We start from the raw sequence: 120884 nt of genomic DNA, 5'->3' as shown, positions 1-120884 counted from the left end.
TGTAAGTAATATCTGTTCTAGTAAATAAAATATTTATACCTCAAGCAAAAATAATATTCTAAGTAATCTAAGGCACCATTATTTAAATTTATTTTATGAATTAATAATTATAAATGCAGATGAATCCATACAAATGCATGAATCATTTATAAAAAAGTAATAAAAACCTGTTAATCTCAAATTGTAACTTGTATACAATTTCTAATAATATTGACAGAAAAAAGTAAAAATTAAAAAATATATAATTCCCTTACAATAGCTATATATAAAATTTAACTATATAAATAATAATCTTCCACCGGGACAGTTTATTACAACAGTTTTGAGACCTACATGAGATATATTAAAGAACAATAACGTTATACAAGTTTTGAATATTATAACTAGTTTTGAACATTATATTTAATCACAGGAACATTAAATGCAACTCTGATTAAATCAGACCGGACCAATAATGCTCCTATCTTTTTCACTTCAAGTAAGTTCTTTCATAAATAGAAATTTTTATTAAAAAAATAAATTGAAATTTATTTTCAAACCACAGTTAACTCTGGCTAAATTTTTTTTAATTATAAAGAAAAATGAATAAATTTGAACACTTATACACAAACCTTTTGAATATACCTTTATTTTCAATGTTTTCCTAAGAATTAACCTGAAATAACTTGTGCTTTAATCAATCAAAGGCCAATAAAAAGTTAAGATGACCTCAAATTAGGCTTCTCTTTATCTGTAAATCTTTCTTTCACGAGTCTTTCGTTTATCCTCTGAGCAAATATACAGGTAGTTGTTATGTAGCAAGATATCAAGAAAATGAGAATGGTTTACCGATACCTTAAAATTAAATATTCTTTTTGTGTAGGTACAATAATTTCAACAAAAAAACCAAGTCAAGGGAACAGATATAGAAAAGAATTGATATTAAAAAAAATATATCACCACTGAAAAACCAAAACTATAACCTCAGAAATGGCTTAATTGAATAATATACAAATGGAATGTGTTAAGAAATAGAGATTTGATAATGGAATGTTAAGGATTGTAATGAAAAAATGAGAGAAGTTTTTTATAAAATTATGAAACTAAAAACAGATATTATCATTATATTCAGTAAATTAAGAAAGAAGTTTGAATTGAAAAAAAAGTGGATCGAATATAACACTGGAGACTTGATAGCAGTGGGTGTTAAAAAGTGAACGGTGAGTAGTGAGATAGAAGCTTCTTCTACAAGGGTTGTTGGGAACACTATAAACTACCAAGAGGTTTGTAGAACCAAAGATAAATATTATTAAAATTAACATGTAACGTTGTCAGTATTAAAAATCCTATCATCTTGACAAATTATAATTTGGATTTAATTTTTTTTTATAGATAAAATATAATACAATCAAGATAAAAAATTTTCAAACAACCAAGTATATTATCAGTAAAAAAAATTATACTACTTTATTCGTCTGAACAATATGCACGAGAAATTAAACGATGATTTTAGAAAACATTATAGAAACATCAGATACACAGAAAGATCCAAAAGTTGTGCACAGTTAAAGTGTCTATAAATAATAGTACAGTTGAGAAAATTTTATCAGCTACCGCAAGGTAGCACCATTTTATAAACAACAAAAATAGACGCCTATGATGTGTATTGATCACATTACACTTGCTGTACAAGTAAACAAGTATAAACACGTGGCCTTTAGTTTATTGCTTGGTAAACAATTCCCAAGAGCAATGAGCTTTCATTGTTGAATATTATACTTTCAGTTGTTCTTATGCACATGTTGTAGATGAATTTTGTTGGAAATATTCAGATGTGGCAGTGCCTAAAAATTTGACCATAGTGAGATTAAATGCCCATTTCAGAGAATGTGGATCAGTTGCAGACAAGAAAAAACTGGGAGACTGGCCATTTTTACTGATGTTAAACCGGCTGAAGTTAAGAATGTGATATAACGCTTGCCTTCAAAAAGCTTGAGATATTATCAGCGCACTCTCACATTTCATATGGAAGTGCTCAGACAGCGATGAAGCGGGTAGACTTTTGTGTATATCATGATCGGAATGCTCAAGAATTGAAGGAGCTGAATAAAGAAAAACTCGTAGTGTACTGCACATGGTTTCGTGATTTGTTGACAATCATGGAATTATTGCCAAGCTTGACCATGTTTTCTTGACTGATGAGGCATGGTTTCACTTTAGTGGCTATGTGAACAGTAAACACTAGTATTTGGTCAACTGAAAATCCAAAGTGTTACAAGAAACCCCTTAATTCTCAGATAATGGGATTGTGGTGTGCTGCATCATGTCGAATAGTGGGCCCCATTTTCGCTTGAAACTACAGTGAACGTTGTTGTGTACCAAGATATCATTATACAGTTTATTAACATCGGAGATTAACATTGGCATACATGTGCTCCACAAAGTGGCCTCAAACACGGTAAGAAGAATTTGTACATGCATTATTCAACGGGGCAGCATTTTGAGCATATATTGTGAAAATAAATAAATCATTCAATATTATTACTTAATTCCTTATTTTTTTTTATTACTTTGATGCGTACAACTTTTGGATCTCTTAGTATAACATTACCAAAGTGTTATAAAAAGGTCAAGCAAAAGAATTCTGAATCTATTGATATTAAAATTTATAATTTGCTACTAGAAAAATTTAAATATTTTAATATGAAAAAAAAAGAAATATTCAAATGGTTTAATACAGAAAATAAACTAAATATGATGACATAATTCAGCTGAATCACAAATGTTTGTATAGGATGATATTTTGTTTTTAGGCCTACATACAACTCACCGGGTTGGTCTAGTGGTTAACGCGTCTTCCCAAATCAGCTGATTTGGAAGTCGAGAGTTACAGCGTTCAAGTCCTAGTAAAGCCAGATATTTTTACACGGATTTGAATACTAGATCGTGGATACCGGTGTTCTTTGGTGGTTGGGTTTCAATTAACCACACATCTCAGGAACGGTCGAACTGAGAATGTATAAGACTACACTTCATTTACACCACTCATACATATCATCCTCATTCATCCTCTGAAGAATTATCTAAACGGTAGTTACCGGAGGCTAAACAGGAAAAAGAAAGAAAAGGCCTACATACAGGCTTTTTAGATTATTGTGGTAATCTGGGATTCACACTGATAATGTATCATTTTGTATACAGCCTAAATAAATAAATCAAATAAACTTAAGAAATATATTCTTCGTTATTAATTAAAACTACCTAATATTTTCAATTATTTTTTTTACCAATGAATGAATATTTATTCTTAACCATATGACTGGTTACAATTGAGAATCTTTAAAACTATTTTTAATTAGTTTTACAGTTTGTTAATTATAGATTTACATTTAAAATAAATAAAATTAATTTAATTGGAAATTTTGATATTAAAAACCATATTGATGACCAAGTTCTCAAACTAAAAATCACATATGACTAGACAACTTACAAAATCTACATAAAAACTAGGAATCCTCATGCCTGTAGTGTAATACTGCCATATAAATTGTATATAAGATGGCTTGAGAAAAGAAACACAGTTTAATTATTATCTCTCAAAAATTGTCAGGCTTATATGCCGGACCCTGTATATTGTTTAGAGTAAAATCAAGGAGTATTATTAATTACTAAATTAATTATATTTTATTTTAAAATCATACACTTTTATCTTTATTAAATATTTTAGAGTGACATTAATTAACGCAGTAATGGTCACTATTAAATGCCGACTGGAACTGATTTATTAAATTGACATTGACATTTTATCTTATTTCACATTATTCATTTACAGGATGATATTAATTACTTTCTGAGATGTTCCTGTTGTACTGGAACCATCAGTTGTAAGTAAATGCAGTTTATTGTCTTACTTGAGACAATATATACTCTTATTTCCTTTCTTCTCAAACAGTCTTTTAATTTTATGTTAAGGGCAATGATGGATTTGTTTAATATTCATCATTAAAAATCTTACACACGATGAAGAGAAAGAATTTTAAAATCTTATGTTTCATATATACGAATTATAGGTTAAAAATATACAATTATATCCATATAAATTAATCGATGTCTCCTAATTATACACACACGCATATAAAAAAATAAATAATTGAAAATAATTGTCAAACAGTGCTTTCTAATAATCTGTTCATAGTTCATTTAATTATTACCAGCCAATCTAAACATTCAAAATTTCATAGCGTCATTATTTTTTCTCAAGGAGAAACTATCAACAAAAAAAAAATATTACAGAACGTTACAAAAGTTATGGCACACTATACAGAATTATCACATGTATTCACTAAGGGTGACTATTCCGCAACAAAAGGATGTCCTCACACCGTTCAAATATGGCAGAGCAGTTGCAAAAGTTTTGGGTCATCCTTCATATAAGCTAGACTCCATACCATCTGACTCTTATCTTTTCTTAAAATTTACGGATTTTTGAGTGAAAAATACACGTAAACTGATGACAATGTCCATCAAACTGCTTCAAACTAATTTCCTGAACTAAAAAATGTTAAAAGGGATTATACTGGAAAATAATTTGAATATTTTAATTGTAAAAACAAGGATTTTAACTTACATTAAATTATCAGTTTATAAGAACATGATTTTTACTTGAAAAGTTATCCTCGTAAAACCAACACAATAATATAATTATTTATAACAATTTGTACATTAATTTATTATATAGTCATAAAAAAATATATTTAATAGAAAGCACTGATTTTTAAAAATCTTATCTTAAAATAAAAACTAATAATATTAAAATAATAAAACCGGGAATGTAATCTTGTAAAACATTAAAATAATACTAATATTATAAACAATAAATTGTTTAACTAAAATATAGTGCAAAATGATTAACAAATACATACATATATACAGGATGTTTTAAATTAGTTATACATTGAAAAATTCAGTAAATTTTAAAGTTTTTAATCTAACTTTATCTATTAGTTTACAACACAACCGCTAGAAGGTACATAGAATTACAGTTCTAACGTGAAAATTTACATTAAATAAAAGTAAAACTTCTGATTAATAATGTAGATCCCTCATTATTTCCATTCATACCATTTTTCTAAAAAAAGATTAATGCAAAGTAGTTTCTAATTCAGAAGGCTCTACTGGAAATTATTTTGACCACAATTATATACAATAACAATATTGTGGTCCATAAATGTCAATGAAAGTTTCACACTGAACAACACAGAAGATTCATTGTTTTTTAAAATGTTTAATTAGTATTATATAAAAATTCATCGTTAAGTAATATTGTTTCTGTAAAAGAAAATGTAAATAACTATTTTTTTGAAACTGCTTAAGTTGCTCATGTGATGTTGAGTCAGAATACACTTAATTACTTTTTCTTTTTCATTTTTTTTTATGAGATCAAAAGGAAATCTGTAGCATATAAAAAATGTCATGCCTAATCGGTATTCAAACCTGGGACCACTGGATGAAAGGCTAAGACGCTACCGCTCTGCCAGTTTATAGGATTATGGATCGCTATAATCTATATTTTTATTTTAAAATGTGATTTATTTTGGTTCATTTACTGTTAAAAGTGTTTGCAGACAAAAATTTATTTTAATATACCTGTCCAAGAACAAATAAAACAATACAATAATTAATAACAGAAAACAGTCCAAATTTAGTAAGATTTCATAAATCAAGTGTTTAGAAATTATGCTTATTACTTGCAACTACATAATTGAAAATAATTTCTTGATATATGATTCATTAGGTTTAGTCGCAATAAATTTTTAATTGTAAAGAAGTGCTAGATATAACATTATGATTATCAGAAAGTATTATTATTCAAGATCAACTGAAAATCTTTTATATCGCAAATGGATACATTCATGTTTTTCCTGATATTATTATAGATATATCTGGTTACAAGTTGTAAGGAGGGAAGAGTCTACCAGTAATCTATACCAACCAATCTTGCTTAAATTTGCAACGAAAAATATATTCCAAGGAATGAACGATATTAGTTCAGGGTACAATGAAAGCTATTCTCTACATTGGATATTTTCCTCTCCAGAGTCATATAGAAGACAATCCAAAAATATGAACTGACTTACCAGTACAGAACAGAACTAAGACTTCAGCATGGAGAATTATAAAGAAACATCTGGAGCGTAAGCTATTGAGAGAAAACTGATGAAAGTTAAAAGCGATTAAGATAAATAACATAAATTTTTTATAATGAAAATTCCTATTTGATGTGTTTTATGACAAATTTATTTATTCTTTCAAGGTAAATCATAAGACCTTTCAAATATATCGAGACAGATAATCAGCATAAAATAGTGAAATATACTAAATTATTTACTACGACTTAAAAAATATTTCTCTAATTTTGTGCCAAATTAAACGATAAAAATTTTTGTTCTTTCACATCTTTTTAAGTCTGAACAAGATATTAATTTGTATAACAGAGATGGTTGCACTCGTACAAACAGAAATGACAAATAGGTTTTGTGATGAAATCATCTATCAATGATGTTTTCTGTCGCATTAAAAAAGGAACAAACTTAAACAAGTTTTAAATCTGTTAAAAATTAAAAAACACGACTGTAAAAAAAAACTAAAGAAAACAGAGTTGGACAACTAGCAGTTGAAATCTGAAACTTCTGAGTTTGGTTTCTGAAATTCACATTTGATTTTCAAATGGGCGCATTGTGAGCATGTTAGGCACGCGGGAGACAAACATTGTTCTTTAATATAAAATAATTAAAGAACATGCAGGTTAAATTGTTTTTTCAAATTTCTTAAATTTATTTAAACACACACACACATATATATATTTATTAATTTATAGGGTATATAAATATATATATTTTAGGGATATATATATATTTTTAGGATTCCAACATGGGGTCATACACATATATCAGTTCAGCTGTTGAGCTGCTGTGGTAGAACAAACATACATACATCCTAAATATATTACACTCCTTTTTGGGCAGTCATGTAAAAATTACCATTCTGTTAAACTTTAAAATGTACTGTATTCAGTTGCGTATTATAAAGTTAATTAATTTAATAATTAAAATATTACTTTTATAACTAATTTAAGTATAAATGTCCTGTATATATATATATATATTTATGTACGTATACATGCATAAAATAAAAGAAGGAAGTCAGAAAATAATGTTCTCTATGTAATTATTGCTGAAGTGACATGGCTCTCTCTCTCTCTCTCAACTGATGTTGCTATTTAAATATTACACCTTTTAATAAAGTTCAAATTTTATTATTTTCTTAAACAGGGTAGTTTTTGACAATACTTTTTATACTCTATGAATTAAGATGAAAAAAATGATATATCATAAATTGTGGACAAAAATACCACTCCACTAATCTTTGTGGTGGTTTTTCATACAAAAGTTTCTGGTTTTAAATCACAATCAAAACCAGGTTTGAGATTTTTAATGAGTTAAACAATTCAATTTTTATCCAGCGGTAAAAAAATATAAATAGCTATAATTGGATGATGGTTTGTTCTTACAGTAAAAATCAATTACAATTGGTTAATTAGCTTCCTTTTGTTACAATCTCTCTGTATTACCTAATGGGAGATAGACCTAAATTTTCTTGGAAACAAATCTAATAATAATGTTAGAAACCATTTAATTATTAAAATTTAATTTTAAATGTATACTAAATTAAAATATCAAAGTCAAAACGACCTATTACACCCTACTAAAATGTGTGTCACCACTCTCAGAAAAAAACCTTGTCATAAAAACTAAAATTGTCTTGTAATCAGAAAAATAAAATATATTAAAATTTAAATAATTCAGAAATAGAGTCTAGTCATTAAGCTTGGTTGGATTGCAATTACCGTATATGATGATTTATTATATCATATAGTTAGTACTTGAACATCATTATGATAGTTTGAATAAAATCTAGCCTGTGACTGAATCTACCTTCATAAAAGAACCAAACTTCATAATTTTATCACTGATGGCTTAACAAAGGCATTATCCTTCATTAAGGAACTACAAATAAATAAATGTGAGTAAAAAATGAAAGCAACTTCAAATTCATCATGAACTTGAAACATTTTTTATGTTGAACTTAATAATTGTGAAGGAGCATAAAAAAAAGTGTCATGAATTTAACAAAGTAATTGTATGGAAAAACGAGAATTTTTTCATATCAAATTACACCATAACAATACAAAAAAAAAACTACTGTGTTGAATACTGATTACTATACACGTCAGGGCAGTTTTCAGTCGATTGGATATCTCAGAATATGACAGAAAACTTAAAGAAAAAAATACGAATATCTGACACACCTTTTCCTAAAAAAAAACCATTCTTAATTATAATCCCATATTTTGAATTTAATTCCCCCATCTAACCTTCCTAGTCATGTCCTTTACTCCAAACACAGAAAATTCCTATTGCACTATTAAATCATTTATTTAAATACATATTTTTAAGCAAAGATCAATTTGTACTTAAAATGATCTTTTATAATAATGGGTGGTGGTAAATTTCCTGCCATTATTATCTAGAGGGGTTGTCTACCTTAAACATCTTACATATCAAGTCAGTTATTAGTAGCTTATAAAAAAGAGAATTGCAATTATTATTAAAACTCATTACAAATATTATGAGTCGTTTTCCTGCAACAGTTCATAAAGTTCAGGAAATATTTAGTAAAGTGTACTGAATAAGTCAACTTACAGATCTTTTGATAACATCAAATTAGTGCATGGCAGAGTTGTAGCAAATCCAAGAACATCGACTTACCATCATTCAAAACAATTTGGGATAACCAAATGACATGAAAGGAGAATTCTAACAAAAGATCTGCACATGCACCCACACAGAGTTAATTCAATTTAAGCCCAGGGATCATCTTAAAACTGAGAGTTTGTTAATTTTGTGTAGCAGTCTCATGCAGTAACCAGTGATTTTGCCAATATAATAATCATTAAAGGGTATATCAAATGCAAAATTGTTGAATTTGGGGAACAGGGAATCTGTTCCCCAAATCAAGGTCTTCATGAGGTACAGTTACATCCACTGAAAGTTACTTTTTCATGTGGATCTTGATCTGATGCGAGTTATTTTTGAGAATAAAGTTGGAAATGCAGCTGTGGTTAATGGTGAATGATACAGTAATATGTCGACTGAATTTTTTGGCCATCATTATACTTAATTGGTAACAATAACTTGTGGTTTCAACAAGACAGTCCAACATCTCACACTGCAGGAGAAATACTTGATTTGTTACGTTAATTTCAAACCATGCTGACTAAACATGGCAACTGAGATCATGCGATCTGTCGTGTTATGTGATTACTTTTTCTGGGGATTTTTGAAGTTGAAGGTTTATGAAAACTCTCCATAAACAACTTCTGAGCTAAAAAGGTAGATTTAACGAGTGACCGCATAAATCGTGATGTTTGAAAGTGATAGAAAATTTCAGGAAAAGAATGACAATATACCAATAGAGCCTTGTAAGGCATGTCTAACATTATATTGACCTCATAATCAGATAAAATGTGGTACGGGGGTATATATAAATATATTGTTGATTTTCGAACAAGTTCTGTGTTTGGTTAAAGTTTTACAAACAGGGTTATTTTTTGGGCCACCAATATAATTTTCATAAAAAAAAAAAAAAAATGAAATCCACTGATATCAATTATATAAAATGACTAACCATATAATCAAGAAATATGCCCAAAATGTAATTCTGGAAAGGAACTTTGGGAAATATCAAAATTTTTTTATTATTTTTATAAAATTATAACTAAATTGAAATCAAATAGCTTTCTCAAACCTGTCAATGTTAACAAACATAATTATCAGTCAGATATACATTTTTTATTTTTTTATTTCCATTATTATGATGGTATAAGCTTTTAAATAATATATCCATTACAAAAATTAGTCTAGCGATTTTTTGTAATTTTTATTACAATAAATCACAGTATGCATAAATTTTATGTAAATAAATAATCATATTAAAATAGAAGATTGCAAATTCAAGAAGTAAAAATTTTAATAGTTCGGGGAACTTTATTCTCTGACTTCCATTAATATATGAATTAATTAAAAAAAAAAAGGAATTGTGACTAATTTTATTAGTCGTAAATTTTAAATGATATATAAGTTGCACTATAACATTTTATCTGTATTTGTGTACTAATTTTTAAGTACTTTTCTACGATAAAAATAGTTACTAAAATAATAATAATTATAATAACTAATGGGTCTTCTTATTAACTCATAATTTTTTCTTCTTAGCATTTTTTTCATCATCTTTACTTTTACTTGGATATATTGCAAATAAGGCCAACTGTGTAGCACATAATGTAAACGCTACAACATTTTGCACCTGCAAAAACAAGAAAATTAATTAAAATTGACAACTATGAAATTTGTTTTGTATTGCATTATTATATACTCTAGAAATTCAATTTCATATACAAATAAATTATACTACAATAAAAAAAAAACAAATATAACAACTGACTTCAAAAATACATTAAAAAGTGAAAAATATCTTTTAATTTTTAAAATGGTTATTTTTTTAAATTGACAACAAATATAAAAAAACTCCTACCAAGAAATTTTAATTTTTTGGCATCATAGCTCTTGAGCTGTGTTGCAAGAAAGAAAGTAGGATAATCAATCAAAAAATGGAAATGGGTTTTTGCAATTTCTCAACAATTCAAGATTTAGGGATCCCAAAAAACAAAAAAAAAGGAGTAACGTTTGTACATATGTATATAGGTGTGTTGACATGTTTGAAGCTTAATAAAATTTGACTGAATAAACCGATTTTGTTGAAATTTGGCACAGAGACTTTTATATATAGAGAAATTTTTTGTTAAAATTTTGGGGTCAGTATCTCCAAGGGGTAGGATAGATTGTTTCTTTGGGATCAATTTTCTCAAAGTTTTACAAATATAACACCACTTTATATTAAGTTCATTACATGTGTGCATGCTTATCTTAACATTTAAAAAAAAATTTTCTGTAAAATTACCCCTTTCCCAAAAATTGACAAAACTATCTTATTATTTAAGCTATATTTTTTAACTAATTTTTTAAAATTTTTCCTAGGCATAGTAGTACTGTAAGTGATCCAAAAAAATAACAAATAAAAACTCTGGGGGTAATATTAACAGTGGGGGAGCCTTATCAATGTTTAAAAATATCATTTTTTCAGAACTTTTTTTAGTTTATTTAAACTTTTAACAACAATAAACTTTAGGGATAATATTATAATAAAATTTCATCATAATTCACCCTCACCCAGAAAAAAAATCTTAGATAACTTTTAATTGGATGTACATTTTTTAGTGGAACTTTTTTTTAGTTTCTTCCGTTTAACAAAATAAACGCAAAAAAATAAAAATTATTTATTGGAAGGTGATTTTGGAGGTGGAGGAGCAAAAGAAAAACTGATTTTTTGAATCTTTAAAACTTTTTTTGGTTTTAAACATACAATAATAATGATAATTTTGTAACAAAACTTCATCATAAATTACCCCACAAAAAAGAAATCTTAGGTAACCTTTTTCATGTATAATTATTTTTCCACTACATAAGAATAAACAATCTATGGCAGGAAAGTATTACAACTTTGTTATCAACTTTTTTTTGAATGGTTTGATGTTATTTTTTATTATTTTCTATTCTAAATTAATATTTTAACATATTTACTGCGTTGTATATTGTACATTATCACTTTTATATAATGCCTTAATAGTCACACAACCCGAAACAGTTGTCGATCCTGCACTTGTAAGCTTTCTACTACAGGGTTCTTGATGAGGCACTATAATTTCCTGACACTATACTAGATAAGATCAAAACAAATAGTACAGATCGCATGATTCATTGTCGCTCCATCTGTGTTAATAGTCTCACACCAGTTCAACAAGCCCATTAACATTACACAATTAACACAAGCCCAGGATATATTTATTATGGTTCATTATTTAATCACTTGATCAAATTCTAAAGCTGGAATATTTTTATGGCTAGAAAATTAACTATTTTTCATTTAGGGTCTAGATTTCATGTAAGTAGATGTAACCGATTATAAATATAGTGGTCATCCATCAGTGTTATACGATGACAGTTTGCACGACATTCATTGGTCACTTTTAGGTTCTCCAGTTAAATGGATCAGGACACTTTCTCAACAGACTGGACTTTTGATCAAGATTGTTCACAAGATTATAAAAAACTTCAGTTCTGTCTGTATGGAATTCAAGTAGTCCAAGAACCTTACTTAACAGATGAATTCAATATTAAAGGTAGTTCAAATGTTTCATTCGAGGTGGTTTGGAAGATGTTTTTTATTTAAATGAAGCGTAGTCTCATCTTACTGGATACATTAATGGTTAAAATGATAAGTGGTATATAATTTCATGACAAAGAGTTGATGGACCCATTCTTTAAAACAAATGTTAATAAATGCAGGATGTTATTCAGAAATTATTATAAACTTTATAGCTTCAATTGAAACTGCAAGAGCAAAACTGCTGGTTACATCATAATGGAGCTTGATGTTGCATCTACAAATCGTCTATGGACTTGTTACATGAAATTTTCAATGACCATGAATTTCCTATGGCTATGGCCTACATGTTCTCCAGAAAAAAATTTTTATTTACGAGGAAAAAAATTTTAATTATTGTAAGTGTTGTTTTCAAAAACAACCCGCATACTTTGGATGAATCGAAAGAAAATATCGAAGACAGAACCTGTAACATCAGAGCAGCAACTCTAAGCAAAGTTGCACTGAACAAGTTGATAACTCCATCAACATTCAAGGTGGCTATTGTGACGTGGTAGTGAAAAAAAGTAAAAATTATAGTCTGCTAGTTACCCATGTCATATAATTAAATTATTCTTGTCATTACATATTTTGTTTTATACATGGTTTTTACGACTTTATGAACACTCATTCTATGGCCAACCAACTCAGATGATAATTTCTTGGCAAAACAAAATTTTGCCACAAATTTTTATTCTTTCCTTGTCTTAAGATTTCTTTATTTCAAGTTTAATTGAACCATTTAATTTTCAACGTCCTCCAATAACATCACATTACAAAGTTCTCTATTTTTTTCCTTTCTGCTTTTTCTATTTTTGATGTTTTACTACCACAAAAAATTCGTAAGAATTATTTTTTAATTCTTAGATCTTTATTTTATATAGGTGACTCTCAGGAGCCTGATGATTTTTAAAGAAAAATAAGATATCAACCTTGACATATAAGTGGATAAAAATTTCAAAATTACTGCTTCTGGAATAAAAACAAACCATCAGGTCCTGAGCACTCCTTGAGAATTCTTCCAAACATTGACCGAATCAGGCAGGCAATATGAAAAGCCCTCAGTGCTCAACTAGAAAACAGACTTTTATCTCACAGTGATTTCAAAAGAATTCTATATGAAGATTTGAATTTTTATTTTTATAAAATGATGGTGAACCAAAATCTAAGTGAGTTTGACAAAGCAAATCGGGTAACTTTTATGCAATTTCAAATTTTAGTTAACTTATTTACCGATGAAGTAGTCCTACTAATTATTGTCAAAGCATATTTTCATTTATTGAGCACAGTAAACAAACTTCTGTTACTGGTTTAATACGAATCCTAAATGGCTTCATACTTCCTCTTCACAGTCCACGTGTAACTGAGATCTCTAGATCTGTCTGTATGTAACTACTTTCTCTAGGAGTACCTAAGGTCTAGAATGTACATGAATAGGTTTAATAACATTAATGAACTCAAGACCTCCATACAAGATGAAATCAGAGCGATCCCAGACAGTACACTGCAAGCAGCAATGCAATATCGATGGGACATATAACAGTGTATAGAAAATGTTGAAACATTTGTTTGATGTGTTACTAAAAGAAGAAGTTATGTCAATAAATTACATTATATTTGCTGTAATTACATATTAAAACATACAAAGCTAAATTATATTTTGTATTTTTATTTCAATTTTACAATCGTGAAGTTCTTGTGAATCACTCTGAATAAGTAGATTTCTTCTTTGTATGAAAGATGTATTGTGCTATTCTGCTTTTGATATCTACATTATTTCATTTTATAATTTTACATCCTTAATAACAACATATTTAAAATTTTGACAAATTATACACCCTTATCTAAAATTTAATTTCTTATTATCCTACTTTGTGTCATATTTCATTACACTTACATCAGCTTACTAACATTTTAATTTTAAAATACTTATTTTGTTTAAAATAGAGATACACCTACAAACAAAATACTCTTCATAAACAGTGATTTATAAGTAATGCAAAAGGCAAAAAACCTGTGTCTTGATAAAAAAAAATCAATAGAAATATTTATTACTTTTCATCATAAGGCATGTAAACAATCCTTAAAAATTTTTACAAGAAAATACTACTTTATCAATTATGAATACTCATTTTAAAGTAATTCATAATAAATGAATTAATATTTTCTATTTTTTTTTTTAATTGAATATTTTGTTTTATTTATATTTATTTTTAATATGAGGTGTATCTGGAAAGTAAGTACAATTTCCTTCTACCACTGCTGCAGCACTACAATTGCAGCTCAGAGCATGTGTACCACATTTCCTCATTCGTTGTTTTTTGATAGATGCCACTACAAGTACAGCGATGTTTGCTCACAGATAATTAATCATCGTTTAAAATAAAAAAATCAACTGAGGATCCCACTGATTACTTGAAATTGGAGCAGTTATCAGTCTTTTAAACACAATAAATATCCAAAGAGCTAATATTTGTGAGTAAATTAGTAAAAATCCTGGTGAAAAAAAAGTAAGAATAATTGAATGGTTAAAAAGTGGATGTGGGAGTTTAACGAGGAATTCACTAATGTTTATAAGGATTGGGCGGCCTTCTGTTGTGAATAATGATTTCATTACGCGAGTGGATGAAATTAAAGAAAATTACGTTTTAATATTTCTTCACTATGTATTGAGTTCCCTGAGATTTCACAAACAGTTTTATATGAAATCGTAACACAAAATCTGGTCTTATTAGGAGCTGTAAACAAAACTTCAAAACTGCCTTTTCAATTTGAAGAATCATGTGAACTGTCTTCTGGCATAGGGGGTTTTGTTGGTCGACTTCTTGCTAAGAAGTGAAACTACAAATGATTCATTTTATTGCAATACTCACAAAAAACTGCGCTGTGCAATAAAAAACAAGAGAAGAGTGCGATTTTGTTGCTTCATGAAAGTGTTTGTCCACACGTTGCTAGTGAAATACAAAGTCTGATTGAAAAATTTGGTTAGGAGCAATTGAAGCACTCTCCTTATAATCCTGACTTGGTGCCAAGCGACTATTGCTTGTTTCTTCATCATAAGCGATCCCTCGCTGACAGTGCTATGACAATGACGCCAATATGAAAAATGCTGTACAGTAGTGGTTATCTTCACTGGTGGCACCATTCTTTGAGGAAGAGATGAAAAACCTATTAATAAGATATGAAAAGTACCTTATTAATTATGGAAATAATGTAGAAAAGTATTTTAAGGTATATGCTCTTCCATGCAATAAAATTATTCTGTTGAAAGTTATGCACTTTTTAACAACTCTCTTTTCTATTTTTCTATTTAGCCTCCAGAACCACCGTAAGGTATTACTTCAGAGGATGATATATATAAATGTAAATGAAGTGTAAATCTTGTACAGTTTCATGTCGACCATTCCTGAGATGTGTAGTTAGTTGAAACCCAACCGCCAAAGAACACCAGTGTTCATGATCTAGTATTCAATTTCGTATAAAAGTAACTGCCTTTAGTAGGATTTGAATCTTGAAACTTTTGACTTCAAAATCAGCTGATTTATGAGTACAAGTTCACTGCTAGATCAACCCGACGGGTTACTTTTTAACAACAGAATAATACTTACTTTCCAGATATGCTTCATACATTATTATTATTTTCTCAGTTGATGATTTTAATTTAAAAATTAAAATGGCCATTTTATTTTAGGTTAATAACGTAGTTCTTTATTTATATTTAGATTTTTTTTTAAATAATAGAATTATTTTATAATACGTACCTGAATAAATATATTTTTAATAATAATTCCATATAATAACCATAAAAATGTGACGACAGTACCAGATAATATTAATGGAAATGGAAGACCAGCAGTACTTTTTGTTTTAATAATTTCACCGAGGTGTAATAAAGGTGCACCGACTAATGCCAACATTAACATTGTTACGATTATACCAAATCTAAATTCTACATTTTCTTCATATTCCCATCGTACGTAACCTAATAATACAGCCACAAGTGCAACACCTTTACTGACTTTTCCGTGAAGAGAATCCTGTAAAATAAAGAAATAATATAAGGGTTTAATATATTAAAAATGCTTAATATACAAGATAGGATCCAAAAAAAAAATTGGAATTTTTAAAAAATAGTTTATTATGTTTACATAAAATACTAATTTAACAACTTTTTATAATTCTCCTTTTAATTTGATACACATATCCCAAAAATTTCCCCCACTACTGTAAACATTTTTAGAAGTTTGACAACATATAGTGAAGTGTTGACATAATTTATGATTTTTTTTTCCCATTTGATCGACAAAACATTTTCCTTTAATTTCTTGTTCAAGGGAATAGAATAAAATCACAAGGTTCAGGTAAAGAGATTGAGGAAAAACTGTAATGTAATTTTTTACCAAATACTGCTGTTCGATCAAGGTCATGCGAGTAGGAAAGAATTGTGAAGGATCCAATAAATGCAACTCTACATATTTGATAATTTTCTTTACATACTGTCACATAAATCTTTTTAACACTTCTAAATAAAATTGCTGATGATCTATTAAGAGATAAATCTTTAAAAAAACTTCGGTATTTAGTATTAACGCCACCGCAGCTACAGCTTTAGGTTTCGTTGACTTTGTGTACTGACAAATCGTACGTATATCAAAATAACCTAACTAAATATAATCTATGCTCGCTAACTTCGGTACTTACGTATTAACGCCACCACAGCTACAGCTTTATTTAAAAACAACGTAGTCAATTGGTTTCGGTGCTGTAACATTAAGGTTATATTATTAATAAGTTGTATATATTATGCATATTTAATGTTAATTATAAAAGGTTAGCAAGCATAGGTTATATTTAGTTAGGTTATTTTGATATACGTACGATTTGTCAATACATGAAGTCAACATAACCTAAAGCTGTAACTGCGGTGGCGTTAATACATAAGTACCAAAACTTCTAATAATATAATAAAACAAAAAATAATCATAATATTCTTTTAGGACTGGATCAGATCTGACAAGTCTTGAAAGATTACATATCATTTACATTCATACATATCATCCTTTTTAGTAATACTTTACAGTGGTTCCAAAAGCTAAACAGAAAAAGAAAAATAAATTTTGCAGCATATAAAATTTCAAAGCCTGACCGGGATTCAAACCTAGAATCTTACACGTTAAAGGAAGAGATGCTACCACTCCACCAGAGGTCAGTCAATTTTCTAACTGATAATAATTTAAAATATGAAAAAAGAAACTATTTGTTTCTAATTGGATGACTGAAGAATCCAAGTTTATTTAAATAATAGGTAATTAAACATATAAATAACCATACGTAAAATGATTATATTAATACGTACTCTTTCATTAGAATATGAATAGTATACAAGAAAATAAATGAAGTTTAAAACAAATCCAAATATATTAACAGGAATCATTGCTGGATCATTTAAAATCAAACCATGTTGTAACATAAGAACTGACCTGTAATAAAAAAAAAAACAAAAATACTTTTAAAAATATTGACTGTAAAAATATTAATTAATATTTGACACTAATGATATCATATGTAAAAAAAGCTGACAGAGTTGTATAACTCTGGTTATATACATTTTTTTATAAGCTAAAGTAATGTTTTTGATTGGGATAGTTATTTGTACTTTTTACACATATACTAAAAACACTCTTACAAATATTTATTTTATATTGTTGGTAGAGACCGGATTATATGCAATATAAAAAGCTTGAAATATGCATGAAAATGTGTAAAATATGCATGAAAAATGCTTAAAATATGCAACTTTAAATAACAAAAAAATTGTAATTTTTAGTTTTTTATTTCAAAATCAGCATACAATTAGTAAGTAGTTGAATAACATAACGATAAATTCAATAATTAACAATTATTTAACATTTTGTTACTTTTGTAAACGTAAACAATCAGGTACTGTTCCAAATGTTCAGTAAGATTGTGTCTTGGATCACTCAAAATATTTTTATAAGTGGAAAAGGATCGCCTCACATCCACTGAGGTAACCGGGGGGTATTTGAATTTGGGTCCAATATTAGCACATATTGTTTCTGGCAAAAGTTCACCCATCCCATTAATAAAACTATCAATTTGACATGAAGGTTCAAAGCCTGGGTTATTGTTCAAAATGTTTTCAAATTTTTCTTTAAGATTACACAGGAATACCTCTGGCAATGTGAAGTTCATTTGGTGGATTTTATTCATTAACTGAACAGATTCAGTCAACGCCAAACCTTGAGTTTCAAGCTTTTTAATACTTGCAGGTATGTGAGAAAAATGAGTGCAAATCACAGATACTGTTTTTTTATACTAGAATCGTTAAATGCTTCCTTGGACTGACAAACTGCCTTTAAAATTGTTTCAAAATGTTCATTGTAAAACAGTACAGCTTCAATAAACGTTCCCCATCGAGTTACCACTGGTTCGGGATGTAAAGGAACCTTTCGCAGTTTTTCTTTATAGGTCTTATTATGAGCAGGTGCCTTAAGAAACACTTTCTTTGTTGATGAAACCAGTTTATTTACATTCCCAAATGTGGATTGTATTCTTCAGCAAGTCGATATACTCCATAAGCAAAGTACGTTACGTGAATCAGGTTCGGATAAAATGCCTTGATCATATAGGGAGCAGCATCTGAGAGAAATATAAACACTTTTTCATCAGCAGAAGATTCAGAAAATATTTTTTTAATACCCAAATTCACAAATCTGGTGATCGTAGAATGATTTGTCTTTTCAAGGTGTTTGCAGGCCACCAAATACGAAGAAGAGGGCTCTAGTTTTAATGCACTAACAATTAAATTTGCAATGTAATGGCCACAAGTGTCGGTAGTTTCATCAGCTGAATTCCAAATAATGCTATCCTTGAGTTGATTGTGTATTCTTCTAGAACATGCAGGTAAATTGTTGGTATGCAATTTTTACGCAATGTTGATTCATCTGGTGTATTTTGATTCAAGCAATATTTTCGCAGAAAATCTTTGAAGGTAGGATTTGTAAGTTTGTGAACAGGAATATTACTTGTAAGCAATGCTTCACATAAATCCATGGTAAAGTGGTCTTTTTGTTTATCTTTGGAAGTAAAATCACTGCTACTTGCCGCTGTTACGAGTTGTTGTAGGCCTTTCTTTTGCAATATTGCGATATGAAGACTTGTCTTGACATGCTGGTCTATTTGAAACTTTTTGTGCACAAAATATTTTTCTCGCAAACTCAACAATATAAAAAATTTCTGTTATATGCAAATGTTCCAGGATAGTCAGCTATTCACAAGAGACACTTTTTTTTCGGGAGACATGGTACACATTAAACTTTACAAAAAAAATAAAAAACTAAACTGATGCAATGAATGCATCAACAATAAAATGCGTAATTTAATTGCCCAGTCGGAGGAGTGCTGCAGTAACTCTGCGCGACGCAGAATGGTATCGTCCGTCCTTGTCTCGTATTGAGTCTGTGTTTTACTTGGCCTCATAATAATATTATCCTACCAAAAAAATAGACATGCGGCTGCTAGGTTTGGCTGGCTACAACTTAAGATTTCATTTATTAAGTAGGTACCCTACTGAAAAATATTGTAAATATAGTGAAAATATGCATTATCAGTAAATTTTAAGGAAAATATACAATAACCGGTGAGAATGGGCTTAATATGCCATTGCATATAATCCATATAATTTTTGTTATACATAATTTTTTGTCAGGATATACTGATGACAATTATCTAATAATCAAAAAGACAACCGAACGCAAGATTATTGGGGATATTTTATTCCTCCTAATAATTGTAGAGCCTGGACATTGGCCCCTTGATGCTGGATTTTTCTTATTATCAGTTGGATATTTAAGTTTTATTGACCGTTATATATAATTTTTTATTATGGTACTTCATAATCTTAGAATGTGTTCTGATCTTTTGTAAATCAGATTTTGAAATGTTATTTCTAATTACGTTATTTCTTAAAAGATTAGCAAGGTAAATGTGTCTGTCTCCTGATGCAATTCTGCACATTGAAAGCTGACTGGTTTAGTAGGAATGCGGCTGACGGGTTTTAATTTTTGGAAGGTGCAATGAACTCCCTACTCAGAGAGAGTAAAATGACAATCTAGTGTTCAATTTTAAGCAGAAATCTTTGTAACTATTTTCTCTTTATTTTTGTTACCCAATTTATTTCAATAACCATTTAGTCAGCTTTTTTTAATTAAAAAAAGCTTTAATTTGTCAATTAAATAAATTGACAAATATATTATTAGTAAAACTTCCCAATACTGAACACAGCTTGGGAACAACAATCTGTCCATTATTTAGAGGCATTTGCTATTCAGAAAAATGCAAATACAAAATGTTCGGTTACTGAACAGATAAAACACTATGAATAAAAGAACAACAGTATTATGTATTTATTTTGTGTAAATTAAAAAAAATTTGCTAATTTAAGTAACTATAGAATTCAAGTTTTTTTTATTGCTTTTATGAAAATAGAACACTGTCCTCTATTTTCAAATTTCAATAAAAAAAAAATAATAGTTTACTACAGTAATCATCCAATAAAATAAGAGAATAAAATTACTGTACTATACTACAATGGAATAAAAACAATGTAAGCTATAAAAATATTAGGCATAATCAAAAAAGCTACAGTAAAAAAGAAAATTAATCAAAACACATGTACAAAAAATAATGTAAAAATCAAAATAAAAAACCAGTTTATTTATGCATAAATCGTTTAAAATAGCTGTCTATTTTTGTTTGAACTGCGTCCTGGTAGATATTATTTTTCAATAAGCTACTGGAGTTTTGATATTAAAATAACACCTTCAGATAATCCTTTTTGAAAGAAATATTGCTTTAATTTTCTAACCTCTTCTGTTGCTTCCTTACTTGTGAAAGTAAATCCAGATTCATCATTGTCCGTCATTGTCATTTGCTTTGAAAGTATTCAAATCAGAGGCAGCAACATCACGGATGTAAGTCGATAATGTCCTGTCGAGTGCGTCATCAATGTTTGGTACTTTTTGTGGTTTCCAAATGGTTAAATAAGTTCTTGTAATTCATTCTGTTCCACAGAATTTTCATTTTGTTCAGTAAATTTTCAATGTTGGAATTGAAGTTAATTTGTGGAAATTTAATATTGGTTTTTACAAAACAATTTCTCACTGTCATAGTAATAACCTGGTTCATTGCCATAATGAATCCATAAAATTACATCCAACAATAATGCTTTTAGGAACCTCATTCACATCTGTAACTTCATTTCTTGTTGACAAAAAGTACCACTACATCTTTATTTTGTATTGAACTTTTAAGTTGTAAATGATCCCCCGATCAAGCGGTTGACATACTGCAGTAGTATTTGGGAGAAGAAATAACAATTTTACATTTTCTAAGCTAATGTTAGGTTGGAATTTTGCAAGAATAGTATGACTTTCCTATTTTGCCTTCCCATTCTACGATCAAAATTAAACAACCAGTCTACCATTATGTCTCCAGACGTCCAAGATTTTTTATTTGAATACCGTTCAATTTCTAATGAATTTATGTTTATGCCCTTAAAACATTGCGGCTTTACTCCTTTTCCTATTATTATTAATGGTTTTTTAAATTCACTTGACAAATTCACAGCCGACATAACAGTCAGTCTTTCTTTTGATTTCTTCCCCACTGTATTTTCCCTCTTTCAACATACAGTTTTACCGAGCAAAGCCCGGAAAAAAGACCAGTTTCACCACAATTAAAAATGTTTCCTTCATTATACACAAATATTTCGTTTAACTTCTAATTCAGATACCAAATTCTCATCTACAGCTCCAGACATTTCATCACAAACATGTTTTTAAATGAAACATTATGTCTAATTTGGAATTTATCTAATCGACCTCTTGATTTTTAGAATCATTGTAACCGAATTCTTAAGCAATCTTTAGGGCTTTCTTACATATCTAAGTTCCAGAGAATGAAATGTTATTAGCATGAGCCCTGCAAAACCACTCATAAGTCTAACTGTCAACCGCTAAGTCTGATGTTTTAGGAAATGCATGTTTTCTTAATCGATTGTCATTTTTAGTCCAAGAATTTAGTATATAAAATTGCTTTTTAAGATATTACTTATCTGAATTTTCCCGATACCAAAACGTTTTGTCATATCACGCACACTTGAGTTTTTCTTTTTCTTATATAATTGCTACTTTTTCTTTTAATGTCAAGCTTTTACGTTTTTCAGATATTTTGAATTGCAATAACGATGGTTGTAACGATTTTTATAAAATACACAAAATTGAACATAAACAGTTGTATAGAAAATATACTACAATAAAAAATATAGTGCTATCTATCTTAAGAAAAATATTACACATGTTCAATGTACTCAAACACAGTTAACTGATGCGTTCATGATGGGTAATGAATTGATTGAAATCATAACTTCAGCATCAACGTGGGAAGTGATGTAATTCACATCAGATAAACAAATTATTCACACTGAGTATAAAATGAAACAAGAAAAATTACAATTTTTATTCCTGTTGTATGTTTTTAATAAATAACTGAACAGTGTTTATAAGTAAATTCATTGTACTCGTCCGCTGCTATTTAGGTCTTGTTATTGAGAAATATTTTAACCATTAATACCATCATAAAACAACTGGGGAATCTAAAGTTGTCTGGTATTATCGGGAAGCGACCGGTAAGGGAAGTTTCACTGAACATAATTATTACAAATCATTATAATGAAAACACTCAAGTGTTTATTTATAAAAGTATGGTGATGCTAAATATACTTTCTATATTGAATAATTAATTTTATTACACTCGGTACTTACATGACCATTCCACCGATAAAAGGCATCGGATCAATATCTTTTGTGCTGCCTTTCTGTACAATATCTTTACATATAAACCTGTAAAACAACACAAAAATAAACAGTCTATTAAAAAACAATAAAAAGTTTAATTTATTAAATACAAATATTTTCCCTATAAATCATCAATAAAATTTGCCAAATAAAATAATAAATCATTATTCTGATTGGTACAAAATATATTATAAAGATTACATACAGAAGTAAGTAGATATGTCTACTCCATGAATAATAAAAGAACTGTCCCAGTTTTTGTATGAATGTATTAAGCGAAACCATTGTAAAACTTTTATTAGAACCAGCATTACAAAATATTCAATTAATTAAAAATAAAAAATTAATTTGAGTGAAGTCCATATTAATTATTTTAAATATAACACATGAAAGTGAATAAATTAAATATAAAAATAACTATAAAAAAAGCAATAAATATTTAAAAAAACACGACTGAAAAAAAAAACCATTTTCCTGGTTTAGTTCCATTGCGATTTTGCATTATACTACAAAAAAAACCCAGTTTGAATTTTGAAAATTGGAAGATTGGTTACAAAAATATAACATTTCTGAATAACTGTGGTCTGTTAGATCAATGATAATATATCTAATTCATGCCAAAGTTAGCTTTTAACCTACTAACAAATACCCCATTTGAATTTTAAAAATTGGACAGTTGTTTGCAGAGATATATGAGCACCCCACTGCACCTCAGTGACACTCCGTTTGTTAACAATTGATAGTGATGATTGGTTTAGACTAGAACGAGGTGCTTGTATCCTCTCACCACTCTAGCCTCATATTCAGTCCCCATGGGAAGCCCATTATTATTAAAATCTATTTAATATTATTTTATTTAACGTAAATTTAATTCTATTATTTTTGTAATATTACTCATTCTATTGATTCGAATCGATCAGTTCAAACCCAGCTCACACAGTGATAGGGGGTCACAGTTCATTAATTCGAGAGAAGTCGAGAGTTCTAAGTTCAAATCCTAGTAAAGGATACTACGTTATTTTTATATGACTGAATACTAGACGATGGATACCGGTGTTCTTTGGTGGTTGGGTTTCTATTAACCAAACATTTTTGTATCCAGTAAGTATCTTCTTTTATTCGGAGGTCCCGGGCTCGAATCCCGGTCAGGCATGGCATTTTCACACGCTACACCGATATCCATCTCATCCTCTGAAGCAATACTTACGGTGGTCCCGGAGGTAAAAAAAAAATTACCTTCTTTTGGCCTTGAAAGTTCTTCACTAAATAATCCTGTAAAGAGAATGCTGAGATGAATTTACACTATGGTTTTTGTTTTTTAAAATGTTGCTACCATATTTTACTATACTTCAGATGGGCCAGTTTTTTATATCTAGTTATTTGACTACAATTTTGTTTAAAAATTACACATCTACTAATAACACTGCATATAAAGCAAAATTTCTGGATGTTTTATTTGATAAAATCTCTTGGTATGATCAAATTGAATATTTGAAAAAAAAATCAACGCATGTTTTGCTTAAGCACAATAAAAATGAAATGCGAAGGTTATCATGAATATTAAATACTTATAACGCTTATATATTCTCCAGTTTAAACCATATTATTGCTTGAGGTTTTTTCAAAAAGTCAGAACAAGTTTTCAAGATAATAGTTTTTTGTGCAAGTCTAAATTGTGTAGACCAATACTTAGTAAATTAAGAAGATTTTTTTTTCCATATATTTATATTTATGAATTTGTAATCTTTGTTAAAAGGAATAATTTCAATATTCTAAAAAATTACAATATCCACCTTTATTAAACAAGACAACACAACTGTTCAAATTATGAGAAAGGGCCTTATTATGCTTCCACAACAATTTTATAAAATGCCTGTCTATTTAATTATTAAATGACATTAATACAGTGATTGAGCAATTTAGCACTCATCAATCAATCATATATATAAAACACACAAACACACGCACAACTTAAGCATTTTTATTTAAGATGTGCTTAATAAGAAAAAAAATAAAACTAAAAAAAATTACACTTTACTAAAATGATTATAAATTCAAATCATTTAATACAATGATAATCAACTTTTTTAAGTACTAAAGACACATTACTAAGAATTTTTAAATTTATAATTACTATCATTATTTGTGTTTTCTACGAAAAATTATCAGTGTTACATATATATTACTATGTAAAAAAATACAATAATAGATAAGAGATGATGTAAAATAGTGCAATAATTTTCAACAATCTCCTCAACAACTTTTTATTTTTAACATAAATTATAACGATTTTAATTTAGCAAATTTAAAACAAAAAAATGACTGATAAATTATTGGAGATGTCACTTTATAAAAATATTAATACAGTAGATATCTAACATTTGAGTTTTTATCAAAAATACACATATTACATCTGATACGTTAAACTACCGATTTCAGTCTTTCACATGGATTTAATGCATCTAAATAATGTTAGATATAAATCAAAATTGTTTTTCTCAGAGTAATGATGTTTATTATAAAGCAATTTCTTAGTAATAGAAAAATTTTACTTGTAGTCTAAACATAAGCTGAATTATAATGTATTTGGCATGATGTAAAACAATATGTTTCACTTGGTTATGAAAATTTTTGGGAAACCACATCACTTGCTTAGTTACTGAGTCATCAGACGCTTTTCATTCATGGGAATGGTATCAATCATAAATACTGTACGCATTATAAATAAATTACTTGTTGGATCAAATGCTGATGGAGTAATCAACTATTTATAAGCATATAAGTTAATTTATATTTTTTGCAGAATTATTTAAATCAGTAGATAGGGAAAGCATCTAATCAGAAAGCAGATATAAATTTAAAATATGATCGTTGGAGCATATAATATAATTTTGTTTCTACATAAAAACTGAATATGGAGTTGGCACTATTATTAGATTCATTTTTGTTCTTCCTGCCTTATCACAATGATTTCATGTATCGGTTATGGGGCAACGGTTTGTAGATAACCAGGCCTCATGAATAAAATGGCGAGTAAATTGGTATCTTTGAATAAGAAAGACAACTACTAGTTTGGCCATTAGGTTAGATATGGAAGAGGTAATTGGGGTACAGCTATGACTATCTTCTACTTGACATTAAATTTATTATGCTTAAATATATTCCAGTCTTAAATAAAATATCTCTTGAGATTCCCTCAAAAAATCAAAATGAGTTCACAAAATAAAAAAATGAATTGTCGTATTAATGTTTGACACTCACAAGAATCAATCTGAGATTTATAAAATGAAAAATGTAAACTTATTCTTGAGTTATGATAGATTATAATGTGGAAACATTACTGAAAAAAATTAGTCATTATTATTTAAAAATAACATTATTAATGTTTATTAAACCAAACAACATAACTGTTTTTGTGTAACTCAACACAATTATACTTTATTTAAAAAATCTGATATGGACACCAGATGACTTCCTTTATGTTTATTAAATTACATATACACATTTAAAAAAAATAAAAAGTACATAAAATTTTATTTCGTAAATAACTTTTTTTGTTATTGATTTATTGTAAAATTTTTTTACAATCACAGGTTAATAATTATTAATAATTCAATATATTTAAATTAAAAAAGAAGTTAAAAAACAAAGAGATGAAGTTGGATTCAAACCGATGTGCCTTCCCTTCCCCTTGTAAGATCCAAATATTTCATTAATTAAAATTTTATTTGGCTATAACTCTGGAATCAGTGAAAATAAGTACTAGTTATGATATACTGTATCGTTGAAAAGCTCTCAGTGAGGCCTTATTACGCAGTTATTAAAGCTAGTTGGCCTTTTTGGACACTTTTGGTCCAGTCGATTGCAATCAAAAGGGGAGGTGCACAACTAGATGTTACAACAGTCCAAAATTCAAAATTTCAACATTCTATGGCTAATTGTTTTTGAGTTATTTTGAGTTATCAAACTCGACTGAGATTTTGGGACTTATTTTTAAGAAACAATTTGTAAGTGATTGGCGCAAAATTATGGCAGTTATCGTGTTTACAAGAAAGTGAAAAATATATATGTATTTCATATACAAATGTATATTATATACATGCATTAATTAATTATAGTATATTATAATACAGTCAAACCAGTCAAATGACCGAAGACAAAAAAAATAAAACTCTTTTTAGATTAGGGAAAACAACTTTGAGCACATCTGATAGATAATATTTTCTTCATAGAGATTAACTTTATTTTTATATAAACATCATTACCTTCAAAGAGATCAACTTCAACTAATAAATTTTACATCTCAAGTGCTTTATACGCATTGCAGTCATAAAAAAAGTCTGATATAGGTATTGTAAAGAAACAAATTATTCTTCTGCTTTCTCAAGTCATAATATATTATATATAATAATCCAACCAGTAGGAAAATAGACTACATAGATTGGCAAATACATAACTCCTTAACCTGTTACACCATTCTTTATTAAACATTTATTTAAGGTTTATAATGTAAATATAAATAGTAATAATGTATATAACTATATATAAAATATAATTATTTGAAAAAAAAATTAATCATAAAAAATCTGTATACACCGCTTATATTTTGTATACACAAGAAATAGAAATACTTTAAAAAAAAAACTCAAAAGAATCCTTAAAAATAAACAAAAGCAATAGTTTATCAACTAATTTTATCAGATTGTTTTTAAAATAAACCAGAAAAGGAGGGGGAAACAGTCAAGAGTGTTAGGGAAGTGGTACCTATTTAACTCTTATTAAGTTTTGCAATAGAATGTAAGTAGATAAGAAATTTAAAATTTATATTCTAAACCAACATAACAGTACAATATAATGAGGTCAAAGACAAATGGTACAATTTTATTTTATTAGATTATTCTTGGCACAAGATCAAATTTGTTTAAATTAAAACATAATAGGCATTTAAGTAAATCAAATTTAAATTAATAGATTACTTTAAAATGTCTGCATAGAAAACCAAATATACACACACACACATACATTAAATGTGTACCCCATGTGTGTTATATAATTTATAATACGTTATACCAACTACAATGATAAAATAAATTATGTAAGTGGGCGACTAAAAAAACTCATAAATAAAACAATACGAGTTCTTACAAGGTTATCAACCATATTTAAATTTGTTTTAAATAATATATTAATGAACAATAATAATATGAATACAAATTTAAATGTCTACCTGTTTGTTGAAATCTCTGTATTTTACATTTCAAAAAAAAAGGAAAACATTCCCATTAAGTTTAATAAAACTTTTTTCAAGAGAAAACCAGTGGGATATAAAAATTTCTTTACAAGACAACTATTTAAGGAGTGTAATGTAGAGCATTTACAAAAAATATTAACTGGCTGAGTTGTCATAGTCCAAATTTTTTTTTAACACAAAATTTTTGTTTTTCGGTGCCCTTTAAAATGATATCACAACCCTACTCTTTCAATGTAAATTTTTTCATTAACCCTGCCCACAGGGGGATGGGTTATAGTGACTCTCATACCAAAAACTAAATCATTTTGAGGTTGAAGCATTTGCTAATTTTTGTTTTTAGTCTTTTAAAAGTACTATTCAAAAGTTATTTAACATGTAACGTAGACCACTTTTGAAATTAGCTTCGAAAAATTATAAAATGTACATCATTTTGGTTAGGGTTTCGACAGCTATGTAGAGCTAACTATCAGCTTTCTAAGATTGGAAATTGCATCATCATCAATTATGAAACCCTTGAGAATGAAACAATTTACAATTCTTTGCAGGTTATTCTTTTGGGAAGTGTAGATGGTTCTAGTCAAATAAGGTAGATTTTGATATTTGTTAGAAAGATATAGAGTTAAATAGAATATTAAGTTTTCAGGAGTGCAAAACAAGCCTTACATGTGAAGTGATTAAGAAGTGTTAAATATTTTTTTTTAGAAAAACTATTCTAAAAATTTCCCATGTAAGTAAAATCTAGTATATATATATATATATTTTATTTTAATTTTATAAAAATATTAAAAAGAATGCAAAAACGAAAGATGAGTTATAAAATAATAATAGAATAAATGTAAATAATGTATAATAATTACTAAGGGAATTTTACAAAAATTCCTTAAAATTGAGGATTTCTGATGAGGTTACTTAAGAATCTCTTTTATAGTTTTATATTTAATATACCTTGCAATAAGTGTTGTAAAATTATTCATTTGATAATTTGAAGAACATAAGAAAGAAGCCGTAATAAGAAAGGGAGTCCAATAAGGATGTTCCCTATAACCGTTAATGTTCCCTATAACCGTTAATTTTTAATCTTTATATGGATCTAGCAGTTAATGATGTTAAAGAACAATTTAGATTCGGAGTAACAGTACAAGGTGAAAAGATAAAGATGCTACGATTTGCTGATGATATAGCAATTCTAGCCGAGAGTAAAAAGGATTTAGAAGAAACAATGAACGGCATAGATGAAGTCCTACGAAAGAACTATTGCATGAAAATAAACAAGAATAAAACAAAAGTAATGAAATGTAGTAGAAATAACAAAGATGGACCACTGAATTTGAAAATAGGAGGAGAAAAGATTATGGAGGTAGAGGAATTTTGTTATTTGGGAAGTAGAATTACTAAAGATGGATGAAGCAGGAGCGATATAAAATGGCGAATAGCACAAGCTAAACGAGCCTTCAGTAAGAAATATAATTTGTTTACATCAAAAATTAATTTAAATGTCAGGAAAAGATTTTTGAAAGTGTATGTTTGGAGTGTCGCTTTATATGGAAGTGAAACTTGGACGATCGGAGTATCTGAGAAGAAAAGATTAGAAGCTTTTAAAATGCGGTGCTATAGGAGAATGTTAAAAATCAGATGGGTGGATAAAGTGACAAATGACGAGGTGTTGTGGAAAATTGATGAAGAAAGAAGCATTTGGAAAAATTTAGCTAAAAGAAGAGACAGACTTATAGGCCGCATATTAAGGCATCCTGGAATAGTCGCTTTAATATTGGAGGGACAGTTAGAAGGAAAAAATTGTGCAGGCAGGCAACATTTGGAATATGTGAAACAAATTGTTAGAGATGTAGGATGTTGGGGGTATACTGAAATGAAACGACTAGCACTAGATAGAGAATCTTGGAGAGCTGCATCAAACCAGTCAAATGACTGAAGACAAAAAAACTTTCGGCAACGATATTGGCTACCAATATAGTTTTTGTGTTTGAAGATGATTTTATATAAATGAAATCAACCAAACTGATCGTGCTGATCAAAATCATCTTAGCTTATTTCAGATTTTTTTTATAACAATTTTACAAAAGTTGGCCACTGGTTGGTCAAGTGCTGTTATTTTGTATTGTTTACAGTACTGAAGGATTCCCTTTAAAAACTGGAGTTACCAGTCAGGTTTAGCATTTCACATGTTAAAAAATGTATCTCTCCATAAAACAAGTATAAATGGACATTTTTATCTAGTTACTGAAGAGATAAGGAGCTAAAACCATAGTTATATGTAAATGAATTTGAATGTCTGACCAACTGTGTATGTGTGTTTTGGCTTTTAGCTGGAATCTTTCTATACAAAAATTTTTGTCTTTCAATGGCCTATAAAATGATGTTACAATTTCATTTTTTTATTATCGATTGTTGAAAATTTATTTAATGGTCGTTCATAAAATGGCAACAATATAAAGTAAAAGCAATTGTAATATTTGATGTAGTAGATTTAATAAAAAAGGCACTTATTAATTTGATAAAATTTGTAATAAGTTATATACACATCTGTAATATGTATAATATAATAATAAAATTAAAACAAAAGTTGATAAGATATCAAAGACAAACAAATGTAGTAATCAAATAGACTGATATATAAAAATGGATGAATAGGTAATTTATTTTTATAAATATTAAAAGAAATTTATCTCTAAGACAGAGTGGTAGCATCTCAGCCTTTCATCCAGAGGTTCTGGGTTAGAATCCTGGTCGGGCATGGCGTTTTTCGTATACTAAAAAATTCCATTTCTATAACCCTCCCACACACAAGCCTATATAACACATCATCAAGCAAAAAAAAAACAACAATTTAACAAAAATCTAGCAACAATTTTTACTGACCTAACTGATTTCGGCATTACTTACTGAAAATTTTATTTTGTATTTTATGAGGGATTTGTGGTATGTACCTGATGATCATTTTTGTCATTAGGCTTATTGTCTAACTACTGTTCAGATCACTTTACAGGCATATAACATCAGATAATGAACTTATTGTGTGGCAGATCCTAGCATTCTTAGTACAGGACAACTAGGATCTAGAAAGCCTAAAATGGAAAAAAGGACCAATGAAAAGAAGAAGGGATGGCACAATGAGAAACATGATCTATCCAAACAGGAATTGTAGAAAGCAAAAAATCCTACTCAGAAGAGAGCCCAAAGATCTCTCCAGTTAATGGACAGCATTTAACAATCATAGACCAGCTCAAAAAAAAATTATGCAACAACAAATGCTTTATTTCTAGGAACTAAAAGCAAACAATGAATAGGAAAACAGTTCCTTAATGGAAAAAACAAAAATTTACGAATATGTTAGAACGTAAAACTCCATTTTGAACTGATTCATCTATAAGTACATTAAAATTCTCTTACGATTGTATGAACCATTTTTAAGAAATTATCATTTTGAATTTAGCATTAGATAAAAAAAAAAAAAACAGTAAAGAGTTGCATAACATTACCGGCATTATCTAAGACAGATTTTTAATTTAAATTTATCATGACATTTTAAAAAATTAATGACCTAATAATCTAATATTTAGTGAAATTGCAAAAAAGATTAAACTGTTCAATAAAAATACTTAGATCCTGTTTAAATACTTTCCTACCTCACATTTTTAATAACAGACACAAGTTGAAAAAAACAAAGAAAACATAAATTATCAGAAAATATAAATAATTCAACAAATTTAAAAAATTCTTAAATCAGGTTACATAGAACCTATGTTAATTAAACATTTTCCATATTGTCTACATTCATGCATAAGACACAGTGAGATCTTATAACTTGAAAATTGAAGTTTAAAAAAAAATTGATATTTTAAGTTGGATTTCATTCAAACCCCTTGGTTTTTGGGGTATAAAAACTTAATTATTAGAATAATTATTAAACTAAAAAGTTGGCCCTATTTGATGCAATTTTATTCAATAAATTTAATAACAATTATAATTTACAAAAAAAAAAAGTATGAGTACCAAGATGGCATGAGTATGAGATGAGATGAGATGGTATGAGTACCTGATGGGATTGAAAATCAGGTTAAAGGTGATATATATATATATCAGTCGACCTGTCTAACCGAAACCTGGACCCTCAGGGCCCAGATAAACCCAGAGTAACTCAGGGTCTTTTATTGATTAACTGTAGGATGTTGAAATTTTGGATTTAGGACTGTTATAACATCTAGTTGTGCACCTCACCCTTTGATTGCAATTGACTGGACCAAAAATGTCAAACAAAAAGCCCACTTTTTCTTGCAGTAATAAGCCCATTGAGAGCTTTTAAATAATATATCATAAGTGGTACTTATTTTCATTGGTTTTACAGTTATAGACAAATACAATTTTAATTAATGAAATATTTGGATCTTACAAGGGGAAGGCACATCGGTTCGAATCGGACTTCATTACCTTTTTTTGTTTTAACTTTTTTTTAAATTTAAATATATTGATTTATTTTTTTTTTTTTTTGTCTTCAGTCATTTGACTGGTTTGATGCAGCTCTCCAAGATTCCCTATCTAGTGCTAGTCGTTTCATTTCAGTATACCCTCTACATCCTACATCCCTAACAATTTGTTTTACATATTCCAAACGTGGCCTGCCCACACAATTTTTCCCTTCTACCTGTCCTTCCAATATTAAAGCGACTATTCCAGGATCCCTTAGTATGTACCCTATAAGTCTGTATCTTCTTTTAACTATATTTTTCCAAATGCTTCTTTCTTCATCTATTTGCCGCAATACCTCTTCATTTGTCACTTTATCCACCTGTCTGATTTTTAACATTCTCCTATAGCACCGCATTTCAAAAGCTTCTAATCTTTTCTTCTCAGATACTCCGATCGTCCAAGTTTCACTTCCATATAAAGCGACACTCCAAACATACACTTTCAAAAATCTTTTCCTGACATTTAAATTCATTTTTGATGTAAACAAATTATATTTCTTACTGAAGGCTCGTTTAGTTTGTGCTATTCGGCATTTTATATCGCTCCTGCTTCGTCCATCTTTAGTAATTTTACTTCCCAAATAACAAAATTCTTCTACCTCCATAATCTTTTCTCCTCCTATTTTCACATTCAGTGGTCCATCTTTGTTATTTCTACTACATTTCATTACTTTTGTTTTGTTCTTGATTTATTAATAATTATTAATTTCTGATTGTAAAAAAATGTTTACAATAAATAATAATTCAATAATAATAATAAAAAAAATATATATGAAAAAAATCATAAGTTATTAATGAAATAAAATTTTATTTACTTCTTATTTAAAGTAGTAAAAAGTTGTTAATGTTATAATTATTATCAGAGGATTCTGCGCTGATATTACATTTGAAGAAAACATGTATAAAAAAAAATTCTGTAAATCGAAATAGAATTTGATACACCACATCAATATCTCCCTAACCCATTTTTTCCCTTTAAAACTTAATAATATAAATATCCTGAATCACAAACTACCAATTATATTTCATAATTATTAAATTAAACCAATTCTTTATTTTCTTTTTTTAAATTGAAGCAAAATAGATGCTGATACCATACGCACATTTATAAAATTTTGTAATTGAAATTTAACTTCTATCCAAGACAACTGAATTAGTAGAATGTTGACTGTTAAAATGAAGTTACTGGGTTATTGAATTAAACAGTTTAGTAAGTTTTACTACTTTTGTAAATAATAATATCAAAAAAAAATTTGTTAAAAAATACAGGTATTTTTAATGCTTTTATCATAATTTGAAGTAATTTTTTTAAGTACTAATAAAGGGATTTTCCATTCAAACTACAATCAACATTAGCCTAACCCATGCCAAGATTAACCATCTTGTCCACTTTTTTGATAACTAAATGCATTTGTAAGAAAATAGTAATAGATACATAATTTTAGTTAAAAAGAACTTTTGATTTTTAATCACAAATTATCATATTTTTTAAAAAAGTAATATGTAAATTTAAAAAAAATCTGTATTCTAAAAATCTCAAGTAATTAATGATGAGAAATGAAAAATAGAACCTACAGTAAAAATAAAAATAGACTCCTCTCCCCCTTCATACAACATCCCTACATATACTACATCCCCCCCTCTGAAAAAATGACTAAATGCTGAAATTTAAAGAATTAAAAATATATTACTTTTATTAATATTTAGAACAGTTTATCTTTAACTGTATTTATTTTATAATTTTATTTTTAGTTCAAATTATTTAAAATATGAATAAGCTAGCTTATACAAAATGTCTGTATGAAAAAAAAAATTAATAAACCAAGTGAGAAATCTATTTCTTGAAAAAATAAAAAAAATTCAAAGAAACAATATTAAGAAATTTCTATCATGTTTAGACTCTCAAAAATATAGGATTTCTTTTTTTCACCTCTTAGTTATTCATAATTATTAAGTTAAACCAATTCTTTATTTTCTTTTTTTACATTGAAGCAAAATAGATGCTGATACCACAAGCACATTTATAAAATTTTGTAATTGAAATTTAACTTCTATCCAAGACAACTGAATTAGTAGAATGCTGAGTGTTAAAATGAAGGGTTATTGAATTAAACAGTTTAGTATGATTTTTACTACTTTTGTAAATAATAATATCCAAAAAAAATTATTGGATATTATTACACAATTTTTTTTTACATTACTACAATGAATGTTCACATGACATCAGGATGCAAATCATGGCAATATAAAAATGTAATATTAAAGCAATGATGAATAAAAAAAAATTAAGATGATGAACTTGTTCGACTTAAGTAACTAGGAAACGTATAACAGTCAACACAGGAACTTTATGTAGTCCATTTAGAAAGGTCACGTTTAACTATAAGCTTAAAAAATATTAACCTAATTACAAATTTACCTTCTTTTTAAAACAGTTAAAAATTTAGGGAAGTTAAACTTATGTTTATAGATTCTTTGTGTATTATATAGAACTAGAAAAGTAATGAGAAAAATATACTTATATATTATTTTTATAAAATTTATGTTCAGCAAAATGTCTGTACATAAATTAGATATTTTATTGTTTGGACGTGTAATTTAATTCACATATAATTTTATCTATTCAGAAACAAAAGATGTTAAATATTTTCTGTATTATAAAAAAAAATATTTTTTATGTGTTAACTTACACTGGTGAGAAAAACTGTGCTATTGTTGTTATACCGGCTACAGAAGCCACAATTTCTTTGTATTCTTCCAACACCATGGTTATATAGTTCTGTAAAAAAAAAAATACAGACAGGATATTAAATTACATGTTCAAGGTTTAAACTATTGTTAAGTAATATAAACAAGCAAATATAACATAACAAATAATAGAATAAAATAAACGTGTATCACTATTACGTATATAATATACATAAATATTCTTTTATCTCTCGAAACATGGTTTAAAAATCGGTTCATTACATAACACAAAAAATGAACTCTTTTACCTGAAAGTCAAGGTTACAGTGTTAAATTTCGGTAATAAAATACATACAACGTGCCAACTTACACTTAAAATAGCAAAATATAACATAAAATATAATAAAAAAGGTGAAATAATTATACATTAAGTTGAATTGCAAACATATCATGTAAATTATACTTACTTAGTTTTAAAATTCCAAGTAAATTAATATAACAAGCAGTACGAACACCTGCGCATATAACCTAACACAAACTGCTGCTATCAAGCGTACTCTCCGTACAGACCTTGACAGAACAGAGGTTAAAAGAACCTCCTAACTTAACAGGTTAGCCAAATATTGATTAGAAAAATATAGTTAACTTGTTTATAAATTTAAAACGGTATTAAAGTAATGTAATATTTACAAATTAACATTATTACTAAAAAAGTACTTTTTAATACTTTTAAAAACCGATCGAAACATATTTAATGGATAAGATTTGTTTATTCTTTATTTGGTTTTTTACGCCGAATAATTTTTTATAAAATTGTCAATAAACGTTAATTTTCAATATTTACATGCAGCATAAAATTTATATTTTTTGGAAGTAAATCTTTTAGTTGTTTTATAAAGCGATGAGTAATATTTTATGATAATTTAGATAATAATGTTTGTTTAAAAAAACTATGTTGTTGGCATGAGCTAACCAACAAATGAAATCCTAAAGATGGCGTTACCTTGTTTTTGTTGCTAACCTAGTTTGAATAATATATATTTTTTAGCAAATGATTATTTATATAATTTTCAAATTTAAATAAGATGGATTTAAGATCTCAGAATTTACGTCCATATGATACAGGTCATGATGAGTTACTATGTGAGTCCCTATAAAAACTAATTTTAGATGTTACACGGTATTAAAATTTTGGTGGTACTTTCTGGCAGGTACATTCGTGTGAAGTTATCCGTTGTTTTATTTATTTTTCAAGCATGATTTAAATTTCTTTTTGGAATTGAAGTCTTTCGTTAAATTTTAAATTGTATATTTACTAATGTTATTTCTATTTTCATTTAGATTTCGAAACTTTTTTTAGATATTCTAATGTATTGTTTTGAAAACTTTTTCTGTGTCAGTTTTTTTAAAGTAGCACAGAAAGATGATTTAAAATTGCTCGTGTCAGCAGTAGATCTTTCCACCGTATTCAGCATTTATTTATAACATGGTTGTTTGTTAATTATAACATCAAAATAAAATATAACGAAATTTACTTCTGGTTTTTGGGTGTTTTATGTAGAATACATTGTTTTGACATATTTTATAATTGAATGAAATTCCCATTATGTCAGGTATGAAATCATTCATAAATAATTTAATTTTACTTATATTGTATTTTATTTAAGAAATTAGTGATTGAGCCTCCAGTTATTACCAATGTTGCTGTGCCACATTCAGTGGGAATCCGGAGACACTACGGTTGTGAAAGTATTATCAAATTTGTATGACTAGTGTGTTGGATTAATTTTTTTAATTTAATCTATAATGTGAATAACATTAATGGGTTTGAAAGTTATATTATGAACTATCATAATTATACTATAATAATACAAATTAAAAAATTTAATAGGTTTCACAGTTAATGCGATGATCATTGGTGTCATATAGATTTCATTAAAATGCCGTTTCCACTGGTGTTAAAAATTTCAATATTTTTAAACTTAAATCATGAGTGATGTAATTTGTTTGAATCAAGTTGACTTAAATCTATCATAAATATGATGATATATATACATCTTTTTACTTGTATCTAATAAAAATTTATCATTTCTCTTTTGAGCAAATTTAGATTAACCACTTAGTTTTTTGTTTTACTATGAAGTAATAACATAATACATTTTTTTTGTTTGTTTGTAAGTAGTGTCACTATTTTGTGTGACTGCTTAATTGCTTGTTTCAGCAATATTATGAATGTTATACCCATTCCTATTATTACCCAGCTGTGAAAACTGTTGTGCTTTAAATGGTATCTATCAAAACTAGTTTGTTAAAAAAATGTGTTTATTATAGTATATTATAGAAATGTTTGTCTTTATCCAAAAATTTATTTAAAAAAAAATATTTTAACTTACTTTTATCATGTGAGGTTTTTGCAGGTTGTTTACTAATCACAGATGGGTATGTTTGGTTTTGAGATGGACTTTTTTTAAAAAGCAAACTATCTGTTATTTGTGTTATTATTATACTGGAAGGTTTTTTTATGGAAAAAGTAACAGCTAGTTTAATAATAATAATAGTATTATAATTTGTCATTATAAAAATGATATAAGCAAACCATTATAGTCAAGTTTAGTTAACACATATTCTGTGGCTGATAGATCTACAGGTATCTCAAATGAAATTGTCCACCAATGTTTACAAATATTTAATTTACTGTTTTCAAATAATGATAAAAAAATAATAATGTTTATTACAGTGATTTTTTTATTTACAAAGTTGTTCAGTATGGTCACAATTGCCTTCAGGCATGCCTGAACATGTTTCAAAATTTTGAAAATACTCACTGAAGCATCAAAGGGAAGAATGCATTTACAATTTTGGTTATGTTATTTTACAGTTCATCCAGATTATGAGGGTTGTTCTTTTAACAGATCCTTTAGATGCTACATATAAATAAAATTGCTCTGTATAATCTGCCTGTGTAAGATTTGGGAATCTTAGTAAATAGATATGCTTTGAAATTAATCTATTCCTGTAAACTTTGTGCAGCAAATTTAGTAAAACATTGACAGTATGCATCGTTGCTCCATATGTTGGCAGTATTCTCCATAATTTTCTTCCTCATGTAATTGGCCGATGAAAGAATAATTTCATAACAATATATGTAGATGTATTGTAAAAAAATTGAATGACTATCTGCTTATGTGCGGCATGTGAAATTCCAGCTTTTTTGTTGTATAATGGTCATTCTAAGATTTCATTATTATTTTCATAGTCTAGACCAGACTATTTTGACATAAATAAAATATTTCATCCAAAAAAAATATTACATCCAGAATGTCTTCTCAATTTTCATTTGTGAAGTCCAAAAACCATTGGTGTTGGTCAACATATTTTGGAAAATCAGTATTGTGTAATCAATGCTTGTAGTTATTTTGTATGGATGAAGTTTTAAATATTTAGTGACTGCTTTGTATTTACTACTACTTGAGATTTCTGCTTCTTGTGCCAGTTTCGTTAAAAATGTTTTTGGACTTCGAGATATACAATAAGAAATGACATCAGATTTTTCTATCAGAATAGATGGTCTTCAGGACTCAGGTGTTTCTCTGATAGATCCAGTTTCTAAAAACTTATTGATCGATCAAGCTTTGCGATGTGGAACACTAAGGAACCTTTGTTGAAATATTTTCATCATATTCTGTGTACTTAACGTGGTTTTACCTAAAATATGAGCTTCAAGTGTTAAAACCTTTGTTGGATACTAGAAATAATAGGAAACCAAAGCTTTAATGGTTATGGAAATAAAAATGTATTATCAACACTGAAAACATGGAAATCAGCTGTGAGTAAAGTCAGCTGTTAGTTACACTGGTGACAATATCAGAAAACAATTCAAATTGTATTTTATTGATTGATAGTCAGTTATTTTGTTTAAGTACACAGTTATATTTGCGATACCCATATAAATATATTTTATCTACCTTATTTATTTGACTAATAATAATCGGTTGATCATAATAATTTAATTAAACAGTGATCTGAAATTTGATAATGTGGGTGTTTCACAGATCTATTTTGATACGACAGCATCTAGTACAGATTTTAGAAAAATTAATACTTTGATATTTTGTTATTAATACTTTGACTGATTTTAATAAAATCATTATTTGAAGAAAGATTCATTATTTTTATTTTTTAAGCACGCTTCTTACACTTAAAAAAATTTTTTTAAACTTTTGTTAAATTATAAAGATTTTGTTAAATTTTCTAGGGCAACTTTTATAAGACTGAAATAATATCTCCACAGTTCCCATTACCACTTGTATGGGAAACACTGTGATGATGGCTTTTTATGGATTCTTTTTAAAGTAAATTGAAATGAAGTTAATTGTTTAAATTTATTAAGTACTGGATGAGGTGGGCTATGGAGTATAGTGTTGCCAGATTCTTTTTGAGAAACCTATACCTGTGAGAAATTTAATTATCAAAAAGGGATATATATATCTTTACTTATATATCCATCACAAAACTCGCCTCCATTTCTTTTCTATACTCGTGTTTAAGACAATTTATGTTAATGAACTTCTGTTTAATAATTGGTTATATTGACTTGAATAGTAAAGCTCTTCTAAGAACATTCGTTCTTAGGATTATGTGAGAGTATTCATGTCTTGGGGTAGCATATTTGTATTTATTAAATTTTTAAATTAAAAATTCTTTAAGTAGTTATTTGCTGTATTTTTTTTATAGTATTTGAAGAGGTTGTTCCACAATTTGAAGAGAATACAAGTTTTGGTTTGGAGGAAAGTTTTGAAGAATATACAGCAGTCAGTGAAGGTGAATTTCAAGAAAGACGAACAATACTCGCAGATGGTGGTGATCATTTTGGTGTTACTGCACTTGCTTTTGATTTACAAGAGGAATTATTATGGATGGGAAATCAAGGGGTTAGTATCTATTAATTTCAAATCTTTTTCAAAGATGAGATTTTAGAACTATTTTTGGTACTTAATAGGTTATACAGGTCTCCTACTGAAATCCAATTGTTTTTTGCGTTTTACTTGTTGTAAATTTGCATAATTTATCTTTTAGTTAAATGATTATAAGTATATAATTTTTATTTTTAATGTTAATCAGTTGATGTAAGTGAGTGAAGCGAACGAATGTTATGTTTGATTAGATTATGTTGATTCCTTGTAATGACAAATTGCGCACATATGTCAACATAACCCACGCCTGCTTCGCATGCTAACCTCATCTAATTAACGTTAAATATACAAATTATATATATTTTATCTATTTAGGTGGCCAGCAGACACGAATTTCATGTAAGAATGCCTCAAAAGTATCAGCACCAGTTACATCATTATGTTGCCTCCATAAAAATTCCACTAGATACATCTCCGAATGATGTCTTGCCGTAACCTTATGTTTCTTATTTCACCACTTCGCTGAGCCCCATAACCGCTTGATATTTTGTGTATGGATTCTGTCCGTAGGATTTATGAAGTTGTATGTGTGATTTGACAGTTTGGTAACCGAAACCTACTGCAGCAAGCTGTTCAGTGTCGTAAGCTTGCCAGCAATCCGAATAAATTGTAGACCAAGGCTTAATATAGTCTTTGGTTACCTTAATCAGTGTTTCGGTGTCTTGATTCTGCACTGGAACTATTAATGCCTCCTTCGTTTCTCTATATATTCCCCCAAATACCCGTTGGTGGGGAAGCATATGGCCAATATTGTAGTGAATACTGCCTTGTCTACCTCTACTATTTTACCATAACCGCCAATTTTTTTAATATGAAATTCGTTCAATGGCTGATAACATATTTCTCGACAATACATGACTAGTCATCTATAGTTTCATAACTCATACTGAGATGTCATTGGCAGCATTTCAAACTGGGCATCTGTTCACTGTTAAAGCCCATCAGGGCTAGGAACGAGGGGGGTGGTGTGGCGACTGGAATTGTCACGAGGTGGTTGGGATGGTGATTTGTTCTTCCTCCGATTAAGTCAATCATGGCTAGGAACGGAGGGGGTGGTGTAGCAACCGGGAATGTCACACGGGTTTTCTTTTCCCTCAGGGGGGAATTGAGATGGTCATCTGTTCTGTCTAACAATACAAGAAACGTAATGCGGTTAGGAATGGAGGCGACCACCCTCGAACCATGTTCCGAATCATACGGATATTTTTTTATGACAATTTTTAGTTGTGCACCTCCAATTTGCGTATGGTTCAAAATACAAGTTATACTTGTGTTGGTTTTACATAATTTCACTCTCAGTAATAGGCCTTGTGCTTGGAAAAATTGCACTGCTTGCTGCTCAGAATTCAGTAATTTCCAAATTTTCATATTATATTTTTGTACAGCACAACATGTAAAGATAAATTCAGTGCACAGTACACTATAAAATGATAAACTAAATCAATTAGTATAGAAACAAATGTGTATTGATATCATTATTAGTAAAGTTTTATCGTGTCGAGTTGGATGTAAAGAATATGTGTAATTATTTTCTTATACGTATAGATTCATATCATAAGTAATAAATGCTTTAATAAGCCGCCACTACAAAAAAGCAACAATATTGGCGTGGGAAAAACGGGTGTTTGATTTAGGCAGTGTTAAAGATAAGCTGTAGTGGAGTGGATGAAAGTTAACGCAGTTAGAAACATGTGCTGTGTTGGAGTTTCTATTGAACAATCCCCAATGAAATCAACTCGTAAATGACTAGCTGAACTTTGTGTACTGAAGACGATAATGCAAGACCATATGAAAAAGGACTTGAAAGTTAGGCTATTTCATCCGATGTTCATCAGTAAACTGTCAGACGCAGACATGGAATGTGGTGCTGCATGCTGCTGAGCTTTATTAGAAAAATTTCCTGTTGCAGTGTGCTGTTGAAAGACGCTTTTTACTGACAAATGTGCAATCTGTCGCAGTTCGCGTGCCAGAAATTTTATTTTGGGTAAAAGAAAATCCTTATTACAAGACAGAGTCTGAAAGAAATTTACTGCACGTTATGATACGGGCTGGAATGACAGCTTGTCTTTTGTTAGGCCAGTGAATGCACAAACTTATTTAGAGATGTTGGAGCCATGGTTAATACCGCAGCTTCAAGAGAAGGATCTCATGGAATGAGTATAGTTGCAGTGGAATGGACCACCTGCACATTTTGCTCTATCAGTCCGTGTGTTTCTGAATGAAAAATTTCCAGGATGTTGGATTGGCCGCAGTATCCCAGTGTCACCAGCTCCGTTATCATGGCAATCACAAAATTCTGATCTCACCAATCCAGACAATTCATTATGGAAAATTATCAAGGCACACATAACTGCATATTGCTACATCACAAATGAAGAATTGTGTGACGTGAAGGACGCCTTTCATAACATAATACCAGAAATGCTGGTCGCATGTCACAGAGGATGTGGTGATGTGTAGAATTGTACGTGCAACATGAGTACAAACACACAGGCTCACTTGACCATTAAAATTAATACTTTGTATCAAGTGAGTAAATAAAATAATTCATTATTATATCGCATTTTTAATTTATAACTCATTAAAAATTTTTAGTTTTAACTTTAGGGAATATGATGATTTCCCGGCCATTCTGTATAGATATTTTTATTTATTTATTTTTTTTTTTTTTGTAAAAACTCTAAATTGTTGGTCTTTTCACCAACAAACAGATTTATATCTCTTATTTTAAAGGTCAAGTAGATTCAGTTTCAGAAATAATAGTCTTTTGTCTGAATTTGTCATCAAGTAAATGTTAATTAAATATTGCATGAGATATGATAAAATTATATTGGTCTATTGACCTTTATAACAATTTAAACAATTTTTTTTCTGCAAAGTGAGAATTAAATGTGTATGCTTATTTTATGTAATAATTGCAGTTAAAAAAAAGCTATTTATGATAATTGGAGATAAATATATATATATAAAAAAAGTTATGAAATAAATGTTAGTAATTGCAGTAATAAATGCAAATGAAAAATAAAATAAAAAAGTATATAAAATAAATCAAGTAAATGTCATATATATATTTATTTGATAAGATTGTCTTTAAATTATGTAGGTAGACATTAGTCTTAACATTTAGCTATTGAAAACTGTGGACAGGAAAATACATGCTATGTATTTTAAATTATACTTATTTTTGTAAAAAAAATTTATGAAGGTTTGACCTTTCTTACTTTTTCCTTCTATTATATTTTCCAATTAAAATTCTCTGTACATTTTGTTATAAAGAAAAGCATATCAAAAATGTATGGTTTAAAATAACGTGTAGATATAACCAAAAAACATAGATTGTGCTTCATTTAATAACATTTAAAAATGTATAATTATTATTATTTTTAATTGATTATATATGGGCATAATGAAATTTGTAAGATAGAAGGTGTAGTTACGAGAATTTTAAGTTTTATTAAAAATTGCTAAAAAAAATTAATTAAACAATAAGTGTTATATATCAATTTAAACAGAAAATTTTATATGGATATGAAAGTATTAATAAACATACCTACATATAAATGAAAATCCAAATGATGAATTGGAAAAAAATATTTAATTAATTTAATAAAAAAAATAATAATATAAATTATATTATAAAGATAATTTAATTTATCTAATTTCATCAGCACATAATTAAATTTAAAAATAATGTTATAAAAAATATATACAAATTTCACATATTTTACTGTTAAATTCATTTAAAAAAATACATTAATCATTAAAACAAAAATAAAAAAACGCAATAGTATACAAAACAAAACACAAATTGAAAATTCAGTCAGTGTCACTCTTGGAGGCTTTCCTCTTCATATCAATATTTGTTTGCCTCCAGAAATGCTCAAGCTTATGGAAACAAGTTTGATGAACTTCATAATTGCATGATGGACCCAGTAATTGAAAATGAAGTTACAGCATTTTATGGATTGATCTGGAGTCAAAACATTGATTAGCAAAATTCTTTTTTGATTCTAGAAAAATAGCCCCATGATTTTTTTTTTGCAAACTTATGTTTTAAATTTTTTTCTGATGAAGAACCGGTATGCTGCCATTACATAGATTGCATTTTGGATTCCACTGTGTAGTGAGCTACCCGGGTTTCATCTTGGTCACAATAGACTTGAGGAATTCTTCACCTTCTAGCTCATAACGGTCAATAAACTCCTAAGCCCAATGTAAACTATTTGTTCTGTGTTCTGATAACATTTGTGGTACCCACTTATAACTGAAGCGCACACAGTTTTAAAAAATTCAAAGAGTTGGTTACATTTCATATAGCACTGTTCGACCTACTTCTGGACACATTTCATGAAATTTATCATTCAGTCAAATAACAGTCTTTGTGAATCAGCCATTAGAGTTTGTTAACAAACTCAATTGTCACAGCCAGCAGATAGTAGAGTGTCACAGACAATTTCTCTGTCTGTCACAATCGACAGTCTTTTGCTTCTCTATTTGTCACCTAGGCTTGTTCTCTTCACTTGGACTTTCCTTTCATGCAGGAGTGCCAATTTTGAAATGAAAAATTTTCCTCTGAGCTACAGGTATATTGAAACTTTACTTTCCAAACATACCTTATGATTCATTCCGTACTCTTTCATTCCTTCCTCAAGCCTGTTAACAAATTTTGAAGTGTGTGTGTTACTATCAGCTAGAATTACCATATTACTAGCAAACCTTCTGCATTTTATTTTCCGTTCTTCTATTCTTATTCCTTCTTCTCTTCTAATATATTCTTTATCATACCTTAAATTAAATTTTGAACAATGTTGGTGAGAGGCAGAATTCTTACCTAACATCTCGACCTAGACCCACCCAGTCAGTCATAGTTTTAGTTACATTTATTGCTGCTGTTTGGCTCGTGTACAATTCTCTATTTAATCTTCTGTCTTTGTATTGCACTTTTTTCTCTTTAAAAATCTTATAATTTTATTTTTTAATCGTATCATTTTCTCCCATTTGATTTTATAATAAATGCCTTCTTTAAATCTATGAAATATATACTCATTCCTGCACCTCTTCAACTAGAATTAGTACATGAATTAATTGTTAAAACTAGGAGTGGCTTCATGAAAAGGAAAGGAAGGGCAGTGATGACATCAGGTTATTAAGAATAGTTAATTTAATTAATTGCATTGCTTCTTCACTGACATTATCTACAAAATATGAAACTTCCCAAGCTCTGGTTTCATTTAATAATAAAATCTTTTTAAATCAATAAAGTGAAAAAGGTCGATATAAGATACAGATTTTATTTCAGTATTAATATTAAAAATAAATGATAATGATCAGTAATCTGATAATTGAGTCGTGTAGAGTTTATATTAAAAGAGCTTTTAACAAAAGCAATACCTATGCATGATTCATCAAAATTATGTCCGATTCAATTTCTTTTATTAAAATAACCTTCAAATCTTAATTCGTAAATGAAATTTAACACTCCCAAAATAATTTTTGTTTATATCAATATTGAGATCATCTAATATTTACGATTTTTTATTTGTTTATTACGTATCAAATAGTTATACACATCCTTAATAAAGATTTCGTTTTTATAATCAGGACTTCTGTAAAAAACACTTACAGTTAATGTATTTTTATTCTTTAAAGGTATATGTGTTAATATGCATATTACCTTATATACTGATTTATTTAATAATAAATCAGTCAGTCGTAAATTATCATTAGTTACTTTATGTTCAGTGTTGTAATAAAAATCACAACCCCACCTGCTTTGTTTAATGTGTTTTTGTTCGTATGTAAAGTGTAACCATTAATATAAATAGCATTCTTTTTTCGTTTAATCTTCAGTATAAATAATCATTTTTTTGGTTTTGATATAAGTTGATGTAAAAGCACTTTTAATTTAACAATATTTTATTTCAAAATTCTTGTTACCATTATCACTTGATATTAAATTAAAATCAGATATTTTTTCAAAAATTTCTTCATTGACAGCATACTCATTGGCTGAAATCATACCATTTCCTTCTTCATTGCTTATATATATATATATGTATACTAACTTCTAGATCAGTGATTCTTAACCTTTTTAGTTCCTTGTCCACTAAAAAGTAAAAAAAAAAAATGTAATGAATATTTTGCAATCCTCCCAACCAATGAAATCTAGTTAAAACTATTTAGCTGTGTTGTTAGTGACAGGTTTGAACATTCCTGTGTGAAGTTTAGAAATATGAGCAATTTGCAGGTTCTATCTTTATGTGTACGTGCTCCTTGTAATTTGGTCTGCTTGCATAAGATTTACTGCGAGAGTGTCGTGTTCAAGCATGCATGTGATATGTTTGAACACATCATGCTCTCAGCAGTGTAAAATAGAAATAAGGGATTTCAGAACATCAGTTTAGTTTTAATTGTGTCTGGTGCCTTTATTTAGTTTTTAAAATCGTAGTTTCATTGAAAATAATAATAATTTAGGTTTCGATTTTTTGGTGTGATCGAAAGATGTAACTGTTTTTTTCCCCAATTAGATTCTTATGCAAAATTGGTAAAATTGTGAACAAACAGAGTGAATCATTTAAAAATGGCTCACACATCCACATCCAGTGAATTGATTGGTAAAAAGACAAGATTGTATTATGACAATTATTTAAATTATGGTTTCACCTCTGGATAGAAAGCCCACAGTGCTTTTCCTCAGATGAAAACATGAAGCCATCAAAATTAATTCGACATTTAAAAATTAAACATTTGGTTCATTAAAGTAAACCTTTCAAATTTTTTGAAAAAAAAATTTATTTTCAGAAATTAACTTGCTTCTTTTTGTAAAGACATACTGATAAAAGTTCTTTTGAAGCATCTTATCTCATAGCATTAAGAGTAGCTAAGATTTCCAAATCCCATATAATCTGCAAAAACCTCATATTGCCTGCTGTGATTGAAAAAGTAAGTGTTTTAATAGGCGTGGAAAAAGCAAAAAAATTGAAACAATTTTGCTTTCTAATGATACAGCAGCATCATGGCAAATCGATAACACGGCTGCCAATGTTCATGTCAGATAATTCAGCAAATGAATTTTTTAGTATTCAATTTTATGAATCAACAGATGTAGCAAACATTCTCAGTTTTTATGTTTTGTGAGATATGAATGCGGTAGGGGCAGATCAATCAAAGAAAATATGTTCTTTTGCAATTCAGTATCTTTTCATGCAACAGGAAAATGTCTTTTTGATGTTTTTATAAAACTACTACAAACTATAACACGTGTTGGACAAAACGTATTGCATTATGCAGTGATTTACAGAAGTGATAACAAGAAAGAACAACGGATTTCCGAAAAAATTAAAAGATTGTTTTGTACCAAGGACAGAATGAACACACTGCTTCTTTCACAGACAGGCTCCTGCCCCAAAAAATATACTTAAAAATCTCAAACAATTGTAAAGATGTAAAAATGGTTAATTTTACTAAAAATTGACCATTACAGAATAGGCTGTCTGCTAAACTGTGCAAATAAATGGGCAGATAGAAAAAATTTCTTTTCCATGCAGCAATCAGCTGGTTATTTCAGGGGAAAGTGTTAACACGGTTATTGGAATTGCGAGATGAAAAATTAATAATATTTTTCCAGGACTTCACTCTTAATGTTTACAGAATAATGAGTATATGTTGCTGTTGGTTTACTTAACTGATGTATTTTCGCATTTAAACAATTTGAATGTGAATTGACAAGGACATCATATAAACATTTTATTAATGACAGACAAAGTTCATGGTTTCATTAAGAAGCTTTTTATTATGTTTTACCACTCGCTTCCAATTATTTTGATAAAAATTTGAATGAAGAAGACACTATTATTCACCACAGTTTGGATAGCATGAAGAGGCATTTGCGTGAGCTAAAAATTCAGTTTGTGGACTATTTCCCGGAAGATAAAAATAATTTCTTAAAGAGATGTGTACTGAATCCACTTCATGAAAACTTTGCAGCTGCTAAGTTACCAGTTGGGATTCACGACTAGTACATCGAAATGTTGGTAGAAAATATTTTATCATTTTCGCCATGTCTTACCTCTGTGGAAAGGGTTTATCGTCTATGGTTGTGCTAAAAACTAAATATATAGCAATCGTCTTTTATCACTTAAAACAATTTTCTTTTGTGTGTTTCTAAAACAGATCTACGTAAAGAGAAACTTTGAAAGGAAAAACAAACACAACCGTCTCGTTAACTTATTTTCTTTACATGTGTACCTATAAATGTATATAAAATGTTTATAATAAATTATTTTTTTTATAAAATGATTTCATTATTATTTACGTGTAGTTGTAGGCTATTTATGACCCTTCTTTCATATCATCGTGACTCACAGGTTGAGAAGCGCTGCTCTAGGTTGTTGAACATACACCAAGAATATTAGATTGGGTTAAATAGATTATTAGTTTTTTGTTACCGTGTTAGCAGAAGCCAATTTTAAGTCTCACAAATTACTTATCATTATCTGGATGATCAATTGGTCTGTTCTGATGATATTTATTATTAAAACTGATGCAATTAGTATATTTTTTAATATTCTTATTTTATTGCATTCTATGTTACAATGATTACCAGCACAAGTTCTGCAATCAGTTCTATCTGTATATTTTTTAATATTATGTTCATAATTATGGCAGTTAAAATACAGATTTAAATTATAAACATTTTAGATTATGCATCTGTTTGTACCAATAAACACTTTTTTTATATCATGAGTAGATCATAAGCATTAGCATCTATTTGCACTCCAAAACAGTTTTTCTAAACTGTCCCCACAGCTCTTATGGCCTGCAATCCATCCACTCATATCAATGATAGCACACATCCTCAAACAAATCTGAGCCTACTGGCAGAACACCATCGCCTGCACTGCAGGATAGAGGAGTGCAAAGGGTTTATACTGATATTCAAGTCTTTATTTTCTATTGATTTTATTTTGGTACTTAGTAAAATCTTAACGCTATATTGTCAGTTATATTGTTTCTTTTGATGGATATTGCTTTCCAATTGAATAAAATCCAAAGTTGCAAATTCTTCATCAACTTCAATTATTTTAATTTTAGGATCATTCAATTTGTCGATTTTAATGTAATTATCTGTAGATTATAATCCGGTTAAAATATCTTTAGTTTTATTGACATCTTCACTTTTATTGTACTTTATTATAATATTATTTTTTTAAATAGTTTTTAATTAATAGTATTTTGATTTCTTGACTAATCTTTAGTTACTGATTTTATGACCATTTTTTAAACGTAACTAATGAGGTTTCTGATAAAAGCTTATATCTGGATGAAAAAAAATTCCATAGAATATAATTTATTATTTGGTTAAAATAAAGTTTATCTTTCTTCAGTGTTCTTTTTTCTCACAACTTCATCTGAAATTGAAAATATTGTCAACTCTTTAAAATTGAAAATGACACCGGGTATTAATGTTATTAATATTAGATCAATTAAGTTAATAGTTGAAATCATCTCTGAAGTCCTAGCATTGATCTGTAATATGAACACAGCTAAAGGGGTTTACGCACAATATCTGAAAAAAATTGTTACTGTTCCAATAGATATGGCAGAATTGTTATAATAACTACAGATTGATAGCTCTTCTATTTGTTGTTGTAAAGATTTTTGAAAAACTTGTTAGAACATAACTGTTTAGAGCTACGTTTAAAAAATTCATTTTAGTAAAAAACAATTTGGATTTAGAAAAGGGCTCAAGACGGAAGATGCAGTGTTAAATCTTCTGATATCTATGAGGGGGGGTTAATAATGAAGAGAAAGCTGCAAGCCTTTTCCTTGAAATTAGAAAGCATTTGATACTGTAGGGCATCATATTCTTTTAAGTAAACTAAATAATGAGGTATTTGAGGGATCTGCAATGACTGGTTCATGAGCTTTTTGTCAAATACAGCTTAACAAGTCCATATTTCTGACACATTGAGCGCTGACGGTTTAATAAAATATGGGGGGGGGGTATCATAGGATTCAGGATTCTCGACCAAACTGTTCCTAATTTTTGTTAATGACCTGTGTGAAGGAAAACTGAATGGGAAGCTCATAGCTTTTGCCAGTGATAAAGTACTGAGCTGAGATCTTTTGCATTTGGTGTATGAGGAAAAAGCATAATCTATGATATCATGTAAATGCGTTGTGTATAGATGTAGGAAAAACTTTCCTATAAGTTAAGGCAAATTCAGACCAGCCACTAATCTTTAAAATGCACTCTGTTGGATGCAAATCAGCTGCCTGTGGATGTGGGGAGGGATTGAGGAAGGTGACTATATCAAATATCTTGGCATAACAGTACTCCTAACTGAGCTGGAATTACCATATTTAAAAAAAGATCTTATATGTCATAAATTATACTTTATCCAAAGGTTATATAGTAAATTTGTTATACTATGCATTAGTTCAAAGTAAACCTCAGTATGAGATAGTGGTATAGGGATGTGGTTATCTCCTAATAATTAAACCACTTATGTTAGGTTAGAAATTTATAATAAAGGTAATAGTTAAAAATTCTTGTACTTATTCCTCAGTGTTGTTAGATTTCATAAAAACGCTACCTGTTGTAATGGGTACCATGATTCGACTTCGGAAAAATTTGATATATCTTCACGTTTCACATCTATCTTAGACCCCAAAACCACCATCAGTTCAAAGTTTATACATACATTTATATATATATTTCACTTTCTTGTGGACACAATAACTGCTGTAATTTTATGCCAATCACTTTCAAATTGTTACATAAAATATAATGGCTCAAAATCTCAATCGAGTACGTTAGTGGGCAAAATCGAACCGTAGGGCTGGAAATGAGGGGGCTTTTTCAAAAAAACGAAAAATCGCTATAACTTTCTTATTAGGTAAAATATCAAATTTGTTTAAAGTTCCTACTATTCTTTGGATAAGGGCCTAAAACTTATCCAAGTAAAGGTTTTTGATATCACCAACCATTGGCCCAGGGGGTGGAAAAAATGGGGTTTTGAAGACAAAAAAAATATCATACCTCCTTTAATAGGCACAGTATCAAATATGTTTAAAGTGGTCGCTAATCCTCTAAACATTACCTAAAACTTTTATCTGTATCAATTTTTGATATTACTAACCTTTACGACAATGGATGACCAAAATGTTGCTGGAATTGTAAGAAAATGGGGCTTGTCATATGCTGTGAAACATCTTCTCACATGCAGTCACTGTCATATTGATTAAATTTGAAGTTTTTCTTAACTTTAAATCTTTTTTATCTCTTACTTAGCACTGGTGAAATCTACCTCCAGCTTCCGACATGCCAAAAGAAATTTTTTTTTTTGTTTAGAGAGAGTTTCTTCTGCTGAGATATTTATATTTTTATAAAGTTCTTGAAGTATTTTACATTAAAAGTGGCCAATACTCATATAACTTCACAAATACTAATTGTAATTTAAGATTGATGAGTATAATTCCTCCTACAAGACCCCACAAAGAAATACTCTGTAGATTCTATCTATGTGTGTCTCACCACATATTCAGGACAGTGTCCCCTTAAGACACATTAAATGAGTAGGTGTTTTTAGGAGCACATTAAAGAAGTTGCTACTGCATGAATAATACTGGATAATGAATAATATCGTCTAGTCTTACCCAACACCAAACTAGAATTTAGAAAAGTATTGAGTTATCATCGTCTAGCAATAGTCTTAATTTGTTTTAGTACTCTTAAACTGCATTTTTAAAAATATTCTGCATCTTTTAATGGATGCAAAATTTAATTATAAAGTGAAGTATAACCAATATGCTGTGTATGCTCGTTGATACAAGTGAATGTTATATAATTATAGTTATTATATGCAATGGAAAGTAAATAAGAATTCATTAAATTCTATTATTTTATTATTGTGTGCTCTACACAGAATAACTTTTTTGTTGTAACAAATTTATGTTACACAGGTAACCCTCAGGATACCTAATTTCTTGCTTTGCATTCTATTATTTAGCTTTAATAAGTCAGCTAATCTTAAGAGTAATTTCAATAAAAAATATAAAAATGTAAATATATTTTTGGATATAACTTCAAATTTCAGATTTTGTAAAATAGTATTAATTTTGGTGTAAATTATTTTGCGAAAAATAATGTAATGAGACCTGCCTATCATCAATTAAAGTGTTGTACGGTTATTTGGTATTGATTGTACTAAATGATAAAAAGTCATGTTTAAAATTTAATGATGGATGAATTAGACTCAAAGTTTCATCGTTTGTCACAAACTTGAAATGTACTGTCGACAAAATCTTCGAAGATATGACTTGATAAAGACTTGACGAGTTGTTTATTTTTTTTAAAACATTCTCATTCTTTGTATGGTGAAATCATATAATAATATCCAGACTAAAACAAAATTTACCCACAGTAGTTTCCGCAACAATTGATTGACTGATACAAAAGCAGAAGAATGGTGATGGGGTAAAAGTACTAATGTTTTTGCTTTTTTTAATAATGATAGGCAGGGGAGATAATTTCTTGATCTGACCATCATAAGAACTGCGGATATATCATTTTACTCTTTGAGAGGTAATGTTCAGTTACTTGATGGTGTCATAAACTTGCTAACTCATAATGGTAATTTTCTGTGATCTGAAAGCATTGTTTTATAGGAATAAATATCAGTTGCTATTGTTAGATATTCAAAAGATTATGTGAAAATAAAAAACCAAAAATTATAGAACAGATCTTTTTCTTTTCAGTCTTCTGCATGACAGTGATTACTCCATGTTGTTGCAACTCTTTGTTGAGAGGTTTTCAATCATCTACTCTACAGTTTAGCTTTTTTGTAGTTTTTAATTGAAAATATTTTAGAGATGAATGAATAGTATAACCATGGTATTTGAATTCCATGAAAAAGTGTAAATTTTTATTTTTACTAGGTTGTTAAGTAAAGAAATAAATTTATTTACTATGTTAAGAAAATATAAAATAGAATAATACATATCTTTTCTTAATCTTCTAACGCTTAACTGAAATTTCAAGATTATACTTGTATAATTAGTCTACAATATTGTCATTGTATCACATTTAACATAGATCTATACCTTTTTTGAATTTTAAAAACTGTTTTTAAATTAATAAATCTCATTACAAAATAATTATATATTTTATTTGTAACTAAATAAATTACTGTGTATTAATTTGTGGTGATTTTCCTTAAAACACATGCACTAGATTACATACTTGTGAAATCGCATACTTTTCTAAATTAACATGTAATTTATATCTTATTCATGTATTTTTTTCTCTTTTTTTAGGGTCACGTGACATCATATTACGGTTCTGAATTACAAAAGCATACATCATTTCAAGTCCATGCTACTGAAGATATCCGTTGTTTACATACAATTGATGATGGTATATTAGCATTAACACCTAGTTCATTGAGATGTCAGATGCGCAGAGGGATACCGATTTTCACTCATACGTTAGTATTTCTTCTCTTCTAGTTTTTGATAGTTTACAAATTGGAAAAGCAAATTGTAGAGGAGATATTATATTTAAATTATTAGAGAAAGGAAAATAAAGTTTACTGTGGCTGTACTGTTTAAATAACAGTTAAAATATATATATATATATGTATACACACATAAGAGGGTGTATCCAAAAATAACTAGAATTATTAAAAAAAAAAAAAAAGTTTAAATAATTTTTATCAACTGAAATTTCAAAGTAGTTAGTATCTTCTTAAAAGTACTCTCTATATGTCTTTCTTTTTCCTGTTTAGCCTCTGGTAACTACCGTTTAGATAATTCTTCAAAGGATGAATGAGGATGATATGTATGAGTGTAGTCTTGTACATTCTCAGTTCGACCGTTCCTGAGATGTGTGGATAATTGAAACCCAACCACCAAAGAACACCGGTATCCACGATCTAGTATTCAAATCCATGTAAAAATATCTGGCTTTACTAGGACTTGAACGCTGTAACTCTCGACTTCCAAATCAGCTGATTTGGGAAGACGCGTTAACCACTAGACCAACCCGGTGGGTTACTCTCTATATGTCTGAATGCACTTTTGCCAACTCTTTTTTCCATTGTTGGAGATATTTTGAAATTCCTAAATGCCCAAGGTCTGTAGTAGTTTACCTTTGATTTCCTTCTTGATATATAAACACTTTCAAGTAGCTGCAATGTATCTTCTGAAATGTAAATGATATTCGGCTGTATGTGACGCTTTCATAGCAGGGAGTGACTGTCATTATTCTCAGGAAAAGCCACTCTCAGTATCTTAAATGCTTGATACATATTAAAGTCATAAGAAATGCTAAGACTAATGTAGTGCAACAAATTAATGTGCCATTTCTGTGAAAAATAGCAGTCTGAAGACTGTGCGTGAATTGGTGTGGAATTTGAAACAAAAATAAATCTTAAATTGTGCGATAATTTCTTTACATCAGATTTAGTTTTTACACAAATTACTAATATTATAAGATTACCTTGTTTCTAGTGGAAAAAATTAGTTTTAAATTGAAATAATTTTTCTTATTTTCCTGGTTATAACTGTATTACTGCTGCAGCAGCATTGCTGTAACAGGAAATATCTCGTATTATTTTGTTTATTTTTTGGTGTTTGTTATATTTTTCAAGTAAAATGTTAGTAATGTTGTTTGTTTCTTGTATAAAATAAGGTGTTCTGTTTTAGTTTTATTATCTACGTTATTTTGTTCTAGTTTTCTTATCTATATTATTTTAAGTCATAGTTATTCTAGTTTTCCTTTAAGTTGTGGTTATACATACATTCTTTGTTAAATTGAAATCTTTGTTTCTCAGCATTCTTGTCCAAACAATGTTACTAAATATTTCTTTTCTTTAATTTTGCAAAACAATGTAGGCTAATTTTTGTGAAAAATTTTTAAGCAATCTTAGGTGCGATCCAATTATTGAAAAAAAATTGCTTTAATTGGTTTTTATTTCTTATCCGTATTACTTTTAGTTACAATGATGTTCATTTTTAAGCAAGAAACTTATTAATTGTTTTTTTTTGTAATTTACTGAACAATTTTTCACAAAAATTAGCCTAATTTTAAATGAATATTGTGGAAAAATAATTAGAATATAAAGTTTAAAAATACGATTATAATAATAAATAATAAAAAAAGGTGTGAGTCCGGCAGGTATGGGGATGATGGAGGCTGGTAGAGTAAATGACAGTAGTATGACAATATGAGAGTCAGGAAAGTTTTACTAATATGGTCAGAAGAAGTCAGTAAATGTAGGAAAAACAAATGTTAACATTTAGTGGGAATTCTGATGTTTTTTTTTTTTTTTTTATAAATTTAAGCTACTTAAGTAAATAATTATTCCATTAAATAAACTTTTACGCCTCAAAAAAAGATGGGTTGAATGGGCATGTAATTTGACAAGAATCAATTTTATTTAATTTTAATTTTCAAGATTGAAATCCAGCTGTATTAGGTATTAATACATATGAAGTATGAAATGAGAATTTAAAAAAAAAAGAAAGAATCACACGGTCTAGACCACCTGGCTTAAGAATTTTAAATTATAAAATATTTGTTGAATTTTTATAATTTGTGATTCATTGTCTGTGTTTTAAGTAGTGACTGTTATTAGAAATGTTATATGAAATACCTGTTGAACAAGGGTAGCCAAATGAGCTGTGACAATTCTTTCACTAAAAATTTTTTGTACTCCAATGTAGCATTTGGCTATTTAAGGGTTCACTCCCAATGTTTTTACTTTATTAATACTATAATTTTAATACCGCATGGTTTTTTAAAGTAAAAATATAAATTTTAAATTTTGTCAAGGAAGTCAAATTGACAAAATATTTTTTTCTGAACATTTTGTTCTTTTTTACAATTGTGAGTTAAATCAGTAAATATTTACAATTTTTGTATTCATGAAAGTCAAATAATAATAATAATAATAATAATAATAATAATAATAATTTATAAATAATAATTTTTATTTAAAACTAAGTAAAATTTGCTTAACCTAACTTTGCTTAATTTCAGTTTAAACAGGGAAAGTTTTGTATTCCTTTACTGGATTTTTTAAGCTTGATAAATTTTAACTAGATGTTAAATTAAAAGAATAATTTTTAGAGCCAATTTTCATTTTCAAAATTTAACTTTGTTACTTTAATTGAATATTCTTTTTTCTAAGAAACTTTTTTGTGTAAAGTATGAATAAATTTATAAATTTTATTAATTTTTAAAATTGACTTTTCTTTTGCCCTTCTAGGGTTTTTATTTTTTTATGTAATTTAGATAATTATATTTTTTCTTTATGCATTTTTTGAATATGGATTCTGATTTGTGCTTATGACATATTATATATAAAAGTAAATTTAAACAATTTTTTTTCACTTATTTTGCCGCTAAGATGCATTATAATTGATTATATTATTTAATTACTTTACAGTTCTGCAAATATGGATGAGATGCAATGTTTATTACAGTTATCTCAGTCTCCACACACATTATTGCTCGGTGGTCATAGTCGAAAGTTAGTAGAGTTTAATTTAAATCAGTGTCAAGAAATAAATTTGGTAAGTTATAAATACATTATTGATTTTTAGTAATTACTTTAGTTCCATTCATACTGTTTACGCCAATGCGTAAAGTTGTTTTATTTCAATAAATTCAAGGTTATGGTTGAGTCTTGTAGTTATTACAGGCTTGGTAAATTTATTTTGCATTTTTGTAAGGCTTATCTTATGTATACTTTTAAAATAAGTTTTTTTTTGGTTTGTTGTTTTCGTTATCAATTTCTCTCGGCTCCAGTTTGACTTACTGTTGCATCATCATATTGGTGTCAGCTTATTTCTCTCACGCATTATTTATTGCTGTTTAGTCTTAATATATATATTAATCATAAGTGTTTTTGTTCTCACCAATTTTAATGTTGTTGTCAAAGTTCCTAGAAGTCTAATTTTCTTTGTCTACGATCACGTCATTTCTTCAATTTGTGCGTATTCAGAAATTATTTTACCAGTCTTACGTAATTCTTTAGTGGTCTGTTGTTTGTAAATTATTTTTGTTCCCAAATTCCACACGTTTTCTCTAATCATTCTTATACTAACACTTAGACACTACTCTTGTTGTCAACACACATACACACTCTTCTGTCCATTGCCTTGTTCGTTTCCCCTACTTCTCACTACGCCAGCTTTGTTCATTCCAGTTCAGTTTTTCATGTTGTTTGGATGCACGGGCTGGTCCCCGGCCCGGGGACCAGCTTGCGGTTCTCTCTCTCTCTCGCTTTGTGTGTTAATACTCGGTCACTATTTCGTCTAGTTCTACTCGTCAGTGTTTCGTGATTTCACTGATTTCTATGTTTTGTTTTGCCTCGTTTCTTTATTAAGTTAATTTTCAAATTCAGTAGATATCGTCTCTGTTGATAGTGGTTCATTTGCTACAACCCAGCCAAGTTTATCGATGCAGAATTCTCTCCAAACTCATTACTACAAATCTGAGACGCTCCGTATTACTCAATTTCTAAACAACGTTTCACCTCTGTATTTTTGATAAGCCATTATAGACTATGCCTAGGATTAACTGTATGTATTCATGTGTACTTTCATTCACGAGTTCATCTTTTGCAAATATTTATGTGTGATTAAGGCAAGTTCAAATTATTCATTATTTATATTAAACAGTTTTGTTATTAGTAAAATCAGTGAAATACTCAATTTATTGTACATTTTGAATTTGAAATTCAAGTTGGGTTTAAAACCATTTTTTCACTCAAGTATAGTCTTGCAAGTTGGCTTAGATAAAGGTTATGTTATTATTTTTTTTTCATGTGTAGCATATTTTATGTGCTAGTAATGCCAACTATTGTTATTATCAAATCTACTTGTAATTAAATACCACTCAGAATTATAAAAAATATGTATGTCACAAGCATTAATGAACATGAATGTGTCGGTTAATAACATTTTATATTACTCCATTGACTCTTGTAACTGCACAACCTTTTGATTTCATTTGGAAAATATCAATTTTAATGAGACAGTTATTATAGTCATCTGACAATAATTATTTAATTTTGTTTCTTTTTTTATTTTAAGTACTAAAATTTGTTATTCAGACTTCTGATATTTCACGTAATTTCAATGTTTTAGATTCTTGCTGTTATTAATAATTTTAATCAATGTTAAATATTGTTTTGCTCTATCAAGTATTATATTATTTTTACAAATTAGAAAAAAGAAGTCATTAAATGAGAATGGCTAAGAAACTCAAATATTTTCAAGAAAGCTTACTTACTAAAATTAACTCTTTTTATATGATTACTTCACAATTTGATTATATTGTAATTAACTCTTTTTCATACTGGAATTATTGTAGTTTATTTTTCTAATTTAATGCCATTTGTTCATTGCTAATTTTCATTATTACAGAATATGTCAGTAATGCAACAGTTTTACAGTTACACTATGTTTATTGATGTTATGTTTATAAGTATATAATTGTTAAAAAAGGTGTTTTAAATTCTCTTGTTTTCAGACTTTGTTAAATTGAAGATTTTCATATTATTAGCCTATATGTAGTTTATTTGTGTGATAAATTGTAGATTTTCAAAATATTTATTTGAAAAATGTATATTTATGTATTTCTCATTTAATATTATAATTTGATATGTTAATTTCAGCTTATATTCCTTGTATAAATTCTGTATAGAATTAAGTTATGTTTATTTCATAATTTCATTTAATTTTTTAAGGTTATGATTTAAGAAAAGGTTAAATTGTTTTTTATCTAATTAAAGTCCAATTTCTTTTGGCAAATACGAGCTGTGTGTCTTTTTATTTTTTGTTAACGTTACCCAACACATACATATTTAGATTTTATGTTTATATTATAGTTTATCATGATTTTATCGTATAACAGATAGTCCATATTCATTTGATACATTATCCACATATGGTTTCCAGATTCACATGCCAATTATCACTCTCTACACGTACAATTAACATTTATTTCTTTATTGAAAACCACTGCCATCTTTAGGAACTATTTTGTGCAACAAATTTTATCTGTAATAATGGACTGCATTTACTGATTCCTTAATATCATTATTTTGTGCAATTATATTTAAAATTACTTTATATATTATTAAGTTTTTGTAAAGAATAACAATTAAAATAATAAATTGATAATTTTATTATAATTTAATATTTTCATATTTTTTATTTATTAAAACTTCTTTGGGAGATTTCAACTAAAAGAAAAATTGAAATAGAACAAAAGAGTATTTGTCTTTTATTATATATACGAGTATGTAAATAGAGGATTGCCTGGAGGCCATGAAAATTAATTTTTTTGGAAACATAAATTTTAAAACATATCTGGAACAAGCAGGAATTAGTAGTGGAATTTACTAATTTTGAACAACAATAAAGGACCGATATCTATTTATTTATAAATTTTTTTATTATTAAAAATGAATTTTTGTATTTTTAATCATAAGAATGTCAAATTTCTCTTAAATTCATTGATGGGTTGGGATATTTTTTTGATTGATTTAAGGTTTCTGCTATTTTTATCTTTGTTGAGTAAGGATCTATCTATCTTATATGAGGCATGCACTAAGCAGTTCGTTGGGGTAATGTGATCAGAAGTTTCATTGGTAACTTTTGAATTTATTAAAGCTAAATTTATGAACTGTTACATTTTACAAAAATCAAAAAATGCGTATTTATTAATGAAACTTTGTATTACATATTTCCCAAGTATACCACTATTTTTCTACATATCTGCCATTTAGTTCCAAGGATTTGGTCAACTTTCATTTCTTGTGTCGCACGTCCCTGCTGCCATCTCCTTCGACCAATTCACATACAGCATTTTTCACCTATTTGTCAGTTTATAAGCGTTTTTCAATTATATGGTCTATCAAAAGGGTAAAAAAAAGAAGTCACTTGGTGCCAGTTTGGGACTACAGGCTGAATGGTTCAGAATATCTCAACCAAAAACTGTTGAAGAGATCAACTGTTTTGTGTATGGTGTGGGGATGAACGTTATCATGCAATATATAGACTCCCTTTGTCAGTTGCCCTCTTCTTTTGTTTTGAATGGCTCAATGATGCTGTGGGAGGGTTTTGTAGATCTATCAACATTTATGGATTGATCTGGAGGCAAAGAACATAAGAAAAATTCTTTTTGATCCCAGAAAAATGTTGCCATGATGTTTTTTGCAGACTATTTGCTGACAGGAAACCAGTATGCTACCTCTGCGTAAATTGCCTTTTGGATTCCATGTGTTGTGAGCCGCCCGGGTTTCATCCTCGGTTATAATAGATTTGAATTCTTTACCCTCGAGCTCATAACAGTCGAGATATTCCCAAGCACAATGAACTAAATTTGTTTTTTGTTCTTCTGTTAACATTTTCAGTATTCATCATGCACCATTTTTGAAAATTCAAATGGTTGGTTACTGTTTCATACAGCACAGTTTGATTGATTTCTGGGTATATTTTATGAAGTTCGTCTAAAGTCAAATGAACTTTGTAAATGTTTCTTCTACAATCTTTAAACTTCTTACACCACTTTATTACTTAACATGTGACATCATATTGTCATTTACAGAAACAATCTCACTGTAGATAATGATGGGCTTTTTATTTTTAGTGATAAGAGATATCGGATGAGGGCCCGCATTTCACACTTGCACTTTGTACTTCCACTCACGGGATCGAGAATTGATGGTTTCTTGTTAAGATGTGATTCTAACATAACTGATCAAGCTACTGACCTCCTAGTTTTTTTTTCTTTTCACTTTGACTTCTCTTTCACACAGTAGTGCCAATTTTGAAACGAAAACTTTCCTTTGGAAGTACAGATGTATAAACATGTTGTATTTTTACTTTCTGAACACACCTCTTACTACCCTTTCTAATGTGATTGTTTTATTCAACAGTTGTTTGTATCTTTTACTAAAAATATATGTATTTTATAATGTTTCCTAAGTAGAATGCAGTAGAATTATTTTAATCTATTTATGTATTTTCTTATACCAGTTGTTAAACTATGGGGATCCTTAAATAACTTTTCAACTGCTTAACGTCTACAAAAGAAATTTACAACATGTACCTATCTCAGAATGATTATTTGTTTTTGTATAAGACTACCATAACCCCAAACATTGAGGGAGTTCACGTGGGGACAATTAACAAATTTTGAATGGAAAGGGTAGGTTGTGTTAAATCATTTTAAAGGGCATTGAAAAACAAAGGTTTTAGTATAAAAAAACTTGAGGCTACAGTCTAAATAACCAAAATGGCAGCAATTTAATGTTTTTCATGGCTAGTCTCAAATGTAGTCAACATACTTTTTAATTAACTATTACAGTAAATACCTAAAAAGAATTAATTATTTAACAATTACTTTTATCCCAAAATGGTTTATCCTTCTGTATGAGACCACTGCTTGGAATGTACTATAGCTTCTTTTGAAATCAGCTGTTAAAAATATTAAATGACTGCCATTTTAGTTAGGATTGTCATGCACAAAGTTTTCTTTACATCAGAACTTTTGTTTGTCAGTACTGTATAAAATGGTGTCAGAATCCTATTATTTCATTTAAAGTTTTTGAGTTGCCTCCCCACGGGAGGTTGAGGGTGTGGTGGTATCATCTTAAAAAAAAACGTTTTTGAGGTAGGGGCAATTGCAAAATTTGATTTTTTATGTTTAATTAACTATTGGAAAGTTAAGTGTTAAAGTTAAAAGTTTAAGTGTTCCCAAACTTCATTAATGGATTGTATATTCTTTTCTTGGTATCTACTAATAATGATTTTTTTTAACAATCACAATGTGCATCTAGTTTTAAGTAAAATTTTTATAAACGGTTTTTGAGCATAACCTTGTTTCCTTTAACTTTTGTTAATATAGGGGCTGGGGATAAAGAGGCCTAAACCTCTCTATCTTCTGTTTGATGTTCTTATTTTAACTGAACATATTTTAAAAAAGAAAATGTTAATATTACAACATTACAGTTTGTTAAAGGAATAAATTGGAAGGAATCTGTAGGAAATTACAACAGTTTAAAAGCATTTCAATTACAATGATTGCAGAGATTTTAAATACTACCACGGTTTGTAAGAGTTACTTTCTCTAGTCTGTACTGCCAGATTCCAAATTTTGGTGGATATGTTTTGAATAGTTTTCTTATAGTCAGATTTTTAATCAGATTGCCGTAGATGGATAAAGAAGGGGGAGAATTTGATGGATGTTAGATTACTATACAACCTATGGCAATCAGGTAAGCATATGCTTTATATGTTTTTTGTACAGTACAGTTCAACTTACTTCTTGACATATTTTATGAGGTTTGTTCAATGTCAAGTAGTAATTTTCACGAATCAGCCATTCAAGTTCGTCAACAAACTCGTTTTGTTCACAACGGTTTTACACTCCTTCATCGTGAATGTTTCTTCTACTCTCTTTAAACTCCCTGCACCACTTTGTAAAAGTTTTTGATATTGTTTTTAATAGTTCTTTAAAATTGTCCTAGATAAATGAGCTGTATTACTTAATATAATTGTGTAGATATAAGTTTACTTTTATATTTCAACAGGTGGAAGTTGGTGAAAATGGTTGTGCAATGTTACGTCAACATCCTAGATTTATTTGTTGCGGTGATCCCACAGGACAAATAACATTAAGAGATCCAACAACTTTGGCTATCGAGCATTCATTGGAAACGCATACCGGTAGTTTATCAGATTTTGACGTTCATGGAAATCATCTTGTGACATGTGGATTTTCGAACAGGTATATTTATTGTTTTAACTCGTTCTAGTCTCATAGGACCACACATAAGTTTACTATTACGATTTCTTCAGTTGATCTTCAGATCTTCATGTTGTGTTTTCCCTGTCTTCTCAGTATTTTTTATCATTCTGAGTGCATTTCGTTTCTTCTTTCTTTCTTTCTTTTTTTTATCATACCTCTATAATCACTCCTATTTTCTATTTCTTCAATTTTGATATATTTGTTTTCCATGTTCTCTTTAATTTATTTAAACCAGTTTGTTGTCTTTGTATGTTTTTCAAATTAGTCTACTAGCTAATTCTTCGCTAATTTATCGTATGTTTTATCTCTTAGTATGTTTTATATATATATATATATATATTATTATTATGCTTTTACGGCCAACATGGGACCACTTAAGTCAATTTAAGTTGGATCTTTTCTGAGAAAAGCGTGTTATTTTACTCTTTCGAGCTGCCCAGTATTTCTTCATCCGTTCAGATCTTGCTTTCTTTTCTTCATCCGTAAACACCCTCTTCGATGTATTTTGTCGTTGTCTGTCTTTTGTTTAAATCTAATGCTTTTGTCTTTTAGCTTTGTAATTTTTCCAGTTTTATTCTGTGTCAGTCAGGGAAATTCCCAATTCTTTCATATATTCTCTAATTTCTTTGATCCATCCTACTTTTGGAACCAGAGCTTTTCAATGATATTTCTTGACAGTCTTGTTTCCGGTGTCCTTATGAGATGAATAAAGAAAGAGATTCTTTTTTTCCGCATAGTATCAGTAACAGGCTCTATTTCTCGATACACCACCTCATTTGGCACAATCCACCATCGGCCTTCTTTTTGGTGTTTTTTATTGATACACGTTCTGACAATTCTCCTCTCTATTTTCAGAATTTTTTCAATTCGGTGTTTCTGAGTGATTTTGAAAAGGGTCTCGCTTCCTTAGGTGACTTCTGGCTGTACTACAGTTTTATAATGTTTAAGTTTTGTTTTAGCAGAAAGGCAGTTTTTGTTATATGTTGACCAAGTTAATTTTTGGGATTTAATCATTTTATTTGTCTTGTTTTGCCATGTCACTTTTTCATTTAAATTATAAGTTATTATTTCCCCTAGATATTTAAATTGTTTTACTATTTTAATTTTCTGACTGTTTACCGTAATGTGCTCTATTACCAGAGGATCTATGGCCATTAGTTCAGTTTTTTCGAAAGAGATATGAAGCCCTATCTTTTGTGCTAGGTTTTGAAGGCTCATGATTTGTGTTTTGGCTTCTTGAATATTATTTGCTAAAAGAGCGATGTCATCTGCAAATCCTAGGCAATTTAGTGTGATGGAGTTTTTCTTAGTACCCATTTTTATATTTTTGGGATTTATTTCATACCATTTTCTCATGATAAATTTGAGGGCGCAGTTAAAAAGGAGTGGTGAGAGGCCGTCTCCTTGCCTCAATCCAGTTTTTATGTAGAAGGGTTGAGAGAGTTCACCTCTGAATTTCACTCTGGACTGGGTATTGGTTATATATTATATATATATATATATAAAATTGGAAATACTAAGATATATAAATTGAAAGTAATTAGAAGAAATAAGGCAATGTAACATATATATATAATATATAATATACAGTATCTCTTTCATAATATGATCTGTACCATATTTTTCTATCAGTTTCAGAATCATCATTGATTTTTTTTATCTCGTTTAAAGTTTTTCTTGGTTATTTTCTTATGTTTATGTATTTATCTCTTTTGTCATATTTTTTTAATGTCTCTTGAGTTGTAATGTTTAAATTTATAAAGTAGTATATTTAAAGTATAAAATTATAAAAATGTTTTTCCGGTTTATTTTTCATTGAAATTATTTTTTTTCATTTTGCTATTTATAATTTCAGATAATTTATTCATAAATTTTGTATATAAACATTCATATGGATTCCTTGCCATATTTGTTTAATAAATTTATATAATTATATTTCTTAATTTTTTTCAGGCAAGGTGGTTTAGGTGTTGACAGATTTTTAATGGTTTATGATTTACGAATGATGAGAGCTATTAGTCCGATACCGGTGCTGTTAGATCCGTTATTATTAAAATTTATGCCTTCTTTCTCATCAAGAATTGCTATCGCATCAACAATCGGTCAGTTACAATTAGTCGATACCGTTACATTGTCTGAACCAGATCTTACTGTATATCAGGTAAATTTAGTTATTATTTATCTATGTAAATAGATTTTTATTTGTCTATCTCTTTGTTGTAATACATATCATGTACTTATTTATCCAGTGCTTAGATCATTGATATGTAGCATTTCAGACTATTTCTAATTCATGTGATTTTTTTTTTGACATGCTAACTTTGTATATAGTTTTTTAGATGTACACAATCTTTAATGGTGTCCTCTCACATGAGTCATTTTATAAAACAAATTTTATAATTTTTATTTTACTGTGAGTATAATTTTTTGAATGCTTCCACCGTTCACTTTTGTATATTTTTGTCCTCTAATAACTATGAGCTATCTTTTCAACATACATAGTACTGTCAATTGTTTATAATTTTCTTTTTTAAATTTATTATGAATAAATTGTTAGATGGAGTTGAGGGGTTAACGACCTCTCTACAGAGTGTCTGTGAAAAAATGGATCTTTTCAGTTTTATTAGAAAACATTAAAAGGGATCTGTAAACAAAGTAAGATGAAGATATTTACGAGGTATATCGAGAAAGTATTTCCATTTCTAAATATTGTCGCTGTAACTCTTAAGATTGTGATTCTACGCAGGTGTTTAGAGTCTCCTGATATGTTACGAAGGGATTGACACCTTTCTTATTCATTTATGTAGACTGTATGTTTCTTAGCTCGTGTTTATAATGTTATTCTTAGTCCTTGACTGTCGTGTGAGCCTCACACTGCCGCTGTCCAATTTTACTCAAATGTTGGGTGACACCCGCGCGCATGTTTGAACTATAACTCGACTGTGGAGGTAGCCCTGACTTTCATTAAAACACCAATTTGTGCTGCTCTCTTTTGGCTATCTTTTGAAGTAATTCTAAAACCTTGTTGCTTATTACTACGGCAATGAAGTTATAATTTCATAGGGTGCCCAGTTCTTAATTTAAACGTGTGTTCTGTTTTTCTTTGTGTTTTCATGGTGGCTTCTTGTTGGCGATTTCTAAATGATGATTATATTATTATTGCAGCTTTTGATATTGACAGTTTTAGTTCTTCACCTTCATGGACAAATGAAATTATTCAGAATGAATTAGACAAAATCATGATTGAGGTAGGGGATGGTGGTGTTGGTAATGGATTGTGGTTTATAAGATGAATGGAATATGTGCTCCAATGATTTTCCCGGTTTTTCTAAATTTCTGTTTACTCCGGTTCAAGAACCACAGAATAATAGTTGTATTAAATCCCTAAAGTAATTCTAAAGACTGTGCTTTTTATAGAAAAGTTAAAGAGAGAAGGAAGGAAACAGTTTTCTTCTGTAACATGTACAACTGTTAGCCTGGCCCTCATCCTGGAGAGTATTTTGAAAACTAATCATACTCTAAAAAATACAAATAAAGTAAGAACTAATTTAAATACCAGTTATATGTAAAAATAATAGAAATAATTGTACCAACCTGTATTAAAAAAAAGATTAATATTGACATATCATAGTAGATGATAATGTTAGAAATTATATACGAATAGATAGGTAGATGAGGTATAAAAAATTCGAGGGCTACAATTTTTATGACTGTTTGATGACAAATAGCTTCAATTTTTACTTTGTTTATTAAGCCTGGCATGGGATGTTTGTTATTTGTTAATATGGTTTTGCCATTTTCATTAGTAATTTTTGGCTCACTTCAGATCATTTACAACTAATTTATGTTTTTAACTTTAATTTTTAAAAAATTCAGTGCGGAATAGTATTTATTTTTAATGGAGTATAAATTGATGAAACTTAAAGGGTTAGGTTTGGAAAAGTTTACATTCCTAAATTAAATTTTGTTTACAAATGCAGTTTTAGAGCTGTAGTTAGTCTCTTTACAGTTTGTAAAAAGATCCTTAATGCTTAATTTTCTGTAATAACAATATACCTCCCCAATTTTTTTTTCTTAAGTAATAATATTTCAAACATTTTTGAAGAGTTTTAAAAACTTGCTTTATACTTTTTGTCATACTTTAATCAAATTATTATCATACATTGCACGAGTTTAATTTGCAGGTTAATTTGGATTTCAAAAGATTTTTTACACCCTCACCCTTAATTTACCCCTGTACAGGGGGATGTTTGACAAAGTAATGGTGGAATATTGTATTGTCACCTGACCTTAGTAACGGTTTAGAATTTAATCATTCGGCAATGTTAGGAAGTACGTTAAATTAAGGATGCAAGATTTGAGAACAACATGAAAAAAATTGAAAAAAACATAAATTAAAGAAAAGCAAGTAAAAATCATTTTCAGTTTCAGTTAAAAAGTATATAAAGTGTATAAAATAGTGAAATGTAAATGGAAAGAAGCCTTTTGTAATATTAAAGTTGTCTGATTTATATAATAACAGTTTGGAACTAACAAGTTCATTTATGTAGTTTTTTAATTATTTCTTTTAATTATGTTTACCTTAGTGTAGTTCCAGAGATAAGTATTCTTCTGTACTAATTGTATTTATATGTATTGAATCAAAAACTTTACAAGAATAACTTTTATAAGTTGGTAGGTTTTTAACTTATAAGCAGTCTCCCTCTTAATGAAGAATTGTTTTTTGATTTTTTAATGGTTTAGGTTATTTATGCGCATTGTTTTATAGGTGAATAGTGCCAATTCGATTTGCTTAGCGTTGGATGTTTCATCATCATGTCAGTCATTAGCCGTCGGGGATAGCGGTGGATCAATACATCTGTTAACATCCACACCGAACGCTATATTTAATGCATTTTCAAGGCCGACTGAATTCGCTGATCCGATCGAAACATATCCACCAATTAATATTGAAGATCGTTTAGCTATATTGTCTTCGGTACCATTACCTTATTTGCAGACGAATAAATTACTTTCTGATTGGCCTCAACAATTTCTTAATAAAGTTTACAGGTATGTTGAATTTTTATTGAATTTATACACTTGTACGAGGGTAGTTTTGTAAGTTAGTTAAGGTTAGAGTAAATTGATGAAAAATCTTTAAAAAAACATTTAAACAGTTATAAAAAGGTAATATTATTGATCTGAGAAATCCCCACTCTTGGCAGCAGAGTTAACGCTTGCTCAACAAGCACAGTCCACTGAGCGAGTCGAGTGTGAGCAGTTCAGTCGAGATGTAATGACTCTTTATTATCACGTAGACTACTTTTACAATTATTAAAATCTTTTTGTATTAAACAGTTTATGCGTTAATTACATTAGCTAAGTTACTTTTGTGTTTCATTTTTTTTAACTTATTATTAATACTAAATTGTATTTGTTGGTTCTCTGGGACAGATATTTTTTTTTAGTATAATATTAAATTTAATTTTATGTGAAGACTTTTATAACTTGATTAAATAATTTCAATTTGGATAAACACACTCAACCATGTAGATTCTAACATAATTTCAACATTTTTGCAGTTATTAATGTTGCAGCAGCAACGTTTGTCACTTTTGTTAAAATTAAGATTTATATTTACAACTTTATTTATTATTTTCTATCAAAGGAAGATTATAAATGAATTAAGAAATTTAAAAAAATCATACAGATGATCTGCCATTTGCTAACGTATTGTAAAATTTAGTTAAAAAACCACTTCAGACGATAGAATTTTTGACTGTTTAAACATAAAATAACTTATCTAGATATGATAAATCCAAGAATGTAAGTCTGAATGGGGCTTGTTTTGATGGAGAGTTTAGATGATTATTGAGAAATTTACAATATAAATCCGGTTTAAATTATTGTAAAAATTACGTCTTGCTTACTTCAGAGTTGTAAAAGTTATAACAGTATACTTAACTTGAAACTGCAAATATTATTCATTACACATCTTTGAGATTATAATTATTATTATAGTTTAGTATTACTGTTAAAAGAGTTACTGTTTTTAACAATGAGTGCTGTCTGAAACACGATTCATTATTCAAGTGAAAAAATTGTAAATTTTTTAAAAAGTAGTGTTATTTATAAAATTAAAAAATCTTAATTTATGTGTGTGTTTGTATTTATTCTGTAATTAAATATAATCTTTGTTAAAAATAATAGTCACATATTCTTAAAAAAATAATAATATCCACAGTTTCCAAACTAGACGGCAGAACTGTTTTCATGTAATTCAACATAATATTTTGGCTAATAAGAAAGGGTCTTATTATGTTTTCTTTGCCCTCTTTTATTTTTAATTACCAAACCACTTAAAAAATCTTCCATTTATTTACTTTAAATAGAATTAAAAAAATCTATTTTACAAAAAAAATTCTTCTTCTTGATGAACTTTTAAATAATAATAAATAAAGATCTTTTAAGAACCTTCAACTTTGAAAATGTCTATTTAACTTGTAAATAATATGCCCAAACAATTTTCATTAATGCCTTCTTAATTGTTAATTTATTTTATCGTTATTACTTTTCTGGCATCACAGCTCTAGAATTGTGCTGCAAGAAGGAAAGTATGAGTCAGTCAAAAAATGGGGTATGGTTTTTTATGCATTATTCAATGTTTTATTAAAATTTGGTACAGAGACTTGTGTATATAGGGCGATTTATTGGTAAATGTTTGGGGTGAATATCTCCAGGGGGTAGGATAGATAGTTTCTTTGGAATTAATCTTTTCAAAACTTGAAAGCGTAACCAAACTTTATATTAAACTCAGCATATGTATACATGTTTGTCATGTCGTTTAAAAAAAATTTGCTTCTAAAATTCTTTCTTCCCAAAATATTAACAAATGCTATCTCTTTATTTATTGCATATTTTTTTTTGCCGAATTCTTTTTATGTCTGTCAAGGCATAGTAGTAGTAGTAGTAAAAGTGAACAAACCAAATAGTTTGGGGACATATTGGGGATGGGGGAGCCGATCAACGTTCAAAAACATTGATTTTTTGAATTTTTAAAACTTTTTTTGTTTATTTCTAATGTATCGTTATTTTTCCATTATGTAAGAACAAATAAGCTATGCCAGGAAAGTATGACAACTTTTTAATATGTATTTTTAGCTTTTTATAACATTTTTTGTATTTACCTTAACATTAGTTTTGTTCATTAGTTTGTGTCATGATTAGTGAAGAAATGAAGTTATTATAAGAGTTTATCTTTTCCCTATTATTTTTATTTTGTAGATTGAAGAAGCAATAAAGGAACTAAAAAAAAGTTGGAGGTAGAGTAAAAATTTCAGAGACTGATTAGCTTCTGAAATGATTATGTTGATTTAAACTAGGATTGGATTAGAAATAATTATGTTATAGATTGATTTTTATATAGGAAATTCAGTTAGAAGATTATTTGGAAACTAAGAAAGTTAATTAAGTGTGATAGATGGAGGATAGCTAAGAATCAAATATAAAGATGGGTAATATAATTTACAAGAAGTTACATACTTTAGATCCAGAGTAACAGTACATGGTGAAAAGATAAAGATGCTATGATTTGCTGATGATATAGTAATTCTAGCCGAGAGTGTTTGGAGTGTCGCTTTATATGGAAGTGAAAGTTGGACAATCGGAGTATCTGATAAGAAAAGATTAGAAGCTTTTGAAATGCGGTGCTATAGGAGAATGTTAAAAATCAGATGGGTGGATAAAGTGACAAATGAAGAGGTATTGCGACAAATAGATGAAGAAAGAAGCATTTGGAAGAATATAGTTAAAAGAAGAGACAGACTTATAGGCCACATATTAAGGCATCATGGAATGGTCGCTTTAATACTGGAGGGGCAGGTAGAAGGAAAAAATTGTGTAGGCAGGCAACGTTTGGAATATGTAAAATAAATTGTTAGGGATGTAGGATGTAGAGGGTATACTGAAATGAAACGACTAGCACTAGATAGAGAATCTTGGAGAGCTGCATCAAACCAGTCAAATGATTGAAGACAAAAAAAAAAAAAAAAAAAAAAAAGCCGAGAATAAAAATGATTTAGAAGAAACAATGAAAGCATGAATGAAGTCCTACGCAAGAAATACTGCATGAACATAAAAAAGAACAAAACGAAAGTAATAAAATGTAGTAGAAATAATGAAGATGGACCACTGAACAGGAAAATAGGAAGAGAAAAGATTATGGAGGTAGAAGAATTTTGTTGTTTGGGAAGTAGAATTACTAAAGATGGACGAAGCAGGAGGGACATAAAATGATGAATAGCACATGTGAAACAAGCTTTCAGTCAGAAATATAATTTGTTTACATCAAAAATTAATTTAAATATCAGGAAAAGATTTTTGAAAGTATATGTTTGGAGTGTCGCTTTATATGGAAGTGAAACTTGGATGATAGGAGTACCTGAAAAGAAAAGATTAAAAGCTTTTGAAATGCAGTGCTATAGGAGAATGTTAAAAATCAGACAAGAGGATAAAGTGACAAATGAAGAGGTGTTGTGGCAAATCGATGAAGAAAGAAGCATTTAGAAAAATATAGTTAAAAGAAGAGACAGACTTATAGGCCACATATTAAGGCATCATGGAATAGTCGCTTTAATACTGGAGGGGCAGGTAGAAGGAAAAAATTGTGTAGGCAGGCAACGTTTGGAATATGTAAAACAAATTGTTAGGGATGTAGGATGTAGGGGGTGTACCGAAATGAAATGACTAGCACTAGATAGGGAATCTTGGAGAGCTGCATCAAACCAGTCAAATGACTGAAGACAAAAAAAAACAAAAACATACTTGTTATTTAGTTTGTAAAATTTACAAACGATGGTTGAAGTAAAATAGAAATAAAACACAGGCTGAACCAAAATCAATTAATTTTCATGTAGAAAAAATGTCTGTTGATATTAAAATTTGATTCATTGACACAAATAGCTGGAAAGACTGAATTGTGAAAAATACCAAGCCCAGTCAGTAAAAAAGTAAATTAAATTACAGTCAGTAAAAACGTTAATTAGGAAGTATAATTTATATATTTGAAATTAGTATTATCCTGTTCATGTTAATTTAAGTTTAAATGATTTAAATTTATTTTTCGTATTTTTTGCTTGTTACAGACAAACTCCCCCAATTGATCCAGAAATATTACAGACAATGAAGATGCAAGGTACTATTGGTTATGCACCAAATCCTAATACTAGACTCAGAAATCAGGTGAGAGAGCGAGCGAGCATGCGTTTGTGTGTATTTACATATACAAGTATGCTTTATTTGTTTGTAACCATTGCTGAACGGCTATGTTAACGTTGTTGTCATCATTGTGGTGATGACTATTGAGGTGCTGCTTTAATTCCAGGAACAAGTGACAGGTGCCAGTGACTTGGTACAAATTGATCACCCACCATATAGCCTGTCTACAATGGGCGATCAATTTAGTTCCAGTCAACTGGCGATTATATCTTGTGTGCATTGTGCTACATGTGGCCAAACATTTTGTGAAGCAGCACGATTCCCGTACTGAGCATTCCTTCTCCTTATTTTTTGAATTGCTTGAAGCAGTTTAGTCAACAATATGTTTTTCCATTTATCATTTCACCCCGAGGCAAAAAGTCAATGAGCAACTGCCTCTATCTTATCTCAAAACAAAGTCACATGATTTTCTGTATGTGACATTGTTTGCTTGAACTTCACATTCTTGGGAGGTGTTAAGTGTTCCAATTCCATGAACTGTTGTTTTGATTCTGATGTAATATGAGATGCCCATGTCTCGTCACATGCAACAATTCAGCTTAAAAATAGATCACCTTCATTGATGTGTCTTGTAAGGAAATTCAAAATGCTGCCTAAACATTTGATTTTTTTTTTCAGCATTTTTGGTAGCTAATGTGGCTTAAATTCCAATAATTTAAGTGTACCAACACAGTCTCTTAGACAACACTTCTTGAAATTAAAGAGAATTCATTATATAGTAATGAAATCATAAACTGTCCACTCTCACTGATTTTTCAATTAACTCTACACCAGGTCATCAGTGATGACAAATGATCACCCACACTCCTTGCCACATCGTGCACCTATGTATGCCCTCTTTAAATACCCTAATTCATTTTTTCACCATTCCATCGAACATAATGTTACCCCCCGAACACTTCCTTTTATCTGTCAATAAATTTTGGCCGCTTTCGTACCTATTACAGTTAAGAAACAAATTATACCACATATTTGACAATCAGCAGCACTGTTGTAAGTCGTAGGCATTTCTAACACCCATAAGAAGCTAAAAAAAGACTAACAATCAAGTAATGGCATCATAGGAAACCAATAGACGTAGTTACTCAGCAGTATACATGTGTGAAACGACAACGACCATGGTGGTCGTTGTCGTTTCCACTGAAGCATGCAGTGGATATACGTCAAAATTGTACTTACTTAAAAAAAGATCTTGTATTATTATTTGCTTTTAATTAAATTAGTAAAGGTATTCGATTGTCTCTTAAAACACCAAATTTTAAATCCTCTATTTTTGTTTTTTCTTGCTTTCTTCTTCCTTGTTTAAATAAATAATTTAAAGAATATTTTTCTAATTTCTGAAACTACGATCAATGACCAGGAGATTTCTTTTCTTATTAATGCTTTACTGCCTTGTTCAAATCTACTTTTTTTTTGCAAAAAAGATTTAATTCAGTTAACGAATTGTGTGGTGTCATAATTTATCATTTTTTTTTTTTTTTTTTAGTCAAGCTGCTAAAAAATTGTTGTTAAGAGTTACATTAAGACTTTTTATTTTTTTCTCTTTTTAAGGTCGGTTACGTAAAAGATGGTAAAGGTCAGAATGCAACGAATAATACAGGTGGTGGAGGTGAATCAAGAACAAATAAAGATGAGCAAACGAATAATTCAGTTACATCATCTGTAACAACTAATAATACTGTATCATCGGCTACCGGTAATGGTACATTTGTTGCTATACCAAAACGGTATCGCAAAATTGAATTAAAATTTACAAAGCCTGGTGTTATTGATGATTGTGACTGTACACAGTTTAATAAGACCTGTTTTAGCGGTTTAGAAGCAACTTTACCAAATTCATATTGCAATCCTATTTTGCAGGTATGTTCTATAATTATTAATTTTGTATAAATAATAATTTTATTTTTATTATACAAGGATTGTATAAATTAACCTTTGGTCAAGTAATAAAAATAAACAAAATAAATTGAAAAAAGTTTGCTACATACATAAGTTTTATACATATTTATGTTACTTCTCGACATTGTTCCTGTCAAAATTCAAGCACTTATCATACTGTGACACCAGCTTGTTGATTCCATCCATAAGTTCATCATTGCTGTTGAAATGTCAACTACTTCAATTTTTTGAAAGATGAAAATCAATGTCAAATTAGAGCTGTAAAGGGGAATGGTAAAAAATCTGGCACTTGAGTTGTATAGTATACCCTTAGTGCTAGCAGTGGTTTAGTTGTCTGAATAAAATGTTGTTTTGCTGGTTATGTTTATGTTGTATAACTTTTACAAGGTAATCCTTGTTTTCTGTAACATAAACATAATGTTAATGTCTTGCTGATTGTTAGATGAGATTTCATCACTTTGTTTAGTTTTATCTTTATTTTCATAATATTTTTTTATTACAGATAATATACATACACTTTTGATCGGTCAGTTATTTATTAGTTTTGGTAATATAGTAGGCCAACAGTAAAAGCTAGTACAGCTTGTTTGAATAAAGAAATTATGCTTCAGATTTTCCAAAAATGACAAGGGTAGGATTATATATTTTCACAAAATGTCACGAGTTTAATGATCAGTCAGATGATTTTCAGGCTCCTGAACCACATATATGTCTGTAAAAGGTTATTACATAATTAAAAAAAAACTAGTTTTCTTTCAAAAAATCCAACAAAGAATGTTTTCAAAGTTTTTCAAAACATAACAGTTCAAGGATTAAAATGAAGTTTCAGCTTGATATTGTTAAAGAATTGTATGTAAATAAATTGTAGAGATGATTTAAGATTTATCTTTATTTTAACATTTTGGAAGTCGTAAGCTTAACTTGTGTTAGTAAATATGTTTTTTCCTCTTTTTTCAGGTGCTGTATTTTCTTGAACCTCTGCGACATGTTTTATTATCACATCTGTGTTATAATGAGTTCTGTTTAAGTTGTGAATTATCATTTTTGTTTCACATGTTAGATGTTGCTAAAGGTATACCATGTCATTCTGGAAATTTTTTACGATCGTTAAGGAATGCTCACGAAGCTACTGCACTTGGTTTAATATTACCTGATCAGAATTCTGGTAATGACATCAGGAAAAAAACAAATTTTGTTTCTCTTATACAGGTAATAAATAGTTTTTCTACTATTTTTATGTCTCTGTCTTTGTGATTATTTTTTAACTCTATTTTATTTTTTTAATATGTAATGTAATGTGAATAAGCGTTGATGTTTAGATAATTCTCAAACTATCTTGAAATAATCATGTATTTTTTATTTCTTCTATAAAAGAAACTTAACTAAATTTACTTATGAACAATTTTTACTATGACAGAAAGGCTGATCATTAATTATAAATAAATATTGTATTTAAATCAGTGTATAATTATTTACAAAAGTATGTACAAAAAAGAATAACAGGGTTTTAAAGCTATTTAACATTTCTTTACTTTAAGACTTATAACAATGAATCGCAATAAAATTGAAAGTATAAGTTCTACTGTTCTCCCTTCAAGTGTTCAGTGTGAGTCTGGTCATGCAGCATATATCCAACCACCAGGAAACTTCATTCCATACTTTAACCAGCATGTGTAGAGTAATGGAAGCGACTGATGCTTCAGTCGTGTGCCTCAAATCTGGTGGATCTGTTAGCAGCACACAATACCCAAAATCCTTTATAAAACACTGAAGAAAAATATCATGAGGTCAGATCAAATGACCTAGGAGGCCACACAGACAAGCTCTTCATTGGGTCCATGCTGATGAATCCAGTGGTTGGTAAGAATATAATTCGACTGATCCTACACAGAGTTATGTTAGTGAGGAGGTGCATCGTATTATTGTCAAATAAGATTTTTTTTTTCATCTTACAGTTGAGGAAAGAACTATACACAGAGCATATCTAAATACGCAACTCTTGTTATGTTTGTTTCAGCGAACAAGTACAGCCCATAAATTAGTATTAAATCAGAGTGTATTAAATTCAAAAAAAAAAGTTCAAGATCTGTCTACTGTTTACATATACTTTTAAGGTTTTATGCTTTGCAGCAATTTTACTATTATTAAAGAGATTAACTTATTTTTTTGAAAGGACAACTGTTTCTGCAATACTTGTTTGCTGCTGGTTTTGAAAAATTCTTTCTCATTCAGGTCAAAATGTTTCTTCCATTGCTTTAGTTTTGTAATTTCTGTGTTTACAGAACTGGAACCGGTTTATCTTACATCAGATCCATTATGAGTTATTAGAAGAGAGAAAACGCAAACAAAAAGAAGCGCCAAGACCAGCTTTTATTTATAGGGATACTGATTTTCCCAGTATAGAGCTTCAAGCACGGACTAGAAGAAAACCACGCACTGAAAATTCAGGTTAATTACTTTATTATCATTTTTTATATTTTTTTAAGCTTCAAAGCTAATTATAGTTCTTTGTGCAGTGTTAAAAAACGAATATCAGTGTTTGAAAGCTGCTTAACAACCTTTTACTTTGACTCACAGTAATGAATTAAAATTGAAAAATAACTCTTACAGTTTTCCCTTCAGCTGTTCAATTTGAGCATCTTTCATCATGTGGCACACATCCAACCGATACAAGAGTTCATCCCATATTTTAACCAGCATGTCTGGAATAATGAAAGCGACAGCTGCTTCACTCCTGTGCCACAAATTGGGTAAATCGGTTGGTAGCAGAGGAAAATCCACAGATGTGCACGTATGCGTGCACACACACACCAAATGAAAAATCCCAAATGAAACCTGTACTTCATAAAACGTTATACCACCAAAATGAAAAAAAATTGCATGTGATCAGATTGGGTGACCTTGGAACCCACCACAACAAGCTTTGTCATTGAATTCATGCTGACTAATCCAGAATCAAGAAAAGTCATTTGAATGATCTCATGTAGTGTAATCCTGTTGAGAAGGCTCGGGAATAAAGCAATCTTCTTCCCAATTTTGGGGAGTCCCTTTCACATTGTAAGAGTTCATGGAGATTTTCTGACTCTCCCAGATACATGGTCATTATGCGTGTTAATTTTTTCCATTAAGAAAGTCAACATTTTTTCATAATGTTAACTCTTCACTGAACACAATACAATCGTGAAAGTCATCATGGTGCTGCAACATTTTCATTGTGAAGTCGCATGTGCAGCGTAGTTAGTGGGCTTCAAAGCCTGAAACAGCTGTGAGTAGTATAAATGTATATGTAAGCATTTACTTGAAAACATTCCACACTGTCATTACTTGCATCACTAGTTTGCAGTTTGTCTTCCTGACATTTTTTTTTAGGACTTCATAGGAAGACTCGCTGACGTGTTCAAAATTTTCTCCAGATACCCCCAGTCATCCTATACCTCTCCCCTTTACTTAGATATCTGCCTGTTTCAAACCAGAGAATTCAAGCCATCAGTGAATATTATTGTCACTCGAAAGAGGATCACAAGTAAACTTTTTGCAGAGCGCATGTCAAATTACAGTTTCACATTTACCAAATTGTAAAACTCACAAGGCTTGACAAAATGACTTTAGTGACAGTGTGGTATGTATTGCTCACAGTATCTATATATATCCAATCGCTACTGCTAGTTTTAAACTAAATGTAAAATAAATCTGACTGCAAAATAGACATTATTTAATTTCATTATTCTAAATAATAAATCTATATGGCGGGTTATATAAGAATATTTGTCATAATTAAATTTAATTTTTATAAATATTTAACTTTTTTTAACAATTGATATTTTTTCATAGGTGTAATTCGTGCTAAACCGCATTTTAGTCCTGCTAAATTTGTACAAACATCGTTTTGGAATATTCCTTTATGTAGAGTTATGGATGGCACGATTGATTCCTCACCTTTATTAGATTTCATTTCTGCTGGTTTGTAAATTGTTTCCTTTTTTTCATATCCTTTTTTATCCCATGTTATCCTTTTGTTTTGTCCTATTTGTTGTTAAAATAAATAAATATATAGGAATAACATGTTAATAAATTATGGGAACCCTGAGTGACTTTTCAACAGTTAAACATAGAAAAAGAACTATATTTAACAAATGCTACCTTGAAATGATTCGTCTTTTGGTAAGAAACTACTACTCCATGTGAGGGCAACTCAAAATATTTTTTTATGTAATAGGTACGATTGTGAGACATTTTTTTAAATGGAATTGATAAAAAAAAGTAAAAAAAAACATTGGGTTACTAAAACCCTAACTAAAAAATCTCAAACAAAGAAACTTGAAATAGGTCATTTCAAGGTTGGAAAATTACAAAATTTCATTTTTGTATGTTTAGTTGTTAAAAGGTTATTTAATATTTAAGGTTTCTGGTTTCTACTAACATTCTAATTATATATATACTAACATTATATGTATATATATATATATATATATATATATATATATATGTATTCATGATGTGTAATAAAAAAAGAAAAATTTTTAATTTTGCATGCTGTCTTTTCGACTGAGTTTATCTTTTTCTCATTTGAGGGCATCACTGTCTGTTATGTTTATCTATATTTTTAGCTGTGTTAGACATAAATATTTGATTTGTTGTCATTGAAAATGACAGAACAAAGGATTTGCATTATTAAATTTTGCATTAAAAATAAAATTAAATGCAGTGAAGATTTAAAAAAAGATTTTAGCAGGATGTTATGTTGACACCAGGGATTTTTATAAATGGTGTAAACATTTCAAGGCCATGTAGATGTTGAAGATGACAGAAGGATTGAATGTCCTAACACATCACTAATAGATGAAAATATCGACAAAATAAAGGACACTGTGATCAATAATTAAATAACTATTAGAGAAGCAGATGAAAAGGTGGGAATTTCTTATACCACTGTCTTATGGCTAGTGTGAAACAAGTTGCCATAAACTACATGTATTGGGTATGAAACAAGTAGCTGGAAAATTTATTCCAAAATTGTTGAAAAATTACATAACAATTGATTGCTAAGAATGCTAACGACTCAGAATTACTCAAATATGTCATAACAGGTAACAAAATGTAGGTGTTCAGCTATGATATTTTAACAAAAGTCCAATCATCCCATTGAAAGCTTTCTGAAGAACCAAGATCAAAAAAAGCTCACGGAGTTTGATCACATGTTAAGGACTTAGTATATTTTATATAAATATATTTTTTTTTATTGGAATGGTATTGTCCATTATAATCTCTAACCACAATGTTGTACTGTTAACAAACAGTATTATATGCCATTTTTGTGAGGCAATTCAAAGAAAATGAACACAAATGTGGGCAAACAATACATTGATTTTTCACGATGATGACTGGCTATTTGTCTTCACATAGTTACATATAAATTACAAGAGATGACAGGAGATGTTCTTTCAATCATTTTGAGATGAGAATTCCGGATTCAACATGATTGGGAACCATTTTACTTTCAGTTAACAGATGAGTTCAATGACCGTGCATATGTAATAAGACGCATGCATTATTTTTTCATGTTTTTCATTCATTTTTATGTAATTTGTTTGCAAACTGTACCTTCCAAAACTTCATTTTTGGCTTGCTTTGTTTGAATTCAAACCAAATTTTCGAGACAAAAATTCAGAAGGAAATTAATAAAAATATTTATATTATTATTATTATTATAAAACCATATTATATTATTCCCTGCCTAGGTGCATTACTTCTTAAAAATTGTTGTGTCAACATTACTACTTGTTCTATTATTATTCATGAAAAGAATTCAATATAAAGCATAACCAAAATCATCACCTATAGTTTGCAAATTCTAGTGTGCTCAGTGAGACTTGTGCCATTTTCACTCTGAGCTTTTTCTTGTGAAATAATTAAACATTGTTTCTTAATCAGATTGGTGGCAGAATTGAGCAAAAACTCAATGTATATGCTGTGCTTATGCATGAATCATGTTTTAAACTACTTTAAATAGTTTCTGCATGAAATTTTTTTTGTTGAAAATGTCTTCCATCTACAGCCATAAAACATCACGCCTGTGAAGGGTTAATATAAGTTGTTATTATTTGGCCTAAAATAACACCATAATAATGTCACATACTGTTATTCTCTAGACATGGCAACCTGTGATTTTTTATTGTTCCCATTGATGTAGAGAATATTAAAAGGTGAAAGCAATACATGAAATAAAAAAAAAATTGCTTAGTGAATTTTTAGTTACATCTAAAAATGCTTTTCACAAATGTTTTGAGGATTGAAAGAAACACTGGAGTAAGTGTGTTGCAACTCTGGGGAATACTTTAAAAGATATGATAACGATATAGAAGAATAAATAAATTCTTTTTCATAAAAATTAATATTCTCATTATTTTTTATCACATCTCATATACTGGATGATTCCAAATTGCACGGCAATCTCTTGGAAAGTGATTCTATAGCCAAAAGTAATAAAAACTTCATATAAATATAGGTCAGAAAATGGTTTGTATGGTTTGAAAATGGTTAGTTTCAGATCGTGAAACATTTAGCCCTGCTTTCTGTTTCCTCTGTGAAATTAAACCATATTAAAATCCTTCGGATACAAATTAAGGGATTAATTTGGTGCTTCTTTATGATTTTTGATCTATAAAAAATTGAATAAAACTGTTCCCAGACCCCTATTTCAATTAAGTTTTAAGAAAAATGGGCTAAAACACAGAAAAATTTTGTCGGAAAATACTCTTGTTTAGGTTTGGAATAAAACAGCTTTGTTAATTTACCAATGAACAAATAAAAATTTCTAGTTAACTTTGTAGAAGATTTGATGATTCCTGTTTTACAAGAAATGGTATTGTAAATGATAAAACACTCACACTTGGGCAGAAGAAAATTCCAGTGAGACTGCTACAAATCAATTCCAACTCACCTTTTTGTTTAATGTGTTATGTGGTCTTCTTGGTGATAATCTTAAAGTTCCTTTTTTCTTATTGTCAAAGCTCAATGGAGAGCGGTTCTTGCATTTTTTACAAACAAATCTGATGGAACTCTTGGAAGATATTCCACTTGCAGATAGACTGCAGATAAGGTTTTTCAGTAATGATGCTCCTACTCACTACTGTTGTGATATGATGAATTATTTAGTAAGCAATGGATTGGTTAAAGCGGACCTGTAAAATGGCCACTTCGATCTCCCAATTTCTTGCCAGCAGACTTTTTCCTTTCGGGTTGGATGAATTCTATTCTGTTCATATTGACGCAAAAGAAAAATGAGACATTGTATAATAGAAGCTGGAACTACTGTTACGAATAATAATGATGCTATTATACCTACCCAGCTGAACTATGCATTGAACAGAATGGCGGCCATGTTGAGCAATTGCGTTGAAGAAATGCTTGCAGTACTATCAAGTAATCATTTTTAGAAAAAGTCAAAAAGTATGTGATTTTATTTATATTTTTTAAATCTTAATTTTATTCATTTTTTCTGTTCATAAGTTTTCTATTTGTTTTTCATCATTTTTCGATCCAGTCTTGTGTGTTTTGTTTCTAATTAAAAGTTGAACTTCTCTAAGTTGTGTTTAATTTTAATTGATTTACATCAGTTTTCTCAGAATTAAATTCTCTACAAAGTTAGCTAGAAATTTTTATTTGTTTATTGTTAAATTTACAAAGTTATTTTTTTCCAGACCTAAAAAAGTGTATTTTCTGAAAAAACGTTTTTGTGTTTTACCGCGTTTTTCTTAAAACCTAAGTGAGGTAGAGGTCTGGAATCACTTTATTCAATTTGTTAAATCAAAATTTATAAGGAATAAGCAAATTTATCCCCTCGTTTTGTACCCCAAGAATTTTAGTATGGTTCAATTTCACAGAGGGAGCAGAAAACAGGGCTAAATGTTTCTTAAGCCAAAACTCACTAACAAACTGTTTTCCGAGTTGTGATAATATGAAATTTTTTTAATTTTTGGCTATAGAATCATCTCCTGAGAGATTGCTATGCAATTTAAAATTGTATAATGTAGTTTTTGTATGTATCTGTATTATTCCAAAAATGTAATTAGTAGTTCTAATTTTTACTATTAAAGGTGTATTTTGTTACAACAAAAATAAAAGTTTTATGTCATATTAAACATTGTTTTTTTTACATTGTGCTTGAGAGTTTAACTTATTTGTAGCACATCTATAAAAAAAGTAGTAAATGTATAAAAAGTATTTTGTTTTTCATGTTTTCTTGTGTAGAGTTTTAATAGTCAATAACTTTATTAATATAAGGAGTGTTTTTAAAGTAAGGTAAAACTGAAAAGTATGAACAAAATCTATTATTTATACAATTAGTCCAGAAAATGTAATAGCCTCAATAACGATAATATTAGATAAAAACAATATTTCTTTAATTTATAAACCAGAAAATATTTATTTTGAATAAAGTTTGGTGACTGTAACAAAGTAAACAAGTCAAATAATAACTTTGTGATAGAAAAATATGATACTGTTTTTTCAAAATAAACTAAAGTATTATGAAAATATCAATTAACTTCATTTTCGCTTACATCAGGTCTAATTTTATAATCTTACATCTTGTTATAACAGGTAGTGGGAAATCAAAGTTTTAATGATAATTTTGTTGTGATGTTTTTTTCATAATTATGAGATTTTTATAATGGGGTCAAGGTTAATTTATATATATACTCTACAATACTTATAAATAACACATGCGTTAAGAAAATTCTTGACCTGACAAAGAAAACACAAGATTTGTAGTCTCAGATTGACCTTTTGTGAGATGTGTGGTTAATTGAAACCCAACCACCAAAGAACACCGGTATCCACCATCTAGTATTCAAATCTGTGTAAAACTAAGTGTGCACAGCATGTCATCTAAAGGATCATATTTGACTTGCACCATCTCTGTATTAGGCTTAGAACTTTCTGAACGACTATGATGTGTCATAATAAAGTAAATAGAAAATTTAATTCAACTCTCAAGTAATTTAAAAAAAATAATAAAACACTCATCCAGTAAAGAAGTATCATTTTTCTTCATAAAAATTATAGAAAAAATTGACATACAAGGCACAAACAAAACTGCTCAAAATTAAAAAAATAATATTTTTTAAAAATTGCTATATTTTAATAAAAGTAATTTCATTATTTTCCCTTACTCTCCCAAGATTCTAAAACAAACTAAAAAGTTTTAATGATGCAGAATTGTGGGCATAGCAACTGCAGAAAGCCCATCTACATTTCTCAGAACTCCACTCGTAGTATGCTTACTATGTTTATCTAAACTAGTGGTTTAGTGTGAAAATATTTTCTAAGCATCTGTGAGAAGTTGTACCAAATTCTTATTTATGTAAAAACTTTATACTCCAGCAGCGCTTTTAGGTATTGTATTATTATTATTATTATTATTATTATTATTATTTGTGTCAGTACTATATAATTTTAAAATAGGTCTTCATATGATAAGTACTTGTTTATAATTAGGTATTAATTTCTATTATTCTTTGCTTACAGATGACGGATCCACAGTATCATCTAATGTGGAAAGTAAGGATGCTGAAACAGAAATCAGTAGACTTTTTGGTAGTAAACAATTACATATACATAGATGTCTAAAGTGTAGCCGAGAAGTTAGCAGAGAGTCGAGTTTATTGGTTTGCAATCTCATTTATCCAGAAGATTCAGGTAACCTTTTTTTACTTTGTTTTTATTTTTATAGCATCATACAATATTTATAGAATTAACGACTATTATTATTCCTTATAACACCACCTTTTCTCTGGCCTTCTTGTTTAAATTTTTTGTCCTTAGATGGCAGTCGTGTCATGGTACATTATGTACTCCACTGCGTACTATTAGTAATGCTGACACTACTTCAAATAATTTAGATAGAACTATTGCACGTCTACATGTTTATGTCTCTAAAGATAAACTTTGAAAAATAATAGTTTATCAATTTTTGTACAAATTAAAAGGAATTGTGTATAGCAACATAACTGTCTTTCCCTCTTTGTAATGAACTTGTCTTTGAGATGTACGCTTGATATTTCAAAAAAATATTTATAATTCTTGAAGGAGTTTGTCTTTAAAGATTTATATCATACATATCATTTATTAATAAAATTGAGTTATACATCTTACCTTGCGCATTTCTATATTATTATATTGAAAGTTTTACTTTATTTGGAAAAAACCTATAGGAATCAGCATTCTACAGTCATTTAACTTTGAAACAGCTGTGTACTAATAAATACAAAGCGAGTACACATATATGAAGAGACTGTACTTTTTTGTAACAAACAGCTGATATTGCCAGCAATTTTAATGGAGATTCTTGTAATTTAACTAAAACTAATTTTAATTATGAAACTATATACGAGATACGTATTATTAAATCAGATATTTCACGCTAAAAAAATGTCTACGTTTTGTGAAATCTTAAATAGAAATTTAAAAAAGTAAATGACTATTTTAAAATATCATCAGAGAAATTTTTTAAATTATTTTAAGTATAAATAGGAACTCAAGTAAAAATTCTAACTTTTTTTTTTTTTTATTAACAAAGTTATGGTGTGCTACTGGGAAAGAAGTTACATTTATTTTTTTTTTGTGATTGGTTTTTTACAGTATGATTAATAAAGCAGACATTATTATTAATTAATGCAGAAAAAGATATGGTTTATTACGGTGAAAATTGTAGTTTATTTTCCTGCGTAGGAAATATAATATAGCTATAGGAAAAAGGAAAATATATAGATCAGTTCAAAATTTCATAATTGGGATTTTTGTTGTAAATATTGATTTTTAATTAGATACCCCTCATCCAAAAAGCATTAAAACAAAAGCAGATGATACAGTTGTAGGACTCTCCTGTCATGTGGCTTTTTTTCTGATGCACAGCTTACACATACAACTTAATTAAAAATATTATTTGAATATAATTTTTTGGTTTATTTAATTCAACGATTTTAACTAAAGCGTATGCACATACCATATTTCATTCGCGCAGATTAGGCGGTATTAGCAGCCACTTTAAATACTTTTTTACACTTTAAATATTATTCATTTATTTAATTCTACTGCTCACCTGTGACATTAAAACATAGCAGATGATTACAGCAGCTGTACATCAATGATACTAGCACTCTTTGTGGTGAGAAGGAGTACAAATGATGCACTATACCCACTTAGCCACAAGTTTATTTAAACCATTTTTTGGGGTGAGAGTGCGATTAGGCTAAATTTTTTTTTGGAAATATTATTTTTTAATTGTTAAGAAATGCACCTAAGAAAAGTAAGACCTTAATTAGACGAAATTTCAAGATACTGGGGATGATCTTGCTTTATAGCCTTATCCCCTTGACCTTTTAAGTTGGAAAATTTATGGCATCAATGTCCCATATTTAGAAGTAATCATGTCAAGTTTGGTCAAAATCAATCGAATAGTTCTGGAGATATAAGGTGTGAAACACTGGACACTACGTACATGTGAACATTTCTTTCTGGATTTTGTGTTTTTTGGGCTCCCATAGGTGTCAAAATATAAAGATCCGGTGAAAACTGCTTATGCTCAAATTGGGCCAATTGCAATACTTTCTCTTCTAAAGCTATAGCTCTCCCATAGTGCTACGCAGGAAAGTAAGAGTCTGTAGAAATTTCTGAAGATGTATCTACATTTTGACCTGTGTTTTGATTAATATTCTGGACTGGCTCTAGATAAATTTTTTGAAAATGACTTGAAAAATTTCTATACATGAGGCACTGTTGGCATTAAATTTTGGAAAATAAATTAAAAAAGAGGAAGGGGTAGTTTTGGCCATATTGAATTTTTTTTGCCTTTTGTACAGTGGTCATAGAAAATTGAGCTTTTTAGAACAATGAAAGGAGTTATTGAGTTATTCTAAATTCCAAATGTGATTGGAATTAAGGATGAGACTCAATGTTATTTCTAATTGGTTTTCACCTAATATCTCAAAACCCATTAACTAAAAATTTTGAAATTTGGCTCTGTATTTCCTAGTTTTAACCTGATTTTCAAACCCATCAGACCAAAGGATATCACAGTATTTATATTTTTTTTATTTTTTGTTTATTTTTTTCTGACTGAATTTTGCAGCAGTTGCCAAACTTAATGGGCTGATTTAGCGCATGAAAATAAACAAAAGCTTTACATAGATAAATGTCCTATCTCACTTTATTTGCCCTCTGTTCTACATTTTATGTTTATCCAATAAAAATTTATATCATAAGAACAGATAGAGATATTTTAATGAAATTTGGAAGTATATGTACCTGAAAACATCTAACAAATAAATTATTTTGAAGATTTTACTTTTGAAAATTCTAAAATTAAAATTTTTTAATCATTAGTAGAGCTTCCTCTGTAAATATTAGTTTTATAAAATTATTTTTTTGTTAAATAAAATATTTTAAGCCGTTTATTTTGAGCAAAATGCCACCTTATTTATTCAGATCGATTGATAAACAGCTTCTATATAACTGAAACTCTTAAAATGAAATTTGTGTAAAAACAGGCATAAAATTGTTAAACCCATAATTACCAGTCTGCATGCCTACAGCCAAGCAGGTAAGATGGTACCCCCGATTATTATGCGAGATTTAATTAAAATATTTCCTTAAAAGGGAATCATGCAAGGGATTATTAATTATTTACAAGAGATAACATTTCTATCAATGCTTATCAGCTAGTGAAATATCACTAGAATCTCTAAGAACACACTAGAAACTGAATTCTAAAACATTTTATTAAATTTGTAACTAAAATTATTTCCTATTTGTATTTTATAATTTATTTGATAGATTTTAGGTAAAAATAATAAAATCATTAATATTTCAAAACTGAGTGATGTATTTGAAAAAAAGGTGGCTAAAAAGGCTGTCAAGGGTTGATTAATAGTTTGACCTTCAGGAATCCAGTGAAGGTACACAATCCCACGAATAAAAAAAAAAACAATCATCATTGCTTTGAATTTTGATTTGCTCATTCGTGCTTTTTAGCTCTCGGTAAAGTTGGGGTCTTCTAATGCTTGGATTGACACTTAGTTTCTGGATCATAAGTGAAATACCAAGATTCATCACATGTTTTCATTCTTTCCAAGAAGTTTGGGGGTCATATTCAGTGACATTCAAATTGTCAGAACAAACATTTTCATGAGCTTTTTATTTGATTGTGAGAATTGTAAATAACATTTTCATGCATACTTATTGCATGTTAAAACTTGCCTTACCTTTTTCAGTTCCTACAGTTACGGCAATCGCACGAATATTTAACCGACGATCGGATCAGATTACCAATTTTTTCAATATTTTTATCTGTTTTTGACAAGGAAGGGTGACCCGGGTGAACATCATCTTCAACATCTTCCTGGCCATTTTGGAAATGCTTAAACCACTCACAACCCATACACGTGTTAAACATTCATTCATTGCCATACACTTTTATTTAATAAAAGATAAGTTTCAGTAGTGGTTTTTCCAAGTTTCACATGAAATTTCACAATTCTTTGCTCTAATAAAACACTTTTTTTTTGGCAAAACAAAAAAGAGATGTTATTCAAACGAAGGCCACGGCAAGACTAATTTGTCTACAGAAACTGGAGTGGTAACAATCGAAAGAGAAGGCTTTACCCTACACAACTGTCAGTCATACAAATTTGGTGCATGCGCAGTTCTTCTGTTTCAGCATTAGTTTTGTTATTTAATAGCCACACCTCTCATGTGTGAAACAACTACACAATCACATGAGAGTCTGTCACTAAAATGTATTAGTTTTTCAATCATTGGCATTTTATTATTCACCCAGGAGTCCACATCAGTTGTTATAAGAATTAAATGTCCTAATCTTTCGTAACTAAAACTGATCTTCTTTACATTTAAATTACTGTTTCTCTATATTAACCTATTTTTTTTATGAAATATTTTTCACATTTTATTTCAAATTACTTGTTATTAGATGTGTTTTAATCTTTTACTTTATGAATCCTATGCGGGTAGCTTTGTTACGTTTCGGCTTGAATTGTAAAAGTAATCAATCGTTAAGATAAAACTATCTCTTATCGATAGAAAATAAGAATTTAAAAATATTTAACCTATGTATATTTATATTTATTTGTTGATCATACTAAAGAGATCTACAATTTCCAAAATTAATAAATTGTTTATTAATTTATTCATAAATAATTTAGATGGGGAATTTAGTTTCTGCGAGGTTTTACGTTCAAGTCTTTGTCCGGAACAAACAACTCCGGCTTGGTGTGATCAGTGTGAAAGATTTCAACCGACATTACAGTCACGTAGATTACAAGTACTTCCATCATTTCTTACGGTCAATTGCGGTATGGATAACATGCAGGTATTAGCGATTTTTTAATATTATTCTACACTTTTTATTATATTTTGTTTTGGTTTGAATGCTTTGTAGAGTTATTAAATAAATAGTATCAATCAGTACTATTATAAAAAACAAGGAAAATTGAAAATGTTTTGAAATGGATTTAATTTGAATGTATCATATATGAGTGAATGGTGAAGTAGTTGAGAGCTTTAATAGTATATCGTAAATGACTGCTCAACAGTGAAATGCTAAAAAATTTTAAATTAAACAAATGTTATATGAGATTATTATTTTGTACTTGGGGTGTCTTGTAGCCACTTTTAAAATTAGCTGTGAAAAAAATATTAACTAGCACATTTATTTAAAATTTTTGAAGTGCTTTCTACAGGGCTTTCTACAGGGTGCGTTGTTCTCTACTGAAAATAGTCATTTTGATGTAGGAATCTTTTCAAAATTTCACATTTCTACATGTAATGATTGAATAGTTATGAGTTCCCTTACTTTGTTAATAATTCTTGCATACGTCTGTTTGATGTTGTATTAAAAAATATTCAAGTCAATATTTTCTGAGCAGGAATTTTAGTTAATTTGTCAACTGCTACCTGACTTCATTAGAGAAGGTGTAAACATAATTTTCAGATTTCAATATGGCAAGCATATGTACTCGTAGTCTGGATTTAGTAAGTTGGTAGAACTGTTCACAGAGCAGGAAATTCAATAATCTTTGAGACGGATTATCTTCCCAGATATATTATCGTTTTTTCATGTGTTTAATGAGTGGTACTACGAGGGTGAATCAAATATAAATGATATTTTTTTAATAATTTAATTGATTAATAATATACACAATTGATACCATTTAGTTTCTTCCATGATCTACACACTTTTGCCAATGATTTGGAAGCTTGAATGTTTCTTTTCATATAAAGTTTGAGGATGAGTCATTGACCAATTGCGCACATGCTCCTTGACATCTTCATTGTTTATTTATTGTTCCCCTCCAAGCGATTCTTTCTTTCTTTAGGGTGAAAACAAAAAATAGTCTCAGGGGTACAAATCTGAACTGTAGGGAGGGTGGTTGAGGGTTTCCTGGTGCATTTTTTCCAATCTATCCCTTGTCAAAATCGTGGTGTGCAACCTAGCATTATCATGGAGAAGTATGATGTCTCTGACGGGCATACCCCGTCTTTTGTTTCAGTAGTTGGCTTTTGTTGACTTTAGCAGCTGGCAATAGTAACCCACATTTACTGTTTGTTGATTGTGGAGAAAATCAATGATTAAAACTCCCCTTGAGTCAAAAAAAATTGGTGCAAGAACTTTTCTGGGTTTTGACTTCCACTGGGCAGTCCTCATCCTTCCATTGCCACTCCTTACTTGCAATTTTTGACTCTGGAGTGTGATGATGGACCCACGTCTCATAACATGTGACAATGGTCCTAAAAAAATTGTCCTCCCAAAATTGAATCAGAAGTCTTTCACAGATCTCCAACTTTACCTGTTTTTGATTTTCAGTTAATAATCTCAGAACCCATCAAACACAAGCTTGTCTAAAGCCAAGATGATCAGTGATAGTAGATTGAACGTTCCCATAGTTTTTGCCCTTTTCTGATACGATTTTTTTCAACCGTGAACTGGAGCACCTTTGATAAGCTCTTGAACAGCACAGATGTTCAGCTGTGAGACTTGACCTTGGGTGTCGATCATGACTTTCATTTTCTACAATTTCTCGCCTGCCCTTAGTTGTCTAGCTCATGTATACACTTGGTTCTGGGACAGTTTAGCGTCCCCAAACTGTACCTTGTAATGTGTTAAAATTTCCACAGGTTTAAAGCTTTCATTTGTTAAAAACTTTATGGTTATACGTTGTGCAACAGACAATGGAACCTCTGCCTCACTCATGGCTATACCGACGACAGAACAGAGCGGAGGAGTTAACCAAGCTGGTTACTCCTCTTTAACCCACCAAACATTAACCCCCACTCTACCATCCAGCTCGAAACAAAACTGCTTGCTGCGTAGAATAGGAAAATTACTGTTTAAATTTGGTTCACCGTCATAGATCTGTTAGCAATTGCTTCTTATGAGGGATACCTCAAATGTAAAGTTTTTGTCAAAAACTATTTGAAAATTTGAAAGCTCAAAAATTATTGTGGTGCTGGTGAGACATGCAACAGAAAATTTAAAATCAAATTTGAAATTTTTACTATGTAGGAGAAGATGATGTTATTTTTATAAATATTTAATACAAATAAACAAAAATAGGATGTTCTTTTCCGTAAAAAATTATGCAATAAATTATTTAACTCTTAAAACCTGGCTTTAATTTCAAAAATTATTTATCTGTTTCAGTGATGAAACATGCATATAAGTATGAAAAGCACCAAAAGCATGTGTTAGACAAAAATATTAAGTTACATTTCTTTGTACCTATTTACTATGTAAATCTCTTAATTTCTAGGTTTGAACTGTATATAGTATTATCAAATTTGGCGAATTTCTCCCATATTTATTCTAAATTTCTTTATTGTAAAATTAAAAACTCGTACAGTTCTTGCTCAAGAAAGCTGACTTTTCGTTAATTTAGTTTGGTTTTAATATTCTTTTAATTCGGTTTAATATTGCTAACAATAGATACTGATGATAAAGAAACAAACATTCCAACTTGCAGCATCATATTGTACCCCGCTTCTAATTTGTTGCACTCAATTTTTTTTTACTTTAAATTGAGCATAACTCAAGAATGAGTCAACCAAATCTTTACATGCACAACTTCAGATAAGTTTTAGAGCATATCTAGATTTCAGTGAAATTGATCTTGTAATTTTGGAGATTTTCAAGCCCCAAAATTTTCTACGTAGACCTAAAAATATAGGTCTACTAGACCTAGACTATAGGTCTATTGGGGTTTGGAAACCCCAATTTAAGGAAGTAGTATTTTCATACTCCTCATACTTCAGAAGGTAAAGAAATTAATTTTAATCCCCCCCACTGAATGCAATCCAGGCGACTGAATGTAATCCTGTAGTTTACTGAATGTATTGCTGTACAAGTCGCTAAAAAATAATTGAAGTTTTTTGTTTTGTGTATATGAATAACAAAATTTTTGTAATTTTAGGAGAAAAGGTTTTGGCAAAATCAAATGGATTGGTTAGTAAAAAAGGCGTTAGAAATGTCATCAGCAGATGGTACACCAGCTACTCGTCATAGCCCGATTACTAGTAAACCATGCCGATATGGTACTAGTTGCACACGACCTGGTTGTAGATTTAAACATCCTGGACAAAATAGTGGTAATGCATTTTTATTATTTTTTTAACATATAATTTTATTGAATATTATGAATGATTTTAGACATAAATTTATCTATATGACTCACAAAAACATCTTGAAATTTCTAACAAGAATTTTTTTCTTACCTTTCAGAGTTTTGTTTTTTATTGTCATGCTTTGTTTGAACTTTAGTAAAAAATATCTCAAGGAAAATTTAAAATAAATTAAACCTGAAATGCTTTGCGATTTTTATTTTTAGGTTTTTATTTATGGGATCACAGGATTTGTTAATGCAAGGTTACACTGATGATTTTTTTAAAACATATTCAATATTGTCAATGATGTACTCGATTTAAAAATGGATATCAATTGGTTCAATTGATACAATTGGTGTGGTAATGATCCAAAATCAGGAAAAGACTGTAATTGTTATTAGGCTTCTGTCATGCAACAAAAGACAAAAATTTATGTATTTAGAGTACAATTTCATGCCATGATATATAAAAAAAAATTGGAATTGTGTAATGAATAGCAAAAACCATTTATTATTGCAAGACCAAAAAAGTTTTTTTTGAGGTCATCAGGAACTGGTTACTTATTTTTTTGATGATGAAAAGTTTCTAAATTTTATCCTAATAGGTAGTAAAATAGGGATTTATGGCTAGAATATCAAAACTAAAGTTCAGTCTTTGCCATGGATAGGAAAAGGTTTTCTTAAAGCAAAATAAGCTTGTTAATTTTATATTGTCAGTTTTTTGACAGTACAGGTTTCAATTGCTGCCAGTTTATGCCTGAAGGATAAACTATAAACCAGCATCACTACTTTGAAATTTTAAAAAGAATAAACTGTCATCAAGGAGTTACCTGATGAACTTTGAAGCTCCAAATCATGGTTGCTCCAGCATGACATTGTACTCTTTTTATTAAATCTATATGTTTTGTTCCAAAGATGGAATGACTTTTTCTATTTACCCTGTCTATGGATAGGGCCTCCACTTCACTAGAGCTGACTTTTTTTGTTTTTTAAACGCAAACTAATACCTGATTTTGATATTACTGAAAAGATTAAAACAAAATTGCTTATGTCGTTGAAAGAAATTCCAGCTGAAGCTTTTTACAACGTGTTGGGAAAGACTACTGAAGTGAAAACATTGTTGGGAAAATGTATCATTAAAGGAGGAGATTACTTTGAATGTAATAAGAACCAATAGCTTCCAGGTAAGTCCTAACAAATTTATGTAATAACAGTTTAATGATTTTTTGAACTGATCTTATATATATATATATATATATATACTTTTGAAATTAATAAATAAATTTTAAATACTGTGTGAGAAAGGTGTTCCAATAAGAATGCTGGATATAATTGGGTGCATCAATTATTTTATTTTCATGAAACGCCATACATTTTTATGAAAAATGTATGTTATCATTACAAAAGATACTTTTGCAATTCAAGTATGAAAAGTAATTAACTGGTAAATGCCCCTGCAAATTTTCTTTTCACCTAGTCACTCTATCGATAAAATTCGTGATGACTTTTTCACAGTCTTACTCCTTAATTTGGCCATTTACACATCAGATTTGTGACAGATCTCTTGAGGTGTAAGGTTAATGGTTTATTTTCATAAACCTGCAATTTCCTAAACCTGCAAAGGAAGAAATTCCTTCTTTTCCGATTCTGGTGGTTTTTAACACGGTAGCACAGCGTCAGGTTAAATGTCGTTAACCCACCGGGTTGGTCTAGTGGTGAACGCGTCTTCTCAAATCAGCTGATTTGGAAGTCGAAACCAGCGTTCAAGTCCTAGTAAAGCCAGTTATTTTTACACGGATTTGAATACTAGATCGTGGATACCGGTGTTCTTTGGTGGTTGGGTTTCAATTAACCACACATCTCAGGAATGGTTGAACTGAGAATGTACAAGACTACACCTCATTTACACTCATACATATCATCCTCATTCATCCTCTGAAAAATTATCTAAACAGTAGTTACCGGAGGCTAAACAGGAAAAAGAAAAAAAGGTTAAATGTCGTTGCTGGCCATTACACACAAGGAAACTTGGCGTATTTATTTCTCATGCAACAAAGTATCATCTCATCGGCAGTGTAGCAGGCTGCACCATTTTGCTGGGATCACAAACTGTTCAACATCCATACCATTTAGATAAGGTCATATAAAGCTTGTAAGTACTGTTCTCGTTCATTGCCATAGTATTTACATTTCCATCTTGACAAAAAATATATCAGATTTCTCTACCAGCCCAAAATTTTTACCAAACTCATTCTCGTGACTCGTTTTGTTTCCACTACTCAAGTGGAAATGTACTTTATCACTAAAGTTGATTTTTTGAAAAATTGTTATCCACATTTTTACCTGTTCAACAAATTATCTCTGTTGCAAGCAATCAGTTGATGAATTTTGTGCAAGTGCAAATGGAGTTCTTTCACAAGAATTTACTTGACAAACTTCTTGTAATGCCCAGTTTTTGTGAATGACAACAAATGGATGTTGTTAGTCTTACATTACTGACAATGTTTTCAATAGACTGGTTAGAACAAAAGATCTGTAGTCTTTAGTTTGTAGTGTAACCTATTGCTTCAAATTTCTTGTTTTGCCAACAGATTGTTGTCTCATTGTTTATATTTTGATAATAAAGGTTAAGATTGTCTCTGTGTAACACTCATCTTCCTTGTTACAAATTTTATAAAATTTTTACAGGGTTCTATTACAACTAACTGCAACAAAAGTATATAAAAGAACTTATAAGATTAGCGCTACATACCCAAAAACAAAACAACGGAATCCAGTTCAGATCCGATGTTCTTGTTGGGACATCTGTTATGTAAAATGATTTCTTTTTAAAATATGTTTTTGTTTCAGATAGTAGTGTTGGTAATAACTCGACTAGCAATAATAATCCGAGTCCAAGCCATCTGTATTGCTCACATTCATGGTTGCCACAACATATTCAACTTGATTTGACTTCAGCTGGTGAAGTATCAATAAAAAAGTTGGATAAAACTGAAGTTGATGCTATTGATTTATCTGCTACTAAGGTCACATATATTTTATTTATCCTGTAAAATTGAGGTAGTTTGTGCTAATTTATCCATAAAATTCAAATATTTTTCACAGGGAAACCGTGTAGGTTTTCCTGTGAAACGTATATATAACCAAGAATATCTGTTACCAGATCACAAAACATGTTTGTTACCAAGTTGTGAAATGAAATGCTAGAGCAGATGTCTGTTTTTTATTTGAATTGTACTGTTACATATAATAGATCAATAAAAGAATAAATTGCACCCTAAAGATTAAAGTTATAAAAGGCACAAAATTAAAATATCTTCAGAACAATGGTAGTTCCTATGCTGACATATGGATATGAAGCTTGGGTAAGAAAGAGTAAAGCAAATTCCAAGCTCCAGAACTGTGGAAGTTGGTGTCCACTTTTTAAATGAATGGGCTAGAGAATACATGAAACAGTGAAAGGAGCTTGTGTAAAAAATATCACCAGAAAGAATTCAAAGGGAAGTCTTGCAGTGTAAACCACTAAAGATCAGAAATGTTGTTCACCCAAGAAGGAATTGGATGGATGTTGTTTGAGGAATTGAATTTAGGACCAAAATAGTTGAAAGGGTAAACCTTTCTGGCAAGAAGGAAAATAATTTTAAATTACAGGGTTTCAGTCAAATGAACCTCGCCTTTTAGCAAGATCGTGATATCTTGCTAACATCTCGCATGTTTCCAAAACTTAACAAAACTTCATCCATGATGCTGAAGTTTTTGTCAACTCTGGTAACACTCTTGGCCTGGTAATGATAAATATTTTTCACTATTCATCATACAAGCCACGATCGTTCCCACACCATTAAATGAAAAATAACCCTAAAATATTGTTTTCCATTTTTCGCCATTCGTTTTACATTTTGGTGGATATGTTTTGGACTTTGCTGTTCATCATCAGCTCTTCATATGTGCTGTATTCTTAACCTCTGAACATAAAATTGGGATTCATCAGAAAATAATATATTTCTTCAGTTTTCCTGAGTCAAACTTTTGTATTCTCTAGACCATTCATGACATTTTTTCATCATTGCAAATGTTAATGGTTGCTTTTTTTCACTGGTCTACCAACCCTCTCATCAGTTTCCAATAATCTGCGGATGAACTGTCGAGTCATGTACTTTGACTTCGGTTTCTCCAAGAACTTTTTAATGGTTAAAACTGGTTTTTTGAGGATCTACATTACTTTTTCTTATCAAAAAATGCATCTCTTGAAAGGTCAGTCCATTTCCTCCCACAATTTCTTTACATTTAGGTAATACTGAACGAGTTTAATTTTTCAATTTAAAAATTTTATTATTCAAACTTAAACTCACCTTATATCTGACCGATATAGCTGATTGAGCTGTGGAGGTGTTTTTCATATAAAGCGATTACAACAGCCCTCTTCCTAGGTGTTACATCCATTATCACAAACTCTCTCTTTACACAACAAATTTATATATATTTATATAAATAAAACATAAAAAGGACTATTAGTTTAATAAAGTAAATATGTTTTATTTTACTTTAATTCAAACAAAAATGTAATAGAATTTTTATTTCATATCTTAACGTTTTAATAGATGAAATCACATAACTTAGATATATTAACTTTCACTCATTAGTTTAGTTTGATGTTGTTTTCCATTCCTTTTACTTCTATTTTAATCAGTAAGCCTCAGGATATTTACCACAGTCTGGACATCTAAATATCTGTTTCACGCATTCCAAACTTTTACAGCTTTTACCTTCTACACATCACTCCATCACCTCTTCCTAGGTGTTACATCCATTATCACAAACTCTCTCTTTACACAACAAATTTATATATATTTATTATATATATATATTTATATAAATAAAACATAAAAAGGACTATTAGTTTAATAAAGTAAATATGTTTTATTTTACTTTAATTCAAACAAAAATGTAATAGAATTTTTATTTCATATCTTAACGTTTTAATAGATGAAATCACATAACTTAGATATATTAACTTTCACTCATTAGTTTAGTTTGATGTTATTTTCCATTCCTTTTACTTCTATTTTAATCAGTAAGCCTCAGGATATTTACCACAGTCTGGATATTTAAATATCTGTTTCACGCATTCCAAACTTTTACAGCTTTTACCTTCTACACGTCACTCCATCACCAAACTAAGTAAATCTGAATATCTTAATATATTACTTAGCAATCTAGTTCTGTCTCTTTATATCTCTTTCTTAAATTCTGCCAGAAATTTCTTTAATCTCCTCTTGAACTTAAGACTGCCACTATATTTAAAATTTAACAATCCACCTAATTTTCAACATCCTCCTGTAACACCACTTTCAAGTACTGAAATTCTTTTCCTTTCTGTTTTTCCTACCGTTTCGTGTTTCACATTTATAGAATCTATTTTTGATGCATATATTATTTCATCCATCCTTTGTAATTTTGCTATCTTAGTAACAGTATTCTTCCATTTCTGGTGTATTATGACCATTCGGAAAGTTCTCAGCCTGACACAGAATTGATACAAGTATGATCGAATGACTATGATATTTGTAAAGGATGATCCTTTAGATTACATGCCTCAAAGTTTTATATGTGCATGTTTAGTTGCTTGTTTGTGGCGATCGAATAATGTGAATAAGTTTTGATATTTTCTGAAAAATGAATAAAATTGATGTTCTAACTGTTATAAAAAGTATTTTGTAACAAAATACAATTTTGTGATGACAAAATCATCACAGAAATTCATAATGCCATATTACATCATTCTCATTGTTATTATACTCCTATGTGTCACATTCTTTACTTTTGTTTTACTCTGTTTTTATTTTTGGACTGATATTCTCTTATAACAATAAATACATACCAGTATTCCTTAAAAACTCTTCATTTCATATTTTATTAACCCTTTTAATTTTCAACATTGTCCTGTAACACTACATTTCAAAGTCAACCTCAATTGTTTTTTTTGTAAATCATATTTGCTAAAAGTCCTACACTCCACAAACATTTTTTCAAGAATTCTTTCAAATTGAATTTTCTTAAATTTTTTTATGTTGAATAGAAGAGGAGAGAAATTTATAGGAGAATCTTGTAAATTTGCTTACCGGGTTAGTAGAGCCTACATATTAAGACACGAGTTCAGTTAATTTGATCATAAAGTATAATTTAATTCGTTGTAACGATAAAAAAAAATTAAAAAAGGAAGACATAGGAATTTATAAAACGGGCAACTGAGAACATGAGATTTAGTTAATAGATTGAGGTTAAAAGATTAGCACCGGAATGAAGAATAGCATCAAATCAGTACATGACTGATAACTCCAAAAAAAAATTAAAATTATTAATTTTGTATGTTTTGTTACTGTTTTATCATGTTAATTTTATTGTTGAATATGCATTAAATATAGATGATATCTTTTTTCTTTGTTTTCTTTTATTAACTTAAAGACTGCTGGTCAGCAAACTGTTGTTTACGATCTGTGTGCTGTTGTTTGTTACGTGCATGAAGAGAAAAAGAATCTTGTTGCTATAATAAATGTTAATACAGCTTATCATGTACGTGCTTCTGGACAAAACATTTCACAATGGTATATCTTCAATGATTTTAGGTAAGTTTTGTGTATCATACATTTAGTTTTATATTTTAGGAATTTATTGTTATTCATTAGATTTTTTAAATTATGTAGAACTGTAATGTGAAATGTATCTTTAGCTGTATTATTATTAGTAATTTGAGATTAATTATAACGATTTAATCTTTGTTAAATACACAAGTATTTATTGTATATATTGTATGTAGGCGTTTTATAAATTATCCTCGATTTCTGTACACAAACAAATAAACCACTTTACTTAGCAACATAGATGCATGTGGAGTAGACATCAACAAAGTTTAAGTATCTTCGTACATACAGTCAATCACCATTTTGCTCTGTACCACTCAAGTAGTGGTGATAAATGTCACTTCACAGTTACTGAACTCAGTAATAAAAATTGGCCTTAAATTTCAAAGTCCACCCTTATGGAATTATTACAGATGATTGGTTTTTTTTCATAAGTTCTGTGCGTGATGGATACTGAAGTAATGTATAAATGCCCACAAAACCATAATGGGACTGGTATTGACTTATTTTCGGCAATATCGGAATAAAGGAAATGAATTTATTTATTGGGGACAAGATATGGATTCGGTTTATCAATATTAAAACAAAAGTACAGTCCAAATAGTGGATGCACATACATGAATTCATCAAACAAGTCCAAAAAATTCAAATAAACAGATTTGAACAAAAGAATGATGCCTGTCAAGTTTTAGGGCCGTAAAGGATTTTGTTAACTCCTTTGTGAAGTAATAACTACTTTATGAAGCTGGGTATGACAATAATCGTTGACATTTATTATCAAACATTGACAGAACTTAGGAGAGTGATAAACATAAAACATTAAACATTTATTAAAACATTAAACATAAACTCTGAGGAGGGATTGTTTTTTTTCATGACAATGGTCTCATGCCACTGCTCGCACAAAGGGTATACTAAATAAGTTTTTAAGTGGCGATTTATTCCATCCTCACAAAAATTTATTCCATCTGTTCACAAAATTGTAGAATTGACTGGCTACTCAATACTTCAAAATGATAATACTTCAGTGATGAACTCATGGATGGAGGCAATGAATGAATGGGTTCTTTGATGGTGTCGTTATTTTAAAAGTGTGACGATACAAGTGCTTGAATTTTGGCAGAGACGATGTCAAGTAATTTAAGTATGCAAAAATAACAATTAAATTAACAATTAGTAAATTTTGTATATAATAATTTTTTTCAATTTTTTTTTGCTTGATATTGCCACATAAGCAATGGATGAGACTTGGGTCCACCACTATACTCCTGAAAGTAAACAACAGTCAAAACAGGGGGACAGGTGAACTTACCCCAATGAAGGCAAAGACAACTTTGTCAGCCGACAAAGGTAATGGTGACTGTTTTCTGGAATGCAAAAGGGATTGTCTTTATTGATTACATTGAAAAAGGTAAAATTATCAATGGTGAGTACCGTGCAAACTTACTGCAGCATTTGAATGTCGAAGTTAAAAAAAAAATGACCACATGTAGTGAAAAAAAATCTTGTGTTTCACCATGATAGTGCACCAACACATTCGTTCATTCTCACAGTGGCTAAAATTGGTGAACTAAATTTTGAATTCCTTGCTCATTCGCCAGATTTAGCGCCCATAGACTACCACCTATTTCTAACCTTAAAAAATTGCTTGGTGGGCAATTTAAGAGCAACTTAAGATTTAAGAGACGTTATAGATGCTGTAAATGGGTATTTTGAGGAGCTCGATTAATCGCATTATAAAAATGGTATAACTAAATTACAGCACCACTAAAATGTATTAGTCTGTAGAGATTATATTAAAAAATAAAAATAAAATACCCCAAAAAATGTTTTCTTTATGAGGCCAGAAACTTAGCTCACCCTTGTAAATGTAGATAAATTTTATGCTAGATGTAAATCATACCTGAAAGTAACATGCTCAAAAGAATCAAGTAGTATGTACCAAATATAGTAAGGACAAGAATGAGTAAAGTGATGATTCTCATCACTTTTATTAGGTTGAATGTAGAATTTTGCATTAGCATCTCAAACTCATTGAAATACAGATGACATTTGCCCCGTACAATAACATTTCTTCTTGTGTATCAAAATTATAGTTTTTTTTTTTTTTTTAATTATTAGCATTGCACCAGTCACTGGTCAAGAAGCAGTTTGGTTTTCATTAGACTGGAAAGTACCATGTATATTATATTGGATGGATAGGACATTAGAAGCACCAACTTCTTCTGAATCAAATCCGATTACAGCCGATGTATTATCTGAAGATATTTCATTAGCTCGGAGCGGAAAGGGTATCACATTTACGCCACTTACTGCTGATGAAACACCTGGTCCAGGTATGTTAATAAATAAATTTATGTCTTAAATAGCATTTGTCTTTGTTACAGTGTCTTAATAACAATTAGATACAAAGAGCATTTTAAAATTTCAGCTTCAATTTCAATTTTTTGCTCAATCTCCCACTTTTGAACCGTTCAAGTAACCCTTTGTACAACCTATAGATTGAGAACATGTATTTTCGGATCATCTTTATGAGCATCTTTTGTCTTGGGTTGATTTCTAAGTTTCTTCACTGTAAAAAAAAAAATATTAACTTTTGACATTAATCTGGTATCAGATTAGAAGAATTCCATCAGTAAAATATTTTTGCAACCTCAAAACATTATATCCATTACTTATCAGATTAATAGTTCCTGCTGAAATCCTTTTGTTAGATGAACGAGCATTCATCCACTATTTAAACTATTTTCAGTTTTTACATTTATTTGAATGCCTTGAAGAAATTGATTCTTATCTTATTTCTATTATTATTCTGCCGGAATATTCTTAGGCTTTTAAACATACTGCTTAGTTAAATGTCAATACTGTGTGCATTTTTTCAGTTTTGTGCTCATCAATCAATCGTTTTTATCCTTCTAAAAGTAGAGTGACATGTAACATTTTACAAGATGACCTCACAGAATAGTTGGCAGTTGATCAAATTGTATTCCTTTAATTCCCAAACAAACATAATTTTTTTACAAGTGGTACTTAAGGTCTGCATGTAGAGTTTTCGCAAGTGAGTCAGCTATTACTGTATTGAGTTTCCTTAATGGCTGTATGTTATGGAGTGATTTGATAATATACAGTCTCTCTCAGTTGTTTGATATTCTCTACTAGCTCCTGCAGTTCGTGAATGAAAATATTTTTGGATTTAATGAATTAGACTTACAAGACTTGTTATAGCATAAATAGATATTTCAGTGGTTCAGTAAATGAGTTATTTGATCTATTGCTTTTTATTTAATATATTTAGAATGGAGTAGAAGAACAATGTTTATAACATATTCAAGGTTTCTTCAGAAAATAACTGAACAGTTTTTATTACACACCAATGGAGATATTTAGTGACATGCAGTTGACAGCATTGTGTTCTGCAAAACCTCCTTTTTAACCATGTGTTTTTGGATTGTTGATATTCCATTTAGTTTTTGTGTTATTTGAGTGCAACATGTTTAAGTGTTACTAGCGATTTTTGGAAACAAAGATACAATGTAAAATTTTCCATGTGACTGGGGAAAACTTTCACAGAAACGTTTCAACTTTTGAAGTAAGCTTACAGAGATGATGCTCTAGGTCGTATGCAATGTTACGAATGGTTTTCATGATTTTAATGTGGTCATCAGTCCACTGAAGATGATCCTCAACCAGAATCGCCTTCGATTTTAACTGATGACACCCGTGTTCAGAAAATCAATGGTCTAGTGCATGCAAATCGCCAATTGATTGTCAGAGAACTTGCAGAAGAGGTTAGGATCTCGATCGGATCATACTATGACATTTTGACTGAAAAATTAAATATGCATCAAATTACAGCAAAGTTTGTTCCTCGTTTGATGACCGAACAGCAGAAAGAACATCAACTGGATGTTTATCGCTAACTTCTTGAACAAGAGGACGATGATACCCTTTATGCAAAGGATCGTAACAGGAGATGAATGCCGGGTTTTCAGCATGGCACCTTGAAACAAAAGTTCAGTCATCACAATTAATAGGCAAAGAATCTCCATGCCTGAAGAAAGCACGTCAGTCTTGATCCAATGTCAAAGTGATGCTCTCTGTTTTTGTAGATTATGATATTATACATTTTAAATTCTTGCCTCAGGGTGAAACAGTGAACTGTGCATACTGTCAAGGCATTTTACAACAGTTACATAAAAAAATCTGCAAAAAGTGATCAGAGTTGCGGCGAGACAACTCATGGTTCCTTCACCACGACACTGTGCCTGCAAAATCTGCTTTGTCAATTTGTTAGTTTTGTCAAAAATCAGACGACTGTGTTCCTTCAGCCTCCATATTTGCCAGACCTGGCTTCTTGTGATTTTTTCTTATTTCCAAAATTAAAATCGGTGTTAAAAGGATGTCGTTTTGAGACTATTTATGACATTAAAGCAAATTCATCATGGACTTTAAAAGCCATTTCAAATGAAGCTCTCCAGGACTGCTTCGCGAAGTGGAAACACCACTGGGAAAAGTGTGTGGATAGGGGAGGAGAGTACTTTGAAGTGGACAAGGACCAATAATCTGTAAAATTAATAATAAAGATTAAAAAAATAAAATTCAGTTATTTTCTGGACAGACCCTCATATTTATATCTAAAGAAAAAATCTTATTTTTTTTGTTTTGAACAATTTAAAGAGTTGCATGAAATCTGATGCAACTATGTACAGTAGAAGTCCGATAATCCGGCACGTTCAGGACCGGCTCGGTGCCGGACTACCGAAAATTCCGGTCTATCGGGCGGTAATTATAAGAACAATTAGGTTAATAATTAAACTACAAATACAGTATGCAAATACATACAACAAAGTTTATTTTACATTTCATATAATGTATGTACACGTACTGTAAAACATATTTCACTTAGATTTAAAAAAGTCACGAATGTCTTTTTGTTTTCTTGACTTTTGGCGTTTAGTATAAAATTTATTTCTAATGATATGGAAATCAATAATTTCTGAAGCACTGTAGCTAGTACTAGCCTCAGCAAAAGAGATAAAATTATTTAGTGATTCTGCAGCTTCTGCCCAGCTGATTTTTTCTTTTTCTTCCGTTTCAGCATCTGAGTCACTTTCTTCAAGATTTTGAGAAGGCTGAGGGTTTACTACAATGTTGATAATGTCCTCATCGGTTAGTTCTCGTTCAACAGGCTCATTCTCGTCGATTAGAAGCCCTGTTACCGGCTTTCCTTCAGAACGTACTGCACTAAACCATTTGAACAATACACTATCTAGCTGTTCCAGTTTTGGTTTTTTAATGTTTGTCTAGAAGCCAATTTTTCAGTTGTTACCGATTGAGAAGCAAACTTCATTAGTTCATCTTTTTGTTTTTTAATGTCGTAAATAGTTGATGAGCCAATATTAAACTCATTCATTAAAACATTTCTATTCTCGCCTTTTTCTAGCCGTTTGATGATTTCTAGTTTCTGATTGAGAGTCAGTGTTACGTGTCTTCGTTTCTCTCCATTTGAACTCGAAGGCTTAGGTTTTGAAAACATGGTCGCTGTACAGTTAGAACGAAAATCACTTTTTTTATAAACAGTTTCAAAAGTTACGTTTACTGCGATGTGAAAGGACACAAAACAACAACCCACAAAAAAAATGGCGAAGACGCTTCATGATTCATTAACGGAGCTGCACTGCACCTGAATTTATTGTGACAGCTGAGACTAGCCGGCCGCTAATTGTTTCCGAACAATACAGAGCGCTTCCGGATGATCCTGAACTACCCTGAAAACTTCCGAATAACTCTCAAGTGTTTTTATTTGCTTTAAAGACACACTTTTGGAGAAAACCAAAATTTTTACAATTTTCCGAAGCGATGCCGGACTATCAGGCATTCCGGACTGTTGGATGCCAGACTAATGGAATTCTACTGTACTTATATTTTTTATTATTGATACAACAATTGTCAAGTTAGATCAAGCAGACGATTGAATTTCATATTTTGTGTCCACGGGTGAAAATTGGGTTAAGTGTATAAAGAATTCTGTATTATTTTGATTTGTCCAAGATGAAAAACAATAATTCTAGACCATGCGTTTTAAACAATAAAGAACAACATAATAATTAAAGTGATCAAAGTATTATGTATAATACTTAATAATGTTTATTTGAATTTATATTCTTTTAGATTAAGTGGATTGTTTATTATAAAAATCAAATGCTATAGAAAAATTTTAGTTTTTGGTTGAAATTGTAATGCCTCTCAGATGCTCAAAATTAAATAGTTAAAAAAGATGTTTTAGTATAAATATTGAGTACAATTCAGTATGAGTAGAATATAAATTGCCACTATTTTGTAATTTCAGGTGATTTAGTCGCAATGGATGCTGAATTTGTTACATTAAATCAAGAAGAATCAGAATTAAGGAGTGACGGAAAATTAGCAACAATAAAACCATCACATATGTCTGTTGCTCGGATTTCTTGTATACGTGGGTTTGTATTATGGAATGAATATACATATAATGTGTTTTTTTTTTGTTTTAATATTTTGATAACCTTTTCAATTTTTTTTTAATGTTGTTTGTTTCTTTTTAGGGCTATTCTGAAAGGTTGTTTAAATAAATTAACAGAAAGTTCTCAAAAACCCTGTTCACAAAAAAATATTTAAATCTTTTACTTAATAATCTTTTAATAATAAATAAAGTGAAATCAGAGGGCTATACTTACAAAACCCTATTAGAAAATATGTTTATAAAATATAACATAAATAAAACCAGCCTTTGATTAAAATAAAACATTATTTCTTTAGATAATCCAAGTTGAAAGGGAAAAATTAGCATGTATGTAATCTAACCTCTTGTTTAAATTCCCATTAAACCCAGCCACCATGCACCTTTAATAGATTAGAATAAGATGAAAGTTATCTTCACAAAGGCAAATAGAAATATTCTGTTAGAATTGATGCATGAATCTTGTTTTCCTCTCTATCTCTATCTTAAGAGAAAGTCTAATGCCAAAAATACACGGCTGTGAGATGGTGGATTCCTTGAATTGGTCACGTAATCTCTGAAAAATTCTGCTGTGCAGACCTTCAGGAATCTGATTATTATATGTTGCTTAATTGATCGATGTACCTCCTTGTTCTTCCTTTTATAGACTGTTCTATCAATTCAGTGATGCTCCCAGCCTAGCAACTGTGACGTAATATCTCCATAAACATCACCTCAAGGTTAAATCACCCTACTCCAACTCCAGGGGCTTCAGAATAAAATTGTTGCTTATATTTCATCCACCTATATGTGAATTCAAAAGAAAATAATTTTTTTTAATTTAAGCATGCTGAAATTAGCGATTTAATTCTGTGGTATAATGATGTCATAGGTCATATATATATAATTTACCGAAATTAATTTTTTAAGTTGAATATTTTTCCTCTGTACTGTTAAATTATGTTAAATAAACCATGTAGTACAGAATATTGAGATAAGGCATATCTAACCTTAATTTTACAATGAAAGTACTTTCGTGGATCCCGCATCCTCAGTCACGATTGAAATGATTTATAGTTGAAATGATTGAAATGATTTTACAGCATAGTAAAATTTAAATATAAAAATACTAAAGTAATTGCATATTAATTTATTACAAAAGTGCTGCTATCTGTTGCAGATTTTATAAGAATGTCTCCCCCAAACACTGTCTGATGGTTTATCAAACTGAAATCTTGTTTGTAGTATATATGTAATATTTTTCTAATATATTTAATTTTTTTCATCTGTAATTTCTGATATTTCTATCTTTTATTATTTCCTTTGTGAAGTAAGTAAAAACGTAATGAATTCTTTGATCTGTATGAAATTTTACAAGGATCTTACTTCTAGGTGTAATGACATATCGTCAGCATTAAGTCAAAACTTGGTAACTCCAAAACTATTTTTTCAGGAGACTAAAAAACGTATTAAATACTTAACTTTTTGTGAAATCTTGATATGTTATGGTGTCTAATGAATACTGAAATGGATTACAACTGACGTATATAATAATTACCGATAAATCTAATATTTTTCTAATCTATATAATAAATGTAAAATACAAGTTTTTGTTACTAAACGATGCTTGATTGTAATGATATATGAGGTCATGAAATAAAGTAAGTTAAGAGTTAAAGTATAAAATTTATTAATTACTAAAGTTATACTCTATACTAAAGTTATACAGAAAGTATAAAAAATATTACTAAATTATCTTAAACCGTATAAATGCACTACGTAATTTTAACATTAAAAAATCAGCAACAGAAGAAAATATTTTTCACATAAGTTACACAATTACAACACTAAAATTTAGTTAATTAATCATTTATGGAAAATTTGAATTTAACAGTTCCAAACAAAAAAAATCTCTTAATTTCTTAATAACAACTTTAATATAAAAGAATACAAAATTGTAGGCAAACTAGTTTTGATCAATGTTAAAAAAATGTAGGCCTAATAATAAAAATTATTATTGAATGCCGAACAACTATAAGAACAAGCAAAAATTAAAGTAATATTTTATTTGTCATTTTCACAGTTTCAAGATTAAAACTGGAAAAATAAAAAAATAACTACCAGTATTACAGTGTCATTAAATAGTTATAAATTATATTCTCGAACTGGACTACAGTTTGTTAGTAAACTCACACTAACCTTACTAGCTCTTCCTATAAAAAGTAAAAATAAAATAAATTAAAGTTCTACTAGGCAAAAATAACGTTTTATGACCTGTTAACTTGCATTAGGAAACAAACAGAATAAAAAGTTTTTTTAAATCTGTCATTCAAAATAATAAATACTTTATAATGTTGAAATAAATACAAAAACTTAAAAAATCAAATTAAGTTTTGTTTAGTGGTTTGAATTTTCTCATTCATCAGTGATTTATAGTCTATGGTAATCTTTATGAAGGACATATTTCAGCTCTTGCAAGCGCTTGTATTTATCGTATGTAATTGACAAAAGAAATTTATACAGTTTATACAATTTTCTCCTACATTGTTCATTACCATTTGTCTCAGTAGTAAAGACCGGTTGTCATCAAAATCAAGTTTCTACTGGATTCCAATAGAAACATCATATTTTAAAGTTCTAATGTCAGTAATGTAAGGATTTCCAGTTTTAGACCCTGGATGTCTTGGGGTCCGTAACGGCATAGCCGGGACGGGCTCCCCGGCTGCGGGGTTTGAAGCAGGCATACTAAAAGACCGAGACCCAGTCCCTGGGGCGGGGCTGGGGACAGCTTTGCTGGACCTGGCTACCTACCTGGGGATTGGAGGCAGGCAAGCAATAAAAGTAATGAAAGATCCGGCCGCGGGGGTCCGACCTGCCGTGCCGGAATTATAGCCGGTGGGCAGGAAGGCCCCCTTAGAGTATAAGGACACTCTCCCAGACCGAGTATACTTAAATGGATAACCGGTTTCGGGGTGAAAAAAAAAAACCCTGGATGTCTAGTAAAGTCAGTTATTTTAACACTGATTTGAATATTAGATCGTGGATACCGGTGTTCTTTGGTGGTTGGGTTTCAATTAACCACACGTCTCAGAAATGGTACAGAAATGAGACTGTACAAGACATTCAATCATTTACACTCATACGTATCATCCTCTGAAGTATTATCTGAAAATTAATTGCCAAAGGCTAAACAGGAAAAAGAAAGAAGGAAAATCTGTAAAAATTTCATGATCAATATAATTTATTTTATAAGGGCTGTTTTTAAAACATTTAGATGCTTCCTCGATAATCTGAACATAATTTGATGGGGAAATATATTTCTCTATTTTTGAGATACAAGGTTCATGGATCGTTCATTTTGATCGATTGAGATATGAGGGAAAAAAGTGAGATCAGTTCTTTTTGACTCGTTCATGTTATTGAGATATGACTAAGTGTAATCTGTTCAGGCTTATTTTTATAACAACAAAAATGATGTAGAAAGAAATTGAAAAAAGTTAAGATACGAGGTTTTGATAATGCCAACAATATGAATAAAAATCTTTCATAAAATTTTCTTTGAATAGCTTCAATTATTAGCCTTCATCCACTGGTCATTCCCTGGCTCTTTACACATTTGGCTTTGTAAATATTAATTTTGTTGTATTATTTAGATATAAGTATATTTAGAAATAATGTTACGTTTGCCTTCACTGCTAAATCTGTTTGACTTTGGAATTTTAAATAACTTTAGTATTTTCATGTTACTAAAGCTCATTTTTTATGATCATTAAAAAGTCAGAAATTAAAAATGGTAAAAACTACTTCTTCCTGGTTTTTTAATTTTGCCCATTAAAATGTAATGCTATCAGTGCCTCACATTAAACATTTATGAGCTATTTTTCAAGAGGTTATGTTGTTGACCCAATTAAATCAAAATACAGCCTGACTCATGTACGTACACACATATATCTTTCAGAACTGTCTATAACTTTTTTTTATTTCTTTGAATTATGGGTGTCTTGAAACGTTGACATTTCCAAAACCCGACACTTAAAAATTTTTTCCAGTTGCTGTATCTTACCTTTGTAGCTATGCTGCTGCAACAATAGTAGAACTGTGGTCAAACTAGTAAAAGATAAATATAATGAAAAAAATACAAATATTTTAATATGAGGTATGACAATTAAGTTTTTGAAATGTACTGTTAAAAATCATGTTCAGAACTGAACATTAGTAGCAGTTGTCACATTTGAAAAGCTTTTTGCATTTATATGCTGATTTAGATGGCGTTCCCATTTCAGGTCTCGAGCTCTTTTTTCTACAGTACTCTTCTGTTCTTTATCACATAGTGCTTTGGTATTAACAGTGTCAGAAGATTTTTATCTCTTAACGCATTCTTAAATGCGGTGAATGGCTAGAAATCACAAGAGAATAAGTTATATGATTAAGCAGAATGATCAATTATTTTTTTTTTGGTTGATGACTTCATAGCTAGTATAAAAATTGCTTTCTGCATTTTTATCATGGATAATCCGCTTTCAGACCATAGCTCAATTATTTTATTCACAAGTGATCATTAATCACGCAGTTGTGGGATTGATTAATCCCACGCAATTGTGGGATTGATAATCACATTTCTTACGTCTCTTATACTATTTCAAAAGCATTTGACTTCAGAGCATCTATATTGTACACTACTTTCAACATTTCCCAACGTTTGAATAGCAGCTTTTTACTAATTTTCATACAAAGTTTAATGCTAATATGATGTACTAAATTTTGATTTCTCATTTTTATGTTGAAGTCAACCGACAGATCTTATATTTAAAAAAATTACTCCATCGGCTTGAGGTGTACATGCTTATTAGTTTGAAGTGTGTAAAAACATGATCATTTATATGATTTGAACCGATTCACCTACTGCTTATTCTAGGAATTAAATCATTATACTTCGTTTATTAAACTTATTATGGTGTAGCAATACATTGTAATAAATGTAACATTTGTACAAATTTCTCATAAATAACACCGCAATATGTTAACTTATAATATTAAATTGTTTTATTTTTTCCCATTACATAGACAAGGATCGTCAAAAGGTACGCCATTCATCGATGATTACATATCAACTCAAGAAGAAGTTGTTGATTACTTAACACAGTTTTCTGGTATTAAACCGGGTGATCTGGATGCAACTTGCAGTTCAAAGCATTTAACTACGCTTAAGTCAACTTATCTTAAATTGCGATATCTTATTGATAATGGAGTTAAATTTGTAGGACATGGATTACGAAATGATTTCAGGTGCATTAATATTTATATATAGTGTGTAATATTTAGGATTAATGGAGTTTATTTCAGTGCCATTTTGATTTATAAAATCTTGTTTCATGTGTGAGCACACGCACGCACACATGCAGAGAGAGAGTGCGTCAGTGAGTGAGAGAGAGAGAGAGAGTGAGTGAGTGAGTGGACGGACGCACGCACGCATGTGCACAAACGCACACAATCAAACCTTTTTACTTCAGGTGGACAAGATTTAAGTACATTTTATTTTTTAATTACCTTGGTAAATTGAAGAGTATAATTTTTGTGACTGTCATCTTTAATTTTTTGCAGTTCTTTACTTTCTTAGTGTTTCATACCAGGACTAGTTTTTTAACATGGTAAATTTTGCTGTTTCTTCTTTTTTGATTATTATTCTATTTAATATAGCTGTGTGTTGCTTATAATATTATGACACCTGAGAATGTATTTTAATAAAAGGATATTAGCGTGGCAGTGTGTGCCACCCTAATATTTTATTATTTTATTTTATTTTAATAGGGTGGTAGTGCATTTTCTTAAATAGATGCTGATAGTATGGATAGCATCTTGGTCTTTTATCCAGAGGTCCCAGGATTGAATGTTAGGCATGGGATTTTTCATACACTACAAAATTTCTATTTCATATTCTCATGCGTGAGCTTATATATAAGCTTTGAAGCTTATATAATGAATTAATCGTAAAAAAAAATCCTTAGCTAAACATTTTTTACTAAGATATCTTCTGAAATACAAATCAAAAATATTTCTCATTAAAAATGATGCAGGTTCTTGATTTCTAAATAGAATCGTAAGCAAATAAGTGCCAAAATGTTATTTTTCTTCATGGCCAAAAAACTGGTTAGTCTTTTGTTGTGTAGGAATAGCAGAAATTGCTAAGTTTCTAATGGTTTAAATTGTTATATCTATATAAAGTTAATTTTTCAAAATATGTTGTGTCATTCATCCATAATCCTGTAAACAGTCGGGAAACACAGTCAAATGGACATGTATCTAGATAATGGGTACAAATTGAAATAAATAAAGCCATTGGGAGCAAAATCCTCTTTTCTTTATTTAGTTTTCTATGGAACATAAAGATAAAATTAAAAATTAATCTTGTACTCCAATTGTTACTTATTAATATACAGACAATGTCAGTAATGGGTAGATATGGTATTTTATAGACAAAAAGGGAATGCCTAGATGGATCAAGGGAAACTGGTAAAAACTCAGATCAGTGTAGCATCACAAAATACACAGTTAATTGTAAAATAAAAAAATAGATTTGATTAAGCCCATATTGATTATTTAAAATATTAATGTATGACATGATGTTAAGGAAAATTAGTACATTAATGTACTAGATATAAAAAAATTCATAATTCAGGAAATGCTAATAAAAATTATTTGAGCACATAATTATATTTGCATTAAACAGGATGTAGCAAACGTGTGATTATTTAAATTAGTATCATTTAAAAATTCATATAAAAACAATGTTGTTTCTGTAAAAGAAAATATTTTTATAGTATTTTAATTAAATTGATGTAACATTTTTTTAATAGTTTAATTTGTTGAAAATGGTTATGAAAGCATATTAAGATCCTTTCTTGTAAGCCAAAGTGAAGCGATGAGGTATATGAAAACAGTTCTAATGTCAGATTTAGTAGAGGTGGATATTGTGCATTAATAAATATAAGATTGTACATTAATAAATATAAATGCAAGAATGAATTAATAATTTTAATACAATCCGTCTATATGATTTATATTTAAGGGTGCCAAACAACGATCTGACACCCCATTTTTATATCATGAATTTTTTGAGAGAGTCCAAATAAATTATACTTCTAATAGGAATAGAATGAATTAAGTAAATTTTTTGACAATGAAATGTCTCTTAACAGTTTACAGAAATAATTGAATTTACAAGGTATCATGTAATTAGTCGTGGAGCTATCTCTTTCAGAAATAATTTCTGCACCTTATCAGTTTAAAAGTAAGGGCTGAAAAGTTATAAGTAGCGATTGTTAACGCTGATTGGTTCACGCATCTGCATGATGGTTTGTTGGCAATGCAACCACCACATTGTTAGTGGAAAAGTGGCTACAATCCCATGTAGCGAAATTTTATGAGTCAGTTTGAAGAAGCTTGTTTCATAATATCAAAAGTGTTTGGAATGGAGTGGTGATTACATAGAAAAATAAGTAAATATGTAAGATTTTGAAACCGTTAATAAATCTATCAGTTTTTCAACTGTTCTCATTTGTTACTGATCAGCCCTTACTTCTGAACTGCACCTCATAATTTAGTCAACACCTCTCATGTGACATTCAGTAAATTTATGCCAAAACACAATAAAAATCGATTCAAATCAGCAACAGCGGTTCTTGAGTTCCTTAATATCTGTACGAACACATACACACCCATACATTCTTGTATTTATTGTATCGATTGATTATTTTTTTAAAGAAATTTTTTATTTGTTTTTCCAGAGTAATCAATCTAATAGTACCATCAGATCAAGTTATTGACACAGTTCATTTGTTTCATCTGCCTCATCAACGTATGGTTTCATTAAGATTTCTAGCGTGGCATTATTTGGGTAAGATAAGATTATGTATTTGTTTAATAAGTGTTTTAATAGCCAGATTTAGGATATATTTTGTATAAAATATATATACACATATAAAAGAGTCAGAAATATCAATTTTGGATTTTTCATTGTTTTATATAGTATGTATTTCTTTAAGTACAGAGTGTTCCATAAAATGCAACCTATCTATCAATCAGCCTTCCATAAAATTTGAATTGACTTCTCTACTTCCCCACGTTTTACTGGAATGGATTCATCCAACATCTAACAATTGCACTAAAGCAGTAGATTACTACCAGTACTAACCGTAACAAAGCTATCAGAACACTCAGTACATTGTTAGTGGAAAGTTGGAATTTTCTCAAAAGGAATGGGTTTTTGTTTACAAGCTGTACTTCAGTACGTGATCGGTGGCTGCAGTGCAAGAATCTTTTCACCACAAGTACTTAAGCAAGCAGTTCCTAATAAGACAATCAGTATTGAGACCAATGACTAAATTCAGAGAGAAAGATTCTGTTAGTGAATCTTTCACAAAAGAGTTGAAGACTATGTTGAATGCAGACACATATGCTGAAATCAGTAGTTTATCGGGTGACAAAACTGTTAAACAACCATATTGAATTAAAAACGTTTATTGACTTGTTGACCCTAAAAAAGTGATTGATTGGTTTTGCTGATTTGTCTGAGGATTTATGTTACAGCCTTGCTATTTTTCTTTTGACAAGGCATGGTCCATTTGGATTGCTATATAGACAGTAGGATTTGGAGTCCTGTAAACCTTCCCAAGTATCATTCAAAACCGTTATCCTTGCAGAAGATGAGCGTCTGATGTACAATATCGCAAAAAAAAATTAATTTGATTTTAGTACATCATTAATGCAGAATGATATCAGAATATTCCATTAAAACTCATTGCACTCTTGGAAGAAGTATGAGGTGTGGCTCAAACGAAACTAATGCTGTAAAATATTTTATTTTCAATTTATACATATTTAGTTATTATCCCGTTCAATATGCACACCCCTCCTCTATCCCTTCAACGCTCCATGTGAATTTTCCATTGTTCCAAACAGTCCTGGAAGTCTTCTTCTATGAGCTCTTTCATGATATGATATACGCCTTCTCCTTCACAGCTTCAGTGGTCTTAAATCTTGTTCCTTTTAATGCAAATTTGACCTTGGGAAACAAGTAAGTCTCATGGTGCCAGGTCAGGCGAATAAGGCGGATGGTCTAATACTGAGATCTTATATCTGGCTAGAAACGTCTTGATAGACAGTGCAGTGTGAGCCGGTGCATTGCCCTGATAAAGAACCCTTGACTTGTTCTTCCACAATTCTGGTCGGTTTTTTCTTATTTTTTCATTTAATTGAGCAAGGACTTCAAGGTGGTAATGTTGATTAATAGTTTGACCTTCAGGAACCCAATGAAGGTAAACAATCCCATGAATATAAAAAAAAAACAATCATTATTGCTTTGTTCATTACAGCTTTTTTAGCTCTCGGTTAAGTTTCTGTATCATAAGTAAAAAACCAAGATTCATCACGTGTTATCATTCTTTCCAAGAAGTTTGCGTCATTTTCAACGGCATTCAAAGTGTCAGAACAAACATTTTCACGAGCTTCTTTTTGTTCGACTGTGGGAATTTTAGGCACCATTTTTGCACACAGTTTTTGCATTTTAAAATTGTTATGTAAAATTTGCCTTATACATTCTTCGTCAATTCCTACAGTTTTAGAAATACCAAGAATAGTTACCTTATAGTCAGATCAGATCAGGTTACCGATTTTTTCAATATTTTTATCTGTTTTTGATGTGGAAAGGCGACTTGGGTGAACTTCATCTTCAGCATCTTCTTGGCCATCTTGGAAACGCTTAAACCACTCACAAAACCATGCACGTGATAAACATTCATTGTCGTATACTTTTTTTTTTAATAAAAGATAAGTTTCAGTAGCGGTTTTTCCAAGTTTCATATGAAACTTAACAATTCTTTGCTCTAATAAAACACTTCTCATTTTTTCAGCAAACCAAAAAAATCAGATTTTATCCAAACAAAGGTCATGACCAGACTAATATGTCTACAGAAACTGGAGTGTTAACAATTGAAAGAGAAGGCTTCATGCTACACAACTGTTGGTCATACAAATTTGGCACATGCACAGTTCTGTAGTAGCATTAGTCTTGTTATATAATAGTCACATCTCGTAGATTGTAACTACCTGTGTTACAAATGTCATAACATCACATTATGCAAATTTAACATCTGCTTCTTTCATTAAAAAATTCTATGGTGATCATGTCATCGATCGTGATTGTGGCTTTTTGCCACTGAAATCTCTAGATTTGATACTGCAGATTTTTTCTTTGGGATTACCTGAAAAAAAAAAAGTCTAGCAACAAACTACGATTATTAGAATAAATGAAAATCAATAATAAAAAAGCTGTTTTAAATATCCAATTAAAAACTATAAAACTGGTTATAAAGAACAGTGAAAAGAATGGAAACATGTATTCAGGAAAATGTTGGTCACTTTCAACATTTACTGTAGAATTTAACGGTGTTATAAAATTTCATAATAAAAAATATTTAATAACTTGCTTATGCCTTTTTCATTTAGGTATATTTGTTGGCATATGGTTGATTAGATAGATTGTGTTTTATAACACTAAAAAAAAGTTTGAAAAATTGAGATTTATTTAAAGTATTTTTTCAACAGATCGGATACAGCAGTGTCAGAGATAGAAGGAAAATATGATTCAGAGTTAATACTATAATTTTTGTCTTATTTTGTTTATAAGATTGCAATGGTTGATTATAGAGTTCTTGTTTTTACTCAAATATGATTTTATAAAATGCGCTTTGTAGTAGGATCGGTATTTAAATTAAAATCTATCTTTGGTTGCAGGCTTAGAGTTTAGGTCTGTTTTCCTGTGAATTTGTATTGCTAAATGGTTTATCTTTGAAGAGTCATATCTAATAAAAAATTTAGTTTTATATATACCGTATTACATCAAGTTCTGAAAGTAATCTTTATTCGTTTGTTAGTGTAGGTAGAATCACTTCACAGCAGTAGCCTACTGTGATGTGTACAACCAATGCATACATTGCATTCTACAGTTACATGAAGCGACGACTATATTTTCTTAATAGATGGTCAAGATCCCTACTCATTTTGATAAAAATTATTCTTTCCTTCACAAACTTTTTTTTCAAATCATTTATTGAACTGTATTACATTCTCTGATTCTTTTAATAAAAAGGTGTAGTGTAAAAGAAAAATGTTAATTTTATCAAGACTCTGAAACAGGTATTTAGAAAAAAATGTTATCGCCCCTATCACAATTTTGTTTTTAATAGATATTTGAACAACAAATATCATTCTGTTTTTAAATAAAATTAAACCTTAAATTTTATTTAATTTATTTATGAAATTATGGAATTTTTACATTTCACTATTGCAGAAACATGTGAAAAAAAGATATAATGACACTATATACTGGTGACGCACAGGAGATGGACAGTTTTTAAATAAGCAGTACTCTGTTAATTTTAAAATTAAATTATGTTTATTGATATGAAATTAAAGCTCAATACATGCCATTTGAATGTAATTATGTTCACCTTATTTATGGAAAATTATGTCCTTCAGGTGACATCCGTCAATTTGAATGCAGTTCTCAAGTCGCTTTTTGAAATCCTTCATTATGCGGGCATATATCTCTGGAAAAATTGTAGCAATTTCTTGAATTATGGCATTCTTTAACTCGTCCAAATTGCAGGGTTTGTGATTGTAGGAACGGTTTTTAAGATACCCCTGGAGAAAATAGTAATAGACTGATAAATCGGGAGATCTTGGAGGCTACGGAACATTCCCCAAAATGTGAGATGATGTGTATAGGAAACGTGTTCGAAGAACTGCCATTGAATCATTTGCGGTGTGTATTGTAGCACCATCCCGCTGAACCAAACATATTTTTAAAGTAATCCTTTGCTTCGCAGTTCTGGGCTGAAGAGTATTTCAAGCCAAATTAACAGTGACATTAACACCACTTTCCTCAAAAAAAATGTGGTTCACTAACTCCAAAATAGCCAACAACGTACCAGACTGTTACTTGTTGAGAGTGCAGAGGACACTGGTGAATGTGTGGATGTTCAGGAGCCTAGTAATGCAGATTATGCTTATATAAGGTCCCGTCAGTTGAAAATGAGTTTCATCACTCATCACTAATTTTACATTTTCATTCAATCCCAAAATCACTTGCATTCTGTAAGCAAAGTCCTCGTGTGCAGCAAATTCTGTCACTTTTAGCGCACTATAAGAATTTTGTACGGATGAAAACTTAATTCTTTATGTAACATTCATCTAACAGATTCACAATTGATCGCTAACTCACTAGTATGTCATCTAGCTGACCATCCTGGGCTTCTGACTAGCGCTGTCCTTACCCTTTGTATGTTTTCCGATGTCATTACGCTGCGTTTCCAGGCTTTTTATGGTTCTTATTCATAATGTTTCCAGTTGATCTTAAATGTTCCACCCATTTTAGGATTCTGTTAGAACTCTGAATAGCTCCATGCCGACCAAGATTGAATTTAATATGAAAGACTCGCTGCATAGTCTTACCACTTCTAACAAAACTGTCATACACGAAATCTGATGTTGCATGTTCCACGGCTCCATTGTTATTGAAATAGTGTTTTGTGAGGACCAGAACTATCCCCACCACCATGTTCTCAGTACTACATAGCTCAAAACTGTCTGTCTGCCTGGTATAATTCCTACAGGTTTTCTTTAAATGAATTGAAACGCTTGTTGTGCATTGAAGTGCAATGTAGAAAATAATAAAGTGAAGTAAAATATATGCCACCAGTAGTTCTTATTAGTTCACTTGCATCCCTTGTATTTCATCCTTTCCTGAATATATTTTATGAATATATTATTTTATTTTATGAATTTATACTTTATATATTTTTGGTATAGCTTATTTTGCAATGAAAAATTTTTTTATCTGATTTATGTTATAGGTATGAAAATCCAGTCAGAAACTCACGATTCCATCGAAGATGCTAGAGCAGCGTTACAATTATATGAATTATACCAACAGTTAGAATGTGAAAGTAAAGTACAGACTAGTTTAGAAGAAATGTATAAAGTCGGTAAAAGTTTACAATGGAAAGTACCCGGTGTTGATAGCTGAAAATAAAAATGTATAAAAATAAATAACAGAAATAACATCATAATTTAATACAGAAAAAAAAAATGTGGAAAAAAATAAAAAGAACTTTTGTAAAAAATGCGATCTCGAGAGATTTTATTTGGTAATAAAATTCTAGATTAAAATTATTTGTGTAATGGCTTCTTCTTTTTTTTTTTTTGAAGTCTGAAGATTTTGATTCCTTTTACTTCCTTTTACTTCCTTTTACTTTTTTCTTAAAATTATGAATAAAACATTTTACATCCATGTAAAAATAAGTTTTTCAAATATGTTAACTTTAGAAGGAAAGTTAAAAACCTTAAAAAGCTAGACCCTAACAAAATATGGATGTGTGGATTCATGCACTCAGTTTTAGAATAATTTTTTTGAAAACTACTGGAGGTATGTTCTGGGAACAATTTTTTTTTTTCAATTTTTCATTATGTAAAATTGTGTATAAAACTACTAATTTTGCTCAGTAATTCATCTTAGAGTTTTAGTTTAGCATTCTTTGATCTTTAGAACAAAAATTTTTTCCTAGCCATAACTTGAAAATAAAAATTTCCTAGCCATAAAAAAGTAATTATGGCTATTTCCTAGCCATAACTTCTAGAACTATATTTATAAAAACCTTTTCATTATTTTGATGAGAGAGACATCTGTAAAGTACAACAGAAATTTCCTGAAAAAACACTACATAGAAAAAAATTTATTTAGCATATTAATTTGGACTCTAGAAATTATAACATCCATCTGTTTATTTTGATTTCCATAGATAAATTTGGTTTAATTTTTTCACAAAATTTTCAATATGATAAACAGGATAAATAATATAGAAAATATTTTAACTCGATGGAAATATTGAAATTCTCTTTTAGATTTTTTTTCAAGGCTGTACCACGAACTATTTACTACAAATCAAGATTAGAGGTTAACCATTGCTGTTGTTTTATGAAAAGCGTTTTGGAGTGGATTGTATATAACAAATTTGTGTTATATCCATTTGAGTAGTTTAAGTATTCTGTAATGATTTTGAGGTGAAATGAGTGTGTTGTATTATTAAAAACATTTAGTTTAGCATCTCAGACCACTTAACCTTGGACAAACTGAATCGCACAGCGTGTTATTTTTGATTTTATTTATATTTTCAAGTGGAATTTTTTTGTTGTGTTCATATTTGGTGTTAGGTTTATTTTATGGTCTATTTTCTTTATCTATGTTAATAGTTGAACACATTCCTTGTTACTGGCACTTCCAGTTGCACATCAACGTCCAATAGGCCTGTATGAAGGAACATATATTTACCTGCTCTGTTTCTAGTGGCGCTCAGTGATAGTTCAGTGGACGTTTTTTAGAAGTCAAATCTGGTTTAAGGCTCTCATTGGCTCAATGAATGATCAAATTCTATCCTGTTGCAGTCACCTGACTCCTTCACTACATGACATAGATACCCTGTCAAGATATAAGGCTGTTATCTACTAAGTTGAGTTGAATGTAATGAAATTGACAGTACAATATCTACCCCAGGTTCAAAAGTGCAGTCTTCCTTCTTGTGGAGTCATAGGAACCACCATTACTCCTCGAATCCAAACCTAGTTGTTTTTGATGTTATCTCCAAAACTATAATTCATTAATTTAGTAAATTTGTCATTAAAAATTTTTTTTATGAATCGTACCATCTACAAAAATTGCTTGTATTAAAAAAGAATAAAAATGTTTTTGATAATAATCCAAGGAATAAGATTGTTTTAGGGTTGTTCAACGATTAAGGCAAATAGCAAGAGTTGAAAAATTATTTCATACAATAAACTGAAACTGTCTTGACATTGAAGTTGGCAATCTTGATATAGAAAATATCTGCTGTTTGAAAAGATTATTACTATTATAACTTTTTTGTTTATTTCAAATTATTGGATCCGCTTAAAAAATGTCTATTATAGAAGAACAGGTTTCTGTAATAAGATATTATTTTTCTGAAGGTGAAAAACCAGCTGAAATTCACTCACGGATGATAAAACAGTACAGGAAAAAGTGTATTAACCATGCAAATCTTATAAGTGGATCGAACTGTTTAATTCTGGCATAATGACTGTCATTGATTTTCATCTTAGTGGAAGACGAGGAAATTTAGAAAGACTTTTTGCAAAATAGCATTAATGATTTTATTCGCAAGAACAAACACATAAAAATTCGGGAAATTTGTTGTGGAAGTATTTGCACTAACCATTCGATTATCCACGATAAGCTGAATTACCACAAATAATGTTCAAGTTAGGTATCCCAAAATGGTCATCCAGAATCACAGACACCCAAATTCACATTTGTATAAAACTTAAATGATGATTTTTGAGCGGGAATTAAACAACTGATTATGGAACAGAAACAACTTGAATT

The 120884-nt window shown here is 29.5% G+C and overlaps 2 protein-coding genes across 3 annotated transcripts; one reads left to right on the top strand and one right to left on the bottom strand.

Moving 5' to 3' along the window:
- Window positions 1-10082: 10082 nt before the first annotated feature.
- Window positions 10083-36224, bottom strand: LOC142333752 (sugar transporter SWEET1). Its single transcript, XM_075381222.1, has 6 exons — window positions 36128-36224; window positions 35663-35751; window positions 23205-23282; window positions 17717-17840; window positions 16122-16397; window positions 10083-10404 (listed from the first exon to the last, which is right to left on the bottom strand). The coding sequence occupies exons 2-6, from the start codon at window positions 35737-35739 to the stop codon at window positions 10294-10296; spliced, it is 666 nt and encodes a 221-aa protein (XP_075237337.1). The 5' UTR covers window positions 35740-35751; window positions 36128-36224; the 3' UTR covers window positions 10083-10293.
- Window positions 36225-36646: 422 nt separating this feature from the next.
- On the top strand, window positions 36647-118639 carry PAN2 (PAN2-PAN3 deadenylation complex catalytic subunit PAN2). 2 transcript variants are annotated; one of them, XM_075380887.1, is made up of 21 exons: window positions 36647-36803; window positions 40395-40591; window positions 53954-54123; window positions 57088-57214; window positions 63247-63443; window positions 65418-65625; window positions 68233-68516; window positions 72590-72686; window positions 74274-74582; window positions 75579-75830; window positions 76904-77069; window positions 84150-84320; window positions 88841-89007; window positions 92105-92279; window positions 95144-95319; window positions 98759-98919; window positions 101056-101270; window positions 105284-105413; window positions 110474-110695; window positions 113194-113303; window positions 118321-118639. In XM_075380887.1, the coding sequence occupies exons 1-21, from the start codon at window positions 36746-36748 to the stop codon at window positions 118491-118493; spliced, it is 3765 nt and encodes a 1254-aa protein (XP_075237002.1). In that variant the 5' UTR covers window positions 36647-36745; the 3' UTR covers window positions 118494-118639. The 2 variants fall into 2 exon arrangements, with proteins under 2 accessions (XP_075237002.1, XP_075237003.1); XM_075380888.1 differs by lacking the exon at window positions 36647-36803 and adding an exon at window positions 37017-37273.
- The last annotated feature ends 2245 nt before the right edge of the window (window positions 118640-120884 follow it).

The sequence above is a fragment of the Lycorma delicatula genome, chromosome 13 (assembly GCF_047948215.1).
Source record: "Lycorma delicatula isolate Av1 chromosome 13, ASM4794821v1, whole genome shotgun sequence".
NCBI classification, from domain to species: domain Eukaryota; kingdom Metazoa; phylum Arthropoda; class Insecta; order Hemiptera; family Fulgoridae; genus Lycorma; species Lycorma delicatula.
Note: the sequence above shows the minus strand (reverse complement) of the source record. Positions and strands in the feature narration are given on the sequence as shown.

Excerpts from the sequence above, each read along its gene's own strand:
- PAN2 (XM_075380887.1), top strand. The coding sequence starts at position 36,746 with ATGGATTTAAGATCTCAGAATTTACGTCCATATGATACAGGTCATGAT. Across the intron at positions 40,592-53,953 it reads TATGGATGGGAAATCAAGGG|GGTCACGTGACATCATATTA; the intron begins GTTAGTATCTAT and ends CTCTTTTTTTAG. Across the intron at positions 68,517-72,589 it reads TTTCTTAATAAAGTTTACAG|ACAAACTCCCCCAATTGATC; the intron begins GTATGTTGAATT and ends TGCTTGTTACAG.
- LOC142333752 (XM_075381222.1), bottom strand. The coding sequence starts at position 35,739 with ATGGTGTTGGAAGAATACAAAGAAATTGTGGCTTCTGTAGCCGGTATA. Across the intron at positions 17,841-23,204 it reads TTTATCGGTGGAATGGTCAT|GTCAGTTCTTATGTTACAAC; the intron begins GTAAGTACCGAG and ends TTTTTATTACAG. Across the intron at positions 10,405-16,121 it reads TTAAAAATATATTTATTCAG|GTGCAAAATGTTGTAGCGTT; the intron begins GTACGTATTATA and ends TTGTTTTTGCAG.